Raw genomic sequence first — 142,040 nt, 5'->3', positions numbered from 1 at the left:
GACGCTGCATGCTGGAGTGTTCCCAAAGGGGCAGGGGTCTGGAGACCCCGGGGAAGCGGGCCTTTGGGTGAGCACCGCGGGAGCCTCTGCGGCCAGCCCCTCTCTCCTCCAGAGGGCGCCCCAGCTCTCCGAGAGGCTGGGGAGGGCTGTTTCTAATTTGCTTCCTGGAATTCAGGGAAAGCGTGGGGTGTTTCTCATTATAGAATTTGCACTCCCATTAAAGCCAATTTTTAGCATGTTTCATCTGTGAGCAAGCGCCGCCCCATTCCAACCACCAGCCCTTACATTTTTAACTCCAAACACTGGGAGAATTGCCCAGCTGGGTCAGATTCAGATATCCTCCCCCATCCAAGAACTAGACCTCCCCATGGAATATTCCAGGGGCCCCTAGTGTGAGGTCAGGACTGCTGCAGTTATCATTTTAAACAAGGCTGTAACTTTGTATCACATTTTGCTTTCAACATCCTCTATCTTGTTGGATTCTCAGAACAGTCCTGTAAGGCAGAGAGGTGTTTCTATCTCCACTGTGTAGTTTAGGAGATGAAAGCCCAGATAAGAGGCAAAAAGGTGTCGTCAGTCACATGACCAGTAAGTTACAAAGCCAGGACCCGGACCCTCATAGTCCAAGTCCAGTCCCCTCACTGGGTTTCCCTCCGTGGCTTTGTCGTCCGCACGTTTACTGAGATCCTTCTGATCCTGCTGCTCTTGCATTCTGAGTGACCATTTATTTCATTGGTGGCTGGAAAAACTATGAGTTCAGCACTCCATGCGTGTGGGGCACCGTGCTGGGTGGGCACCATGCTGGGCTCTGGTGATGTAACACAGAGCCTGACCAGCAGGGCCTCTGCTTTCTTGGGCCTTCCACTCCAGAGGAAAGACAGACAGCTAACAAGTCAAGAAACAAATAAATATGTGATCACAACTTGAGCCACGTGCTGCGAAAGGAAGACCAGGGTGGTCTGAGTAGATAAACAGGGTGGGCGGAGGGGTTTAGACCCTGTGCTGGGGCGGCCTCTCTGCAGAGAGGCCATTCAACCCAAGAAGACCCGAAGGGTGAGCCAGGCAGCTGGGGGAGGGGCTTGGGAGGAAGGAGATAAGCGTCAGGAGGCGTTTTAGGCAGAGTTCTGTCCACCTGCTGAGCACTTAGATCAGGGGTTGGGAACCTATGGCTCGTGAGCCAGATGTGGTTCGTTGTTTTTTGTTTTTTGTTTTTTCTGAAGTTGGAAACGGGGAGGCAGTCAGACTCTCGCATGCGCCCAACCAGGATCCACCCAGCATACCACCAGATGGCGATGCTCTGCCCAAATGGGGCGTTGCTCTGTTGCAACCAGAGCCATTCCAGTGCCTGAGGCAGAGGCCATAGAGCCATCCTCAGCGCCTGGGGCCAACTTTGCTCCAATGGAGCCTTGGCTGTGGGAGGGGAAGAGAGAGGCAGAGAGGAAGGAGAGGGGGAGGGGTGGAGAAGCAGATGGGCGCTTCTCCTGTGTGCCCTGGCCAGGAATCTAACCCTGCACTCCTGCACACCAGGCCGACGCTCTACAACTGAGCCAACCGGCCAGGGCCCAGATGTGGCTCTTTTGATGGCTGCATCTAGCTCGCAGACAAATCTTTTTTTTTTTGTATTTTTCTGAAGCTGGAAACGGGGAGAGACAGTCAGACAGACTCCCACATGCGCCCCACCGGGATCCACCCAGCACGCCCACCAGGGGCGATGCTCTGCCCACCAGGGGCGATGCTCTGCCCACCAGGGGTCGATGCTCCGCCCCTCTGGGGCGTCGCCCTGCCTCACCAGAGCCACTCCAGTGCCTGGGGCAGAGGCCAAGGAGCCATCCCCAGCGCCTGGGCCATCCCTGCTCCAATGGAGCCTCGGCTGCGGGAGGGGAAGAGAGAGACAGAGAGGAAGGAGGGGGGGTGGAGAAGCAAATGGGCGCCTCTCCTATGCGCCCTGGCCGGGAATCGAACCCGGGTCCCCGCACGCCAGGCTGACGCTCTACCGCTGAGCCAACCGGCCAGGGCCAACAAATCTTTAATAAAAAAATAATAATGTGGCCCTGGACGGTTGGCTCAGTGGTAGAGCGTCGGCCTAGCGTGCGGAAGACCCGGGTTCGATTCCTGGCCAGGGCACACAGGAGAGGCGCTCATTTGCTTCTCCACCCCTCCGCCGCACTTTCCTCTCTGTCTCTCTCTTCCCCTCCCGCAGCCAAGGCTCCATTGGAGCAAAAGATGGCCTGGGCGCTGGGGATGGCTCCTTGGCCTCTGCCCCAGGCGCTAGAGTGGCTCTGGTCGCATCATGGCGACGCCCAGGATGGGCAGAGCATCGCCCCCTGGTGGGCAGAGCATTGCCCCTGGTGGGCGTGCCGGGTGGATCCCGGTCGGGCGCATGCGGGAGTCTGTCTGACTGTCTCTCCCTATTTCCAGCTTCAGAAAAATGAAAAAAAAATAATAATAAAATAATAATAATAATAATGTTAAAAATATAAAACATTCTCATGTATTACAATCCATTCATTGCCTACCACTCATGTTCATGGTTGCGAGTGGCTGGAGCCAATCACAGCTGTCCTCCGGGACAACACCAAATTTTTATTGGATAATGCGTAAAGTACACGGGTCATTGTATGGCTCTCACGGAATTACACTTTAAAATATGTGGCGTTCATGGCTCTCTCAGCCAAAAAGTTTCCCGACCCCTGACTTACAGTGTCACATACTGAGCTAGAAGCTTTGATGACACTGTCTCATTATTCCTCCCCCAACTCCCAGATGGGCGTTTCTACTGGATAGTCAAGGATGCTGAGTGGCTGGGTTTCTCACGTCTCTCCATCACCGAGTTCAACGCCACCGCTGCACATCAGCGTGTCACAGCCTGATAACCAACAGGTCACGTTTATTTGCACCTAATTTATATCCCCTGATGTCCAAGGGACATCATTCAGAACTCAGGCCTAAGAGCCTTGCTCAAGGCCCAGACAAGTGTCCCCGGACTTTTCTAGTGGCAGACCGTGTTCGGGTAGAGTCCGCGAGAGACAGATGTCCCCACTTCGGGCCCTTCTCACATCAAAGTCTGGGTGGGGCCCTGACCGGTTGGCTCAGTGGTAGAGCGTCGGCCTGGCGTGCAGAAGTCCCGGGTTCGATTCCCGGCCAGGGCACACAGGAGAGGCGTCCATCTGCTTCTCCACCCCTCCCCCTCTCCTTCCTCTCTGTCTCTCTCTTCCCCTCCCGCAGCCAAGGCTCCATTGGAGCAAAGATGGCCCGGGCGCTGGGGATGGCTTCTTGGCCTCTGCCCCAGGCGCTAGAGTGGCTCTGGTCGTGACAGAGCGACGCCCCGGAGGGGCAGAGCATCGCCCCCTGGTGGGCAGAGCGTCGCCCCCTGGTGGGTGTGCCGGGTGGATCCCGGTCGGGCACATACGGGAGTCTATCTGTCTCTCCCCGTTTCCAGCTTCAGAAAAATACAAAAAAAAAAAAAGTCTGGGTGGAGGGCAACTGGGAAGGAGCTAGAAGGCACGGGGCGTGTCCTGAGGGTTGGGGGAGAGAGAGAAGGAGGGAGGCTCCTTCCCTGACAGTTCTGGTGAGGCGGTTTTCTCCTAACCTCCTCCTAGGACATGTGTATTTATGAATCATAAGCTACTTAACTGAGAGATGAAAAGGCCAGGAACTGGACAAATTAAAACCAAACTGAAGAACTTCATCCAAGTTTAGCAGGTCATGGTTCTGTGTGTGGGGCTTCACCATCTCACATTTCTTCCCTTCAGCAGGAAGACGGGCACGCAGCCTCCCCTAGTCAACTCACACCAGAAAGTACAATTTAGAAACAAAGATAATTTTTAAAAGGTGAGGGAGGACCAATACTTTTTCCCTCTGGTCAGTTGAACAGATATTTATGGTGCACCTGGTGCTATATATAAAATATTCTGCACGCCCCCTCCCCCCCTCCGGAGTAGGGGTAGGATCCTTGTGCTTTAGGAGGTCAAAAGGAAGGAGGGATTAGATCTGGTCTGGGTTAGGGAAAAGAACAGGAAGGGAGAAAACTTACTTTACCTCCAAGAGCATCGGTGCCCTTTTGGATTTAGGCCACTGCCTTGTTTTCCCTTTGTTGTAGATGTTCTTGAGGGCAGTCTGTGAGTCTCAAACACTCTTTAATCAAGCAAGGATTTCTTGAACACCTACTGTGAGCAAAGAAGTCGGAAGCCCCAGGGATATAGCAGGTAAGCTGCAGTGCTTGGTCCCATGGGGCTTCCGTTTTAATGGGAGGGGTAACAGGCCCAGGAAGCGGGTATGCGGGCAAATAAAGTGAGTACGGGGGAGCTTGCAGGACTGCAGAGACACAAGCCAGGAGCCGGGGTCCGAAGGGAGAGCCGTCGGGAAAGGCCTTGGAAGAAGTGACATTCGAGCTGAAACACAGGATATAAGAGCTAGCATGGCAAAGAGAAGGGCCCTGGGTTTCAGAAAGAGGCAGATGGAGCCTGGTCTGAAGGAGAGGGGGTGTCTGGAGGAGCAGTGAGAGGTGGGAAGAGCTGGGGGGTCGTTCAGGGCCTCGTGGGCCACATCGCCAGGGGTTCTCATATTTGCTCCTCGCAGCCAGCAACCACAGGACGTGATGTGGCTGAAATATGCTTTTATTTTTTAAATGTATTTTAGAAACAGGAAGGGAAAGGGAGAGAAAGAGAGAGCTAGACAGAAACATCCATCAGTTTCTGTATGTGCCCTGACCGGGGATCGAACCTGCACCTTTGGGACGAAGCTCTAACCAACAGAGCTATCCGGGTCTGATATATGCTTTTAAAGGATCCCTCGGGCTTCAGCACGGAGAGTGCATGTGGGGAGCCAGAGATCAGGGAGGGGCTGTTGTCAGGTCCAAGCCAGGAATGAGCTGAGGGCCCCTGGAGGTGCCCTGTGCACCCTGGTCTTCTGGTTCAGCCCAGGAAACTCTCCCGTTAACACTCCAAAGAGGTTCGTGCTGGGAAGACAGAGCCCAGGAGGCTGCCCTTCCCCGTCCCCGCCCCATCGTCTTGGCTAAGCCAAGTGCAGACCTCTCAAAGAGCAGGACGCTTTCTTCAAGCATCGATTTGCTCAAGTATCCTGAGGGAGAAAAACCTCGCTCTTACATATTCAAAGTTACATAGTGTGTGTGTGTGTGTGTGTGTGTGTGTGTGTGTGTGTGTGTGTGTAAGGGCAAAATACAAAAAATACAAAATATCAAAGAAATCTCTCTCTTGCTCTGTGTATCTTTGCCATGTACTTCAAGGTCTCTTCTGTAATTTGGGATATTTAGGAGGAAAAATCAAAGAAATGCTGACTTAATGGAAAGCATTTGGGCATTAGGGTCAGCCAAACCCAAGTTCAAATATAACTGCCACGAGCTAGCTGTGTAAACATGAGCAAATTAGTCTCTCTGAGCTTCAGTTTCCTCTTCTGTAAAACAGAAGAAAAATACCGGGAAAAGGGAGCAAGGTGCAGCGGGCTAAGGGGGGGTCCTCAGAGCCCCTCAGACATGCGTTCAAATGCTGTCCCCAATACCCCAATTGTGGGATTTGGGGTAAATCATTTGGCTTCACAGAGCCTCTGTTTCTTCCTCTGAAGAAATGGAAACGTTAAGTTTTCCACCTTTGTAGGATTTATTGTCAATTTGAAATTAAAGAATTCAGGTAGCCCTGGCCAGGTAGCTCAGTTGGTTAGAGCATCATGCGGGTTCGATCCCCAGTCAGGGCACATACAAGAACCAACCAGTGAATGCATAAATAAGTGGAACATCAAATCAATCTTTCTCTTTTTCTCTCTCTCTCTGTCCCTCTCTCCCCCTCCCTTCCTCACTCTCAAAAAAAAAAAAAAAAAAAAAAAAAAAAAAAAAAAAAAAAAAAAAAACTGAATAAAAAATAAATTAAAAAGAATTCAGGTAAAGAGTGTCACACAGTTCCTTGGATGTTGTAGGTGTCCAATAGAGTCAGCTTGCCTCTGTCTCAGTTTCCCTGCCTGTAACTGGAGATATTGGATGAGACCATTCCTTGGGGCCCTTCCCAAGTTTATGATTCTGAATTTATTTAAAGACCCTGGAAGAGTTAACCTGTGTGGGACCCTTGGGGCCGTGGCACCCCTGCCCGGCTTCTCACCACCTTGGTGTGGAACATGGGCTGGGGGCACCCAGGCTGGGAGCAGGACCATCTATTCTAGAGCCTTATTTTTCTTGGAGGTTCCCAGGGCCAAGAAGACTTTCCCCTCCCTCCCTCTAGGTTTGGAACCAGAATCTAGCCACCCCGCCTTTATTTCCAAAACAGTTCCTGGCTCTGACTGCGGGATCCTCTGGGCTCCAGCGCAGAGAAATCCCTTGCTCCCTGCTTGTTCCAGGGCCCTGCTCTGCCCTGACACTGGCCCCTGCCCTGGGCCAGCTGTCACTGAGCACTGTCCTTATTGTTCATTTAAAAACAATTTTTTTAAAACTGACTTTAGGGAGAGAGGAAGGAAGAGAGAGAAAGACAGAGCTGCTCACAGCTCTCTTGCCTCCCACAGGTGACCGCCATGATCCCCTGGGTGCTCTTGGCCTGCGCGCTCCCTTGTGCGGCGGACCCTCTGCTTGGCGCCTTCGCCCCCAGGGATTCCCAGAAGGGCTCCCCTCAACTTGTCTGCAGCCTACCCGGGCCCCAGGGCCCTCCCGGCCCCCCAGGAGTCCCCGGGCCATCAGGAACAGTGGGAAGGATGGGCTTTCCCGGCAAAGACGGCCAGGACGGCCAGGACGGGGACAGGGGGGACAGCGGAGAGGAAGGTAAGAGGCCCAGTGTGTGCCCCTCCTGTTCCCACCTGGGTGACAGCACCTGCCACAGAGGGGGACAGGGGGGACAGCGGAGAGGAAGGTAAGAGGCCCAGTGTGTGCCCCTCCTGTTCCCACCTGGGTGACAGCACCTGCCACAGAGGGGGACAGGGGGGACAGCGGAGAGGAAGGTAAGAGGCCGAGTGTGTGCCCCTCCTGTTCCCACCTGGGTGACAGCACCTGGCACAGAGGGGGACAGGGGGGACAGCGGAGAGGAAGGTAAGAGGCCCAGTGTGTGCCCCTCCTGTTCCCACCTGGGTGACAGCACCTGGCACAGAGGGGGACAGGGGGGACAGCGGAGAGGAAGGTAAGAGGCCCAGTGTGTGCCCCTCCTGTTCCCACCTGGGTGACAGCACCTGGCACAGAGGGGGACAGGGGGGACAGCGGAGAGGAAGGTAAGAGGCCCAGTGTGTGCCCCTCCTGTTCCCACCTGGGTGACAGCACCTGGCACAGAGGGGGTTCTGTGAAGTTATGAAAACTGATATTAATCCCATCTCGTTATCAACCAATTAATGTCTCTTTAAAAAAAAAACACACAGAGTAGTGTATTCTCCTAAAAGAAACAATGAGTATTAAATCTTGTGTTTCTTCCCCAGCTGCGCCATTGATTTGCTGAATGACTTTGGGCAAGTTTCCTGAAATACTCTTCAGACCTCTTTTTTTTTTTTCTTGTAGTGAGAGATGCAGAGACAGACAGGAAGGAAGGGAGAGAGATAAGAAGCATCAACTCGGGCCCTGGCCGGTTGGCTCAGCGGTAGAGCGTCAGCCTGGCATGCGGGGGGACCCGGGTTCGATTCCTGGCCAGGGCACATAGGAGAAGCGCCCATTTGCTTCTCCACCCCCCCCTTCCTCTCTGTCTCTCTCTACCCCTCCCGCAGCCAAGGCTCCATTAAAGCAAAGATGGCCCGGGCGCTGGGGATGGCTCCTTGGCCTCTGCCCCAGGCGCTAGAGTGGCTCTGGTCTCGGCAGAGCGACCCCGCGGAGGGGCAGAGCATCGCCCCCTAGTGGGCAGAGCGTCGCCCCTGGTGGGCGTGCCGGGTGGGTCCTGGTTGGGCGCATGTGGGAGTCTGTCTGACTGTCTCTCCCCGTTTCCAGCTTCAGAAAGATACAAAAAAAAAAAAAAAAAGAAGCATCAACTCGTAGTTGCAGCACTTTAGTTGTTGTTCATTGATTGCTTCTTATATGTGCCTTGACTGGGGAACTCCAGCTGAGCCAGTGACCCCTTGCCCAAGCCAGCGTCGTTGGCTTTAAGCCAATGACTTTGGGCTTAAGCCAGAGACCATGTCTATATCCCACACTCAAGCCAGCGACTCCAAGCTCAAGCTGGTAAGCCTGCGATCAAGTTGGCAACCTCGAGGTTTTAAACCCGAGACCTCAGCGTCCCAGGTCAACACTCTATCCACTGCACTACCACCTGGTCCAGCTTCAGACTTCTTTTGATTACAAGTGACAGAAACACAATTTATAACCCCAAATGGAATTTATTGACTTATGCAACTGGAAAGTCCAAGAGTTGAGCTTCAGGAATGGCTGGATCCAGGAGCTCAAATATTGTTGTCTAGGCTCTGCTTCTCTCTGTGTGTTGGTTTTATTCTCAAAAAGGCTGGAGTTGCCGAAATGGCTCCTGGTAAGCTCAAACCTTTTTTTTTCATGGCTTGATTTATAGAGCAAATCTCAGGATAACTGATACTACTTGATCACATGGGCATCCTGGACCAATCCCTTTAACCATGGAGGTGAGGTATCACCATTTGCCAAGACTGGGTCTTGTGCCCACCCCTGAGTGTGTGTGATTGGGTAGTGAAGGCAGTTGGTCACTGTGATTGACAGCTTCGTGGGACTCCCTGAGGTAGTGAAGTGTGGTTCTGAAAGGAAAGGATGCCAGGAAGCCAGCAAACACATTGGACACTGTCTGCAGTCCCACTCAGCCTGGACTTTCCCTGCATCTCTGAGCTATCACCCCAGTAACCCAATACTTTCCAGTGTAAATAGCACCCCAAAATGTACATTTTAAGCAGTAGGGAAATTGTGCCTTTTACTTGTATGACATTATAATATTGAGAGAGCATTATCCCATTTCCTGACCACCATGGTTAATTTGGTTCTGGGGAGGAAAGTTATCTCTGCTGTTGCCTTTTCTCTGTGGATCAAGAGCTGTGAAGATGTAGGCTGGGGGCTGCTCTTGGCCATATCTCCTACCTCGTATGGAATCTGTGCTGAGAATTAACGTGACACACCCAGGAAGGTGGCGCTGAGAGGTGGAAAGCCCTGACGTGCCACCCAGATAAAGGCGGCTCACCCTGGACAGTCATAGGACAGGTCAGCCACCAACCCCCTGCCCCCAACAGACGTGTGTAAATCTGTCTCCAGAAAGGTCTTGGAAAGGAAAGTCAGCTTTTCCTGAAATTTCTCGAAAAAGTCATCAAGAGGGAAGCTCATCACGTAACGAACGCACGGTAGAAGCTTCCTGATTCGTCCCCCAAACGCTTCAATCCAAAACGACTCTGTCTTGACTCCTCCTTGTCTCTCCGCCCCTTCTCCCATCTTTTGTTTATTTTCGATTTTTCAAGGAATGGCTTTGTGACCTTTCTTAGTTTTATTTTCCCCCTTTTATTTACTTTTAGTTATATATGAGTAACACACAAATACCTTCGTATTGTAATAAATTCAAACAATACAAATAAAGCAAGAATCCTCCTTAATTGCTACCCTTTCTTGTGTTCCCCTCATCCTCCAGAGGGGACCACTGATGACTGGTTAAAGGGTTAAAGAGGCATCTTTCCTGACCGTTTTCTGTGTATTTTCACAGTGTATAATAATACTGGGCATTGACAGGCACTTAGTGTAAGCTATCTGCCCCTGAAAAATTAGATATCCCGTGAGAAAATTCTATTAGGGAATCTATTTCCCACTTACTTAAACTAGGAAAAATTTAAAGGCATTACCTGCTAACCCCAAACTCTAAACAACAGTAAAATGCCTACATATATACATATAAGAAGCCAAGTATCTTGTTAGGGTATAAAATGCCTACGTTACATGGATCACCCATTTTATATGGTGCTTAACAGAGCGTTGTCTTGTGTACAATGATGCTCCAATGTTCCGTAGCACCAGCAACCGTCAGAAGCAGGCTTGGCATTGCAGGCTTTTCAAAACATCTACACCCAGTTCTGCCGGTCTACCAATTGTACCCATTGTACAGTTGTGTTTGGATGGAACTCAACTCTTTACCCATTGTATATTTTCCTTAAAATGTTGTATTGAGTTTAGGGGATATGACTATAAATGTTTTCTATATAACCATTGTCCAAAAATGTTGTATTGAGAAAATGCACGTTTTCTGAAATACGGGTATTCAAAACCAACAGTTGTTCTACAGCAAACGTTCTGCAGGGTGTGCCAAGTGCATTTAGCGAGTGCCTGCTCTGGGCCGGGCACTCTGCTGTGCTCCTGAGTGGGTATAGAAACAGCGTTGTGGTTTCCTCTGAACAAAAAGAGGTTCTACCACCTGCTCTTTCCTCTTCACTGGACCTTTTTAGAGAAGTTTGCATATAGGGCACATACATCTGCCTCATTTTTTAAAAAGGCCTGCATAGAATTGCACATTATGGATGGACCATAATTTTTTAGTCGTTTCCCCTTGGATGGGCAGTTAGTTGTTCCTAGCATTTGCTGGTGTAAGCGACGCTACAGTGAACCCCGTGTGCACATATGTGGGCAGGGATCTGGGCACTGGGCAGGGATTTCACTAAGATCAGTGTTTTGAGGTCAAGAGGCTTCTTCCAATTCTCTACTCAACCCGTTGCCGGCACAGCCCTTTGAAGGACTGTCCTGACAGATAAACCAAACTCTTCCTTAGAAGGCGGAGGGGAAAGGCTGTGAACTGTTATGTTGTTTTATCCCTGATCCACCATGATTCCGGAAGGTAAGTGTCACCATTTCCACTTTCCAGTTCAGACTGGGAGACATGCCCCAGGTGACACCATAAGGATTTGCACCCATTTCTAGATGACTCTCCAACGCCCTCTCATTCTTCCCGATACCCAAAGGCCTGTGCTGCAAAGATGGAAAGCCAGGACCCCCAGGCCTGTGCCTAGTTCTCTGAGGGCCCCTTCATGACACCAGCTGTTCTGTCTTCTAGGTCCCCCTGGCCGGACAGGTAACCGGGGAAAGCCAGGACCCAAGGGCAAAGCTGGTGCCATCGGGCGGGCTGGCCCCCGCGGCCCCAAGGGGGTGAGTGGTGCCCCGGGAAAGCACGGCACGCCAGGCAAGAAGGGGCCCAAGGGCAAGAAGGGGGAGCCGGGCCTCCCGGGACCCTGCAGCTGCGGCAGCGGCCACGCCAAGTCGGCCTTCTCAGTGGCGGTGACCAAGAGCTACCCACGGGAGCGGCTGCCCATCAAGTTTGACAAGATCCTGATGAACGAGGGTGGCCACTACAACGCGTCCAGCGGCAAGTTCATCTGCAGCGTGCCTGGGATCTACTACTTCACCTACGACATCACGCTGGCCAACAAGCACCTGGCCATCGGCCTGGTGCACAATGGCCAGTACCGCATCCGGACCTTCGATGCCAACACAGGCAACCATGATGTGGCCTCGGGCTCCACCATCCTGGCTCTCAAGCAGGGTGATGAGGTCTGGCTGCAGATCTTCTACTCAGAGCAGAACGGGCTCTTCTACGACCCTTACTGGACCGACAGCCTCTTCACAGGCTTCCTCATCTACGCCGACCAGGACGACCCCAATGAGGTGTAGACAGGCCCGCGCGGGGTCTCCAGAGACAGAATGCGCTCCTGGACTTGGGCTTCACAGAGCGAGACCCCTAAACTGTCTGCCGGGGCTGGGAGTCGGGAGCTTCTGGACTCGGGCAGACTCCTCTGCCCCCCTTTTCTCCATCATTAAATCCAAGCTTTTTTATTCATCCTTCCGTTTATTCATTCACTCTACTTTTTCCCCGTACCTACTGTGTGACAGGCACTGTGCTACACTCTGGAAGGTACCACAGCGAACAAGACAGACTGGCTCTGGCCTCATGGGGCTTCCATTCGAGCAGGAGACACAATTTACAAATAAACACTGAATGTAATAATGGTGTTGGGATGGAAATACATTTGCCATGGTCAAGAGTAATCAGAATAACAGGAGACAGGGAAGGAGGTGGAAATTGTTTTTTGGATTCCATATTTTTACATTTACTTACATAAAGTCTACACATCTTAAACGGACAGACAGCTCAATGAGTTTTTACATACGTGCACACTTTATACCTTCCGTTTAGATGAGGAACAGAATATTTCCGGCCCCCCCCCCCCCAACTACCCAAGGCTCCCCGACGACTCACGTCCCTTTCAAGTCAGTACCAGGAAGAGGTTCGTTTTTAAGCTGAACACTGAAGCAAGAGAGAGCCATGCAGCGGGCTGGGGGGAGGGGTCTCCTGGCAGAAAGAGCATCAGGTACAAAGGCCTTGACACTGGAGAGAGCTTGGCATAGCTGAGGAACTGACTGGAGGCCAGAGGGTGGAGGGAGGTGTGAAGCTGGAAGGTTATGCAGAACCTCAGGCTGTGGCCGAGTTCATTCCGCTGGTCGGGATGCAGAAGTGAGCATGGCATTAATACAGGGATAACCTTGAACCCGCTCGCTCCATGCATGAGTCAAGTCCGACTCACACTTAAGCACTCTATTATTACTTACAAATCACCTGCAGGCCCACTTCTCAATCAGTGATGACACCAGGATATCCCCGTGTTCCTGAGAACCGCAGCTCTGGGGGGCGGGGCTGGGCAGCATATAAATAAGTCTTGCCCCTGCCCCAGGGGTTCCCAGTGTGCAGGGACCCGAGGGACAGGAAGCCACAGCACGGAGTGGCTGATGGGGAGAGGACCCCACGGGTCAACTGCTGGAGAGAACTTAGTGAAAGAGGAGCCACAGCTTCCTGGCAGATTGCTGTCACCGACCTCTGACTGGAAGGAGGAACCAGCGGCGCCCCAGGAACGGGGAACACTGCCTGGCGTGGTCCTGGAAGGGGCGGCCTCCTCCATACATCAAATGGGGTTTATTAAAAATAGCTCAGTTTTCACTAAGCCACAAGTATGGGGTTAGGATGGGTCTGAGAAACCCAGGAAGGGTTCTGGGACCCAAAGGGATTAACGTGTAGGTTGGGGCCCTGCTTGGCACCCCTGTGGGAAGGGGCCAGCTTCTGGGTTTGAGCAGGAATCTTCTTGAACAGTTCTTTTTACTTCCCTTTCATTTTTCTTAATTTTTAAAATTTTTATTTATTTATTTATTTATTTATTTATTTATTTTTACTTTTTTACAGAGAGAGAGGGATAGACAGACAGGAACGGAGAGATAAGAAGCATCAATCATTAGTTTTTCATTGCATGTTGCGACACCTTAGTTGTTCATTGATTGCTTCCTCATATGTGCCTTGACCGCAGGCCTTCAGCAGACCTAGTAACCCCTTGCTCAAGCCAGCGACCTTGGGTCCAAACTGGTGAGCTTCTGCTCAAACCAGACGAGCCCGCGCTCAAGCTGGCGACCTCGGGGTCTCAAACCTGGGTCCTCCGCATCCCAGTCCGATGCTCTATCCACTGTGCCACCTCTGGGTCAGGCTCATTTTTCTAATTTTTTTTTTTTTTTTGTATTTTTCTGAAGCTGGAAACGGGGAGAGACAGACAGACTCCCGCATGCGCCTGACAGGGATCCACCCGGCACGCCCACCAGGGGGTGATGCTCTGCCCCTCCAGGGCGTCGCTCTGTTGCGACCAGAGCCACTCCAGTGCCTGGGGCAGAGGCCAAAGAGCCATCCCCAGCGCCCGGGCCATCTTTGCTCCAATGGAGCCTCGCTGCGGGAGGGGAAGAGAGAGACAGAGAGGAAGGAGAGGGGGAGGGGTGGAGAAGCAGATGGGCGCTTCTCCTGTGTGCCCTGGCCAGGAATTGAACCCGGGACTTCTGCATGCCAGGCCGACGCTCTACCACTGAGCCAACTGGCCAGGGCCTCATTTTTCTAATTTTTTAAGAAGCACCTTTAACCACTTCCTCTTCCTTCCCTCTGAAGTAAGCATTTGAAAGCAGTGAACTTAATCCTTTGTAGCCTGGGTAATAACTTCAGCCTGAACGAGAATAGCAGGACCCTGAAGCTCTGGGGTTGCCACTTCTGGGCCTGATCTAAACCCATGCCTTTTTGTCACTCTGCCAGAGGGTCCCCAGGGAGGATGGTGGGGCTGATGGCGAGAGAGCCCGCATTCATTGTGGGGGGTGGGGCAGGTGGAGGCAGGACCTTGCAGGAACCCGGGCTGGGCTTTTGTCTCCCTTGGCCCAGGGCTGCTGGAGGTGGGGAGACAGGACTGCTGGGTGTGTGGCAGGTGGGCAGAAGCAGGTGACACAGTCCAGGGGGCGTCTGGTAACCCACTGATGGCAAGGAAGAGGGCTGGTTGATCCACTAACACTTCTGAGAGAGGCTGCCTCCTCTGTGAATCACTGGAGTCCTCAGGCAGCTGATACAGGATGGAAGAAGGTCTCCAAGCAGGTGGCCTTTCCAGACACATTAGGGGACCAGCCCCGTACTGTGAGCCTCAGCAAACAGGGCCTACCTCTAGGCCTTCGCGTTTGCAGGCATTGAGGAAAACCCAGAACCCAGAGCATCTCTGAGCAATAACACTGCCCTTGACCGCAGGGTCTTTTGGCGTAAGGGACACACTTTGAAAGGCAGCCAATGTCAAAGAGAAACTAAGCTCGACACTAGTTAAAGTGGTATAGACAGATTTTATTTTACTTATTTATTTATTTATATTTTTTTACAGAGACAGAGAGAGAGTCAGAGTGAGGGATAGAGAGGGACAGACAGACAGGAACAGAGAGATGAGAAGCATCAATCATTAGTTTTTCGTTGCGCATTGCGACACCTTAGTTGTTCATTGATTGCTTTCTCATATGTGCCTTGACCATGGGCCTTCAGCAGACCGAGCAACCCCTTGCTTGAGCCAGCGACCTTGGGTCCAAGCTGGTGAGTTTTTGCTCAAACCAGATGAGCCCACGCTCAAGCTGGCGACCTTGGGGTCTCGAACCTGGGTCTTCCGCATCCCAGTCCGATGCTCTATCCACTGTGCCACCACCTGGTCAGGCAAGATTTTAATCAGTAATGTACTATTGCAATGGCATATAGGGAATATATAATATATAAATTGCAATAGTACAGGGTTGGGCTAAAGTAGGTTTACAGCTGTTCATACGAAAAATAATACAATAATTAATAAATACTAATACAAGAATGAACTCTGTGTTTCGTGTACTCACAAGTAAGTGTAAACCTACTTTTGCCCCACCCTGAATAAATAATATAATAGGGTAATATTTTAATACAAAATTAATGCAAAAAAATTTCTGTGATAATCAAAGATCAAAATTTTCAAGAAAAGTGAGATCTGACAGGGCTGAGATGAGGGTGAGCTGAGGGAAACTGAGTCGCGCAGCAGCAGCTTGGGACCCCTGGGCAGCCAGGCGCTGGAGGTGAACTCACTTCCTGCCTGGCCTCTTCACATATTCCACCAGGGGGGGCCCGTCCACCACACAAGCCTTCATTCCTGAGGCTTAGAGGCTGGAAGATCAACCCTGGTCTCTCCTCCAGACTGACTGTTTTTTGGATTCAGAGCCAAAGACAAAAAAAAAAGGAAAGCGAGAAGCATTCTGGCCCATTGTTTTATGCGACCTGCTGGGGAAAGAAAAAGAATTAAACACAAGAGCTGCCTGTCTTCCTAGTGTTCTCGGTTAAAGAGATTTTTGCACACATTCTAAATGGCACACGCAGCTAGTGTAGGGCATGAATATAACAGCAGTTGTCCGGGACAAAGGAAGTCTGGGTTCCAGTTCTAGTTCTGTCTTCAGATTCCTTGGGTGGACGTGGCCAGGTCCTTTCTAGTCCGGTGGCTTCAGTTTGTCCCCTCTGTAAAATGAAGAGTTGGATCAGATGATCTCCGATCCATCTGGGCACAAAAATTTTACGTTTCTGCCTCCCAAGCAGAGCCTGACGTTCAGAGACATAAATTATAACAGCTGGGTGAATCAAGCCAGCCTGCTCTGAAACATTGAACTTGGACCTTCGGCCCGCTGCCTCCACTGAAGACTTTCAGCAGGTGGCTGTTCCCAGGCTCCCCGCGCTAGAATGGAAACCACGACGAAACTGTTCTCGAACATTTGCCCTCGGCTGGCTTCTCCATATTTGCTTCTTTCCAGCTTCTCAACAGCTCTGCTTCCCAGGTGGAAACATCGGAGTCCTGGACAGGATGCCAAAGGTCTCCTTGCTGGTAAACACACGGTGAGGATTGGAATGGACGGCGGAGTCCAGAGGCTGCCTTGGGCGACACCAGCCAGGCCCTCCCCGCCCCGCTGTGTGGCCCCTGTCGGAGGGCAGCGGGTATATGAGAAGTGCTCTGATTCTGAACAGCTCCCGAGTGGCAGGGGGTCGGGTCCCAAACACTTCCCTCCCGCAGAGCACCATCGGGTCTAGTGGATTTGAGGGTTCACGTCAGCTCAGCAGACATCAGCTCTGCTATGGCGAGGCCTGGGAAGGCACCAGGGGTCCCCAACACAGGTGGGGAGTCAGGATCTCCCAGGGCAGGTGGAGCTGAGAGCCTGCGAATGGGGGTAGGGGGACACAGCTGTACCTGGCCTGGCCCTTGGGCTTCCTGGCACAGCTGTGAGTCTGGCCTGAATGGCAGCTCAACTTGGCCAGCTCTCAATTCCCATCCCCGGGCCAGAGGGGGAGAAAGGGAAGCAGGAAAGTCCAAGTCTGCTCTTTAATGAGGGGTTGGGGGGTGGGACGTGTGTGCGCCCCTTTGTCTTCACTTTGTCACTTCCACAGCTGTCCGCAGGCCCAGGTGGACCCTGTGGATGGAGCTCCGAGGGCGATGGGGAAGGTAAGCTCACAGGCCCAACCCCTCAGCCTGGGCACTGGAGGGGTGCGGAGGCTGGCTCGCTCCTAATGACCTCTGTGACATTCCCCTCTTCCTGCTTTCAGAGAAAGAAGCCAAAAAGGAAAGTCTCAAAAAGAGCCCACAGACGGCTATGGGCAAATTGCTCTTTTTTTTTTTTTTTAAAGTCATTTTTCGTCTACTTTATAATTTTGCCTCGGGTTGGCCCTGATTAAAAAACAAGAATGAAGAGAGTTCAGTTTAGTCACCGGTATTTATTTTCCCTGATGCCCTTTGTCAGCTTGCGACAGCCATTCATTCCCACCTTCAAGTGGGTTTCAAGCCGAGGCTGGTAATTATCCAAAATGGCTTCCTAGTGTGAAAAGTTCCTATTCCACTCGGGGCTCCTTTATCCCTTAAAAACGCATTAATGTATGAGCTTAATTACATGGAGATCGAGAGCCTCGGAGGTGAAAGGCTAAGTGGGGCATTAAATCCTGAACCACTTTCTCCACTGCCCCATCGCTTGGCAGAGGACAAAGCTGAGGACCGCGGGGGAGAGAGCCCGAGAAGCAGGGTGGGGAAGGCACCCCAGGTTGGGAGGGGGAGCGGATCAGAGGAGCCCCCTCCCCCCCCGGGAGAAGATTAAGGTGGCAGAGCTCAGACCTCAGAGGCTGGTAGGTCAAACTAAAGACTTCTGTCTTGACCCTGAGAATAACGGAAAGCCACGGCATGATTTTAAGTGGGCAGGTGACATCAGCAGATCACTCTTGCAGCCATCAGAACGTTTCAACTTTCCCTGAAGAATAATGGCTTCCTAATAGAATGCTTGACCTTGAGAAAGTAATGACAATAAACATTTATTGGCCTCTTACTAGGGATGTAGCCCCTGCGCCACGTGCTTTTCATGGCTTCATACGCGTGGGCGTGGGAACGGCATATCAGGGAGCTGTAGCTCACTTCTACAGGTGAGGGCACAGAGGCCGCAGAAAGGTTCAGAAAGCTGTGTGAGGTCAGCTGGCGAAGTTGCAGAGCAAGAGCTCAGATCCTAGTCTGTCTGACCCTGGAGGCTCCCCTCGTAATGGCCGCAGCACCAGAAGCTGCCACAGCCTTGGTCCTCCACCTTCCTTGCAAGGTGGGGGCTAAAAGAGTTGATACTTTTCCTCCCACCTTCTGTGTTCTTCTAGCTGGGCTAGTAATCAAACGAACAGAGACAGGAGAAAATCAGATGTTCACCAACATGTGCATGAGGAATGCACATAAGCATAAAAATTCCGAAGACAAGGCGGCGACATCGGGTGTAAAAGACATCTTGGACAAAGGAGCAAAGGAGGGGAGTGTGGTCTTAGATTTCAGAGGCAAGAATGGGGAAGAGCGGAACCTCCAGTCCAGGGCAGGAAAATTCTTGCCAGGCAGCAGAGAAACAATGGGACACAGCAGGTATCTAGCTGACAATCTTGGAGTCTTCCTGACTAATGCTGGGGTGAAGATTCTTAAAGCGATTAAGCCAAGGCTCCCTTCCTAAAGCAGGTTTCTCTGTCTGAATCTCTGGGGCAGGAAAGTGGGAAAGATCAAAGGTTCTTTGCTGAGTCTTGTTTCATAACAAACAGCTTACAATCAAGACCCTAAAAAAGGCAGCGGCAGGGTGGCGACACGTTGGTTCACTTCAGCACATTGGAATCACCAGGGTCGGGAGTTAAGTTTTGAACCCACCCCCTCCCCCCTCAAGAGATTCTGATGCAGTGAGCCCAGAGAGCAGCCTGGGCTTGGGGAGTTTTTGGATCCGCCCCAGGTGAGTCTGTGGTGCAGCCAGGTTGAGACCCACCGGCCTGCAGCCCAGAAAACCACTAGGAAGGACGGTTGTCGCAGAGAGCCATCTCTGGCTGGACTCAGCGACCTTGAGTTTTCTTCCTGCTTGGATAGCCTGTGATTTTTGTGATTCGCCAGTTCTGCTTCCAGAAGCCTTCCCCGCAAGGTGACTGGGTTTCTGGAACTGACAGGTGGAGGCTGAGGGACCTGGGTAACATCGCATTGGCTCTGATGGCTGGCAGGGAGAGCCAAGTCCTCAAGGCTGCGTTTCTGAGCCCTGCCTGCCACCCTTCCTGCTGGCTCAGACCCAACCCACGGAAGAGTTCAGAGGAGGAAGAGAAGGGTCAGCCAGCTCCCGGTGGGCACTGCCAGGGCTGGATGCTGCAGCCTGTGGGCGCTGTTACCGGGGACTGATCCCCCCTTCCGAGAACATTAGGAGCCTTGGAAGTTGGGGGAGGGGATTCCTCCAACCAGCCCGACCTGCTACTCAAGTCACAAGTGCTTCTATCTGACCCTCCCTGAGCCCAGTGGCTGCACAACCACGGAAAGAGATGGGACAGCAGAGAATGAAGAGCAATACTCTCATCTGTGGGCTGCTTTCTGCCTGGCCCAGACCCTTCTGGAACTATGATCTCATGTACAGACTCAGAATCTGATGCCTCGTGACCGTATGTGCCCTCCTCATAATATAAATAAGAAATTGGAAGGGTGGGTGGGTCAGAGATTTTATGGCTGGTACAAAGTCACGCAGCCTAGTCTATGACTCCAGCTGATTGTGAGGTACCTTTGTTCTCAGGATAACTCTGTAAGGGGGCTGAGAGGACAGTACCATCAGTCCATTTTACAGATGGGGAAACAGAGACGCAGAGATGAATCAATCTGCCCATAGTCACACTGGATCTCACTGGCAAGCAGAAATCAGAAACCCACACCGGGGGCCATTTCTACCAGGAACCACGGAGCCCCATTTCTGAGAGAGGCAGGGAGAAGGCAGGGGGGGATGGAAGAGATGCTGGTGGACCCGAGTTCTAAGTGGAAACCTTGCCCTTAGGACTGGGAGTTCTCAGCTCCTCAGGGCTGGAGTCTGCCAGACAAAGCCTGATCCCAACTCACCTTTTACCCTTGACCATTCTGTCTGTTTCCTCATTGATCAAACCCCTTACTTACATTCTAACAGAGAGCTGAGCCATAACCCACATTAAGTAGGTAAAATAGTAGGTGGGATGGTCCTAACTACTATGGAGAGAAAACAACTTAGAAGAGAGAATAGGGCACAGGTTAGGGGTGGGTCAGAACTTTAGCCAGGCGTTACTGCAAAGGTGATATTTGAGTGAAGACCTTCGAGAAGGTGAGGTAAGACTATCTCAGGTGTTGCGTGTATGGAGTGGGGGAGCATTTCAGGCTGAGGGAACAACAATGCAAAGGCATGGGACAGCAGCTTGCAGGGTGTAGGGCCAGGGGGCCACCGTGGCCAGAGTCAGAGAAGTAACGGTGAGCATCATGGACCATGTACAGCAGTATGGACCGCCGAACTGACATTGGCCTTTCCATGGAGATGGAGAGTCCACCCAGGGAGCACTCTGAACAGAGGCTTTACCTAAATGACCGTGCATGTAAACAAGAAAGAAATGCAGGCTCCAGGGCCTCTGCAGAGGTGCTGATTGGGTGGGCCAAATTTTTGAGCCGGTTCTAAATACATTTCACAGTGATTAACAAAGTAAAGGAAGTAGGGTAGGAAACAGCTCCAGAGAAATGCACCTCCTTGAACCTAGTTACAACAAATCAGAGATAAGAACCCCACAGAGCAGGGCTGGAATGCTTCTCCTCATTTTTTCCTGCCGTGCTCCACCAGGCTTTGGCTCTGATGAGGTGACGTGGAAATCTTAGCAGCACACCAGACTGGGAAATACAACCGCACCCCGCTTCAGCCCCCTAGTCCAGACATTCTCCTAAATGCTTTATGTACATCATTTCATTTCCACTAATTTAATCCTCACGCAACCTTATGAGCTGGGTCCTATCAGCTCCGTTACATTTTAAATCAACAAGAAAGAGAAATTCTTCCCACTTTAAATTTCCTTTTTTTTTTTTTTTTTAATTTTTTTTTTTTCTTTTCATTTTTCTTAAGCTGGAAACAGGGAGAGACAGTCAGACAGACTCACGCATGCGCCCGACCGGGATCCACCCGGCACGCCCACCATGGGGCGACACTCTGCCCACCAGGGGGCGATGCTCTGCCCATCCTGGGCGTCGCCATGTTGCGACCAGAGCCACTCTAGCGCCTGAGGCAGAGGCCACAGAGCCATCCCCAGCGCCCGGGCCATCTTTGCTCCAATGGAGCCTTGGCTGCGGAAGGGGAAGAGAGAGACAGAGAGGAAAGCGCGGCAGAGGGGTGGAGAAGCAAATGGGCGCTTCTCCTGTGTGCCCCGGCCGGGAATCGAACCCGGGTCCTCCGCACGCTAGGCCAACGTAAATTTTCTCCATTTGAAGACAAGCACTAACTCTTCAAACGGGTTCCTGTTAAGACAAGGTCTCAATACCGGAAATGTTCAAAAGTGAATGACAGGCCCTGGCCGGTTGGCTCAGTGGTAGAGCGTCGACCTGGCGTGCAGAGGTCCCGGGTTCGATTCCCGGGGGGGCACACAGGAGAAGCGCCCATCTGCTTCTCCACCCCTCCCCCTCTCCTTCCTCTCTGTCTCTCTCTTCCCCTCCCACAGCCGAGGCTCCATTGGAGCAAGGATGGCCTGGGCGCTGGGGATGGCTTCTTGGCCTCTGCCCCAGGCGCTAGAGTGGCTCTGGTTGCAACAGAGCGACGCCCCAGAGGGGCAGAGCATCGCCCCCTGGTGGGCAGAGCGTCGCCCCCTGGTGGGCGTGCCGGGTGGATCCCGGTCGGGCGCATGCGGGAGTCTGTCTGACTGTCTCTCCCCGTTTCTAGCTTCAGAAAAATACAAAAAAAAAAAAGTGAATGACGGAATTAAGGAAATTCGGAGTTATCACATTCATTTTACAGATAAGGAAATTGAGGCTCCTGTAGTTAGAAATATAAAATCTAAGACTTGAACCCACAACCATTTATTTCAGCCAGAGCTCCATTGTTTTAGTAACTGGCAACCCCATCCAGTCAGGTGCTTAGCTCGTAAATGTCAAAATCATTCCCTACACCACACTGTTCACAGGGGGGCAGAAAGTTCCTCTTAATCTGAAATTACCAGGACATTGGCAGATGGAGCCTCCCACCACAACCACCCCTCCCCAAGCTGTTGATTTTTTGCTCATGGCCCAGCTCCTAAATTTTGCTGATGTGTTCTAATCTTTTAAAATACACGTGACTTTGACATTCTTCTCATTAACATCTCTATTTTATGCACATAGAAATAAAATGTTTTTCTTAGCCAAATCTTTGAATAACATCGACACCTAAAGGAAAACGAGCCGTGGCCTTGGCTACCCAGAACACATTGATAAAGTCGAACCATTTGGATGTGTGTTTCCAATTAGTCAGCCACAGTTTGCCACTTGGCTGATATAACAGATGAAAAGTCACTTTCTGTGTCAGCATTAATGTATCACTGAAAGCAAGCCAGTGATAATTTGTCAGATGAGAGAAAACCACCATATCATTAGGCTGAAATATTTGGAGATAAGCAAATCTTTAGGTATTTAAATCAAAGGTTGTGGGGGGGGGTTTGGGTTTTTTTTTTTTTGTATTTTTCTGAAGCTGGAAACGGGAAGAGACAGTCAGACAGACTCCCGCATGCGCCTGACCGGGATCCACCTGGCACGCCCACCAGGGGGCGACGCTCTGCCCACCAGGGGGCGATGCTCTGCCCCTCCAGGGCGTCGCTCTATTGCGACCAGAGCCACTCTAGCGCCTGGGGCAGAGGCCAAGGAGCCATCCCCAGCGCCCAGGCCATCTTTGCTCCAATGGAGCCTCGCTGCGGGAGGGGAAGAGAGAGACAGAGAGGAAGGAGAGGGGGAGGGGTGGAGAGGCAGATGGGCGCCTCTCCTGTGTGCCCTGGCCGGGAATCGAACACGGGACTTCTGCACGCCAGGTCGACACTCTACCACTGAGCCAACCGGCCAGGGCCAAAGGTTGTGTTTAGATGTGTGAGTTTTGTAGGGTTTTTTTTTACATGCTGTTCATTATAAAAAAAATTTTTCTGACAGAGACAGAGAGAGGAACAAATAGGGACAGACAGACAGGAAGAGAGAGAGATGAGAAACATCAATTCTTCGTTGCAGCACCTTAGTTGTTCAGTTGTTCATTGATTGCTTTCTCATATGTGCCTTGACCGTGGGGCTACAACAGACCAAGTGACCTTTTGCTCAAGTCAGTGACCTTGGGCTCAAGCTGGTGTGCCTTGCTCAAACCAGATGAGCCCGTGCTCAAGCTGGCAACCTAGGGGTTTTGAACCTGGGTCCTCTGTGTCCCAGTCCGATACTCTATCCACTGCACCACCGCCTGGTCAGGCTCATTATAAATTATTTTTGTTTTGTTTTGTATTTTTCTGAAGTTGAAAACGGGGAGGCAGTCAGACAGACTCCTCATGTGCCCGACCAGGATCCACCCGGCATGCCCACCAGGGGCCAATGCTCTGCCCATCTGGGGCGTTGCTCTATTGCAACCAGAGCCATTCTAGCACCTGAGGCAGAGGCCATGGAGCCATCCTCAGCGCCCGGGCCAACTTTGCTCCAATGGAGCCTTGGCTGTGGGAGGGGAAGAGAGAGACAGAGAAGAAGGAGAAGGGGAGGGATGGAGAAGCAGATGGGTGCCTCTCCTGTGTGCCCTGGCCGGGAATCAAACCTGGGACTCCTGCACGCCAGGCCAATGCTCTACCACTGAGCCAACCGGCCAGGGCTCATTATAAATTCTTAAAGTTCAAAGGCAGTTATGACTTTTCACTCTGGTGGTGATAAACTCAGACATATATTTTTTATTTATCCCTCAGCTTCACATATACCTGTTATGTATTACCTTCCTCTCAGATTTTATTGCTGTCTCATCAAAGCCATCTTTCTCATCCAACTTAGGTCTCATGGCCCTAACTTCATGATCACTGCCTTATAAAAATGGCCTTACTGGCCGGTTGGTTCAGCGGTAGAGCGTCAGCCTGGCGTGCAGGAGTCCCGGGTTCGATTCCTGGTCAGGGCACACAGGAGAAGCTCCCATCTGCTTCTCCACCCCTCCCCCTTTCCTTCCTCTCTGTCTCTCTCTTCCCCTCCCGCAGCCAAGGCTCCATTGGAGCAAAGATGGCCCGGGCGCTGGGGATGGCTCTGTGGCCTCTGCTTCAGGCGCTAGAATGGCTCTGGTTGCAACAGAGCGACAGCCTGGATAGGCAGAGCATCACCCCTTGGTGGGCATGCTGGGTGGATCCCGGTCAGGTGCATGCGGGAGTCTGTCTGACTGCCTCCCCGTTTCCAGCTTCGGAAAAATGAAAAAAAAGAAAAAAGAAAAGAAAAAAAAATGAAAAAAATAAATAAATAAAAATGGCCTTAATGTCTTCCCTCTTCTCTTCCCATCATTCTTCCCCAGCAAAACTTTACTCTGGCCAAACCCAGCCCCCTCCTTTCTCCATCCACTCATTCCCAGCAGAAGGTTAGGAGAACGCACTGTGCCAGTCGGCCTCAGTCATGTCTAACACACCTCAAATGGCACAAAAGGTAGCCCAGTAACCCTGCCAGGTCCCGTCCCAAACTCCCAGCGTTCTCCATGAAAAGTTCCTGAGGTGGGACCCAACACGATTGGTTCAAGGAGCAGAGTGATTGAGAGGGGCAGAATAGCAGGAGATGACACCAGAGAGGTTGCAGGTGGCCAGATCATCCAGACCCTTGTAGGACAGCGTTAAGGACTTGGCTTTTTTATGTTTGGTGAGACAGAGCCCCATCGGAGGGATAACTCCATATTTCCTTAATTCTGTCATTCACTTTGAGCACAGCAGTGACAAAGTCTGACTTAGATTTAACAGCATCACTCCAGCTATTTTGAGAATGAACAGTAAAGGGCAAGGACAAAGTCATGGAGAAAGGAGATGGTTCCAATAATCGAAGCAAGAGATGCTGGTGGCTTGGACGCAGGTGGTCTCAGGGAAGGACGTTAGAAGTGATGTGATTTTGATGATCCTTGAAGGAAGAGCCAACAAACAAGGGTTGCTGATGATTTGGGTGTGGGGTGTGATAGAAAGTGAAGGATCAACCAGGACACCTAAGTTTTGGCCTGAGCAACCTCATGGCTGGAATTGCCCTTTACTGAGACGGGAAAGACTGTGGGAGGAGCAGGTTGGGTGGGCGGGAGTGGGAGGTGAGTAAACAAAGAGTTTGCTGTTGGACAGTTGAGTTGAAGGTGTCTGTTACAGGACTCTGTTAGTTTCCCAGGGCTGTTGTAACAAATTATCGCAAACTTGGTGGCTGAACACAATAGAAATGGATTTTCTCACAGTTCTGAATGCCAGAGCTGTACATGTCAGCAGGGCCATGCTCCCTCTGAAGGCTCCAGGGAAGAATCTGTTCTTTGCTTCTTTCAGCTTCCTATGGGTGATGGCATCCTTAACTGTGGGCTACACCAGTGGTCCCCAACCATTTTTTGAGCCATGGACCAGTTTAATGTCAGAAAATATTTTCACGGACCAGCCTTTAGGGTGGGACGGATAAATGTATCATGTGACCGAGACAAGCGTCAAGAGTGAATCTTAGACGGATGTAACAGAGGGAATCTGGTCATTTTTTAAAAATAAAACATCGTTCAGACTTAAATATAAATAAAACGAAAATAATGTAAGTTATTTATTCTTTCTCTGCGGACCGGTACCAAATGGCCCACGGACCGATACCGGTTCGTGGCCCGGGGGGTTGAGAACTACTGGGCTACACTGTCCATTTTCTGCCTCCTTGGTCATGTTACCTCTACAGAGGTAGGAAAGCATCAGGGAACTGGTGCTGAAAGCAGAGTGTCTTAGTCCATTTGGTTTCTGTAACAAAGTACCATGTATTGGGTGTCTTATAAACAATGGAAATGAAGAGCTCTTAATTCTGGAAGCTGGGAACTCCAACACCAAGGTGCCAGCAGATTCAGTGTCTGGTGACAGCCCAGTTCCTGGTTCCTACACAGCCATCTTCTTGTGTGTCCTCGCATAGTAGAAACGGCAAGAGGCTCTCTGGGACCTCTTTTACAATAGCCCTGATCCTGGATTCATGAGGATTTCACCCTCGTGACCTATGTAATCACGTCCCAAAGGCCCCCGTCACACTGGGGATTAAGTTTCAACATATAAGTTTTGGAGGGGGGCACAAAATTCAGTCTATAGTGCACCAAGGAGTTCAAGGATGTGGAGGACTTCGTTTTTAATTGGCCTGGGGTCCAGAGGGGAAAATGGCAGCCTTCAAGAGATGGGGTCAGAAGAGGGGAGGATGGGGGGCATGACAGTTCGAGTCTTGGGTTTGCGGGAGGCCTGGGAGACCTGGGCTGGAGGGTTCAGGTGCCTGACTACAGTCTCAGAGCCAATCACGATGGTGAGGCTGTGAGTGTTGGGGAGACGGAGGGATGGGGACTTGCCTGAAGCATCTTCTTCCCACATCTGCTCCTTCGGCAAGTCAATGGGCTCTAAGACATGTGGTAATCTAGTGGTTAGAGTCTAAACTCTGGAGTCGGATGATCTTTTTTTTTTTTTTTTTTTTCATTTTTCTGAAGCTGGAAACAGGGAGAAACAGTCAGACAGACTCCCGCATGCACCCGACCGGGATCCACCCGGCACGCCCACCAGGGGCAACGCTCTGCCCACCAGGGGGCGATGCTCTGCCCATCCTGGGCATCGCCATGTTGCAACCAGAGCCACTCTAGCACCTGGGGCAGAGGCCACAGAGCCATCCCCAGCGCCCGGGCCATCTTTGCTCCAATGGAGCCTTGGCTGCGGGAGGGGAAGAGAGAGACAGAGAGGAAAGCGCGGCGGAGGGGTCGAGAAGCAAATGGGCGCTTCTCCTGTGTGCCCTGGCCGAGAATCGAACTCGGGTCTTCCACACGCTAGGCCAATGCTCTACTGCTGAGCCAACCGGCCAGGGCAGGAGTCGGATGATCTTGATTCAAATCTCCCCTCTCGGTGACCTTAGACAAGCTACTCAATCTTTCTGTGTCTCCATTTCTGCATTTGTAAAATGGGACCAAGAACAGAATCCACCATCAAGGAAATCTGTGACCATCAAGTGAGTTAATTTATGGGGGATGCTAGAAAAATCCCCAATATATCATAGGTCCTACTTGTGTTTCCCAGTCTTCATAAAACACATCCCAACTCTTCTACTTCCATCCCCATTATTCCAACACGAGGCCAAGCCAGCATCACCACCCACCATCACGGCTGGGGATCTCATTTCCACTCCCCACTCTAACCCACTCTCATACTCCAGCCAGAGCAGTTATTTTGAAACTGCACATCAATCCATGTTACTCCTTTGCTTAAAACCTTCCTGTGAGCTCTCATCCGTGGCACTTAGAATAAAGTCCCAAATCATTATTCCTGGATTAGAGCGTCCCTTACCATCTGGCCTTCCTCTCCACCTCATTTCCTCACCCACTAAGCTCCCGGATGACTCACCTTTCTCTTCTTTAACATGCCGAGCACACTCCTGCTCTGGGCCTTTGCACCAGCTGCTGCTCCCTCTAGCCTGGATTAGTCTTTCCCCTAGTCTGTGCACAGCTAGAGTCTTCTTGTCCCTCAGGTCTGAGCTGAGGCCTTCTATGACCCCCATGCCATGTGGCCTCTGCTCACTCACTTTGTTCATGGCCTATTTTAATTCTCTGCATGGTACTCGCTACCTTTTTTGCATTTTCTTGGTTTTGTTTATGTCTGTTCTACTTTAGATTTTCCCAAAAGAAGAGGCTGAGACCAGGATTTGGGCTCCGATGGTTTATTTGGAAGATGTTGCCAGAGGTGGGAGTGAGGCTGCAGGGAGGGTGAGATTGGGAGGGTGTAGAGGCAGTATGAGGGTGGTGTTGTAGAGGAGGAACGAACTTTACCCTCAAGGTTCTTTTGGCTGGTCTAGTGATCACATAGACACAAGACAGATTAGCAAAAGAAAATCATTAGATTTAATGCATGCATGCATATAGGAATCCTGCTTACATGAGAGAGTCAGAGACCTCCTACACACAACAGGTTCAGAACAGAAAGGGAACTTGGGTACATAAGACACTTTGAGCCAGGGATGAGATAAGGTGCCTTGGCGGCTTCAAAAAATCATTGCAGAATGATAAGAAGAGCAGATGCTTACTAAACAGATGTTTGTCCTGCCATATAGGTGAGTCAAAAGAGGTTATGGCAGGTGATGTCTTATTATAGGTGAGGCTCCTTATTCAAGTTCTTCTAGGTAGCTAAAGGGAAATTTCTCTTGAGCCCAGGCTAAAACTGCCTTTAGCTCCAAACCATCAACATACCACAGAGGTACATCTTGAACTGACTTGTTCTGAACCCCGACATTATCAACCTTCCCTGGAGGGGAAGGGCTTTACCTCACCAGGACCTCTGGGATGCACACAGAATGCCTCCCAGAGTGGTCCTGCTGAGAGATGGGAGGCTGTCGCCTTTATCCACTGGCCGCCAGCCCCCGTTAGTGGAGGGCTGCCTCTGGGACGTTTGTTCCTGACTCCCAGGTCTTGTGCTTGTCTGAGGGCCAAGCTGGTCCCAGCGGCAAAGCTGCATGGGAGGGGGTTCCGGGAGCCAGAGGCCAGTCAGCGCTTCCCACCTCAGCCAGGGCTGACCTCAGAGTCAGGCTGCACACCCTGGCTGGTGGGGTCTGCTGCCCGGCCCATTTCCCCCGCTACGGGGCATGCTCTTGGTGATTGAAGACTGCCATTTCTGTTCACTCTATCTCCCAAGTGCCCAGCACAGAGCCTGCCAGAGAGCAGTATCAGTAAATTTTAGTTGAAGGAACTTTAAATTTTTCAACAATCTGGGGTAGGTGCTATTGTCATCTTCATGTTTATGAAAAAAATGAAGATTCAGTCTTTCCTACCCAGGTAACCCAGATGGCTGGTGATACAGCTAGGATACCAGCCCAGGCAATCTGACTCTAGACACAAGATTGAACTAAAGGAATTTATTTAATCCGCAGCTATAGTCCCTGAGGACGATTAGTAGACTTGATCATCAAATTTAGTCTTGGCAGTATAATGTTTTCAGGTACTTTTTAGAGTTGGCCTTACATACACAGCATAATGGCTTTCATGTTGTATTAGAGAGTCATTTAGAGGATTCATAAGAATGAAAAATGCAAATGGATCAAAGGCCTTGGAGGGTAAGATAAATACTGGCATCTGGCCAGGCTTGATCTAAGGTTCCTGCAGGAAAATGGAGAGCACGTGCTCCATTTACTTGTAACTTATAAAGTAATTAATTTGTTTATTGATTTTAGAGAAAGAGGGAGAGAGAGAAAGAGTGAAACATCAGTTTGTTGTTCCACTTATGTATGCACTAATTGGTTGATTTTTGTATGTGCCCTGACTGAGGATTGAACTCATAACCTTGGTGTGTTGGGACAATACTCTAACCAGTTGAGCTACCTAGCCAGGATTGCATGTGTTCCATTTGAAGAGCCTCTATGATGGTCCACAGTTGGTGCCTGACAGCAGAGGCCAGCAAACCTTTTTGTGTAAAAGGCCCAATAGTGAATAGGCCTTGTGAGTCATATAATCTCTGTGGCAGCCACTCACCTTTGCCATTCATTCCAGCATGAAAGTAGCCACGGTGAATATGTCTGTATACAAATGGGCGTGGCTGTGTTCCAATAAAACTTTATTTACAAAAACAAGTGTCAGGCCAGATTTGGCCCAAAGGCTGTAGTTTGCATTATGGGAAGTTGGGAGTCCAGATCTTCTGATTCTTAAAAAGAAGATGGAAATCGGGATTTTATATGAAATTTCCCAATTCTGAAAATATTGGCTAGGCTGCCAGTTTGCACTCACTAATGTAGTAACTTGCCCTATTGCCTTGGAGGTTTGTCTGCTGCTGTTTAGGAAATAAGACATCAGCCTGACCTGTGGTGACACAGTGGATAAAGTGTTGACCTGGAACCCTGAGGTCACTTGTTCAAAACCCCAGGCTTACCTGGTCAAGGCATATAAGGGAGTTGATGCTTCCTGCTCCTCCCCCCTTCTCTCTCTTTCTCTCTCTTTCCTCTTGCTAAAGTGAATAAATAAGAATCTAAAAAAATAATAAAAAAAGAAAGAAAGAAAAAATATGACATCAACAATTACTATACATGTGGCATGTGGAAAATACTGTAGTTCAAAAGAGAGAAAATGTCTTGTGAACTGGGTAGTAAGTAACAGCTGAGGTTTAAAAGTTAGGTAATATTTTTCCATGTAAAATTTACAGTGTGGGAGCATTCCCAGCAAAGGCAGTGGTATGAGCACAAATATTTGGGGAACCACAACTATTCCTTTAGGAAGGGAGCAGGAGGTGGTGGCTGGAAAGCAGGGAAGAGGTCAAGAACTTCCAAGGAGTGTGGGGTCCAGGGTACAGACTTTGAACAGCGCTCACACTGCCTCCGAGGAAGGTTGATGCTAGCAGTGCCCTCCAGAGATTGGAGCTAGAGGGGTCCCCAACAGGAGACCAGTTAAGCCACCACTATAGACTGAATGTTTGTGTTCCTGGACCAGAAATGTGTGTGTTGAAGTCCTAATCCCCAATGTGATGGTATTGCAAAGTGGAGCCTTTGGGAGGTAACTGGGTTTGAATGGAGTCATAGGGTAGAGACTCCATGGATAGAAATGGTGTTCTTAAAAGGCGATGGAGGGGCCAGAGCTTTCCCTCTCTGCAATGTGAGGACACAGCAAGACAGCTGCTGTCTGGAAGCCAGGAAGAGGGCCCTGTCCAGGAACCCAACCGCGCTGGCACCCTGAAGGCTGACTTCCTGCCTCCAGAACTGTGGGAAATAAATGTCTAGGCGTTACGGCAGCCTCAGCTAAAACAGAGACTATTGTAGTAAGTTGCAACAGTTTCTTACAGTGGCCTCTGAACTCAGAGCCACATTCCTAGCTCTAGAACTAGAATCATAGGATGCCAGAGCTGGGTAGGAGTTGGGAGGTCTCACCAGATCTGCCCCCCAGTGACAGATGAGGATACGGTGGTCTGGGAGGAAATGTCACCTCCCTATGGCCATACATTAAACTAGGGCAAGGGTGAGCCTGCAACCTGGTCCCCAGGTGCCTTGCAGGATGCACGCCAAATGCTTTGGAAGCACATACTCTCAGGAAGGAAGCAGGTGTGACTGCATGTGCCCTGTAGGTCACAAAAACCCAACATGGAATTTCAAGATAGCAGGAAGAAGATTTGCTACAAATTCAACAGACCAAGTTTTGTTAGCTTTAATATATAACTGCTCTTCCTTTAGCAGAATTCTAATATGCCAACAGAAAATAGAAGAAACACAAATAATCACATTTTTAAAATTCCAGTTTTACTGGAGAGCAAAGAAATGTGAAAACACTGTATTCAAGTTCATAAAATATTTGGGGGAAATTTAATAGACATACTTTGTGTACATATTATATTATACATATGATCTATTATATATAAATATATAACATTATATTATATATGTATATGTTATGTATTTTTTAATTTTTTTTTGTTTTTTACACAGTGAGTCAGAGAGAGAGATAGACAGGGACAGACAGACAGGAACGGAGAGAGATGAGAAGCATCAATCATTAGTTTTTCATTGCACGTTGCGACACCTTGGTTGTTCATTGATTGCTTTCTCATATGTGCCTTGACCGCGGGCCTTCAGCAGACCGAGTAACCCCTTGCTGGAGCCAGCGACCTTGGATTCAAGCTGGTGGGCTTTTGCTCAAACGAGATGAGCCCGCGCTCAAGCTGGCAACCTCGGGGTCTCAAACCTGGGTCCTCGGCATCCCAGTCCGACGCTCTATCCACCGCGCCACCGCCTGGTCAGGCTGTTATGTATTTTTTAAAAGATTTTATTTATTGATTTTACAGAGAGAGGAAGGAGGTGGGGACAAGAGGTAGTTGCTTCACTCTAGCTGTTCATTGGTTGCTTGATATAGGTGTCCTGGCCGGGCAAGCCCAGGGTTTTAAACCAGCGACCTTAAATGTTCCAGGTTGGCGCTCTATCCACTGCAAAATCATAGGCCAAGCCTGACCTGTGGTGGCTCACTGGGTAAAGCATTGACCTGGAATGCTGAGGTTGCTGGTTTGAAACCCCAGGCTTGCCTGGTCAAGGCACATATGGGAGTTGATGCTTCCTGCTCCTCCCCCCTTCTCTCTCTCTCTCTCTCCTCTCTCTCTAATAAAAAAATGAATAAATAAAAAAAAAATAAAATCAGTAAGTATTTTTTTAAAAAATCACAGGCCAAGCTATGTATTTTTTGTTTAATGATGACTTGGTCTTGGAAAGCAGGCACTTTCTTTTTTTTTTTTTTTTTAAATAAATTTTTATTAATGGTAATGGGATGACATTAATAAATCAGGGTACATATATTCAAAGAAAACATGTCTAGGTTATTTTGTCATTAAATTATGTTGCATACCCCTCGCCCAAAGTCAGATTGTCCTTCGCCACCCTCTATCTAGTTCTCTGTGCCCCTCCCCCTCCCCCTAACTCTCCCCCTGTCCTCCCTCCCCCCACCCCTGGTAACCACCACACTCTTGTCCATGTCTCTTAGTCTCATTTTTATGTTCCACCAATGTATGGAATCATGTAGTTCTTGTTTTTTTCTGATTTACTTATTTCACTCCTTATAATGTTATCAAGATCCCACCATTTTGCTGTAAATGATCTGATGTCATCGTTTCTTATGGCTGAGTAGTATTCCATAGTGTATATGTGCCACATCTTCTTTATCCAGTCTTCTATTGAAGGGCTTTTTGGTTGTTTCCATGTCTTGGCCACTGTGAACAGTGCTGCAATGAACATGGGGCTACATGTGTCTTCACGTATCAATGTTTCTGAGGTTTTGGGGTATATACCCAGTAGAGGGATTGCTGGGTCATAAGGTAGTTCTATTTGCAGTTTTTTGAGGAACCACCATACTTTCCTCCATAATGGTTGTACTACTTTACAGTCCCACCAACAGTGAATGAGGGTTCCTTTTTCTCCACAGCCTCTCCAACATTTGCTATTACCCGTCTTGTTGATCATAGCTAATCTAACAGGGGTGAGGTGGTATCTCATTGTAGTTTTGATTTGCATTTCCCTAATAACTAATGAAGCTGAGCATTTTTTCATATATCTGTTGGCCATTTGTATCTCTTCCTGGGAGAAGTGTCTATTCATGTCTTCTTCCCATTTTTTTATTGGATTGTTTGTTTGTTTGTTGTTGAGTTTTATGAGTTCTTTGTAAATTTTGGAAATTAGGCCCTTATCTGAGCTGTTGTTTGAAAATATCATTTCCCATTTAGTTGGCTGTCTGTTTATTTTTATATCAGTTTCTCTTGCTGAGCAAAAACTTTTTATTCTGATGTAGTCCCATTCATTTATCTTTGCCTTCACTTCTCTTGCCATTGGAGTCAAGTTCATAAAATGTTCTTTAAAACCCAGGTCCATGAGTTTAGTACCTATGTCTTCTTCTATGTACTTTATTGTTTCAGGTCTTATATTTAGGTCTTTGATCCATTTTGAATTAATTTTAGTACACGGGGACAGGCTGTAGTCGAGTTTCATTCTTTTGCATGTGGCTTTCCAGTTTTCCCAACACCATTTGTTGAAGAGGCTTTCTTTTCTCCATTGTGTGTTGTTGGCCCCTTTATCAAAGATTATTTGACCATATATATGTGGTTTTATTTCTGGGCTTTCTATTCTGTTCCATTGGTCTGAGTGTCTATTTTTCTGCCAATACCATGCTGTTTTGATTATTGTGGCCCTATAATATAGTTTAAAGTCAGGTATTGTAATGCCCCCAGCTTCATTCTTTTTCTTTAGGATTGTTTTGGCTATTCGGGGTTTTTTATAGTTCCATATAAATCTGATGATTTTTTGTTCCATTTCTTTAAAAAATCTCATAGGAATTTTGATGGGAATTGCATTAAATTTGTATAGGAAAGCAGGCACTTTCTAAACTGTGTTACCAAGAATATGTTTTGGTAGAACCTTCTGGAAGTCAATTTATAATTTGTCTCAGAAAACTTAAATCTGTTCATACCCTTTATCAGAGCAATTTCACTTCTAGGAGTGTGTCCTCAGGATATAATTGGAGAAGCATAAAGAAAGTATGTTTAGGATTTTCATCTCAGTGTTGCTTATCATGCACAGAGAAAAATCAGAAATAATGTAAGAGTTACCAATAGCTCTTGGTCGTATTTTAAAATATCCAGCAAAGCCCTGGCTGGATAGCTCGGTTGGTTAAAGCATCTTCCCAGTATTTATTGATTTGAGAGAGAGAGGAATGGAGAGAGAGAGAGAGGAACATCAATCTGTTCCTGTATGTGCCCTGAGCAGGTATCGAACCTGGAACCACTGCGCTTCAGGATGAAGCTCTAACCAACTGAGCTATCAAGCCAGAGCATATCATTAGAGTGTACTCTTTCTATTTATAAAAAGAAGTTCGCAGTAAAACAGTATGCCATGTTATGCAGGTAGCAGCCTCATGTATCTTGTGTTTATATATGATCATGACTTGATTGCATCCTTTTCTCTTGTGCTTGATTTAATCTCATGTTGTTTCGAACAATAAGATGCTGTACATATTTGTAGCCTGGGAGCAATAGGCTCTATTATGTAGCCAAGGTGTTTGTGTAAGTGCACTCCATGATGTTTGCACAACGAAAGCATCTAATGATGCATCTCTCAGAATGTGTCCCTCGTTAAGCAACTCATGACTGTAAGTGAGAACTTCAGCCTTCAGGTGCTTAGAACTAAAACCCCGGGGATCTTCCTGATTTCCCTTTTTCACATCCCACATCTGGTCTATCAGCAGAGCCTATCAGCTCTAAATTCCCAATATGCTCCCAATCTGACCCCTCCCCTCCTACACTGGCCTCCTTTGCCCCCCACTATCTGTGCTCAGCCAAGGATACCGCCATGCTAATAATACCCAGCTGCCTGGTGGTGGTAGCAGTGTGGGGTTGCTCAGAGCCTTAACATTTTAATCATACTTTAATAGTGTTACAAGGAGAGCGATACTTGCGTGATCAAAAAATTTTCAGCCTGACCCGGCGGTGGCACAATGATAGAGCATTGGACTGGGATGCGGAGGACTCAGGTTCGAAACCCCGAGGTTGCCAGCCTGAGCGTGGGCTCATCTGGTTTGAGCAAGGCTCACCAGCTTGAGCCCAAGGTCACTGGCTCAAGCAAGGGGTCACTTGGTCTGTAGCCCCACGGTCAAGGCACATATGAGAAAGCAGTCAATGAATAACTAAGGTGCCACAACGAAGAATTGATGCTTCTCATATCTTTCCCTTCCTGTCTGTCTGTCCCTATCTGTCCCTCTCTCTGTCTCTCTCTCTCTCTGTCTCTATCACAAAAAGAAATATTTTTTTCAAACGCACGATTTCCTGCCCAGCACCCTCCTCCATAGCCCAGCCTCAGTCTCCCCAGGTGAAGGGCTGCTACCTCAACCCGCAGCTGTTCAACCTTGGGTTTCTGCACACCTGGAAGCTTTGGAAGTCTTTCGCAGAAGGTGACCTCAAAGTGTCCCGTGATCTGAGAAAAGCAGTGCTCTGCTGCTGACAGCCAGGACCTCCTCAGCTTGAGGGGAAGGGTCCCCCGGGCAGCTCCTGGCAGGTTGGTCTGGTTGCATTTTACTGTCCAGTCTCAGTTTCCTTCCTGTTCATTGTCAGAGGAGGGGAGTAGGCTTGGGGCCTTTGAAGTGAACAGCTGCTTTTATTTCCTCCTCCTGGATTCTGGAGCTCCATTGTTCCTGGAAGAGTCCTCCAGCCTGCATAGCTCCTTATCGCACACCTACTCCAGAGCTCACACACTAGGGCTGAGGCTGGGCAGGGCCACAAGACAGGAAAACAAACAAACAAGAAAAGGGCCACACGGGTGTTTTAAAAATCGGGAGCTATCTCGAGTTCTTGTTTCTTCAGAAATTCTAACAATCCGGCAATAAATGGCCCAAATGCTGGAGACAGAACCATCAGAGGGGTGCAGAAGTGACTCCTCACTTTGGATGTACTATGAACTCTCTGGAGGACCACGGTCCTCACCACTGCCGACTTTGCTGGAGTGGCCAATGACCATCAAACATGAGCTCGCATGTGCTTATCTATTTAATTCACAAAATAACAGTGGAAACTCTGCACAAAACTTATACCACATCTGTACCGACCTTATTTCTAAATAAGGTCACATTCTGACATTCTGGGCTTTAGGCTTTCAATATATCTGGTTGGAAAGACACAGTTCAACACAAAACAGAAGGCAGCAGCATTCTAGGAAACATTTAATGTAGAGCATTAAACCAAACACACGCCCTTTCTGACCATGGCCTGTGCCACTATGTGGGTGATGAACTAGCCCCTGGTGGAGTGAGATTTACTGCTCACTTATTTCTTTTGCATCTTTTTTGATCTTATACCTTTCTTTTTTTAATTAAAAAAAACAAAAACAAATATGAGCCAACTTTATAAATGTCCTAGGTCTTGAGTTCTATTTATAAAATGCTGCTTTTTAATTCTTCCTGCTGGGTGGTCCTCAGACTTAATCAGTGGAGTTATGGCTCAAGGATTTCTGGTCAAGGGTTGTAAAGCATTGGGTCAATGCTCTCCTGACTATGTAGAACACACAGCTAGAAACAGCTTAAAGGGATTGGCTTGGTTTTTGGTTAAAGAGCAGAGTGGTAAACAAGGTTTATGTCTCAAAAGTTTATGGCCCAGATGTCTTCCCTCTGTCCCTATGAGCAGGGCCAGGCTTCGTGCTTTTTGGTCCTAATGGAGCAATGCAAACCATTAAGACACTAAGGAAGGACGACTCAAAGGGTATGACTCAACTTGCCCTGAAATGCTGAGTGCTTGCAGACTTTATCTCACTGACCTCCCTGTCGCCCAGGATATTTACTGCTATGTGATTATGGCCCCAAAAGGCTGGAATCCACCTAAATGTCCAGCATATCATGGTTACACATATGATAGAGCTGTACCGTGGACTACGGGCTATGGGATGAGGCACAGCTCTGTAGGCGCTGCCATGAAACAACCGAGAGGACAAAACAAGGTTCAGAAGGATACGCACAGTGTGCTATCATTTGTGTAGAGGAGAACAGGCACGAATGTCTCTATAGGTAATCGCATAGGTCACTTCCGGAGAGAAACATTGTAAGCTGGCTCATAGTACGCAACTGATAAAGGTTTGTTTGAATGAAGGAAGGAAAGAGTGAACAAATGAATACTTCTCAGCCTGGCTGGGGATGGAGTGGTGGGAAAAGAAACTCCAGCAGCACTGTCCTCCCCTGCTAAGGGCACTGCCAGCATTTCTACCTGTGGACGGTGACTCACTACCAAATACACCAATGCAATACCTGGCCTATGGTGGCGCAGTGGATAAAGCACTGACCTGGAAAGCTGAGGTTGCCAGTTCAAAACCCTGGGCTTGCTGTTCAAAACCCTGGGCTTGCCGGGTCAAGGCACATATGGGAGTTGATGCTTCCTGCTCCTCCCCTTTTCTCTCTCCCCTCTCTAAAATGAATAAATTTTTTAAAATCTTTAAAATTATTGGTGCAACACTGGTTGATAACATGATATAAATTTCCAACATGCAACTTTATAATACAGTATCTGTATACCCTCTTGTGTGCTCACCACCTGAAGTCTAGTCTCCTTCCACTACCTTGTATTTGACCCCCTTGACCCTCTTCATCCTCCTCTCAACCCCCTTAGGTGATGTATTTTTATTCTTCAGAGATATGGGGGAAATGAGAGACTCCGGAAAATGATCCACAAAGGATTGCAAGTCCGAATGATGTCTGGAATCCTTTTAAAATAGTCCCTGGGGACAAAAAGCCCAAAGTTTCTGCCTCCCTCTCTCACCTGCCAGAACTCCTGAGAACTGAGAACCAAAATTTAGGAAAAGAGGATTCCGAATTAGTGAATGATAAAGGCCTTTCTTCTTTCAGTGCATAGAAAGATTACTGAGAAATAAATAATACAACCATAAAAAATAAAAACCAAATAACACTGTGAATCATGTGATTCAGTGGAAGGCCACTCTAGCTAACTATATCATGTGATTATTTAAAAATAACATTCATTCTTTTTTTTTTCCTGATTATGAAATGAATACATGTTTCTTGTAGAAAAATTAGAAAATAAAGATATGCTAGAAAAAAGGTAAAATAAAATTTTCAATAATGCTACACTCTGATCACATGGCTAATTATTTTTACAGATATTCTTCAGTTTCTTCTGTATGTGTGAATGTAGTATAATTAGGATCATCCTGTAACCTTTTTCACTTAATATATTGTAAACATTTTCCCAAGTCATTATTCATTCTCTTAAAAAAACATTTTTTAAAGAGCTAAATCATTATTTAACCAATCTCTGTTCTAATAGTTCTCTATAATAAAAAAGCATTGTAATGAAACCCCTGTAAGTAAATCTTTGTACTCATCTTCTTGTTTTTTAAACTGCCAGACTTGGAATAGTTGGCAATTTAAAATTTGGGGGAGTTATATTGTCTCTCAGAAAAATTGTATTAATTTATATTCTCAACAACACTGTTTATTTGTCAACGTGCATGTTATGTTTTTAGAAATCCTTGACAGAGATGTACGCCACTCTTACTAAAAAAAAAAAAAAAACTTTAACATTTTTAATGTCTTTGCTGGTGAGTATGGACATTTAAAAAATATTCATGTGAATTTATTCTTTCATGGCGTACAGATTCATCTATTTCTGCATTTAGGATATTAGTATTTTATGTATCGTTTTATAAACTTATATAGTAAGATCAACCTTTGTCATATTCATTAAAAACATGTTCTCCAATTTGTCATTTGCCTTTTTGATGATATTTGATATGTCTGAGTCTTGCATATTTATTCAAATATATATAGTATCGGGGCCTTCCCCTCTGAAACAATTCACCTATATTTTCTTTCAGTTGCCTGGTGATTTTTGTTGTTGTCATTGTCTGTTTTGTCTTTTGGGTTTGATAAAGTTAATTCACATACAGTGGTCCTCCCCTTATTTAAGGGAAATTCATTCCAAGACTCCCAATGCATACCTGAAACCGTAGATAGTACTGAATCCTATATAGATGATGTCTTTCCCTATACACAGGTACCTATGATAAAGTTTAACTCATAAATTAGGTGCAGTAAAAGATGAACATTAACAACTAATAATAAAATAGAATAACTATGATAATCTACTATTATGAAAGTTATGTGAATGTGGCCTCCCTCTCAAAGTATCTTGTTGTAGGGTACATACCGGGTGGGTACGCTGGACTAGGGGGTGATTCGCGGCCTGGGCTAGACGGGAGTGGGATGGTGTGAGATTTCATCACATTACTTGAAACATTAAGCAATTTGTAATTTACAAATAGTTTATTCCTGGAATTTTCCATTTAATATTTTCAGATTGTGGGTAGCCAAACTCATGGAGAGTGAGTGACACCATGGATAAGGGAGGACTACTGTACTGGGATCCACTAATGCCACAAATCTAATCCTATGTCAGCCTGAACTTAGGGGAGACACCTGTCAAGGAAACCTAACATACACCAATCACAATCCTCCAACTCAGCTTCAGTGTTTCATGGACCTGTCCGCCATAAATTTCACGTGGGTCTGCAAAGGTGTTAAGCACCCTGATGTTGTATGACGATTATAGACCCAAGGATCTTAGTCGAATTAGCTTATGCTCAGGGTGATTTCTGCCTTAGCGGTCCCCGAAATAATTCCATTTTTACCAGTCCTATTTTACAAATGTAAAAAAGGTTGAAAGCCACTGAGCTAGCTTACCTTACCCTAGGAAATAGGACCTGCTAGCTAGTCTTATAAAGAAGTCTTATTCTCCTAGGCAGTCACGCCCTGTTTCTGGGTTGCCTCTAGACATTCCATAACACTGGCTCTTGCCCTAGATATGGTGGCTAGAGCGCTGCATTGCTTGTGAGGCACAGTACTCCCCCAATTCATGGATTGTTTTTCCTTGAATAAAGACATTAAAGTCATTACTAAATTTAGTTCTGTCACGTGACAGCTTCTTATATTTTGGTTTTGGTGATGATTTAAATAAATTCTTAGTTGTACATTCCCCCGCCAAATTAATAGCCCCAGCCTAACTTACTAAAGAATTTACCCTTTTCCCCACAAAAGGGAAATGCCACATTATAAATCATACAGTAAAATTTAAAGCATGTTGTATATGATTCTAAGTTCTCAATTATTCCACTGAGGCTTACTCATTGATTCTTGTATCAACACCACGGTTTCAGGGATAGCTTTGCGACATGTTTTAAGATTTGATAATATAGGTATACCCTTCCCCCCTCCTCATTTTTAAAAGATCTTAGCTTTTCTCACAGATATTCTTCTATTTGAGTGTTAGAAGTTATGTCATCCCTTCTCCATCTACCCACTTCCACTAGAATTTTATTAAAAGAGTCGATTTGGGTAAAGTTGGTATTTTCACCTTTTATTTCTTCCAAGCCTTTGCTTTAACCTTTATTATTTCTTCATTAAGACTGCACTTGCCTGACCAGGTGGTGGCACAGTGGATAGAGCACCCTGGGATGCTGAGGAGCCAGGGTGGGAACCTCCGAGGATGCAGGCGTGAGCACAGATCACCAGCTTGAGCACAGGGTCTCCAGCTTGAGCGTCTGATCAACATGACCCCACGGTCACTGGCTTGAGCTGGCTTAAGCTCAAGGTTGCTGGCTTGAGCAAGTGGTCATTAGGTGTTTTATTCTTTCTTTAAATTATTTTTAAAAAGATTTTATTTATTAACTTTTAGAGAGTGGCGGGGCATGAAGCATCAACTCATAGTAGTTGCTTCCTGTATGTGCCTTGGCGGAGTCCCGGGTTTTGAACCAGCGACCTCAGCATTACAGGTTGATGCCCCATCTGCTCTGCCACCACAGGTCAGGCTTTCTCTCTCTTAAAACAAAAACAAAAACAAAAAGCGAATCTTCACTTTATAAGTTTATTCTTAGGTATTTTTACAAGACTGCAGATTTTTTTCCTTTTTTACGTTAAAACTGCTCTGCAAACTCCAATTGAAGCTTACCTAAAGCTGACTTCAAAATTTTTTCCAAGAGGATATTTGCTTGCAGGAAACCAGTGAGAAAACTGGAGGCTCTCTTTAGTAGCAGTTATTGAGTGTTCGTTTTACACTTAGCATGGCGATTATCCCTATCACCCAGCTGGTAGGTGGATTTGAAACAGGTTTATGACTTTCCTAAAGTATTACAAAAAAAAAAAAACAACCCACCAGCCAGGAAGACACCAATGCTGTAACATTAGTTGTGCTGATTCAAAGGAGCGCCTTTTCGAAAACAATCGACTAAATTAAAAAGACAATGCTTCCTACCCACCGGAGCCTCCACAAACACTGCTTTTCTTTCAATGTACCGGTTAAATCTGTACTTTGCAGTTGCACAGTGAATATCAGTTGATTTATTGAGCCTCCTTCACAATTAGGGACTGGTGGAAATCTACTCCATCGCAGGACAGGTTCCCAAAACAGAACGGGGGGGGGGGGGGAGTGAAGAAGGAAAAAAGAAAGTAAGGAAGGAAGAACAGGTGAAACCGACGTAAGGTTTGCTAGAGCAGCGCACACGGGAGACGTAACTTTCTGGGCATCACGTCCGCGCAGCTCACGCGTGATGCGCGCAGGTGGCGCGGCGGTCCCTGTGCTGCCCGCGGGGTGCCCAGGAGGCCACCAGGAGTGTCTGCGAAGGTGAGGGTAAGCTTTCCACCCAGGCGAGGGAGAAGGGCGGGCAGGAAGCGGAGCCAGCACTGGCGAAAGAAAGACTCCAATTCCCAGCCCCCCGCCCCGCGGGGTGCGGGGGCTGGCAGCGCATGCGCGAGGCCCGGCCCCCAATTCCCCTAGCGAGAGAGGGAGGCCCCCGGCGGCCCGGAGACTGCGAGCTGCCGCGGGACCGGAGCGCACGCAGTGGGCGCGGCGGCGCAGGGACTGGCCGGGCTGCGGAGGTGGCCGTGGATATCCTGGAGTGCCGACGCGAGTGCTCGGCCGCTTGCGGGCACCCAAGGGCCCGCCTCCTCGCCCCTGGGAAGGGCTCGGTGCCCGCAGCCCCCACGCCCGCAGAGGGATGCGTGAGTTTCGCCCCGGCTGGAGGGCAGGATGTGGGAGCAGGACAAAGGCTGGGCGGCGGGGGAGGAGTTGGGAGGCGCGAGCTGGTGGCCGCTGCCGGAGCTCCAGCCTCGGGCAAGCTAGCGGAGTTGGCAACTTTCTCTGCAACTTTTGCAAAAGGGAAGATAAAAATTCTGCAAGTTGTTGCACAGCTCTAGGTCTCCCTCCCCCCAGGTCCCACGAAGAGAGTGGAGGGGATACCGCAACCTTCCTGGGACGGGAGGCGACCACCAGTTCCGCTGAGGTGGGCAGGAAGGGGCTCCCGGGTGGGGGCGAGCGAGGATGGGGATGCCGGGGGTCGGAGCGGGGGCTGCGTTGCGGCCGCTGAGGTAGCCCGTGCCCACGCAGGGTGCATCCTGAGATCCCGGTAGCCTCGGATCGCGGCGCTGCAGACGCAGTGATGGATGAGCCGTGGTGGGAAGGGCGCGTCGCCTCGGACGTCCACTGCACCCTGCGCGAGAAGGTCAGTCTCTCCCTGCTCTTGTCGCTCTCTGGACTGGGTATTTAAAGTTCCTTTCGCTCTTGACTCTGTTTGCTTAGGTCACCCGCGGAGGAAATACTGACTCCCGGTGCCTTTTTTTGCTCCTGCCCTGAGCTTTCTCCCCGAGAGTCCGGGGAGAATCGGGTTTGGAGAGCTTAAATTGGTTTTCCTAATTAAGCGCACAGAGCTCCGGGCCAGCTAAATCAAGACAGTCACTGTACTCTTTAAGGTGGTATTTCCCATAGTACTGTCACCCTAGATTATTTTAAAAGGTGAATGAATGGGTTTAAAACTATTGTAATGTGCAGCTTAAAAACACGTATCTAGCAAATTTTGCATAGTATAAATGATGCTGGTTTTTCATTTACTGTCTCAAATAGCAGTTCCTTTTAAAAGAAAGTTAAGTAAAAGTAGTAACTCACCAGAAAGGAATATTAGGTAAAGGATAGTATCAGGTATCATAGTTATCATCTCTCAGTATGTCTTTGATAGACTGAATAAACTTAAGAAATACTCATTTCCACCTGAAACCTTTATACTTAGGTTAACCAGTGTCATCCCGATAAATAAATAAAATAAAAAAAAGAAAAGAAAAAGAAAGAAATACTAAGCGCAATGCGAGGCTGTAAATCTAAGAGGATGAGAGGGGGAAACAGACCTTCCCCTGCCAGTCTGCCTCCATAGCAGAAGGTGAGGGCAGCTGACAAGTGATCCCTGCACTCCCCTCACCTCAGAGGCAGACCTCCTGGTGGGCACTGACAAGGTGGGAAAGTCCAGGTGGGCTGGAGGTAAGGCCTGTGCCTTGCTTCCTGTACCTTGCCTCCCGCTCCTGGGAAAGTGGGTTGGAGAACAGGTATGAAATGGAGGGTGCGGTTTCCTAGGGCTGCCCTGACAAGGTACCACCAACGAGAGGACTCAGAACAATAGCAATGTGTTGTCTCGCTGTTCTGGAGGCTAGAAGTCCAGTGACCAGGCAGGTGTTCCGTTCTCATCCTCAGCATATCCCTGTAGTGGCTGGCTGTTGTCACATAGCGTTCTGTCTGTATGTCTGCCCGTGTCTCTGTTTTCTCTGTTTATAAGGACGCAGTCATTGGAATAGGGTCTACTTTAATCCAGAATGAGCTTGTCTTGATTTAAGTAATTATTGTACACCTGAAAAGACCCTATTTCCAAATAAGATTCCATTCTGAGGTTCCAGGTAGATGAATTTGGGGGACACTGTGCAATCCAGTGCAGGGAGGAAGAGGTCCTCTCAGTGTGGTACCTGGATCTCCACAGACAGGTCCCACATCAAGTGCATTCTCGTGTCTGTGGAATTCTGATTAAACAGTCACCAGCTAGTCAGGGTTTCTCCCTCATTTGGAAGCAGCTCTTTCAGACAGATTCTTTTTCATTTCTTTTTTCGTTTTAAAAAGATTTATTTATTGATTTTAGGGAAAGAAAGATGGGGAGGTGGGGAGGAATGGGAAGCATCAACTCACAGTAGTTGCTTCTCTTATGTGCCCTGACCAGGCGAGCCCAGGATTTCGAACCAGTAATCTCGGCATTCTAGGTCAACACTATCCACTGTACCACCACAGGCCAAGCTATTTTTTCTTCTTTTTTTTTTCCGGTCCATCTCTGTCTTGTGTTCCTTGTCTAGGCTATAGCTTTTCCTTCGCTTCCCTTGGTCTTCTTCCAGGAGCAGAATGGTCAAGGTGCAGCATATTCTGACATCTGGTGGTGCAATAAAAAAAGCAGGGTCAGCCTAACCAGGCGGTGGCACAGTGGATAGAGCATCAACCTGGGATGCTGAGGACCCAGGTTCAAAACCCCGAGGTTGCCAGCTTGAGTGCAGGCTCACCAACTTGAATGCAGGGTTGCCGGCTTGAGCATGGGATCATAGACATGACCCATGGACATTGGCTTGAGCCCAGAGGTCGCTGGCTTGAGCAAGAGGTCACTGGCTCTGCTGGAGCCCGCTGATCAAGGCACATATGAGAAAGTAATCAATGAACAACTAAAGTGCCACAACTACAAGTTGATGCTTCTCATCTCTCTCCCATCCTGTTTATCTCTCACTAAAAAAGGGGGAGGGAGCAAGGGCATGGAGATGGTAGACTGGACATACTTGGTCCTTTTCTGGAGGAGCTGGCTAAATGGATGTGAGGGCTGCCATGGAAATTGGGCTTCCTTGCTTAACATGAGCTAACGTGGTTGTCAGTTCCGCTCATAGCTTGAGAGGGATGATTTTTAGCTTGGGAGGAATGACTGTGACCTCATTTGCCTCTTTCCAGCAGGAAGGATTTCTAAGAACAGTATGAACTCAACTGGTTCGGTTACCTGAGAATCCTGTCTTTTATATGTAAATGAACGTGTTTACATCTTTCCTCCAGCCACTCAAAGGTGCAGGGCAGGCAGGGCCCATGGATTGTGCCTCAGCCAGGCCATAGTGCCAACCTAGTGCACTGCCTCCAGGAAGGGTTTGTTCAGGTCGTACAGATTAGAAATAGAAAAGTCAGTCGGGTTGATGGAAAGGGTCACCTGTGGTTCGAAGCTGGTCTTACAGGGTAAATCCTGGGTTCCTTTGATAATAATGGCTTAACCTCCCAGTATATTGACTATTTTCTCCTGGTTCAAGAAGATGCTTCTCAAGAAAAATTGGCTTAATGGAGAGAAAAGTGAAGACTAGGGGGACCCAATTTCCACACTAGCTTCACCTTCCTTAAGGAAGGAGGGCTGGCCCTTTATTTTTCCCAGGGTAATTTTCTTTTAATTAAACATCTATTCTAATAACACATATCTGATATTGTGGAATGACTTCACAAGTGTTTGGCGCACAGCGGACACTCATTGTTGAATGTTGCCAGATTGCCTGCACAGCATGTTGCCTTATCTGCTATTGGACCGTCATTGTACAACTATGAGCAGGAAGTGAGCTGGGGTCACGGAGATAGCAGGGACCCTACTTTGTTGGGTGTGACATTCCAGCAGAACATTACACTATGGTGTGTAAAATGTGACACCGTGGGCCCTGGCCGGTTGGCTCAGTGGTAAAGCGTCGGCCTGGCGTGCGGAGGTCCCAGGTTCGATTCCCGGCCAGGGCACACAGGAGAGGCGCCCATCTGCTTCTCCACCCCTCCCCCTCTCCTTCCTCTCTGTCTCTCTCTTCCCCTCCCGCAGCCAAGGCTCCATTGGAGCAAAGATGGCCCGGGCGCTGGAGATGGCTTTGTGGCCTCTGCCTCAGGCGCTAGACTGGCTCTGATTGCAACAGAGCGACACCCCCCCCCCCCATGGGCAGAGCATCGCCCCCTGGTGGGCGTACCGGGTGGATCCCAGTCGGGCGCATGCGGGAGTCTGACTGCCTCCCCGTTTCCAGCTTCAGGAAAATGCAAAAAAAAAAGGGAAAAATGTGACACCATGGAAGCAAACCTTGGTGCCAGGTAGTATAGCGGAGTCAGTTTCTTACTGTCACACCAGTGGCCTTGAACTTCTTCTGCACTTAACATGAGGGGAGGAGCAGATCATCATCAGGCTGGTCATGACAGTGAGGCTGTTGGTGTTGATTTTTTGGCAAGAAGGTATTTGCCCTCGTGAATATTCAGATTAAAACTAAGACCCACCTTCCCCCTTCCTGAAAGATGCATCCACCAAAGTTTAATATTAATAGAATCTCGAGTCCAAGAACAGGTTGAGGGCCACCTTTCTTGTCCTTCAAGCCTCTCTCCCCTGCATCATGGTTCCTGGCCCCCGACTTCATGCTTACTTCTCTCATGGTCCTTGTTACCCTATGTAGTAACTTGTCCTACCCACTTGAGTGTGAGCTTCTTGCAGGCATGAGGTGTGTCTGGTGTCTTGGCATCCCTAGACCAGTGTCCGGTGTGGAGGGGGGCCACGGAGTGTCCACCGCCCCACCCGCTGCAGGCACATCACTGGGGGAGCACAGAAGGGAAGGATTAGGCTCGGATGGACTCTATCCTGGGGCACGCCCAGTGGATGTTCAGGAATGCTTCTCAGGGATCCAAGTCGGGTCTTTGGCACGTGCCAGGAGATGCCCCTAGCCTGGTTGGGCAGTCAGTGTGAATGGCTGTGATGCTGGCTGCAGTGCCAGGAGCAGGAGCAGGTGGTGACTGCCTCCCCGCTTCCTACAGACTTGCACCCTTGTCTCTCGGATAATTTGGGTGGAAGAGAGGGCTGGGGGAGAGGTTAGAAATGGAATTTCCCACAAGAGCTGATTTACTGGCATGGACCGATGTCCAACGTAGAGATCTTAGGATGAGAACTGCCGGTTGAGCCCAGATGATTCCCCTCAGACTTCTGCGAGAGGCTCCATTTTTCTCCCTGAATTTTATCTCCTAATAAGCAGCAGAATGGAACTTGGTCTGGTCTCCATTTGATTTACATCTGTCTGACAAGTAATTTTCCCTCTGATGAGTAGGAAGTGGTTATGTTAGTAAGTAAAGGGCCCTCACGCTGTGATTTACGGCTTCTTGAGTATGAGGAAGACTTTCTGAATATGGAGATATGGGGAGGCATGGAGAGAAAACACACCCCATCCTCCCAAATCATGTGATAAGCCCTCCTTGGCATTAACCTGGTAGGTTTATCTTCGGGGGCCACAGGCTCCTCCTCCTCCAGTGGTCTTTTGCCATCTCCCAGGACTGGAGTCACGGAAAACTTTGGGGTCTTCTCACCCTGCCCCAGACTTGAGATCTGCAGAGCCACATGCGTGTTTCCTACTCCTTGACGCATGCTTCTCGTACACTTGGAGAACTTTAACTGTGTGAGACCACGCTTCTTCAACCAGGGGACGGATAAAGGACATTTCTACGGATTTGTGGTTGAATTTATACAAAGATCTTCCCAAACACCACCACCAACAATGATGTTTAGTGACGATAACATGAGTGGCTCCTGTTTATGGAGCCTTCACTGTGATTCAGGCAAGGCGCCAAGCCCGGGACGTGCATTATCTCCTCTACTCCTGGTGTCTGCCCCAGTGCGGGAATTGGCTAGGAGGGTGTCAGTTTGAATGTAAATTTATTTAAAAGGACATCTATTTTAGAGAGGCATAGAAGTGCAAGGCAGGGAACAACCAAGGCTGTGCCATCAGTGTACTGTGGGCTCTGTATTTTAGTTTGTGTTACAATGGTTCTGCTAGAGTTGGGTTGTCCTGAAACCATCCCGAGAAACTGCCGGCCCTGGGCTCTTGCCTTGCTCTGGGCATTGGGAAAGGCTGATGGCAGGGCGCCTCCCCTGTGTGGGGTACATCTCACCTTGAAGGGACTTGGCCTTCGCTGTTGCCTGTCCCTGGGGTGGACGTGTGGGCTGTGCCGACTGGCCAGGGGAAGACCGTGAGGCCTCCCTCTCTTGCCTGAACCCTTGGCAGCTGGACATGGTGGAATCTCATCCCAGTTCCATCCCTTGCTCCTGAGTTAAAACCACGTCGCTTTCTAGTGACCTCTAAAGCTAGTACATCCTTTTATTTCTCCCAATGTTCATGGTTTTTCTTCTCACTCCTCCCCTTAAATTCTTTCAGTTTCCTCATTACAAAGCTGAATACCTGTATCCTTATAGAAAGTGGTGATCTGGGTCCATGCTCAATGGACCCTTCATTGATTTTTCTATTCCTTTCCTCGCCTTTTGCATTTCTGCACCCCCCCCCCCAGGGGACAGTTCTTCCCTGATCACGAGACACACCCAGCTCCGCCCATAAGAAAGTATTCCAGACACTGGCGGTGGCACAAGTCTGCCCAGCTTAGTTCCAGGAATGTGTCATTCAGGCTTTTCAAACCCAAATGCTGGCTTTGACAAGCCCTTACCTACTGGCAGGGCTGCCTTATGCTTGTGGTGCTCAAGTAACCTTAAGCAGCTAGCCTTTGGGTCCCTTCCGGGACTGAAGTGAGGCTCCTAGTATAAGGAGGAGTGTCTTGCTGTCCAGCCTGCAGAGGTGATCTGGGCTGCGCCCAGAGGTGCATACAAACAGAATGGAAGACAGGTGAGAGGCGGGAATGCAGGGGCGCTGGAAGAGATGTCATTCAGGGTGGTGTCCAGCTTGGAGGCTCCCCAACCCCAGTGCCTCCCCTGTATTCTGTAAGAAGCCAAGGGCAAAACTGAGTCAGAACTTGGCATCCTCTCTCGGGTCCTTCATGTCGCAGAAGACCAAAACGCTCAGTGTGCCCATAACACTCAGTTCCGACTTGGTCTGCGTGCATCTTATCTATAGAAGAAGCACATTCTCCTGGACCTGCCTTTCATCTGTAAACTGGGACAGTGATCCCTGCCACCTGCCTCCCAGCTGTCCCAGGAGAAAGTGGGTGTGGGAGCGCTCGTTGACCTCCAGGGCCTCTGGGTGGTGACATGGGGAAGGGGCTTGGCGGGCACCCTGGTTGGCTGGGGAAGCCTGTGTGCTCAGTGAGGGCAGCACTTTAAAGGCTTTGCGCTGGCCCTGTGCCCTTGCCCTTGACTTGTTCTTTGTCTTCCTAAACCACATAGCCCCTTGGGTAAAGGGGGCGCAGCCAACCATTCTCTAGTGTGTCTGAGTACCTGGCAGAGGAGGTGACGCTGTGATTCTGCTCTTTTTTTGCTCTTTTTGTTCCTCCTTTTAAGTTACTAAATACACACGTGTGTGTGAGCACATGCTAGTATGTTTTCTTGCTTGTTTGTTTAAGAAACTGCAAAAGTGAATACCAGCAAACAGAAGAATGTAAAATTCCCTCCTGGGTGCCACCACTCAGAAGTCATCTCTGTTGGCATGGGTTCTTTTGTCTGTACCATCACAATACATTCTTATTTTGGATTTTTTTTTTTTTTTTTTTTAGTAAAATTGTGAAGCATCTGGCTCAGAACGCCTTGCTTATTTCACAGTATATCATGTACACATCCTTGTATCGTTCTTCTCCACCCAACTCCTGATTATCAGACGTTAACAAAAACTTAGAAACTATGGATTGTGCTCATTTAGAACAGCGGTAGTCAACCTGGTCCCTACCGCCCACTAGTGGGTGTTCCAGCTTTCATGGTGGGCGGTAGCAGAGCAACCAAAGTATAAATAGATAGATTTAACTATAGTAAGTTGTTTTATAAAGATTTATTCTGCCAAACTTAGGGAAAATCCGACATAAAGTACTTGGTAAGTGATTATTATTATATGCTTTAACTTGCTGTAACTCTGCTTTATAAATTTTATAAAGTAAAGTTACTTCCCTACTTTATAAATCACCATTACTGTGGAACCGGTGGGCGGTTAGAAAATTTTACTACTAACAGAGATACAAAAGTGGGCGGTAGGTATAAAAAGGTTGACTACCCCTGATTTAAAATACATAATCCAAGGACATGGGCCATGGCCGGTTGGCTCAGTGGTAGAACATTGGCCTGGTGTGTGGATGTCCTGGGTTCCATTCCCAGTCAGGGCACACAGGAGAAGCAACTATCTGCTTTTCCACTCCTTCCCCTTCTCCCTCTTTCTCTCTCTCTTCCCCTCCTGCAGCCATGGCTCGATTAGTTCAAACGAGTTGGCCTCAGGCATTGGGCCCTGAGGATGACTCTGTTGCCTCCACCTCAGGCACTAAAAAATGGCTTGGTTGCTGAGCAGCTGAGCAACAGAGCAATGCCCCAGATGGACAGAGCATCACCCCCTAGTGGGCTTGCCAAGTGGACTTGGTATGGCTGCATGCAGGAGTCTGTCTCTCTGCCTCCCCTCCCCTCACTAAAATAAAAAGAAATAAAAATAATAATTTAAAAAACCCATGGTAAAAGAAAAAATCAGGCTCTTACGGATAGATTGTGAATAGGCTTCCTTGCACCCCTGTCCCATTCCTGTTTTCTCTCCTTGAAAAGTCCCCTGTCCCAATTTGTCATGAATCCTTCCAGACTTATTCTTAATATAAACAAACACAAGTGTGTGTGTCTTCTGACACAGTGGTAATATAACTTACACTTTCCTTTTACCATTAGCTTTTTTTAATGTTTGCATTTTGATAATTTAAACATTTTGTGTGAAACCACCAAACAGAAGCTCTGTGACCAGAAGGGATTTTTAATAATCTTTTCTGCTCATTGTAGCAATAGAGGTGTACAGTAGATATTCAATAAATGTATATTTAATAAATGATGGGAACATTTCTTTTTGCTCATTTTCTATTCAAATATATTCATTTTCTATTCTTTTGTTTTACAAAAGTGCCATCACAGTATTTTTCAGTTCCATAACTTAACTTTTTTCTTAACTGTATATGCTGAGTAACTTTCTACGTCCATTACCTATTCTTCTATAATATCGGGTGTAACATTTGATTGTATGGATACACTGTGATCTGATTAAACTCATCTCCTGTTGGATATTTAGGTGGGGCGGCTCAGTAATTATTTTAAATTGAAGTATAATTTATATACAGTACAGTGTATAGGTCTTAAGTGTGCATGCAGTTTAGGGTGTACAGTGAGATTTGACAAATGGGTACACTCATGTAACTACCACTGTAATTAAGATAGAGAACCTTGCGCCTAACCTGTGGTGGCGCAGTGGATAAAGCATCGACCTGGAGCACTGAGGTCACCAGTTCAAATCCCTGGGCTTGCCTAGTTAAGGCACATAAGGAAGTTGATGCTTCCTGCTCCTCCCCTCCTTCTTTCTCTCTCTTTCTAAAAATGAATAAATAAAATCTAAAAACAATTTAAAAAAAAGATAGAGAACCTTGCTACCATCATCCTGCAGAATTCCCCCCCAACCTGCTCCTGGCCCCAGGCAATTCCTGTTCTCTTTGTCCCTGGAGACTAAATGTATCTTTTCTAGAATTTCATACAAATGGAGTTACAACTAATTCTTCCCTGTCTGCCTTTTTTTTCTTTTTACTTAATGTCTTAATGTAATAATGTGTTTGAAATTCATCCATGTTGTTGTGTCTGTTAGGAGTTTATATCCTTTAACTGCTGAGTTGTATTCCATCGTGTGTATCTAACACAATGTGTTCATTCATTACCCTCGTTATAGTCTTTTGGGTCGTTCCTAGTGTACCACTTGATTTCACACGGCACTGTGGTGGTGATCCTCGTCTTTTATCTGTGAGTACGGCTCAGTTTCCTAAACCGAGATGGCTGGTCACAGGGTGTGACCTTCAGGACTTTGCATATCACTATTTAATGAAAAGTCTCCAAAGGGTGTACCAGTGGTATGGGAGAATGCCTACTCTTTGACAATGTTGCTGACCCTGGATATTATCCTTAAAAAAAAAAATCCTTGCCCTTTGGATAGATCAAAACGGTATCTCTTGGCTGTAAAATGAGCAGAACCCACAGTGGAACAAGCCCTGGAGGCTGGAGGGAAGGAGTGAGGCGCTCTGAACACTTCCCAGGACGTGGAGAGTGCCATCTGCAGCAGGGAGCACCCTGAGACCTGTGTCAGGCTGTGTGCAGGCTGTGGAGGTAACCTTCCTCCCTGGCCAGAAAACGCCCTCTCAGCCCCATCATTGCAGCATGTGCTGCCCTCACCCCCAAGTGGCAGTTACCTGGAAATTTGAATTGTCCTGAGGTCCCTTGCAGGTCACTGGAGCAGGTGGTACCTGAGCCTGGGCCTTCTCTGTGATGGGGTCATTCATGCAGTTACCACTAGCAACTCAGTCCAGACACAGTTATCCAGTGATTTGGGTGGGTGGGTTGGCGGAGACGGGAGAGGGGTGGGTCGCTGGCACAGAAGCAGCAGGAATCGGATAGGGTGAGTGACTGGAAGGAGAAGTTGGAAAGAACCCAAAGGCCGTCAGGAGGAAATTGATTTCACTGAAAAATGGCAGACACCTTTGGGTTTAATGACAATTGATTTTTCTGATCATTGTAAAAAATCCAAACAACTCAGAGCACTTCTGACTCTTTGGAGTGTGCCACTGTTTTATTCCTTGACTCTTTGTTTTAGGAGTTTTAAAAGACACACAAAAATAGAATAGTAGAATGAATCCCCACGTCCCCTCCACCCAGTTTTGGTACCGGCTTCATCTGTTCCCAGATAGCGTGTCGTTTCACCCATAACTGTCTATAAACAGGTAAAGGCTCTTTTAACGTAACAACTGTGCTGCTCTCACACCTAACAAATCTAACAGTGACTCACGAATAGCTCCTGTTGCCTTGTTCATGTTTAGTTTTCCTCAGTTGTCTCAAAAATGGCGTTTATAGTTGGTTTGTTCAAGTCATGGTCCAGATAAGGGTTATGCATTCCATTTTAAAAACTTACTCTTTAGGCCTGACCTGTGGTGCCGCAGTGGATAAAGCATCCACCTGGAATGCTGAGGTCGCTTGTTCGAAACCCTGGGCTTGCCTGGCCAAGGCACATATGGGAGTTGATGCTTCCTGCTCCTCTCTTCTCTCTCTCTCTCTCTCTCTCTCTTCTTTCTAAAATGAATAGAGTCTTTAAAAATTAAAAAAAAAAAGTCTAGTGTGACCAGGCAGTGGCGCAGTGGATAGAGCGTCGGACTGGGATGCAGAGGACCCGGGTTCGAGACCCCGAGGTCGCCAGCTTGAGCTCAGGCTCATCTGGTTTGAGCAAAGCTCACCAGGTTGGACCCAAGGTCACTGGCTCCAGCAAGGGGTTACTCGGTCTGCTGAAGGCCCGCGGTCAAGGCACATATGAGAAAGCAATCAATGAACAACTAAGGTGTTACAATGCACAATGAAAAACTAATGATTGATGCTTCTCATCTCTCTCCATTCCTGTCTGTCTGTCCCTCTCTATCCCTCTCTCTGACTCACTCTCTGTTAAAAAAAAAAAAAAAAAGTCTATTTAAAGAAAAAGAAAAACTTACTCTTTAGTCTTTTGTACTCTAATGTTCTCCCTGCCTCCCATCGCATTAAAAGATTTTTCTTCATACCATTGATATTTGAAGGAACCAGGTCATTTGTCCTGGTGAAGGTCCCCTATCCTTGACTTGGCCTATTATTTCTTCATGGTGTTGTTTAACTTGCATTCATTATTAACAGTTGGTTTATATACGTCCGTACTCTGGTGAGATTTTAGCCTACTTGTTCATCTTTCATCTAGCTGTCAGCTCGAACATCACTTCCTCGGCGGTGCCTTTCCTGGGTCCCAGGCAAGGTCAGGACTGGAGCACTTGTTATGTGTTCTCGGACCACCCTGGGTTATTCTTTTATTCTTTTAGCAGCCAGCACAGTTTCTAATTATACGTTTGTATACGCGATTATTTTGTTTGGATCCAGCTTCCTGTGCCTGTGAGGGGCAGGCAGGGGCTGCGTCTCCCCAGGTCTCAACAGCAGCTGCAGACAAACACCCCCCTCCATCAGTGTGTGCACCATCCCGGGCGCCTTATCTGAGGTCTGTGCCTTATGGCCACACACACTGCCTTCCCGGATTTCACTGTTGAAATCGTCTTGCGTGTGGGGTAGGTGGCGTGGCTGCCAATAGCTCCATCCTTCTAGTAGAGAAATGGCCTCCCAGGGCTCGAGGACTTGCCAGGGTCCCCCTATTAAGTGGGACAGCTGGAGCCTTATAACTTTGCAATGTGCCATCCAGAGTCTGACTTTCAACAATCAGAGGAGTTGCGACCAGCCTTGAAGTCAGCAAGTGATGGGGTAACATGAACTTCCCCTTCAGTGGGGTGACACTGAGCAGCCGCTGAGGAGGTGAGAAGGCCCGTGGAGGGGTGAGGGCGTGTTGACCTGTTGACTCTGAGTTGAACTCTCTTGTTGGTCTCCTTTTGTTTGAGGTTTCTGTTTTGAATTTTAAACTTACAGAAGAATTGCCAGCACAGTACACAGTTGTAGAATATTTTAACACATTTACCATTCTTTTTCTCTATCTTTATATATATAAATGTTTCCCCGGAACCAAGTTGCAGACATACCCCGTTATACATTAATACTTCAGGGTTCCTTTTACATGGTTACTTTTAAGATGGGCCATGAAGTGGGTTCTTGGGGGGATTTTTGTCAAACCACTACCGATACCTTCCCAGGTGTCAGGAGGCTTTCCTTTTGAAGGGCGGAGGGATTTGGCATTCAGGTCAGGAAGGAGGAAGCCTAGCAGGCATGGGCAGCCTTGCTGGCTGTGACTCTGGGGAGTAAGTCAGCGTTCTGGTCTGTTTCCTTGGACCGTCTGTGTGGCTTGGTTGGCAGGCAGCCTCTTTATGCAGCAGGCATTGACAGCCCCATGTATAACCCTCAGACCCATGGGAGGCTCTGCCAGGACCCTGGGGGCCTCAGTGTTAGAAATGACCGACCACATTAATGGGTGCTTGCTTGACATATATTTCCTTCCATTAATGAAATCCTCAGACAATCTACTGTAGTAGGCAGTGTTCTTTTGTTTGTTTGTTTGTTTTTATATTTTTCCAAAGTGAGAAGTTGGGGGGAGGCAGAGAGACAGACTTCCGCATGCACCCAACCGGGATCCACCCAGCATGCCCACCAGGGGGCGATGTTCAGCCCCTATGGGGCATTGCTCCTCTGCAATCAGCCATTCTAGCACCTGAGGTGGAGGCCATGGAGCCATTCTCAGCACCCGGGCCAACTTTGCTCAGTAGAGCCTTGGCTGCGAGAGGGGAAGAGAGAGAGAGAGAGAGGAAGGAGAGGGGGAGGGGTGGAGAAGCAGATGGGCACTTCTTCTGTGTCCCCTGGCCAGGAATCGAACCCGGGACTTCCACACACTGGGCTGATGCTCTACCACTGAGCCAACTGGCCAGGACTAGGCAGTGTTTTTATCACCATGTTACAGATGGGACATGCTCAAGTTTAGAGAAGTAAATAATATACTAGGCTCACAGGGTGCTCTGATCATAAATTACTAACGGCAGGTCGTGGTGGGTAGTCACACACCAGGCATATTACTTTTCAGGAAGAAGTTTATCTTTGCCTTAAGCAAGCCCTGTCCCTCGTTTCTGTGTGTCTAGGTTAACCCACCTCAAGAAAGCATATAATCTTGTTGACTGTCCTGTAATCCAGTCCCCGCCTCGCTTCCTCCCACCTCCATGTCATCTTCTTTATGCCCCTTCCTTAATTTCAAAGGCATAAAAGAGGTTGCAAAAACTGTTCCTCTCCTGGGCGTTTGAGATCTTGGTCCCCAGTATGTGTCATAAGTTTGGCTCAAATGAACACTTATAACACCTCAAATAAATAAGTAACTTACACCAAGTCGTACTGCTAATAGAGGGCAAGGTCAGGATTTTAACCCAGGCTCTTAACCACTCTACCAGCAATGACATCGAGTTGCCCAGGGACGTATGAAAAGCTTCAAAGAGGAGGTGTGAGCCCTGGCTTCTTTGGGTGGGCTCGGTAGCGTCGTCCTGAAGAGCAGACGTTGTGGGTTCGATTGCTGGTCAAGGGCACAGACAGGAACAGATCGATGTTTCTGTCTCATTTTCTTCCTTCCTCTCTCTCTCTGAAATCAATAAAGAATTAAAATTTTTAAAAAGTTTTTTAAAAAGAGAGAAGGTGAGCCAGGTTCAAAGGATAAGCAGAAGCTTGCTAGGCAGAGAGAGGTGTGGAGAACGTTCATCCACCGAGCCCAGGGCAGCTTCTGAGATCACACATCAGTGAGCTTCGGGCGCGGGGCTGGTGAGCGCGGGGCTGGTGAGCGGCCCAGAGAGGGAGATGGACCGGGAGCATTGGCTCTGGGGATACAGATCTCCCCAGGAGTCTGTACTCTTCCTGAGAGCACGAGGGGGGGGGGGGGACGACGACAGGAAGGAGGGAGACTCAGGAAATAGGGTCAACAGGAGTGAAAGATGTCAGGTTTCCTGCAAGTTGAAGCAAAGTAATTTTCTGTCGCTGAGCATGATGGGCCTTTGTCATAGTGAACATTGTTCTCAGAAAGCTCCCTCTGGCAATTGCTAGTTTCTTTGTAATCTTTAAAGACTCCACTGCCCACTAAATTAAGGGAGTTGCTGTTTCGTGGACACCTATAATATGCCAGACACTGTTAAATATTTGATGTACGTTATTTTGTTTGATTATTAAAGTTGCTTTAAAAAAGGAGTTACATGTCCTGACCAAAGCACTGGTGGTACTTGGACATCAGCGCACATTCATTCTTGCACTGAATACATATTTTTAGCAGCCGACCGCATGCCAAACACTGCTGTCCACTGGCAATATAGTGTCCTGTGCTGCACGATGATGTTTCAGCGAGTGATGGGCCGTTTATACCACGGTGGTCCCATAAAACCATAACAGACCTGAATTTCCTATAAGAAGTGCAAGGATATGTTGTTTAGGAGGAGTTTTTTCCCCTCTGATGGGAGCAGGATCTTGGGGCTTGGTGTTAGATTCCCTCCTATCCACAGCACCTCAGTGTTGAGCGCACCAACTCCGTCCCGATCAGCCAGCTGCTGGCCTGGGCCAGCACAGAGGAGCCCCTTCCCCAGCGCTAGTATTCACAGGGCGGTAGAGCCCTTCCAGAGCGAGAGGACGGTGTTCTGGGTACATGGCTGTAAATTCTTCGCTGAGGATCTGAGATCCCATACAAGGACACAGGTCCACAGGAGCCACGTTAGCAGGTATTAAGTGCCACTGCCTCTGGAGTAACAGCTTTCTGTGGTCGTGTGGAGGCAGCCGTCCCTGGGCTTTGCAAGTCTTGTCAGGTTGTAATGGTGTAAAGCATAGTTAAGTTTTCTTCCGTCAGTTTGATGCCAGTAGGGCCAGTGGAACCAAAAACAAATTTCCAAAGTCAACACAGCGAGTCCTCAATTCTGTACATTCTCCGCTTCTTTTTTATAAGTACCACAACGGTCCTCAATCCGACCTCTGCTCGAACGTGGCTGCCGCCAGAACCACATTGCCGTGACGGTCTCCGTGAATCTTGACCTCTCCGTCGTGATTTCTTATTCCCGCTGGTCCTCAGACCGCCTCTCTCTCCCTCCTGACGGTCACTGCTCTCATCAGCGCCCTGTCCAGCCAGTTTCCAGCCAGTTTCCAATCAGTCCAGCCCACATCGCTGTCCATGGAGCAGCACTGGCTGCTTCGGTGCCCTACTTCTGATCCTGTCGGATGGAGGCCGGGGGGAGGGGGAGGTTTGTGGGGCCGTGTTTATCCTGTCCTGCGCCTTCACGTTCCCTCACCGGTCACTCACTGACTGGCCCACAGAAAATTCCAGCTCTGCACGCTCCATTCACTTTAAGAGGGCCCTATTACCGCTGTGTTGTGGTTTTTGTTGTTGTTTTTTTAATATATTTTATGCCGTATTTTTTCTGTACCTTTTCTGTGTTTAGACATGTTTAGATACACAAATACGTGCCATTGTGTTTCAGTTGCCTACAGTATCCAATGCAGTAACACGCTGTACAAGCTTGTAGCCGTGGAGCAATAGGCTGTGCCTATAGTCTGGCTGTATAGCAAGCTGAGCCGTCTAGGTTTGTGTAAGTGCACTCCCTGGTGTTCACACCCTGACAGAATAGTCTAACAACGCATTTCTCAGAACATAACCCTTTTTTAAAAAATTGCTTTTAGAGAAAGAGAGGAAGAGGGGGAGAGAGAGAGAGAGAGAGAGAGAGAGCAGCTTTCATTTGTTGTTCTAGCGATTGTGTATTCACTGGTTGTTTTCTGTACACACCCTGACTAGGGATCGTACCTGCAACCTTGGCAGTTCGGGACTGTGCTCTAACCAACTGAGCTAAGTGGCCGGGCTTGTTTTTATTTTGTTTGTTTGTTTTGTTTTTTAAATTTAATTTATTAGGATGACACTGGTTAACATAATTATACAGGTTTCAGGTACTCACTTCTTCACCACATCTCTGTACCCCATATTGTGCATTCAGTCCCCCAAGTCAAGTCTTTGTCCATCAGCATTTATCTCCTCTGTACCCTCTTCCACCTCCCCCTTCCCCCCAGAACAAAACGCAGTTCTCTTCCTTCATGGAGCTCATAGTCAAGCATCAGGCTTATAAAGCTCCGATAGGTGCCCAGCTCTGTGCCCAGGAAGTCTGATTCAGTGAATAAGGAAATAGGGAGTATAGTAGACTCCTTGGGCTGCCTCAAAGTGGGTGGTTTATTTTATTTTTATTTTTATTTTTTCTTTGTATTTTTCTGAAGCTGGAAACGGGGAGAGACAGTCAGACAGACTCCCGCATGCTCCCGACCGGGATCCACCCGGCACGTCCACCAGGGGCGAGGCTCTGCCCACCAGGGGGCGATGCTCTGCCCCTCCAGGGCATCGCTCTGTTGCGACCAGAGCCACTCTAGCGCCTGGGGCAGAGGCCAAGGAGCCATCCCCAGCGCCCGGGCCTTCCCTGCTTCAATGGAGCCTCGGCTGCGGGAGGGGAAGAGAGAGACAGAGAGGAAGGAGAGGGGGAGGGGTGGAGAACCAGATGGGCGCCTCTCCTGTGTGCCCTGGCCAGGAATCGAACCCGGGACTTCCGCACACCAGGCAACGCTCTACCACTGAGCCAACTGGCCAGGGCCAAAGTGGGTGGTTTAAAACAACCAAAGTTTTCTCTGTCACGGTTCTGCTAGAAATTTAAAGTCAGTGTCCTGCTCCCTTCAGAGGCTCTGGGGAGAGTCCTTCCTTGCTCTTGCAGCATCTCTGGTGGTTGGCTGGCACTCCTTGGCTTGTAGCTGCATCACTCCATCCTCATAGGGCCTTCTCCTTGTGTCTGTCTTTGCTTCGTCTTTCCTCTGTATGTCTGTGTCTCTGTTTTCTCTTTTTATAGGAACACTAGCCATTGGATTAGGGGCCATGCTAATCCATTAGGACCCTACTTTAACTTGATTGTATCTGTACAGATTCTTTGTGCACATGTGACATTCTAAGGTTCTGGGTAGACATAAGGTATTTTGTTGTTTTGTAGGGTTTTTTTATGTGGGGGGTACAGTCTGGGGGGGAGGCTTCCATTTTTCAATAAATCCCCAGGAGATTCCAGTGCATGTGGTCAACTGACTAAGTTATAGAAACCCCGGACCATGGATCAGCAGGGACATGGAGTCCCAGCTGGAGCAACTAGTGGGTAGTGGTGATGGTTACCTTCCTGACCTGGTTGGGCTGCCCGTCAGCATCAAGGCGCCCAAGAGAATCCATCAGAAGGAATCTGGAAATTGGGGGTGGGAGTTGGAAGTGTGGAATAGAAAGCCTTTGGGACCACAGCTTAGGAGTGGTGACCCGAGAGGAAAGATTCAGAGAACGAGCATGGAAGGCGGCATGTAGGTGACCCCGCCCCTAGATAACGGAGGGCCACAGCTTAGGAGTGGTGACCCGAGAGGAAAGATTCAGAGAAGGAGCAGGGAAGGCGGCATGTAGGTGACCCCGCCCCTAGATAACGGAGGGCGTCCTGTTGGGAAACTGCAGAAGAACTCGGATGGGGAGGGTTATAGAAGGTCACGAGTGTTGTCCATGGAGGTGTTGGGGGGGATGCTCAGTGGCTCGGGTGGGAGGGGGACCACCGAGTGGAAGACAGACCTAATTTTGGCCACAGCTGGATGCCTGGCATGGCTCTGGCTCCTGGGGATGAGAAGGTGTGTCTGGAGCTGGCCCTCCTGCCGTTTGCTGAGTTCAGGGAGCTGGTGAGAGATGTGACGAGTGGCTGGGGTGGCCTTTCCCTCCACTGAAAAGAAGCTGCAGACCTGATGTCAGCTTGAGAAGATGTCACTGGCACTTCTGGCTCCGTGTCCCTCAGGCCACAGTTTTGACAATGTTGAAATAGTGTTCCTGCAGAGAGGTTGATTCTTTACCGAAAATGCCTCCTTGGGTTTATGAAGCAACGGGCGCAGAGGGGAAGGGGGGTGATCCTCCAGCCTCGCAGGGCCTCCCAGGACGGTGGTGTGTGCCCCTGTAGCCTCTGAAGAACCGACCTACTTCCTCCCCTTTCTTTTTCCCCTTCAATTTGCAAGGTCTCCACTTCCTGTTGGTCACCTCGGTTACCGAGTTACCCGGTTACCCCTGGTGTTTCTTCACCGACTTGGTACTCTTTGTTCTCAGGCCGACTCAACCCCTGGAGCTGTTTCCCAAGCAGCTGGCCCAGTGCCTGGAGGCCCAGCCTCCCCGGGGAGGCAGCAGTGGGCAGCAGTGAGGGTGAGCGTGGCCGTGGCGGGATGCCCAGAGGAGGACAGCAGAGTGGTTTTCTTCCAGGGGCCAGTGTGGGAGAGCAGCTCAGCTCTGCCCTGCACCTCGGGCCATTTATGAAGAGGTTGTCACACTCAAAGGAGTATCATACCCCGGCCCGGCCAGCTCCTCCGATGTCCACATCCAGGATTTGCCATCAGCCTGCAGTGTGACCTTGGCCTTTGCACCGCCGTGCCTCAGTTTTCTGGATACTACCGCTGCCTGGGCCCACCTCCAGAGGGTGGGTGTCGGGGGTGGAGACCGAAATTGAGTCACTTGCTGTCAGGAGGGTGATAATCCCTGAGGGAGGGAGAAGTGCACTGTGTGTGTGTGTGTGTGTGTGTGTGTGTGTGTGTGTGTGTACACGTGCAGAGAAAGAAATAAGACTGAAAGGGCATATACCGACATATGTGCCTACTAGAAGTTACCTCCTGCTGGTGGGATTGCTGGCAATTTCAGTGCTCTTGGCACTCATCTGTAATTTCTAAAATTTCAGTTTTCCCCCACACCCCAGTGCCCAGCCTCCAGCACCATTGCCCAGCTCTCTGGGATGTTGTTACTCTGTCCCACAAAAAGGGGGGCCGTGGTCATTGTCTGTGGATAAATAAATTTAACCAAGAATTTCCCAAAACCATGTTAAGTTTTTTTCTAAACAAATGTTTCAGGGCCTCTAATGAGCTAAAAAATGATTTTTTTTTTAGGAAGGAGAGATGTATGTGTTTTCCAAACTAACAGCTGATGGAACCCCTTCCTTTAGGGAGTGTACCTTGGGACTGGGTGTCATGGAGTACACATTGGGAAATGTGGCCTTTTAAATGACTAAAGATGGAGAGCACAGTTCATAGTTCCTGAGGCTCCTGGTCCTCTGTAAACACAGACCTGCTTCTTCCTTAGGCATTCTCTGTTGCTGTTGGGTAGACTGAGGCGCCTGTCACCCCAGGGCAAGGACAGAGCTTTCTCTTTCCCTTGGAATTCAGCCTCCCAGGCTTCTTGGACCTCCCCTTTGCTCTTCATGAGTATTCGGAGCTGCTCATTGTGATTAGTAGTTTATTCAACCCGAAATGAGGAACAAGTCCTTTTCTCCTACCTTTTCAAATATTTGCCAAATTTGGAGGTTTCGGTAATTATTGAGCATGTCTTTTGTGTCGGGTACCGGGGTCACAGAGCTGAACGAGACGAACCCAGCCCCTGCCTTTGTGGTGTTTATTGTCGAGGGGTGAAGAACAGTGAAATGGATGGACGGACAGACAGATGGACTCATGGATGAATAAGTCCTTGATGCTGGGAGAGTGACTGATAGGGGCATGACCTGGGAACAACACTCTTTTCAGAAATGACGTTCAAGCTGAGACCTGAAGGAAGACTGGGGTAATAGTGAGACAATTAGAAAATAACACAGTGCAGGACCCAAGGGTTCAAATGAAGGAGTCCCTTCCTCCCCTAAATGAGAAACCAGGGGTGACGAGCTGAACTGGTGCAGTGCACTTGACCTTCACGCTCTTCTGACGTTGGCCTCCAAAAGCCGGCAGAGCCTCGTGTGTGAAGAACACGTGATGAGTTTGTCCTCTCATCTGTCCTGCAGCCGTGACAGCCCGGGGGCCCCTCCCAGCAGTGCAGGCTGTGGGCTCAGGGTCTTAACTACGCTTGGGCCGGCCTGGCACAGGTGTGGAGTGTTTGCCGCCTCTGCCAAGGTCAGCATGGCAGTGAGGGGCACTGGAGAGGAGGCGCTCATCGGGTGGATCCTGAAGCTGGTCCAGGCAGCCCCGCCCCCTCTGTCTGCAGGGCAGTTTGGGGTTGTATGTGGGTTGTGACTCACTTGTCCTCGGCCCTGCTGTTCCTCTCAGATCATCCTCTTCCTGCTCCAGAACGCCCAGGAAGAGCTCTTGGGCAGCAAGCAGAGTGCTTTCTCAAGGACTCCAGCCTGTCCTGGCTCCTACCACCTTTCTCCCTACCGCCCCCTAGGATGGCTCCTCTGGCCTCAGAAATGCTAGGGCTTCCCTTTCGGGGGGGGGCAGTTTCCCCCACCCTGTGGGTGACCCCAGGGAAGGATGCAAGGCTAGGTACGGGACACCCGGGGCGGGGGAGAGAGCCTAGCAGGCCACAGGCAGACGGAGGCTCCCCCAGCTGGTCTTGACTTGGGTCACACCTGTGTTCATCATGCAGAACAACACTCCGTCCATCAGATAACTCAGGAGCCTTAACTGTGTGCTCAGTGCCAGGGGTACAGCCAGGACCAGAGAGACGTGGCCCCATCTCTCACATTCTGGGGGAATGAAGACAGTTCATAAACAAGCAGACGCTTTGCTCAGCAGTAACTGCTGACGGTGGGGCCATCTAGGGTGCCGATGCGTGGCCAGAACAGAGACCCAAAGGAAGAGAAACAACCCACGTCTAACGTGGGGGCCTGGTGAAGTCGGGGCACAACCTTGCTGTGAAATGCTAGGCAGCTGCCGAAAACACTGTTCCCGGTCCGTGTAAAGGGGACGTGGGACATGCTTGTAGAGTATGGTCCTGTCTTGTGAACGTTCGCCCAGAGAAACATCTGAGGAATCCACATAAAACTTAACAGTACTTCTCTCCGCATGAGGGACTATCAGTGATATTTGTTATTCTTTACTACCTTTGAAAACCTGCCAGTGAACACATAATTTTTTTAAAAGATCTATTATTTATTGATTTGAGAGAGAGAGAGAGAGTGAAAAGGGAGGGTGGGGAGGAGCAGGAAGCATCAGCTTGTAGTAGCTGCTTCTCGTAGGTGCCTTGACCGGGCAAGCCTGGGGTTTCGAACCGACGACCTCGGCATTCCAGGTCGATGCTTTTATCCACTGCGCCACCACAGGTCAGGATGAACACAAAAAGAAAAGACGTCCAGGTGGGACCTTGGTGGGGCCTTTGTGTCTTTTTTTTTTTTTTGGTATTTTTCCTAAGTTGGAAACGGGGAGGCAGTCAGACAGATTCCCGCATGCGCCCAACCGGGATCAACCCGGCACGCCCACCAGGGGGCAACGCTCTGCCCATCTTGGGGTGTCGCTCTGCCGCGACCAGAGCCACTCTAGTGCCTGAGGCAGAGGCCACAGAGCCATCCTCAGCGCCCAGGCAAACCTTGCTCCAATGGAGCCTTGGCCGCAGGAGGGGAAGAGAGAGACAGAGAGGAAGGAGAAGGGGAGGGGTGGAGAAGCAGATGGGCGCTTCTCCTGTGTGCCCTGGCCGGGAATTGAACCTGGGACTCCTGCACGCCAGGCCGACGCTCTACCACTGAGCCAACCGGCCAGGGCCGCCTTTGTGTCTTGTGAGGATGCCGTGAGGCATTGAGCACAGTGCTGGCATGGGGATGTTATTTTTCAACGGTGAATTTTGTCAATATGATAATGGGGGTGTTGAAGGGAGGCTTTGAGTTGAGCCTTAATAATACAGTTGAGGGTCGAGTCCTTCTCCATTTTTTTTTCTTTCAAACTGGAAACACAGTAACTGAAATAACAAAATGGTTATAAAATGAATGTTGTTGTTTTTTTTTTTAAATCCAGACAGTGTTGAAGAGCATGACAGTAAAACTCACACGAGGTTCCAGCCCTCTGAGATTACCGTGGTTAACATTCCAGTGTGCAGCTAATAGGTTTTTCTAGCCCATTGTTACTATTTTTAAAAATAAAATAAACTTACTGAGATAACAAAAGCAGGCTTTTATAAGATAGATTGCCCCCCCCCCCCCGAACTCCATCAAGGCCATCTGTCCCTGTGCCCGCCTGGTCACCTGCTCATGTCCAGGTGCACCCGAGTGCAGGTGCTCTCCTGTGGGGCTCAGGTGAGAAGGCCCAGCAGCCGGGCAGGCAGAGTCCAGGAGGCCGCTGCCCACCCCTTCATCTGTGCGCCCGCAGCCTTTCCGCTGTCCACACGGAAGCCGGCCGTGCTGAGAGCAAGGTCACCCCGCCTGGACGGTTCCCGTCCCCTCTCCACCAGCCGGCTGCTGGGGGCCGGCCTGATCCACGGCTCTTCCCAGGCCGCTCTTTTGTTTCTGGAGTCGGGCCGCTCACCAGAAGGGGCTGCTTCCTGTGCCCGACTGCCTGGCCTTCCCGCTGGCTCAGATCAGGAGCGCTGTGGGGGGAGTGCCCGTCCTTAGAGCAAAGGCTTGTGACATGTGCCTTTCCCCTGATCAGGTTAGGGAAGTCGTCAGCTGCACTCGCAAGCTGAGCAGGGCCAGCGTGAGCAGGGCCAACACGAGCAGGGCATGCCGGTGTGGGCAGGGCCGGAGTGAGCAGGGCCGGTGTGAGCAGGGCCGGTGTGAGCAGGGCCGGCGTGGGCAGGGCCGGTGTGGGCAGGGCCGGTGTGGGCAGGGCCGGAGTGAGCAGGGCCGACACGAGCAGGGCCAGCACGAGCAGGGCCGGCGTGGGCAGGGCCGGCGTGAGCAGGGCCAACACAAGCAGGGCATGCCGGTGTGGGCAGGGCCGGGGTGGGCAGGGCCGACAAGAGCAGGGCATGCCGGTGTGGGCAGGGCCGGCGTGGGCAGGGCATGCCGGTGTGGGCAGGGCCGGCGTGGGCAGGGCCGACACAAGCAGGGCCAACATGAGCAGGGCATGCCGGCACGAGCAGGGCATGCCGGCGTGGGCAGGGCCGGCGTGGGCAGGGCCGGCCGGTGTGAGCAGGGCATGCCGGCTGCCCGCGTTGATGTTCCTTCTGGGAGTGCTGGGAGGAGCTGCAGCCTGGAGCTCCTGATTCCATTCGGCTTGGGAGCGCTATGAAGGGGACAGGTGGTAACCCTGTCCTGCACAGGTCCCCAGGCCCAGCTGTAAAGCCTGGAGGGAGAGGTCCACGCTGCCTGCCACGTGAAGCAAGATCCTCTGCCAGCTCAACGGTGGCAAAAACCTCAGCTCCTCTGGGGTTTGACTGCCTGGCTTCAGGGAAAGCCCCCCAGGGCTTGCTGAGTGCTACCAGCTACTTGATATGTACAGCAGGGGAGCACACCGGGGTTCAGAACTCACGTGCCCGAGGTTGACAAATAGCGGAGTAGAGATTCCACCCCTGATTCCTGACTCCATGATCTCCTCCAGGCTGTGTCCCTGTGTGTTGGGGGGAGGAGCATATCTGCTACAGGAAAGGATGTCCCCGTACTCATTTTTTAAGTAGACTTAGTTGTGTTTTAATTTTAAGCAGTGTTAGGTTCACAGCCGTATTGAGGTTTCTCCTACGTATACCCCTGCTCCCCCCACACCTCAGCCTCCCCCGTCGTCACCATCCCCCACCAGAGTGGTGCCTCTGTTACAGCCGAGGAGCCGACACTGACACATCATTGTCCCTTAGAGTCCACAGTTTACATTAGGGTTCACTCTTGGTGTGGTCCGTCCTATGGGTCTATGGGTCTGGACAAAATGTATAATGATACATATCAACCGTTGCAGTGTCATTCAGAGAGGTTTCACTCCCTAAAAATCCTCTCTGCACTGTCGGTTCATGCTTCCGTCTCCCCCAACCCCCGGCAACTCCATAGTTTTGCCTTTTCTAGAATGTCCTATAATTGAGATCGTAGAGTAAGTGTATATAACCTTTTCAGATTGGCTTCTTTCACTTAGTAATATGCATTTATGTTTCCTTTATGTCTTTTCATGGCTATTCATTCTTTTTTCCTCATGCCAATATTTTTTGAACACCTGCCCCTGTGCCAGGCACGTCCTGGGCTCTGGGCAATAGGTAGGTATAGGCAGCGTGGACATAGCTCCTGGTTCCTGAAGCTAGAGTTGAGCAGGGAGAGAGGCATAAATGAGTAAACCTCTGACCATGGAGAACAGCATGCCCAGAGAGGACAAGGGGACCTGATTGGGAATGACGAGAAGTCGCGAAAGCCTCCCCTAGGAAGGACATCTAACCCAGTGTCTGAGGGCTGAGCAGAAACGGGGATGGAGACCATCACAGACAACTGTCCTGGCTCTCAGAGTCCTGCTCACCCTTGAGATGAGCCTTTTCCAGGAAGCCCTACCTGCTGACTCCTCTTGACATGCACTGTTGCCTGTTCCAGAGGTCCATGACTTTTTCTTCTGTGCACCGATGGCTTCCTGTGAGAATCTGCTCGAGCCAAGGGACCCTCTCCCCACGGAAGCATCCAGAGGGAACACCTGCGGCATGTAGCTTTGAGCTCTGTCTGTTCTCGCACGAAGTTGGCACGAAGGAAAATGCAGGAGTTAAGCTTGGCTGAGTTGAGCAGGGAGGAAGCGTATCTGACCTGTGTTTGGGGGCTTTGAACTGCCTTGAGGAGGGCCAAAGTCCGCTTGTCTTAATTTCCACTAGCTGCTGCCTACAGAACCCAAGGATCTGTGATTGTGGTTGCTTCTTGTCAAGAACCTTCAAGCCTGCCTGACCAGGTGGTGGCGCAGTGGATAGAGCGTCGGACTGGGATGTGGAGGACTCAGGTTCGAGACCCCGAGGTTGCCAGCTTGAGCGCAGGCTCATCTGGTTTGAGCAAGGCTCACCAGCTTGAGCCCAAGGTCGCTGGCTCCAGCAAGGGGTCACTCAAGTCTGCTGTAGCCCCCCGGTCGAGGCACATATGAGAAAGCAATGAACAACTAAGGAGACTAAGGAGCTGCAATAAAGAATTTATACTTCCCATCTCTCTCCCTTCCTGTCTGTCTGTCCTTATCTGACTCTTTGTCTGTCCTTATCTGACTTTTTGTCGCAAAAAAAAAAATCTTCAAGCCTTAGGGCTTAGAGGAACTAACACAACCTGCAAGTTTGTGGGGGCACTGGAGGGTGGGGAGGTAAACTGCTGTTGGGGGGAGCTGCAGCCCCACATTGGTCAGCACCCTATAGATGCCCTGCTCTAAATCCTTCAGTGGCTCCCGACTGCCCTCAGGTCAGGTCAGATATCTTAACAGCATACAAGCTGGGACCCTGCCCCAGCTGGGACCCTCCCTTCCTGCTTTGTCCAGGGATACAATACCTATCTGGTTGTTCCCAGCATAACTAGATTTCCAGATGGGACATCTGTACGGCTTTGCAGGTACTGTCTGTCCTTCCTGCTGAACATTCTTTCCTTCCTGCCCAGCTCATATCCTAAATGCCTTCCCTAAACTTGGCTTCATAGGTCTCGTTTCCTGGAAGTCCTTGCTGACCTGCTACTCCCTACAGCTCGCCACACCTTCCTCTGCGGGCCCAGGGCGCTCCACACACCAGTCCTTCTTCCCTTCTTTTTTCTCCCCTCCTTTCATTTCTTCATTGATTAGTTATTGGGCACCTGGCCGTGTTTTAGTCACAGTAGGGTGGTGGGAAGACAAGGCTGAGACCCTGCCCTCAAGGAATTTGTGGTTGCTCAATAAATTCATCATGAAGGTGAAGAATACAGAGAGAAGTCACCTCACAGAAAATGTTTGGAAACCATATAGTATCAGTAAGAAGTTAGGCTGGCGGTGAAAGTGCTTCTCCGTGATCTGAATGAATGAATAAATGAATGAATGAGTAAAAGGTTGGAGGGGTCAGAGAATACACTGAACGACTTCCAGTCTCAGACCCGTTGTTAGTTAAGTAAAGCCAGGGTGGGGGTGTGGGAGTGTGGGGGTTAGGGGTGTTGTTATAGGACTGTTTCAAGCTCAGGTTCTAAATATGTAGACGTAGGGAGAGGAACTTATTCAGGCTTTGAGCACTTTCCATAGCAAAGCTCTAGCCTGAGGCTCTCTGGGGGAACCAGCCAAAAGAGAAGAGACCTCAGCCTGAAATCTCCACTCCAGCTTCACTCTCCCAGGGCAGACCACCGCCAGCCCTCGGAGAAGATGGGGGCTCTCACCGTGGCCATAGCTTTCCTTCCCAGTGTCCATCAGTAATTGTCTTTATTTGCTCATTCTCTCTTCTACTGGGCCATAGACTCCTTGCAAGTGGGTGATGCGGCCTCCTTATTTTGCTATAACAGCTTTATTGAGATATAATTCACATACCATAAAATTCAACCGTTTAAGTCCCATATAGCTTTTTTTTTTTTCCTTTTATTGCTTCTGCTTTGGTGTCAGAGCGAAGAAATCATTGCCTAAAGTCATAAAGTGTTGCTTCTAATTTTTTCTAAGAGCTTTCTAGTTTTAATCTTTAGTTCTGTATCTGTCTTATTCCAGATTGTCTTCCAGTGCCTAGACTAATAGCCTAATGTATAGAAGGTACTTGATACTTACTTGATGAAATGAATGAATCACTATCTCTTGAATGAGAAAGTGAATGCATGCATAAATGAGTGAACAGGTAGCTCCTAGTGCCAGAGCTGTTGCTACTTACCCAAAGTTCTGGGTTAAGAGAATGACACCAATTTGTTCTAATCACATCCCCTGATGAACCTGACAGCTTCTCCTTTCCTGTTTTTATTCACTTTTGTGTCTCTTTGATTTCCCCGTTTAACAAAATATTGCTAAGACATTTTCTAAATAAATCGTGCCTGGCCTAATTGGGTTAAATTGCAAATAGGATAGCTATATAAGAAACATTTTTTCCTGTCATAAACATCTTGGTTGCTTTGGTATTTTATTGGCTTTTCTTGTGTTAGACAAACAAATTCCGATAACATGGCCGTGTTTAAGTTACAAAGTAAAAATCACCTCTTGGGGGGTGGGGTCAACTGAGCATTTGGGAGTTATTTGTACTTTTGTTTTGACAACCTTTTTATATTGAATTTTTTTTTAATTGTCTCTCACACTCCCAGCCACAGAGGGAGGTAAGCCGTTGGCCTTGAGAGGTTACTATGTACTAGGTGCTTTAAATTCATTTTCTGTGTCATCCTCAGCTGCTGAGGAGGAAGCCAAGGTGAAGGCAGGTGACCAGGGGGGACACAGCAGGTGACCAGGGGGGCAAACCTGAATTTGGATCTGGGTCTCCGCCATTCTGCTATGGCCTATGTGTCTCCAGTAGTCAGCCTTCCCCTGGGAATGGAGCCTACTATCTCTTTCACCTGCCTCTGCCGTCGTGAAGGTCCCTGACACTTACTGAGCTTGCGTTTGGTGAGGGTGGATAGGACAGGGTCCAGGACTTTCTGGAATAGAGGGGCTGCCATCCTGGGACTTGGAGGAGGGCGAGCAGAGTCTGGAGGGAATCAGCCTCCCCCCCCCAACCAGCCAGCAGGCGAGTCCCCGTCTCTCGCTTTCCTGAGGCATCCGAGGCTCTGAGGAGGCAGCCCTGACCCCCTTCTTCCCTGCCCATTCCAGGAACTGAAGCTGCCTGCCTTCCAAGCCCACTCCCCACTCCTCAAGAGCCGCCAGTTCTTCGTCGACCTCTTGACTCTGCTGAGCAGCCACTGCCAGCTCTGCCCCGCCGCCCGGCACCTGGCCGTCTACTTGCTGGACCACTTCCTGGACCGCTACAACATCGCCAGCTCCAAGCAGCTATACGCCGTGGCCATCTCCTGCCTCCTGCTCGCAAGTACGTGGAAACCTCCTCCCCTGCTGGGCTGCCTCCTCCTCCGTGAGCCGGGCCGCTCCCCGATCTTTGTGCATGTCCGTGGTCTGTGCACATCTGTGCTCATCCATAGCCTGAGTGGAAACTAATATGACTAGTAATAATCATCAACTTCTCCAGTGTCTGTCATGTACCAGGCTACAGCGTCTTGATCTTAATGAATTCACGCGACGCTCTAGAGTCAGATGTGTTTAGTGTCCCGTTTTACCAAAGCACGGAGAGGTTAAGAAACCTGCCTTGGCTCACCCACCTGGTATAGAGCAGACAAGATTTGAGCCCAGAAGTGCACTGTGTCAGAACCCGTGCTCTTGACCCCGTGTCACCTGCCTCCTGGTATGGAGACTCTGGATCTGCCGGGAGGGGAACGCCTGGCAACCCCTGTTCTTAGAAGTGTTTAGAGATGTGACTGCTTGACTGGGGCTCAAGCTGGACCTATGATGTAGGCGGCAGACCTGGGTAGAGGTTTGCATCTTCCAAAGAGGCTTCCAGGAAAACACCCTGTAGCTTTGGCCATCTGTCTGCCTGGGTAGGGCTTACTCTGTGAATATGCTGCCGCTCAGGTCACCTGCTTAAACCAGGATTCTGCCCCGCCACCGTGCCACGTACAAGCTCCCCCTGGTTTACCAGTGTTCTGGGGATGAAGGCCATGTGTCAAAGTCCCGCCTCTGTTACCTCAGGTCTTTCTCCTTCCTCTTCATTCGCTGGGTTCCAGCCACACCCCTGGTTTATCTGGTCCTGGTTAAATGTCACTCGGGCTGGCACTGCCGAGAAAGCCTTCCCTCCCTGCCCTTGGCAGGTCAGGTCTCCTGGCATCGTGCACTTTTAATGAACACCCACTTCCCCCACTAAACGGTGAGTTTCAGGAAGGGAATGCAGACTGGCACCTAGCAAGGCCTCAAAAAAAAAAAAAAAAAGATTGGGTAAATGAAATGAACGGAGCGAGGGTTTCCTTAGAGCCGACCATCCACGCCTTTCCAGGTGGCCCGTAACGCAGAGGAGCGGAGTGCCCCCGAGAAGGCTGCGGCCACCACGCCATCTCCTTGACATCTAGTATTTTCTCCTTAAAAATCCGACCAGGTTTTACGTTCTCACCCACAGCATGTTCTCGCCCTGTTTTATTCCACGGGCACGCTCCCACCGTCCGCGAGTCCTGCTGTGAGGCTGCAGGACCACGGGCCCGTTTCCTCCCGTGGCTTTGCCGGCTCCTGGCACACTGCCCCGAGCCCGCCACGGGCCTGAGCCCACAGTTCTAGAAGCTCTGGACTTTTCAAAATTCTGTCTTGTTTTCCACCCTGGCACCTTCCGCCTTCTGTTATTTGTCATCCCTGTTGGTTGCTGTGGGTTCACAGCCTCCCGATTTGTGATTTTTCTCTACCTTGATCCTGCTGGATTTCCCGGGTTACACGGAGGACTGACCGGCAGGCAGGCTGCGTCCATGCTGTTTGCCGCTTCCAAGTCCCAAATCAACAAGCAGGTCTCTCGGGAAGAGAGGTGGGGCTCGCAAGGCATCCCTGTCGGCGGCGGGCAGGAGGGGCGTCGCATTTCAGGCAGCCCCGGCGGAGCCTGTGTGGTGGCCTTTGGCCTGCCGCTGCCTGTGATCTGTGGGCTGCGTCGAGGCCCGCTGGGGGCCAGGGACTTGGATTTCCATGGGGCCACGCAGACTCTCCCCCAGCATCTGTCTGGGGAGCTGGGGCAGGAGGCGCACACTGGAGACTCCTTTGTGCTGCCGGGGCCGCAGCCGAGGGCGGGGGCCCTGCAGACAGAGAGGCAGACGCCCCCACCCACATGTCTGAGGGTGGCAGCCAGCCTCAGGCGGCAGGGCCGGCATTTTCAGGACACCTGCCATATGCTCAGAGGCCTAAGGAAAGAAAAGTTTCCATGACAGCCTGCAATCCTATTCACCCCTCCCTCCCCTCTGTCCAGGCCAACAGGCGGCCACAAGGGGGGGTCACCTTGCCTCAGGAAGTTTGAAGCTCTGCTCATTCTAGACCAAATAATTCCCAGAGAGACAGGAAGAGCCACAGCTCTTCTTGTCCCACCTGTCATTTCATGGAGCTGAGAGCTGTTTCCAGGTAAGGCTCTTTGCCCAGATGAAGCCTTGTCACCTATATACAGGCCCTTCTGCCCCCATAGAACCGGGGTCAGTACACGACCCATCTATAGGCCTATGGAAGGGGTAGCACGTTCCTTGGTGGACCAGTGGCAAAGCCACCCCACTGTTGCCCTATGACCGGGTTAATTGCTTGGCTTTCCTGTTTAACACAGGATAGACTAAAAACAGACCCGCTATACATCTGCTGTAAATCAAGTAGACCTGCTCTCCTTTAATCTCCCATCTCACATAGCATCCCTCCCCTAACTATCTTTTTGTTGTTATTTAATTAAAAGGAGACCTTGAAAATGTGGACACCCCCCACAACTTTCAGGTGCAAGCTGACTTTCAGGGGAGTTGACTGGGACAGTGCTCTGTCATCATCCGTAATTCTGGCGACGGCAGCCTCGTTGCTTACCTGGTCCTTTTCTACATACCCAGCCCTGTGCTGCCAGTCACCTTGCCCACACATCGTGTAGAATCCTCACAAGCAGTCTCTATGGTCGTTGCTGCCATCTGCTCATTCTGTAGGTTCAGAGAGGCTGAATAACTTGCCTGAGGTCACACAGCTCAGTTTTATTTTTATTATTTTTTCTTTTTTCTGACAAAGACAGAGGGGGGGGGATAAATAGGGACAGATAGGCAAGAAGGGAGATAGATGAGAAGCATCAATTCTTCACTGTGGCTCTTTAGTCTCCTTAGTGGTTCATTGATTGCTTTCTCATATGTACCTTGACCAGGGGACTACAACAGAGTGAGTGACCCCTTGCTCAAGCCAGCGACCATGGGGTCATATCTATGATCCCACGTTCAAGCTGATGAGCCCCCCCCCCCCGCTCAAGCCAGATGAACCCACACCCAAGCTGGGGGTCTCAGGGCTTCGAACCTGGGTCTGCCGCATCCCAGTCTTACACTCTATCCACTGCACCACCGTCAGGTCAGGCTATTTTTATTCTTTTTTTTTTTTTTTGTATTTTTCTGAAGCTGGAAACAGGGAGAGACAGTCAGACAGACTCCCGCATGCGCCCGACCGGGATCCACCCGGCACGCCCACCAGGGGGCGACGCTTTGCCCATCCGGTGCGTCGCTCTGTTGCGACCAGAGCCACTCTAGCGCCTGGGGCAGAGGCCAAGGAACCATCCTCAGCGCCCGGGCCATCTTTGCTCCAATGAAGCCTCGGCTGTGGGAGGGGAAGAGAGAGACAGAGAGGAAGGAGAGGGGGAGGGGTGGAGAAGCAGATGGGCGTTTCTCCTGTGTGCCCTGGCCAGGAATCGAACCCAGGACTTCTGCACGCCAGGCTGACACTCTACCACTGAGCCAACCGGCAGGGCCTATTTTTATTCTTTTTAATTGAGGTAAAATTCATGCCACAACATGGAATTCAGCATTTTAATGACTATGATTCCGTGGCATTTTGTACATTCACACTGCTGTCCTATGGTCACCTCTGTCTAGTTACAGAACGTGTTCATCACCCCAAAAGGAACCCTCATACTCATTAAGTGGTCACTTCCTGCCTGACCTGAGATGGCGCAGTGGATAAAGCCTCGACCTGGAATGCTGAGGTTGCTGGTTCGAAGCCCTGGCTTTGCCCAGTCAAGGCAGATAAGAGAAGCAATCAATAAACAACCATAGTGAAGCAGCTATGGGTTGATACTTCTCACTTCCCCTCTCCTCTCTCTGTAAAACCAATAAATAAAATCTTTTAAAAGCGGTCACTTCCCGTTCCTTCCCACCCCCAGCCCCTGGCAACCACTCAATCTGTTTTCTGTGCGTACAAGTTGGCCTGTTCTGGGCATTTCATATGAGAATCCGATAATAGGTGGCCTTTTGTGTCTGGCTTCTTCCACTCGATACTGTACTGTAGCGTGTGTCGACTTCACTCCTGGTTACGGCTGCGTACTACTTCATTTTATGGGTGGACCGCCTTTGTTTATTCCTTTGTCTGTTGGTGGACATTTGAGTTGTTTCCACCTTTGGGCTGTTATTAATTAGTGCTGCTGTGGACATTTAGGGGCCAATTTTATTTGAATACCTGTTTTCACTTCTTTTAGGTATAAACCTAATTGGGATTTCTGGTCAAATGATAATTCTGTGTTGAACCTTTTGAGTAAACTTGGAGTTTCGCTTCTGCCTAGTTATTGCTGTTCAGAAGGACTAGATAGTGTGTCCTTAGCCCCAGGGCAAGAAGCAGGAAGGGGAAGGAGAGAGGGTGGGAGAAAGCCAGTGGGCAGAAGGCAGAATTGGTGGCTTTTCTGCTAGGGTAGTGTCACCTTAAATGTAAGCCCGTATTACAATGATACAAGAAGTATGAGATACATTTTTATTTTTCATTTTAATTATTTGTATTTTTCCAAAGATAGAAGCAGGGAGGCAGTCAGACAGACTCCCACATGTGCCCGACCGGGATCCACCCAACATGCCCACCAGGGGGCAATGCTCTGCCCATTTGGGGCATTGCTGCGTTATGGCTGGAGCCATTCTAGGGCCTGAGGCAGAGGCCATAGAGCCATCCTCAGCGCCCAGGCCAACTTTGCTCGAATGGAGCCTTGGCTGCGGGAGGGGAAGAGAGAGACAGAGAGGAAGGAGAGGGGGAAGGGTGGAAAAGCAGATGGGTGCTTCTCCTGTGTGGCCCTGGCCGGGAATCAAACCTGGAACTTCTACACTACGGGCTGATGCTCTACCGTTGAGCCAACAGGCCGGGGCCAAGATACATTTTTATTGTAAAAAAAAAAAAATCCAAAAGATGGAATGCTACTTAGTGTAAAAATTTAGTTTCCTTTCAAACCCATAGTCCCATTCTTACAGTTTGGTATGTATTCTTTCAGACCTGGATATATCTATACTTATGTTTTCATAATTGGGAACGTCTATTTTCATGTATGGGGAGGGAGTGGATGAATCGTGGATTATACCCTTAGAAACTGGCCAGTAAACAAAATCGCAGGTTCTCTCCCTTCCTCCCTTTCTCATTCTTTCTTTTTCTTTCCGTTGGTTGCCCATCCCAGTCCCCAGAGATGACTTCTGGGAGCAGCAGGTTCTTGTGTCTTCTTCCAAACTTGATCTGGTATATTTTCTAGAAGTGTTCTAAGAATATACAGACACCCAGTCAATCCTCACGATTCGAAGATGCCGTACCTGCGAATTTGCCTGTTCACTGAGAACTATTTTTAACCCCCACGCCAGTACTCACGGAACTTCTGCGGTCGTTCGTGGACACGTGTGGAGCAGCAGAAAATGTTAGCCACTTGCCTGTGCGTTCCCAGCTGAGACGGAACACGGCAGCTCTCGTTACCGAGAACAAGTCCTTTTCTCAGTCTGTTGAGTACCATGCTGTCCCGTCTTCCTACCTGTGGGTGGTTTTGCTGTTGAAAATGGCCCCCGATCATAGTGCTGCATTGCTGTCTAGTGGTCCCAAGTACAAGAAGCCTGTAGTGTGTGTGTTTTTTGGAGAAGATAGGTATGTTAGAAATGCTTCATTCAGGCGTGAGGTGTAGTACTCTCAGCTCTGAGTTTTATGATAATGAATCAAGAATATATTACTCAGAAATACACAAAACAGAGTTTTGTACTGATCAGTTGTGATCCGAGGCCCACAGGAACCTAACCCTGTATCTCCTTCTAGAACAGGGGTCGGGAACCTTTTTGGCTGAGAGAGCCATGAACGCCACATATTTTAAAATGTAATTCCATAAGAGCCATACAATGACCCGTGTACATTAAGCATTATCCAATAAAAATTTAGTGTTGTCCCGGAGGACAGCTGTGATTGGCTCCAGCCACCCACAACCGTGAACATGAGCGGTAGGAAATGAATGGATTGTAATACATGAGAATGTTTTATATTTTAAACATTAATATTTTTTTTATTAAGAGATGTCTGCAAGCCAGATGCAGCCATCAAAAGAGCCACATCTGGCTTGTGAGCCTTAGGTTCCCGACCCCTGTTCTAGAATGTGGTTCAGTATTCCCTAGCTCCATATTGCATTGACTTAACCATGATTAATGTGAATAACCGGAGTCCACTGTAGATTACCCGACTGGGTTCATACTTAAGGTTCTTTCTTCATAGGACATTAGGGAACACCTTTTCCATCAGTCTGTGTGGATTCACCTTCTTATATTGACGGCAGAGTGTTCCCTAATATAAACACTGCTGTCTACTTCATGATGCTTCTGTCGTTGGACGGTTAGCTTGACATCAGTTTTTTCACTGTTGTGCACGATAGAGCAACTGTCCTTTCCTCTCTATCTTTGCACACTTACGTGTGTATGTCTGTGAGATAAATTCCCAGGGGAGAAATTGTTTGGATCAAAGGATGTGTGCTTTTCAGATTTTTTTTTTCAAAGTATAAATTAATTATTTTGTAGGAAATGCCCTATTACAGAACACTTTTCAGATTTTGGTAGCTAGCGCTCAACTGCTTTGCAATTAATAATAATTGCTTCGCTTTAGTTGTCGATAAAACTGATACTGAGACCTGACCTGTGGTGTGACGCAGTGGATAAAGCGTCGACCTGGAAATGCTGAGGTCGCCGGTTCAAAACCCTGGGCTTGCCTGGTCAAGACACATATGGGAGTTGATGCTTCCAGCTCCTCCCCCCCTTCTGTCTTTCCTCTGTCTCTCCCTCTCCTCTCTAAAATGAATAAATAAAAAATAAAAAACAAACAAACAAAAAACTGATACTGAGGAGATACCTTTTGATTGAACTTAATTTGCAGGAGCCTTTGGAACCACGACTTCTACCTAAACAGCAACTATCAGAAGGAAAGTGTTCGATGTCCCTTCTCCACACCCCCCCCCCACCAGTGTCCCTGGGTGGCTTTTCCTCTGTGCTCCCCGCGGGGAGTGCTTTTATGTCCTGCCATTCTGCCCTGCCCTGTCCAGGATGGATGTCCTGGCAAGCAGTGAGTTCCCAGACCAGTTGCTTTGAAGGCTCCTAAAAGCCAGAAGTCATTAGCCACATCTTGTCGGGCAGGTACCAGTAAGCATCGTTGCCTGCCAGGTGCTTGTGCGACTCTAGGAGAGAGAGGCACTTCTTTCTCCCAGTGAGCCACCTTCATGCCCTGCTTTGATCACTAGGCAACTATTGCTTCTGAGAAGCAGCTTTGGCAGCAGAGCAGTGGGGGCAGGATGGGGTCACCCGCTGGGAGATTTTGGAAACTTGAAAGCAGGTTTAGTCTCTCCTGGTAGAAGAGATGAAGGATGGCGCTGCCTTCCTTCCCCAGGGATGTTCAGCGCGCCAGCTGTCCAGGCTGCGGGTGCTTCAGGTGCCTTCGGGGCACTGATGGTCCGCAGCACCTGCAAAGAGGGTGGTTTTTCCAGGTGTCCTTTTCAGGGGTGTATTGCAGACAGGGCATGAGATTTACTTACAGGATTAAACCCAAATCTGCAAGGACATGTGGCTGCCCCCTTGCAGGAGATAATTTCACAGCTCCTTGCGTCTCATGCAAGAGTGCCCGCCGGGAGGAAGACCACATTTCCTCCTGGCCACGGTTTCACGTCTCAGAAGTCAGAAGAGGGCTGATGTTGGCTATGTGCACGGGATGTGACAGTTGTTGATGGTTTTTTCTGAAAGCTGCCCCAGCATCGATGGGACGCCTTCTCATTGGTGGCATCTCAGTAGTGGCCACCCAGCCCAGGGCGGTCTGGAAAAAGGTAGTGTGGTTTGTCACGTGAGGGCCACACTGCACAAATCCGGGCTCGGGGCTCCAGGTTTACAATGCAGTGAGTGAGGATGTGGTGATTTTCCAATTCCTGTTCCCGTCTCTGCAGACTGGCAGGCTTAGAGCTATTTGGGGGGGAGGGTTTTGTGTGAGTGAGTGCCTGTCAGACAGCTGGCTGGGCTGGAAACTCAGGAACTACAGTTTGTCTTAGCAAGTCTACTGCCTGGACCTGTTTATCCAGGGCCTGGGGTTCTGGGCTCTGAGGATTTTGGGGGGTTGAGGGGATGGGGATTTTGACCTGCATGAGTTCATTGAATATGCCTTGTTCAGGAGCCCTTGACCCCACACAGGTAAATCATTCAAAAACATTTAGTTGACCTCTGCTATATGCCAGATGCCATGTTCAGCCCTGGGGACGTGGTGAATGGAAGGAATGTATGCAGTCTCCGTTGCTGAAGATGATTCCTTTCACACACATATGTGCCTACTATGCGCTAAGCCTGGAGACAGTGGAGCACATCACAGACCAAGTCCTGGGTTAAAGAAACAGCCTTCAATCCAGGCATTGCCAGCAGGTCTCTGCATTCACGCCAAGAATAAGCTAATTGCCCTTCTAAGAAAAACCCAACTGTCCTTCCTGCTGGGAGAACAGCCTGGCTCACATGGTGAGCGGGAAAACGACCGGGACGTTGACGTCAGGCACCCTGTCTGCTTTTCGTGCTGTATGCTGTGGGGCTGCGGGAGCGGGGTGTTTGTGTTTGTTTTCTTTTTTATTTGCTTTAACCTTGAACCCTATGTGTAGTGAATCCTTGTGTCCATTCTCCTGCTACTGCTGATGAGGAAGAAGACTCTAGAGTTCTTATTCATTAGGTCCTTTGATCCCTGGGAGAACTACCCGGAGGGTATATTCCAGGTAATACCTCGTCCTTGCCTCGCCTGTGGGCTCCACATGGTGGAGACTTTACTCCCCAGATCACAGCAGCCTGCCCTCTGCCGGGCACCCACTGCCTGGTCGGCGCGCCTCGTGATAGTGTCAGCAAGGCAGCTTTCCCTGGTTTTAAAACCACCTTCAGACCTGAAGGAAATCTACCGGCCTCTGACACCCCTGGGTGGGGAGACGAGAGATTATTTTTATGGTCGTTGGGTTTGCCTGCATTTTCGGGATCGTCTTCAAGGAGCATGCCTCTCCCTGCCTCTTAAGCCTTGGTGTTAATTATACGCATTTCGCTGTCTAGACAGGAAGTCTCTTCTTTGTCACTGACAGGTTGGGTTTCTGGAACTCTTCTAGGAAAGTCTGATACCTTCTGACCCATGGGCACTAGTAAAACCGATTTGTGCCAGGATAGTCTTGGGCTAGGGCAGACCCAAGTTCTGGAACCTTCTTTGGCAGTTTCTGTGCCAGTTGTGGCGTCTAGGGTCCCATCAGTGGCATCTCTATCTTCTGAGAAGTTTAAACTGTTTCTCCTCAGTGGGAGAGTAATACTTATTTCGTGCAGAAAATGAGAATATAGAAAAAAATATCATGAATAAAATAGAAATTAGTTGCAAACTCAGTACATTTTTTTACATAAATACTCAACATTTGAGGGTGGAGGACAGAGTCTGGCCCCTGTGATCCTGGGATGGCTCATATTTAATGTCTTTACATGCTAGGTAGTAGTCTGAGTTCTTTGCATGAATTGACTCATTTAATCTTCAAAACAATTCTAGGTCGTAGTCAGTATTATTTTTCCCAGTTTGACAGAGAAGGAAACTGAGGCTCAGTAGGTAAGGTAATTAGGTAAATTAGGTAGTTGGCCCCAGGGTCTGGCTGTACCAGGAAGTCCTGGGCCACCCATGGAGAGGGGGCTGGGCGAGCCCAGCTGCGCCTTCTGAGCCACAGGTTATGGACCTGGATGACAACTCCAGCCTCCAGTCCAGGTCTCTCGTCTGGAAGCAGCTCCCCTTCTAACCTTGATGGCAGTGGCCAAGATTGCTTCTCCTCCTCCTCCTCCCTGCTCCCAGCACCAGTGGGAACAAAGGACCCAGGACTCATGATGCCCACGCCTTTGGCACTGCCCACGGCCCCTCCGGGCCTGGTGTGGAGCAGCCCTGCTGAGCTGAGCATGCACACTGTGCACAGAAGTGACTCTCGTTACAGGAGACAACTCCATTTCTCTACACAAAGCCCTTGCTCAACCTGGCTCCAGATGCCAGCCGTTTATGTGACAAGTGACCCCTGTCCTAGAGCCCCTACCTTTTTAGACAGTCAGTGAAATATGGGTCCCTTATAAAGCAGAGCCCAGAAGAGCCAGGCATGTGCCAGGGCCACCAAGTGAAGTCGTCGTGCTGGTTGCTCCATCCTGACTGAGTCAGGAAAGTCTGGCAGCCAGAAGGGAAGCCGGCGTGTGTGTGACCCAGCTGGCGGAGTGCCACCTCTGACCTGGGAGGCAGTATTTACAGTTTCCTCTTGAAGAATGAAACGCCCTACAACTTCATCTCTAGCCTCTTATTTCCAAAATTATACTCAGGAATCAATTCAGCCTGTCAGAAATGGACATTCATTCATTCATTCATTCAATATCCCTCGGGGACTGCCCCGCCCCAGAGAAGGGGGATGCTGGACCAACAGAACAGGTCATGTCTGCAGCAGGTGTTTAAGGGCAGAGTGGCAGGGACGCTCCTTGCTCCCCACCCTGTGGGCTCCCTCTTTCTCTGAAAACTGCCATAAACCCCCCCCCCCCCCCCCCCCCGCTAACATAGCTGGAGGGTTTGCTTGCTCTGTCTCTGGCTTTCTCTCTTTCCCACATCAGATCCTATCCAGAAACTGAGCTGTCGTTGTGCCTGTGGCCGGGATTGCTCAGTTGGTCCTGAATTGAGCCGAGGTTTACAAGGCAGAGCTGGTCCTAGTGTTTGCTGAGGACCGAGCACCCTTCTCAACACACTGAGCCCCCACGTCATCCTCACCACAGTTCTTTCTACTGTTATTCACAGTGCCCGGGCCCCAGAGGTTGAGACTTGCCCCAGACTACACAGCTGGTGAGTGGCTGAGCGTCCTGGAACCCAGGATGGTCCTCCTAAGAGCTCTCTGCCTCTCTGTGCTGCATCCAAAAGTAAAACAGCCTTCCCGAGAGTGCTGTCCTGGCTTCTCCTTCAGATCGCTCAAAATGTCTCTCCTGGTTCCTTGAAAGGACACTTGTCTGCTGGACGTATGATCAGTGCCCCCTTTAGGGACGAGTAGAAAGCACCTTTCTGGCGTCTGATAACTACAAAAAGACGAGGGTTTTTTTCTTTGTTTGTTTGTTTTTGTTTTTGTATTTTTCTGAAGCTGGAAACGGGGAGAGACAGTCAGACAGACTCCCGCATGCTCCTGACCGGGATCCACCCGGCACGCCCACTAGGGGCAACGCTCTGCCCACCAGGGGGCGATGCTCTGCCCCTCCAGGGTGTCGCTCTGCCGCGACCAGAGCCACTCTAGCACCTGGGGCAGAGGCCAAGGAGCCATCCCCAGCGCCTGGGCCATCTTTGCTCCAATGGAGCCTTGGCTGCGGGAGGGGAAGAGAGAGACAGAGAGGAAGGAGGGGGGGGTGTGGAGAAGCAAATGGGTGCTTCTCCTATGTGCCCTGGCCAGGAATCGAACCTGGGTCCCCCGCACACCAGGCCGACGCTCTACCCCTGAGCCAACCAGCCAGGGCCAAGACGAGGGTTTTTAAATTTTTGTTTTACTTAGATTTTATTTATTGATTTTAGAGCGAGGATATACAGAGAGAAATTTGGGGGGAAACTTAGAAAGCATCAACTCGTAGTAGTTGCTTCTTGCATGTGTCTTTCTTCAAAAAAGAAAAAGCTGGTTTGGGCAGAGTTGGGGTGGTCCTTTACTATGGAAAGTATACCAGTCGAGACTTACTCTTCAACGTCAATGCTGTCGTGGCAAGAAAAAACAAAGTCCTGTTGATCATACAGCCTTTTAGTGGACAGGATCTGGGACTGAACGACCACATAGCAGAGGGGAAGGGAAGATGAAGACGAGTATTTGTGGAGCACGGAGTGGTTTGATGGGGAGAAGCTGCAACGGTCCTGACCCTCTCATCCATGGGAATTCCTGCCCCCAGATAGATGTGCTCCCTGTGGAGACGCTGGGGTTTCAGGGCTCCCCGTGACATATCAGAGATTTCCTGCTTGTGGTTTAGAAAGCTCTGGACTTTTGGAGCTATTTATCTATTCACTGAAGAAAATAAATGCAACTTTTTAAGGATGCACTGTATGCCAGATGCTGTGCTAACATGTGAAGGGGAGCTGTGATGTTCTACAAGGCAGATGTGGTCCCACCGCCGTGGAGCAGACAGCCAGGCTTCTTTCTCATCTTACTTTGTCCCGAACCAGCTAGCGAGGTGATTGCAAAGCTTCTGATGAAATGTGGAAAACACCCCAGTCTCCTGGGGTTGTTACCAGAATGAACAGAGTGCCCTTGTGTAGGGCTTAACAAACAAGTCCACGGAGGCTTCCCCTCCCTGGGGGCTGCCCGGGGTGTCAGGTTCCGGCTAGGCAGTGGTGGCGCCTGGACTGCAGCCCCCCTGGTGTGGGGATTCTCTGCCTCTTCACTCTGGCACCTTACTTGTTCATTGATTGCTTTCTCATATGTGCCTTGACCGGGGAGGGCTACAGCAGACCGAGTAACTCCTTGCTCAAGCCAGTGACCTTAGGCTCAAGCTGGTGAGCCTTGCTCAAACCAGATGAGTTCGTGCTTAAGCTGGCGACCTCGGGGTTTTGAACCTGGGTCCTCCACATCCCAGTCCGACTTTCTATCCGCTGCGCCACTGCCTGCTCAGGCAGGATTCTCTGCCTCTTGCTAATCAGCTGTGCAAACTGGGGAAGTCCCACTTCTTGGAAAGGACCCATCTGGTAAAAGGCTTTGGACTCCACACTCCCCTTCACCTCCCTCCTTCTCTGTGAACCTTGGAACCACCAGCAGGAGGGCGGAGTTCAAGGTCACAGTCCAGGGAAAGGAGGCCAAAGTCACTGTGGCACTTGCTCTGGGTGTCCAGCAGAGCCTGGCCAGTAGCTTTGCCTAGGTTTAAAGGCATTGCACTTTGTTTTAAAGGACAGAATAGCCAGCTGTTGCTTTAAAAGCTGGTTCTCTTCAGAGTCATCTCTGAGCTTAGTTAGGTTTAGATCCTGATTGGGCAGCAGGTAGCCCTGACTGGGCACCTTGCTGGGCATGAAGGACTGTTGGGGGATCAACTGGAAGTTGCCTGTCTGGTAGAGAAAGCAGCACTGAGTCTGGGCATCAGAAATGCAACGACACTGGCTTTTTATTGAATCCTGTTCTGTGCTGCTTACCTTTTTGTTTAAGAATTTTTCTAAAGGCAATGCAAAGGTGGATGATTGTTAGACTGGGCAATGCCTTCATGGGGTCGATTTAACATTATTATTATTATTATTATTATTATTATTTGCTATATTTAAATTTTTCCGATATAAAGCCTCTTTGTGTGTGTTTGTCTCATTTAAGCAATTCAAAGTATTGCTTCTCTTAGCCCTAATTCAGAAAAGTCCGGAATCCTGTTTGGTCTGAATAGGGTTTGATTGCTAGGACAGTAGATGGAAGAAGAAAACCAGTCTTTAGAGCAGTCAATTCAGACAGACAGAAAGCAGAATGGTGGTTACCAGGGGGAGCGGGGAGGGGGAGGGGGAGTGCTTGTTTAATGGGTATACAGTTTCAGTTTTGCCAGATGAAAAGAGTTCTGGAGGTTGGTTGCACAACCACCTGCATGTACTTAATGCCACTGAACTATGCAGTTAAAAATGGTTAAAAGCCAGTCTATGCATGTCCCCCTCCTAGGCTTGCTGGATGGGCAGGGTCTTGCCTCTATGGCCCAGTATATGGTTGAGTATAAGTCACTGCAGTCAGCCTGCCAAGAATCACCCAGGCTCTCTCTGTCCCCGCCCCTGGGGACAGTGTGAACAGTTGGTCAGCTGGGCGAGCAGAGGGTCTGAAAAGGTGTCATTTGCAGGTTTCATCATTACTGCCAGCCATCAACGCTAAGGGTTCACGTGGGTATACCTGGCCTCCAAGACCCAGGGAAGCTTAGGATTTTTTTTTCTTATCTTAAAAGGATGTTGATAGAGCTCCCTGTGTTCGAATTTGGGGCAAAGTGAATATCCAAAAAGAAAAATATGGATGGAGCCCTGGCTGGGTAGCTCAGTTGGTTAGAGCATTATCCCGATACACCAAGGTTGTGGGTTCAATCCATGGTCAGGGCACATACAAGAATCAACCAATGAATGCAAAAGTAAGCGAAACAACACATCAATGATTTTCTCTCTCTCCCTTCTTCTCTTTCTAAACTCCATAAATATAAAATAATTTTTAAGACTTAAAAATATATAGATGGAATGATAAAATTGTTAAAAATATCTTTTTCAACCCCAGTGTAGGAATTTATCCAGGAGAGGATGGATCATCTGTGGATGTCAGACCATTGAAGGTTTTTGGGAAACTGGATATTCCTAGACTCTCAAAATGATACCTCACAGATTGCTTATTAATTTCACAGGAAAACAGTACCTTTAAAATGGAGAGATCTGGTGTCACCACCGTCACCCAGCGATCCACTGTAGCACCACTATTGCTGGAACAAACTAACATTCTATAATTCCTGATGTGATCCAGTGAGAAGCACAAAACATCACCTCTGTAGTTTTGCTGCCCCAGTTGTTTGATTATGAGGGAGCTACCAGACAGCCCAGAATTTTTTAACAAGACAACTGGCCTGGATTCATCCAAAGAATCAGTGTCACGAAAAAGAAAGAAAGAATGGGACTAAAGAGAGCTGATAGGCGCCATATGTGAGCCTTGTTGGATCCTGTCTCCTCAAAGAAAAAAAAAAGGTTATAAAAGGTGTTTTGGGGACCTTTGTGGAAAGTCAAATATGGATTGAATATTAGAAAATATTGTTGCATGAATGCTGATCTTCTTAGGGTTGTTATTAGCATTATGATTATGTAGGAAAAAGACCTCAGGGACATAGATGCTGAAGTGTCTAGGGGTCATGTCACATCTGCACCTTAACTAGAAATGATCGGGCAGACCAATATTTACATCCGCACTTGTGTGCGCTCACACACCAAACCTGGGTCAAGCAATTAGTGAATCTGGGTGAAGGGTCATCTCAACTCACTCATCTTTTCTGTGGATTTGAAAATTTTCCAAATACATTGAACAAGCTCAAGAGAGGCCACGTCTCGTCTGACTTGGAAAGACACGGACTTCTGTCCTGCACGCCTCCCAGGGGACCCGTCTGGAGACTTACAGGCATCTGTTGTCTGTGCCATTCGTCTTGTCGATAAGGAGCAGGCAGCTGAGTGGCGCTGCTTGGTGGTGGCAGTGCTGGGGACAAAGGACTAGCTCTACTCACGGTCATGGGAGGAGGGGAGGAAATGTCTGCCAGGCACGTGCAGCAGCAGGAAACTCATAAAATCTTTCCTGGCTGTGAAATGCTTTGTGCTGGGGACTCGTCACTTTAAGCCGGGGGTGGCTGGGCTGGCCAGCAGTGAAGAGATGGGGGGCGGGGCGGGGGCTGCCCTCAGAGCCCTCTCTCTGAGTCTGGGGATATGAACAGAACCCACCGGGGAGGACCAGTGACGTCCAGAACTCAGCACAGTGCCTGGCCCAGCACAGGGCTCCGTGCAGCAGTGCGTGCGGGGCACACAGCCCTTTCCATTCTGCGTGACCGTTTCTCCCAGGGCGTAGTCCTAGGTGGGAAATGAGAGGCCTGTGGATTTACTGCTGTTAGGTTCAGAGCCGACACATTGAGGACTCCCAACCCCCTCTGCCTGGCTCTGGCCTGGTCCCCAGGAAACAGCAGGTGAATTCAGACTCCTCAGTAGTGTAGTCATGGCCCCTTCCATTTCAGGGTAATCCTCTGGGGCCTGGTGGTTGGGGGAAAAAGAAGATCTCTGAAAGGTTTGAAAGGCACCGAGGACAGGGAGGAAACTAATCTGATTGAGCACATCTGCTGGTCGGAATGAATTGCTGGCTGCCAGCAACGCCGCAGAAGGGTCTCAGTGCCAACCCCGCCCCCTGCACCGCGCAGGGTTCTGCCGAGACTGTGACCTTCACCGTGCCGCCTTCTGCTCCCGGGAAGAAAACAGCTCCTCTCTATCGAGTGCCTGGCCCAGTTCAGGAAAACCTTGACAATTTTGCAAAAATATATACATATATATTTTTTGTTTCTTTCTTTTTAAATTGCACAAAGAATACATGATTGTGAGGAAAAGGTTCCAGGAATATAGATAATCAGGACAATTCAAATGGCCTAAAATTTCACTGTCCAGAGAGAACTGTTCCTTCAACTCAATAAATATTTATTGTGCACCTACTATGTGCCAAGGGCTGTGCTGGGACCTGGGGCACAGCCATAGTTCCTGTCCTCATGGGGCGTAGACTTGTTAATAACCTGTTAAAGATCAGGTGCTGGCCAGCAATATTAATACCTGATAGTAAACAAGCAATCTGAGTGTGAGAAGTGCCTTGGTGACAGCCAGTGGTCTCTGAACTGAGCTCTCTAGGACAGGTGACAAGGTGGGTGAGAGGACCAACACTCCCACTCCCACGTGGAGGAGGGCCGGAGTTCCACGAGGCTGCATCCTGTGCTTGCCGATGGGGGGTGTGGGGGGATGAGGCAAGGCCCAGGATTTCAGCTGCGGGAGAGGGCCTTCCCCCATGGGCAGCACTGGCCTTGCCGTCACCTGCCTGAGTTGTCCCTGCATGTGCGGCGAGGGAAAGGGTGCGTTTTGGCGGTGGTTCCTGACGGATCAAGCTCCCGTCGGGGATGGGGTTGGGGGCGGGGGGGGGGGGGAGGGTAAGCTGCTTAAGAACCCGTGGACTGCTGTCTTCCCCTCACTCTGCTGTCCATTCCCACTCGCTCAGCGCCTCCCTGTCAAGGACCAGAGCTTCTGTCCCGCTGAGTGGGTGCTGTCCACTTAGTGGGAGTGTTCAGGCTCCCGAGAAGATGGACAGATGGCTGCGCAGAGTCGGCGTTTCTCAGTGACATCTGTGGCGCCTTCCTGGGGACTGGGTTGTACCTGCGGTAGGGCAGCCTGCCGTGGTTACTACCTCCTTATCTCTCCTAAGGAGCGTGACAGTCGGGTGAGAACTGGGTCAGCAGCGCCGGCGGTTGTGCACAGGTGTGCGGACGCTTTGCTGCCTGTTTCCTTCACTGCCGCAGACATGTGCTCTGAGCACAGCTGCCTCTTCTGACACACGCCCAGCAGCTGCTCTGCACCCAGTGAGGGTGGGCTGGGAGGCCACAGGTGACCAGAGCGAGGCCAGGACTCGGGGCTCACCGTCCCTGGGGACGATGGTCAGGGAAGGCCTCCAAGGGGCAGTGTCTCTGATTGTGGATAAGGACGGGTGCTCCAGACAGAGGGGCTGTGTAGACGAGGCTGGTAGGCAAGCACGGTGCCTCCAGAGGACGGCAGTGACAGAAGTCCCTGCCAGCTGTGCGCGGTCTCTCGAGTGAGGGGGTGAGGCAGGGAGGTCCGCTGCAGAGCCTCCCACAGTGGAGGCTGCCACTTCCCACCCACAGCCCCAGCCCCTTGACCCTCAACAGCCACGGGCTGCCTCTCTGCCCTGAGGATGACCACCAGGGGTCGATATGCAGATGCTTTGGTTCTGGTGACCGAGGCTCATGCTTTCTCAGCATTCCTCCTAGGGATAGGCCTCAGGTGTCCACAGTGGTAACATGCTTGATAAAAGTACTTGTTTAGCTTGACCAGGCGCTGGAGCAGTGGATAGAGTGTCGGACTGGGACGCGGAGGACCCAGTTTCGAGTCCCCGAGGTCGCCAGCTTAAGCGCGGGCTCATCTGGTTTGAGCAAGGTTCACCAGCTTGAGCCCAAGGTCACTGGCTTGAGCAAGGGGTTACTCGGTCTGCTGAAGGCCCTGCGGTCAAGGCATGTATGAGAAAGCAATCAATGAACAACTAAGGTGTTGCAACAAAGAATTGATGCTTCTCATCCCTTTCCCCTCCTGTCTGTCCCTATCTGTTTCTCTCTGTCTCTGTCACACACACAAAAAAGACTCATTTGGGCTTTCTTCCCTTTCCTGTTTTCTCCCCCCTACCAGCCTTTCCTAGGCCCCCTCCCACTCTGTTTCTGAGAGCACCCAAATTACAAACCTGTGGATGGAGCTTACGCTCAGTACTGAGGACGATGGGGAGCTCCTGAAGGGCTTTCCCACATCTGGGGGGACAGGGTCAGGGGGCAGGCTGCTCTGTAATCTGACCCTCTGAGCAGTCCTGGGGTTGAAGCCGTCACGACCAGACAGGAGAGCCCCCCTGGTCCGCAGGCCCTCGCCGCCGTTGCTAACTGCGCTTGCGAACCTCCTGTGTTCCCCGCGCCGGCCTGACCATTCGGCAGGCGCTTTGTCATTGTATCTGATCGAAGCCTCATGAAGTCTGCGTTCCATCTGATTGATCAGAGAACTGAGGCACAGAGAGGGTGAGTTACCTGTGCCCGATCACACAGGTGGACGTGATGGGTCGGGGACGCAGGCTCGGGCGTGACAGATCCAGCCTGCATGCGCGTAGTCGCTCTGTCCTCCCTCCCAGCACCATCCGGGCACATGAAGGTGGACCTTCACTAAATTCCTGGGTGCGGGCGAGCAGCGGCTTCCAGTAACCTTTGCTCCTCCCACAGGTAAATTTGAGGATAGGGAGGACCACGTACCCAAGCTGGAGCAGATCAACAGTACGAGGATCCTGAGCAGCCAGAGCTTCACCCTCACCAAGAAGGAGCTGCTGAGCACGGAGCTGCTGCTGCTGGAGGCCTTCGGCTGGAACCTCTGCCTGCCCACGCCTGCCCACTTCCTGGACTACTACCTCCTGGCCTCCGGCGGCCAGAAGGACCAGCACTGCCACAGCTGGCCCGCCACCTGCCCCCGCAAGACCAAAGAGTGCCTCAAGGAGTACGCCCACTACTTCCTCGAGGTCACCCTGCAAGGTGGGGCCCAGTGTCAGGACCTGTCCCGCCTCCCCCACCCACCCAGGGGCTGGGATCGGGCGGCACCAAGAGGCAATGCATGTCCAGCCAGGGAGTCCTTACCGACTGGAGCCCATCCGCTCAGATCACTCCCACTTTGCAAGGGATAAACGGGAAAGGAACAAGGATTCACCCAATCTGTTACCAATCATGTGTAAAAGAAACAGCAGCTAATTACAGGCCACTGGTATTCTACAAACTTATGGGTCAACCTGAGAATTTTTCTTATGCTAACCTGCAACATTGCAGATGATCTAAATAGGACAAATTTGCAGGTAGATCAGGCTGAAAGAGCCGTATTCATACAGATGGGTGGGGGAGGTGGTTATGTTCACACCTGCCTTAGCAATTAAGTTACCCTGTTTGGGGACTTGTGCTTGAATCTCACTCTTCCTAGCGTCTTAAAATCTAGGTATTAGGTAAAATACTGGGTCAGAAATCCAGTTGATAAAACCACCCAGTAACCCACCACAAACCAAAATATCATGTGTAACAGTATCAACAGTTGTGATACCAAGTCTAGACTCAGTGCTGACCATGTACCTGGCTCCTTATTTTAGTGCTTTGCATATAACTCATTTGAACCTCCCAACAATGTCATGTAAAAATCATTTCTGCTGTTGTCATTTTTCATTTGACAAATCCGTTTTCTCAATTGATGCTCAAGAGGTGAAGAAAAACTCACCCAGGGTCGTTGCTAAAATTTGAACCTGAAGAGTCTGATTCTGTCACGGTGCCTGTAACCCTAATACCATCCTGATTTCACGCTTTTAACAAGCGTTGAAATCATCGAAAATCACGAACAATCTAAGACAGCATGACTGCACTGATAACCAAGCGTCATTCGGGAAAACTGTGGGAATTCCAACAGTTTGCCTTTGTTTATTTATTTATTTATTTATTCCGAAGCTGGAAACGGGGAGGCAGTCAGACAGACTCCCGCATGCACCCGACCGGGATCCACCCGGCACGCCCACCAGGGGGCAATGCTCTGCCCATCCGGGGCGTCGCTCTGTCGCGACCAGAGCCACTCTAGCGCCTGGGGCAGAGGCCAAGGAGCCATCCCCAGCGCCCCAGCCATCTTTTTGCTCCAATGGAGCCTCGGCTGCGGGAGGGGAAGAGAGAGACAGAGAGGAAGGAGGGGGGAGTGGAGAAGCAGATGGATGCTTCTCCTGTGTGCCCTGGCTGGGAATCGAACCCGGGACTCCTGTACGCCAGGCCTATGCTCTACCACTGAGCCAACCGGCCAGGGCCAGTTTGCCTTTGCACATAAGTCATACCAGCTTTGCCACGTTGCAAGGTATCTTGGCGGGACGTTAAGCTTTCTTATATCATTTCCTAGTTGTAGACATAAGCCAAGGAATCACATTGTACACCTTATTCATAATTTTTGTCGATTGTACTTCAGTAAAGCTGAGGTTGGGGGGATGATTCCTCAGTAAATGTAAGTAAAGTGCCAGTTCTAGTTATGAATATCAAACAGCTATAGTCATTCAGGCATACATTTGTTTATTCAACAGATTTTTATTGTGTGCCTCCTGTGGTCCAGGCTTTGTTGTTATCAATAAGTAGCCTTTGAAATGGCATATCATCCGCCCCTGACAACCAAAGAAAGGACAAATGTTTATGGGCCTGTTGGAGCCCATCAGCAAGCCCCTTGATGCCCCCAGAAGCCATGGGCACCATATTTTGAAAATCACTGCTCGAGACTGACATCAGAAATCTCAGACTGAGAGCCAAGGTGTTTAAGACTCAAGAACCTCATGCTGTTTTCACTTTTTCATGGTGCGTGTGTGTATGTGTGTGTGTGAGTGTGTGGTACAGCCGTGAACAGCCTCAAACCCCATCATTTCTCTCCCGACTTTAGGAAGCATAAGGCAGATGGCACCACTACCACCACCACCACCACTGAGGAGCCTCCAGGTGAGGCTTGATGATGCTGATTTCCTCTGGTTCTCTTTCAGATCCTATTTTCTACAAGTTCCAGCCCTCTGTGGTCGCTGCGGCCTGCGTCGGGGCCTCTAGAATTTGCCTTCAGCTTTCTCCCTACTGGACCAGAGACCTGCAGAGGATCTCCAACTACTCCCTGGAACATCTCAGCACCTGCATTGAAATCCTGCTGATGTAAGCTCCTCTCCGGTCCTCCAGTGTTTCTGAAATATTCAGGTTCCACCTGTCCTGAGTCCCAATTAAGGCGATTTCCTGAAGTCGGAGGTTTTTGGTGGGTCCCCCGGCTAGTGTCTCATGTATGTGGGCCATGGTAACTCCTGATAGAACTGGGGTTTGGGGGGTTAGCCCTTCCTATTTTGGGTAGCTTCAGGTTTGCAGTTTTCTGGTCGGTGAGTAAGGGAGAAGAGGGGTTGTGTGTACACCCTTCTGCATGTCCGTGCTCTCTGGTCTATGTCCTAGTAGTATATCGATCAGTCTTATGGATGATCACATTGAGGGACTCTCATTATAAGCTGCTTTCTTAGATGTGGCCACAAAGCTGACTAAGCCCGGAGCAGCTTAATGTAAGAGGCCACAGCCTCCTTGCAAAGATCCCTAGGAATCTCGGGGGGAAAACGTTCAGTCTGTCAGAAAAGATGCTTGAAGGCGCCGTAGACCCAACACCATGGAACAGAGGTGAAGGAGCTCAGTGGTGAGCTCGGGGAGGAGGACACACAGGACAGAACGATCCTACCTGGCTGCACCCAGTCCTTCTTCCACGGGACAGGTGGCAGCATCTCCAAGTTGTTACAGGATGTGCACAGGTCCCTACAGCGCCACCTCTTGGCCGAGATGCCCTTGTCTCATTTCTCTGAAACGTCAGTCCTGCTTCCTGGGCCTTGTTATAAAACCTGTGCCTTTTAGAAAGTTCCCAAAGCCAGAGAACACAGTCTGGCCTGAGTGCTGACAAGGGCCCCTGGCTTCTTAGCCCCCAGCCCTGCCTCTTCATGGTGGTCACCCTGGAATAGCCCCCTTCTCAGACCTGCTGCAGCCTCCATTGGCTCCTTTCTTATGTTCTCCTTCACGGAGGGAGAACCTTGGGCCCTGCGGGCAACTTGCTTGGGATCTGCTAACTCAGGGGTGACCCCACTGGGACAGAGCCCCTGGGAGTGCCTTGGAGGCAGGAGCTCTGCCCCTCAGGTGCTGGGCCAGGTGTGGGGGTGCAGTGGGGGGGCGGGTACCGACGGGGTCCTCCCTGTGGGAGCTCACACTCGGCGCGGTGAGGGGCCGGACAGTAGGTAGCCTGGGAGTCATTGCCCGGGGTGTTGACTATGGGGTGGGGCAGGGCAGAGGCTACGGGACAGCGAGGCTGGTCTTGAGAGGTCAGAAGAGGTTTTTATAGGGTGTTGGTCCTAGCTGAGGGCTGAGGTTGGTCCGACAATAACTGAGGCAAGGCGGGAGGCGGGGAGCACAGGCTGGGCGAGGTCCGGCGGAAGCAGCACACGGATCCCACAGAGCAGGGCAGGTCGAGGTGCCCTCAGGTTCACCTCTGAGTCTCACCCAGGTCCTTCCCTTTCAGAGCTTATGACAGTGTCCTCAAGGATGCAGTTGCAGTCAAGAGCCAGGCCTTGGTGATGGTACCCGGCACCCCCCCGACTGCCACCCAGATGCTGTTCCAGCCACCTGCCTACCCCGCCCTCGGCCAGCCCACGCCGGTGGCCCTGGCGCAGGTCCAGACCCCCGGGCAGGACCTGTGCTTGGCCTATCGGGACTCACTGCAGGCCCACTGTTCAGGAAGCCTGCTCTCGGGGGGCACTGGCTCGTCCCTCCATGCCCCGTACCCCTCCCTGCAGCCTCTGGACGTGTGCCCCGTGCCCCTCCCCGCATCCCTCAGCATGCAGATGGCCGTCGCCGCGGAGCCCAGGCACTGCCTCGCCACCACCTACAGAAGCAGCTACTTCAGCGGGAGCCCCGCGTTCCCCACAGGCTGTTTTGATAGATAGGGCCCGTCGGGCCACCCAGGGAGGCCTTGGAGACCCTGGCGGAGGAAGAGGACGAGGACGCTGACGAGGGAGTTCAGCAGAGCAAGGCGGCTGGGTGGCCATTTCCTGCCGGACCTCGTTGCCCTTGATTGGAGAGGGTCTGTGCTCTTCTTAAATAAAACGGACTCTGAGCAAAAACAATCAATGAGATACCTCACCCAAGAGCATTCCCCTGGAAAACGTCTTCCACGTGTGCCTGGGGCGCAGGGATGGCTCGGTGGCCATCTCCGGGAGCAGGAGCCCAGAGACGGGAGAAACACCTGGTACGAGGCCAGAGGACTGGGAGCTGGGTGCAGACACCAGTCCGCAAGCACGCCCGGTGTTTAGCACCCAAGACTCCTGTATACACCACCGAGGAGAGAGAGAGAGACACCTGGGGCACGGTGGGTGGCCGTCTGACCTTTAATGTCGATCCTAAAACTTTATTCGCCCTTTTAAACCTTTCACATGCTGCTGCTTCCCGAAGTGACCTAGCTTTCTGTCCAGTAAGAAGTCTTGTTTACATACTGTATCAGGGATTTTTGTGATACTTGAAAAATTCCTTAGGAGAAAGACAATGTTGATGGCCACACTGTCTGTCCCATGTGCACGGGCTGTGGGGCTGTAGGTTTTTCCCTGGCTTGTGACTGACCCGCAGGTGACAGCAGAACTCCCTTTTCAAAAGCGTATAAATGGGGAGAACCACTTTCCAGTCTCTCGGTTCCAGAAGATTCCATACTTTGGATGCTGTGTTCACCTGTAGAACTTGGGTAACTTCCCGGAAGTAAAAGGTTGTTGAAAGGTAGACGAAGGTTTCAAAACCCAACCATCCCCACCTCCTCTACCTGCTTCTGATGGGTGAGGTTCAACCCAGCCTCGGCTCGGAGTTTGGCTGATAGCAGAGGGTGATGATGTGGAATGTGTGCTTCACGCCGGCTAGATTTGGGGGTGGGGGGCGGTGGACATGACGCCACCAGTGACAGGCACGCGATCGGTTGGATCGAAAGCCAGAATTCGGGGATCTGCAGTGAGGAGGCTCTCAGGACCGCTCTGCTGGCCACGTGCAATATGTTTTTATTCCGACTCGCAGCTCGTGTTCAGCACGGTGTTTTTGTTTTGTTTGTTTGTTTATTTGTTTGTTTTGGTTGAGTGTGGGGGGGAGGGACATGTTCACCCAGGAGAACTGGGAGGTGCAAAGAACCACGAAAGCGCAAGTGCTTGTTTGTTTGTTTTTTAAGAAGAACCCTCATTGGTTTTGTTGACTCAACCTGCCCGTCCGAGAGACTGGCAGACGGCTGCCAGGACGGCAGCAGCGCGCTGCCGAGTCGGGTCCGAAGGCGACGGTCCGAGCGTGAGGAAGCCTCCGCGTGGAAGGCGCAGCAAGAAGAGACTGGACGTGGGTCTGGCGCTGCCACTCTGTCACACGCACATAGGACACCGCACGTTCCTTTGTTTTTCTCTCTCTCTCTCTCTCTTTTTTTTTTCCTTTGCCAACATCCTATTTATGTGCAGCCGGTTTGGATTCCAAGTTATCGTGTCTGTTGATTCTGCGGCTGGAGGCTTGTAAGGGGCCCCCAGAAAAAGGTGTCCACAATAAATACATCACCTACTCTGGGTCTCCCGCGTTCTCTTCCTAGTCTTCTTTCAGCCACCTGCACCCCACTCCCTTCCGCATGGGCCCTGAGGGTGTCTTGCTCCTGCGGAGAGGGTGTCGGGGATGGGTGGCAGCAGAACTGGCTCCTGTGGAGCTGGGCCTCCCTGGGGACACGGGCAGCTGGAGTGAGAGAGGCTCCATCTCGGCTCTGCCACTGAATCAGTCAGGGTTCTCCAGACAGACAGAGTCCGTTATAAATACAGCAGAAGAGATTTATTCTCAGGGACTGGCTCAACCTGACAGATGCCTGGGTTAGGGTCAGAGTCAAGGTTGTGCCTCCTCCTGTCCTCCAGTATCAGGGTCCGTCTCTCCAAAGCCATCTGTCCTCACGTCTCAGTTCTCTTCTCCTTCGTTCCTGTGGTTCTCGGCAGGGCTCATTTTCTGCTCCCCAGGGGACGCGTGGCAATGTCTGGAGATATTTTTGGTTGTCACAATGAGAGGAGGAGCTTGGCTGGCATTTAGCAAGTGGAAGCCAAGGATGCTGCTTGTTCACCATCTTACCATGCACAGGAGGAGCCTCCACAATACAGAATTGTCTGACCCAGCCCCCGGCTGGGTAACTCGGCTCCTCGGCTGGTTAGAGCATCGCCCCGAGGTTGCCGGTTTGATCTCTGGTCAGCATATGTACAGAAATAAATGTCTCCCTTCCCCCTCCCTCTCAAATCAATAAATAAATTAAAAAAAATAATTTAGGGGGAGGGAAAAAATGAATTACCTGGCCCAAAAGGACACTAATGCCAAGGGAGAGAAAGCTCAACTTCCATGTCAGCTCTCAGGTCTCTTGTGATACCTCGTCATCACTGTCATTGCCCCCTTTTATTCTCCTTGTAGCTGTTCAAAGCTTCTGAAATGGTCTTGCTAATTTGTGCACTTGGTTGGACGGTTGTGTCCTAAGCTGTTTACCCCCAATAGAATATATAGAATATCATTGGCGATGGTGGCACCAATCACGGCATCTGGCATTGAGCATTTACTGTGGACAAAGCACCATGCCGGGGACTCTCTGGCATTTGCTGTCATCACCCTAACAACCCTACACGGTTGGAACATTTGAGCTGTATTTGACACATCAGAAAGTGGGGCACAGAGAGGTTATTTGCCTAAGAACAGCAGTGGTGAAAGGAGGAGTCATAACTCAAACCCAGGCCGTCTGGGTCTGTCCTGCCAACCGGTGGGGCCTCAAGGGTTTTGACTGAGCGAAAGACTCTGCAGCCATCCCTCTCGCCTGGTGGGAAGACGTGACAGAGTAATGGATGTGGGTTCATAAAAGAAAAGAGTTGCCTGGCGTTCATGCTCCTGACTTACAGAGTGGCAGGCGTGCTCACCAGCAGACAGAAATACAGAAGCATAGCTTCCTGCACATCTGCCACGGGCTAACGTGATCTATGGCACCCTATGTCTGCCCCCAGTAGGCTCTGATCTGGGAGGGGTTCCCCGAGCCCTGTCTGTGAAGGTGGAGGTCTGGGACCGGCCTGGGGCTCCGCCTCTGGGCTGGCTCTGGCTAGCCCTGGCACCAAGTACCTGGGAAAGAATCTTACCAGTCCTCAATACCTCATTCTCTGTTCTGCGGGGAAAATCTTGTGGCTTGACTTTCAGCAGAAAAGCCATAGCATTTGACAGGACTCTCAAGTCCAACTGCCCACCAGGACCAGGCAAGTAACACAGTGAAGCCAGCTGGTGCTGAGGGCTGTTGAAACCAGTGTCCAGAGGATATGGCTTCTACTCAGCTCTGGTCAATTATACCTTTCAGAGATGTAAGCTCTGTGTTGGCAAACCTTCAGATTTCTGGGAAAACAAACAAAAAACTGGAAATCTACAGTTTCTAGAAAATCTAATTTTTAAATCTAATTTAAAAATTAAATTTAAAAAGCACGTTAACACAATAGAAGACCAATATAACACATTGGAGGTTAGAGTTGTTCTTGGGCTGGAAGCTTGCAACGTCTACTACTATGTAGAGAAGAATGGTGGGCCCGAGAAGTGGAAGGTCTGAGTTTGTCTGCCTTGAGAAATAACACCTCCTCTGAGCTTCACCTCCAACCCAGCTCTAGCTTTAAAGGAAGAGCTCAAGTGGTCAGGCCAGCTCTGACCAGTGCTTCAGGCCCCTGCCTTTGCCAGAGACACAACAGGCAGAATGGATGGGGAGTTGTGCGTTCTGCTGCTCCTTAGCTGTGTGGACCTGGGCAGGTCGTCTCCCTTTTCTAGGTCTCAGTCTTTCCATCTGCAAAATGGAAGGGTTGGGACTGGAACAGTCTCTAAGGTCATGCCTGGCTGAGGAGCACTCAGGGAAAGCTCCCTGGTCTTTGTACCTAGAGAGATCCGTTCAGCAGGGCTTGGGCTATCCTTTTTTTTTTTTTTCCTTTTAATTTTTCTGAAGCTGGAAATGGGAGGCAGTCAGACAGACTCCCACGTGCGCCCGACCGGAATCCACCCGGCATGCCCACCAGGGGGCGATGCTCTGCCCCTCTGGGGCGTCGCTCTGTTGCATCCAGAGCCCCTCTAGCGCCTCAGGCAGAGGCCACAGAGCCATCCTCAGCGCCCGGGCCAACTTTGCTGCAATGGAGCCTCAGCTGCGGGAGGGAAAGAGAGAGAGAGAGAGGAAGGAGAGGGGGAGGGGTGAAGAAGCAAATGGGCACCTCTCCTGTGTGCCCTGGCCGGGAATCGAACCCGGGACTCCTGCACGCCAAGCCGACGCTCTACCGCTGAGCCAACTGGCCAGGGCCTTGGGCTATCCTTTTAACAGGACTTTCAGGAGATGCACACCGCCAGCCGGGTTTGGACAGTTCTCTCTGCTCTAAAAGCTCTGACCTTGTGTGTACTCATTCTCACATAAAACCAACCAATAAGGACCGTTAGCTGTTAACTGAGCACTTACTATATTCTATGCTCTGTATTTGACACTTTCCTTGTGCTCTCTTATTCCCCCTACTCTTATTTGGCCCTCACAACACCACCAATAGCTAGCTAGAGTCATCACCATTTTTCAGATGAGGATACTGAGGTTCAAGTAGGCTCAAGGTCTCACCATGGCAAGAGGTGGGAGTGGGTTTCACACTTATATATGCCTGACTGAGGAGCCATGTGGCCTCCAAAGCCTTCTCACCCCTAGATGACACATACACACACACACCTGCACCAACCCCCAATCTCTCAGAATTTCACTGCTTAATCCCATTACCCAACCTTCCCCAACATAACCTCCCATTCTGGTGTCGGTGGGCAGCAGGTGGGTGGTGGAGTGCCACCTAGTGGTGGTTTGTAAAGATGCTTTGGGAAGCTCTCATTTAGATGAACTTGTCAGGAGGGGTGTGGTTGCCCTGGCAGAGTGAAAGAGCTGTCTCCCAAGGGTCATGAAGAGCCTGGGTAAAGGGCATCTGAAAACTGAGTGGGGAGTCACTCCAGCATCTTGAAATGCACAGCAAAATGGTGAAGCTCCTCTAACTTTGGGAACCATGAGCATGGATTTTTACCCCTTATCCTTGCAACTGCTGCGTGACCCAAGGGGAGATCTGATTTGTCCATTTTACACATGGACCAGATAGGACTCTGAGCTACTCACTGGCTTGCCCACTTGCCTCAAGTTAATAGAAGCGGCGCTCCTAAGCCTCTGATCACTGGCTTGAGAATGATGGTGGTGACAATGGAGGTGATGGTGGTCATGGTGGCATTGGCTACTATTTAGTGAGTTTGTAGAGTGACAACTCAACTAGGTATGTACAGGTACTATCCTCATTTACAGGAGAGGAAACTGAGGCTCAAAGAAATGGATGAACTTACCCAAAGGTAAGTTACCACAGCTTCTGGGTGGTAGAAGAAGGATTTGAACCCTAGCAATGTGTGACTCCAGAGTCGAAGCTCTGAACCATCGTCCCTTCTACTGGCTGAGGAAGCCCTCCTGCCAAGATATGAGCAAGATGGACACTGGACTTTAGCTCACCTTACTCCATTTACCCTCGTGAACCGGACTGAGGAACTAGCCTCCATCAGCCAGTGGCGCCCAACCTCACATTGCTGTCAGAGACTCACTCTGCTGTGTGACCTTACATGAATTTCTTTCCTCCGAGCCTCTGTTGCCATATCTCTGAAATATATAGTTTAATAAGTGAGCTATGAGGTCCTACTATTCTGTGAGTCTGTGAATCTGTAATAACACTGACTTAAGAATTTGTTCCCTGCCTTAGCAGATAACTAGGTTAGTTAGAGCATCGTCCCAAAGTGTAGAGCAGGGGTAGTCAACCTTTTTATACCTACCGCCCACTTTTGTATCTCTGTTAGTAGTAAAATTTTCTAAGCGCCCACCGGTTCCACAGTAATGGTGATTTATAAAGTAGCGAAGTAACTTTACTTTATAAAATTTATAAAGCAGAGTTACAGCAAGTTAAAGCATATAATAATAATTGCTTACCAAGTACTTTATGTCAGATTTTCGCTAAGTTTAGTAGAATAAATCTTTATAAAACAACTTACTATAGTTAAATCTATCTTTTTATTTATACTTTGGTTGTTCCACTACCGCCCACCATGAAAGCTGGAATGCCCACCAGTGGGCGGTAGAGACCAGGTTGACTACCACTGGTGTAGAGGTTGCCGGTTTGATCCCCGGTTGGAGCACCTACCTACAGGAATAGATCAATGTTCCTGTCTCTCCTACTCTTGCTAAAATTAATAAATAAAAATATCTTTAAAAAATGAATTTCTGCCTGACCAGGCAGTGGCACAGTGGATAGAGTGTCAGACTGGGATGCGGAGGACCCAGGTTTGAGACCCCGAGGTCGCCAGCTTGGTGTGGGCTCATCTGGTTTGAGCAAAGCTCACCAGCTTGGACCCAAGGTCACTGGCTTGAGCAAGGGGTTACTCGGTCTGGTGAAAGCCCACCACGGTCAAGGCACATACGAGAAAGCAATCAATGAACAACTTAAGGTGTCGCAATGAAAAACTGATGGTTAATGCTTCTCATGTCTCTCCATTCCTGTCTGTCCCTATCTATCCTTCTCTCTGACTCTCTCTGTCTCTGTAAAAAAAAAAAAAAAAAATTCTTCCATCAGTTTCCAAAGTAAAAATAACCTCTCCCCCTTCCCTTCCTTTCTCCCTCTCTCTCTCTCTCTCTCAATTTCTAGCCCAATTATGGTTAACTCACTGTTATTTAGAGTCTTATTACTCAAACTCATTATGAGTAATTATTCAGTCTGGAGGGGAAACAGCAACACTGTTAGCTTAATTTAATGCTCACCTAGTTCACTTAATTAGCAAAAAGTCTTGGCAAAATTATGGAATTCATGGAGTCCTGGCTTGGTTGGGGGGACGCAAGTGCTGTTCTTAGAAAAATAAACAAGTTGCAGAATGTGGGGGGAAGCAAGAAACAGACTGCCAGTGGACTGGGCCCTGCCCTCTGTCCAGGCCCAGGCTGGCCCCCAGGAGTGACAGGCTGTAGATTATAACAGCTGCAAGGACCTCAGGTCAAGTAGTGCTTATTAAGCACGTGCTATGTGTACAGACATTTCTTACCCCCCCCCCCCCATATTTGGGGTTTGTATATTCAAGGTAATAGAGATAATTCAACTCTTAATACAATAGCTCCTTATCCGCAGTTTCACTTTCCACAGTGTTGTTTACCCATGGTCAACCACAGTCCAAAACAGTCCATGGAAAGTTCCAGAAATAAACAGTTCACGTTCTAAATTGCGGGCCAGTCTGAGTAGCATGTGATGAAATCTCGCGAGTCCCGCTGGCTCCCACCTGGGACGAGAATCATCCCTTGGTCCAGCGTGTGTGCGCGGTCGACGCGCCCCGCCGGGGACGTAGCGGTCAGCAGCCATCTTGGCTCTCAGGTCGTCTGTTTCCGCGTTGCAGGGCTCGTGTTCAAGTAATCTTTATTTTCCTTCGTCATGGCCGGAAAGCTGAGGAGTAGTGAATATGCCACAGAGAAGCCGTAAGGTGCTTGTTACGTGTGGGCAGGAGGTCCCTCGTAGCCAAACGCTACGTCACCACCTACGTCATTCCCGTCTCCCTCACGTTGGTGTCATCTCACATCTTCCCAAGAAAAAGGGTGAGTACAGTCCACAATGAGGTATTTTGAGAAAGAGAGACCACATTCACTACATTATAATTGTTCAGTGTTATTATATATTATTAATCTCTCACTGTGCCTAATTTATAAATTAAACTTTATCATGGGGAAAAAACAGTATGTATCGGGTTCAGTACTATCTGCAGCTTCCGGCATCCCCGGGGGGGGGGGGGGGTGTTCTCGGAACATATTCCCCACGGATAAGGGGGGACTTCTATAAGCCTTCCCTTTTCAGTAGTTTTGAAGTAATTTTCATCGTCAAGAAGGAAGCTTCCCACTGGATGCTATCGTAACTTTGGATCTCTTGTCTCCCTTTCACATAGGGAAGTCTCAGGCTCAGGGTTTTGGGCAGGCAACAGAATCGAGCTTGAAATCAACAACGTTCAGTTTCAACTTTTTCAATAGTTTTATTTATGGCAAATGATATTGGCTTTTCATGTTTAGAAATGGTGATATAGGCCCTGGCTGGGTGGCTCAGTGGATAGAGCATCCCAGCGCAAGCTGACGGGTTGGATCCCTGGTCAGGGCACATATGAGAAGCAGCCAGTGAATGCATAGCCAAATGGAACAACTAAGTGGGCCTTCCTTTCTCACTCCCAAGCCCTGGGCAGACGCAGTCACCAGGCAGGGACATCCCCCAAATCCAAACGCCGCCTCAGAATCCTTCCTGACTCGGGGCTCCACGACCCACCAGGGGATCGGAGTGACCTTCCAACCACCTTTCCAGCCCACTGCAGCTTCTTCCAGGCCCCCCTGCCCAAGCTACTGATCCCAAACCTTGACACCGCAGTCCTTTCCTGTCATTCTCATTGCCCCCTGGCCACCTGATGGTCTGTCACTTTTCCTCTTTCCCTCATTGGTCCTCCTGGCCAGTAGGTGAACTGCGGTCCAAAGGAACAACTGCACAGGTAGTGGCAGAGCCAGGGACGTGCTGGAACACCTTCCCAGCTAAGCCCGGGGTGTCCATCCAGTGTCTGTGCAGCCTTGGGTCCGGGCAGTGGGGGACTTTCTGGGAAGTGTCATTCCCCCTCCCCCATTTCACACACACACCAGTTCTGATATGTTTGTCCTGGGGCCCATCTCAGAGTTTATGTGTCAGCCCTATGGGTGACATTTGTCTCTTTAAAGGATTACCTCCGCTCACACAGTGGTGGGTGGTAGAGTGGGCTGTGGGGTCCACAGAAGTGTGCCCACCATGCTTAGAGCACACCGCCTTTGGCCCCTTTGCAGGGGCTCAGGAGTATTCAGTCCTCATTCAAGGCTCCCTGTGCCATGACACAGATCCCACAGGGATCTCAGAACCAAGGTGGGACCCGTGTAGCCATCCTCAAGGGTTTCCCACCCTCACCCAGCCAGAAACTGCCACCACGACACGAGAAAAAAACAAAGAGGCTCTGGAGTGAGCAGAATATCTGTTCTTGGACCAGCTTTATTGGTGGCTTTGAAGCCGCTTTGGGGCCCTGCCTGCTTGCTCAGGCCAGTCTCTTGCTCACACGCTCATAGGTCACGCCCCCGATGGTGGAGATCTGAAAGAAGCAGCCAGAACGGGGATTCAGTGCAGGGACCCCAGGGTGATCATGGGGCACAGCAGACCAAAGACCGGCCTCCATTCCCAGCCCTGAGTAGAAATGAATCAGTTGTATCACTTCTCTAAGCCTCTGTTTCCCATCTGGTTACAGGAATCACTGTGCAGACTCAATGTAGTGGAAGTACTCGCTCGGCAGGTGAGTCTTTGCAAGATAACTTGCCACCTCTCTGTTCATTTCAGTCCACCAGACCACGCACTTCCTTTGCATTATCCCCTTGAATCCTCCCAACAATACTGTGAGGTTGTCCCCATTGTACAAATGAGAAAACTGAAGTTTAGAGAAGTCACGTAACTCACCAAGGTCAAGAGGTCACACTCAAACTCTGCACCATTAGGTACTTATGGGACACCTGTGCTCGGTGATGGACAGATGGGGTCCCTGCCTTCAGGAAGCAGAAGGCTTTATGGAAGAGGCAGGCAAGAGGATACTGTTCAGCCTGACCTGTGGTGGCGCAGTGGATAGAGCGTCGACCTGGAAATGCTGAGGTCGCCGGTTCGAAACCCTGGGCTTGCCTGGTCAAGGCACATATGGGAGTTGATGCTTCCAGCTCCTCCCCCCTTCCCTCTCTCTGTCTCTCTCTCTCCTCTCTCTCTCTCTCTCTCTCTCTACCCCTCTCTCTCCTCTCTAAAAAATGAATAAAAAAATAAAACAGGATACTGTTCATTGGAGGCCCCATGTCTTCATGTCCTGGGCTCGAGGCCACTGAGACCTGCTGTCATATGATGTGCATGTGTCATAAGTTGGTCTTATATCCAGCAGAGGAAAGCAGCAAGCTCTTCCTTCTAACGTCACCCGTGTTTGGGAGGTGGGGGGAGTAGAAATGGAAGCGAGATGAAGGGCCTCCCAGGACAACGCCTCCAACCTATGTTACAGAGCGCCAAGTGTGGGAGAGGTCAGTCACAGGTGTGTGTATTTTTTTTTTTCCGAAGCCAGAAATGGGGAGGCAGTCAGACAGACTCCTGCATGCGCCCGACCGACCGGGATCCACCCGGCACGCCCACCAGGGGGCGATGCTCCGCCCATCTGGGGCGTCGCTCTGCTGCAATCAGAGCCACTCTAGCGCCTGAGGCAGAGGCCACAGAGCCATCCTCAGCGCCCGAGCCAACTTTGCTCCAATGGAGCCTTGGCTGCGGGAGGGGAAGAGAGAGACAGAGAGGAAGGAGAGGGGGAGGGGTAGAGAAGCAGATGGGCGCCTCTCCTGTGTGCACTGGCCGGGAATCGAACCCAGGACTCCTGCACGCCAGGCCAACGCTCTACCACTGAGCCAACCGGCCAGGGCCAGGTGTGTGTATTTTTAAAAAACGTTTTAATTAATTGCCAACATTTAATAAACTGGAGATTTCACAAAGAAGTGCAAATTTCCAGCCTTCTCGAAAAAAGAAGAATCAGAAGATCCAGCAGGAAGAGCCTGAAGTCTTCAAGGAGCAGAGTGTTGGTGGTCCTTGCAGGGTTCACCTGGTCTTGTCCTTCATTGACACTCTGGGAGGGGTCCCACAGGGTTCCAGACTTGGGCCTCTGAGGTCGCTGAGCATGGGCACCAGAGTCACAAATCCCACCCCTGTCATAAAAGCTATATGCCCTCCTGCTAATCACTTAGCCTCCCTGAGCCTCAGTCTCCTCATCTGTAAAATGGAGATGAAAAATCCCTAACTCCCAGGGTTATTGTGAAGATCAAATGAGAGCACGGGGCCTGGCACACAGGATGTGCTTATAAAGCCAGCTGCCCAGAGGCCCGCCTCTCAGGGGCCATGCCTGGGGCAGAAAAAACACTCCAGTCCTCCTGGGACCCAGCAGGACACTCACCTCCACCAGCTTGTCACCCACGATCTCCGAGGTCTGGTGATAGTTGGGGAAATCCACCACCACCTTTCCGCCCTCCATCTGCACAGTGGCCTGAAAGAGAAGCATAACGCTGAGTCTCGGTTGGTGAGGCCCCCAAATGCAGGCCAGCCCCTGAGGGGTGATGGGCCTGCCTGCAGCCCCCGCAGTCCTCCCTAGGAATTAATGTGCCTTGTGGGTATGCGATTACATAAACCAAAGATACAGATTACCTGCACAAGCCACTCAGCCTTGCTGTGCCAGCCATGCATGACTAAAACGGGTTAGTAACTAGACCCGCTTCATGGAGTTGTTGTGAGGAGTAGGGATTTAATAGGGCATACATGGAGTGCTCAGAACAGTGCCAGGCACGTGGTGAGCCTCCGTGCTAACTGCGGGGTTACTTGTGATCATTGTTAGAGTTGTGATGATGTCGTCTAAGGCGTGCATTGTAGCATTGTTTGTAATTGTAAACCTCCATTCTGAATATTGCACCTAGGCTATCCCCTGGTAAAGAACCTAAATGTCGGCCTGACCTGTGGTGGCCCAGTGGATAAAGCGTCGACCTGGAAATGCTGAGGTCACCGGTTCGAAACCCTGGGCTTGCCTGGTCAAGGCACATATGGGAGTTGATGCTTCCAGCTCCTCCCCCCTTCTCTCTCTCTGTCTCTCTCTCCTCTCTGTCTCTCTCGCCCTCTCTCTCTCCTCTCTAAAAAATGAATAAATAAAAATAAAAATAAAAAAATAATAAAAATAAAAAGACTTTTAAAGAACCTAAATGTCTATCAATGAGGGTGTGTTAAATGAGTGACAGCAACTTCCATACTTAGGATACTGTGTGGCCATTAAAAAGAACAAGGCAAATTAGTATGTGCTGACCTGGAATGACATCATGAGAGATCGTTAAATTTTTAAAAGGCCTAAGTGGCAGATATGAATATTATGACTTATTCTCCACATTGGCACCTTGAGGAGCAAAGTACTCATGGTCATGGTTGGGGCTCTGGAAGGGACCCGAATGGGTAAATGCCCTGAGGGACCAGCCTGGGTAGGATGAGGACAAACACCACCTTTCACTTCTTTGCTCCCTAATATTGCAGTTTCGAATCCAGATGAGCCTGGTTCTGGGGCCTGGGCTGTTACTCTCTGGACTGTCCAGGGTGGAGCCAGGCTGCTTGGGTTTTGCAGGCCTGCCCCCGCTGTGTGATTGGGGCGAGCTACTTCATCCCATGGCTCAGACCAACTCCCCCACCCCGAAATCGGTAATAATTGTAGTGGCCGCATAGGACTAACTGCATTAACATGTGACTATTCAGCAACTATAGCTTATATTAAGCTCAGCAAATGTTAACGATGTTTATTATCATTATACTGTTTATTATTGACGATACCTTTAAAACCCAGTAGTGGTTAAATGGCCAGGGAATTCAAGCTCTTAATGCTAGACTAGAGAAAGACACCCCAGCTTGTGGAGCAGCCCCAGAAGACATATTTGAGACCCAGAAGTTAGCCAAAAGCCAGGGGAAGGAGGGAGGAGTGGCCAGCCCATCTTACCTTAAACTTCTTGCCCCCCATGGTCTCCATGTCGCACTCCTTGCCAATGGTGAACTTGTTGGTCATGGAGTGACCGCTGGGGTAGTGCTGGGACCAGGTGAAGTTCTGCCCATCCTGCTTGACCTCTGTGATGATCTTGAAGTTACGGCCCTTTTCAATTGCATCACTGGGGAGCCCTGGCCCAGGGGACAAGCAGAAGGGCCATGTGAGACCTGCTTTCAACCTGTGGCTTTGGGAAAAAGCCAGCCTCCGCTGGGGCAGGCTACCCTGACAGTTAACAGCTCAAATTCATTTCTACCATGAGCCATGGAGCTTAGGCAAGTACCTCTCCAAGCCTCAGTGTTTTAATCCATAAAATGGGGATAAAAAGGCCCATTTCACAGAGCTGTTTCAGGGATTCAAGTGTGTCTTGTAAAGCTCGTGACATATAGTTGATACTCAATAAATAATAGCTATTCTTGCCCTGGCCGGTTGGCTCAGTGGTAGAGCGTCAGCCTGGCGTGCAGAAGTCCCGGGTTTGATTCCTGGCCAGGGCACACAGGAGAAGCGCCCATCTGCTTCTCCACCCCTCCCCCTCTCCTTCCTCTCTGTCTCTCTCTTCCCCTCCCGCAGCCAAGGCTCCATTGGAGCAAAGATGGCCCGGGCGCTGGGGATGGCTCCTTGGCCTCTGCCCCAGGCGCTAGAGTGGCTCTAGTCGCAACAGAGCGACACCCCGGAGGGGCAGAGCATTGCCCCCTGATGGGCAGAGCATCGCCCCCGATGGGTGTGCCGGGTGGATCCCGGTCGGGTGCATGCGGGAGTCTGTCTGACTGTCTCTCCCCATTTCCAGCTTCAGAGAAATACAAAAAAAAAAAAAAAAGAATAGCTATTCTTCTACTAGTAACATAACATAAATATAACAGAAACTTGCCAAGCTCACAAAGTTCTGAAATGAGGAGGACCTGGGAACCCTCAAGACTGTCTTCTGTGGCTCTTCTTTCACAGGTTAGGAAGACCCCCAGCAGGAAAGGGGCCTCCCAGCATCTCAGTGGCGGGTCCACGCAGCATCAGGTCTGGAACTGAGACTGGCTTACTTCTAATGCCACACTAGACTGTTACAGGGGAGGCCAAGTCACTGTTCCTTCAGGGCTACTCCTAAGAACTGACTCAGAAGGGCTTTTGCCTCCCAGGGTCCCAGGTTCCACGGGCACTGCTCTTGGGGCCTCTCTGACACCAGGACAGAGGGCACTGGTCCCTGGGGCTGTCTTCTGATTCCCTGACAATTGCACTGCTGCAGACTTAGATAGAGCACCACGATTTCTGCAGGATTGTCAAGTTCACAGTCTCACTGGTTCCCCAAAACCAGTGTTGCAAATCAATCAGTAAGAGGTGTGAGGTCTTTGATCTCTCTGCCCACAGAGCCTAACATAGTAAGAAGCCTTTGTTTATTGAATGACTGAATCAATGAGTAGCTCATCATACCTAGTCTCTGCTAATTCCTTGTCACCTTTTACAAGGCCCAGGGGTGGATTTAATGGCGGACGCTCCAGGTGTGCACCCTGGGCCCTGACTTCCAAAGGGCCCCACAAAACCCCAACTTTACACTTTTTTCTAATGACAAGGGGCCTCAACTGACCTTAATCTGCCTCTGACAGGGCAGGATATGGTAATACCACCCATCATCTCCTCATAAGGTCCTGGGTTCTAATACCCCTGCCAGTGATTTACAGTGTAACCTTGGGCAAGAGCTGAGATGTCCCATCGGTAACAGTGGGTTGGCCCTTGCACATAGTAAGTGTTCAGTAACTGTTTGAATGAATAAACCAATCAAGCCTCTACTTCACCAACTTCTGGCTGTGTCGCCCTGGACTAGTAATTCACCTTCTCTGGGCCTCACATTTTCTATCAGTAAATTGGAGATACTAATATTCCCTAAATGATTTAAAATCAGAGAGTCTTTTTTTTTTTTTTTTTTTTTTCTGAAGCTGGAAACGGGGAGAGACAGTCAGACAGACTCCTGCATGCGCCCGACCGGGATTCACCCGGCACACCCACCAGGGGCGATGCTCTGCCCACCAGGGGGCGATGCTCTGCCCCTCCGGGGCATCGCTCTGCCACGACCAGAGCCACCCTAGCGCCTGGGGCAGAGGCCAAGGAGCCATCCCCAGCGCCCGGGCCATCTTTGCTCCAATGGAGCCTTGGCTGCGGGAGGGGAAGAGAGAGACAGAGAGGAAGGGGGGGGGGTGGAGAAGCAGATGGGCGCTTCTCCTATGTGCCCTGGCCGGGAATTGAACCCGGGTCCCCTGCACGCCAGGCCGACGCTCTACCGCTGAGCCAACCGGCCAAGGCCTAAAATCAGAGAGTCTTTATGGTTCTTCTTAGCCCTGAGACAGAATAGTGCTCAGCAAATGAGGGAGTGAATGAATGAATAAATGAAGTCCTGTCCCACTTTACCCCAGAAATCTGGATTGCTGGACTAGTGCTGGTTGTTGCAGACCAGTCCAGGGAAGGTGTACTTAGGACTCCACTCACCAAGGCGCTTCATGAACTCATCATAATTCTTCTCACTCTCGATCTCGTACTTGCCGTTGAAGGCCATGTTGCTGGAAGACTTGGAGTCCAGGGAGCAAGGGGATGAAGAAGAAGGTTCCTGGTGCTGAAGGGCTTGATGCCCCAACTTATAAACCCTCCCAGATGCTGAGGCTCAGCCCCTAAGTCACCCCACTTCTCCCTCCTGCCCCCTGAAGAGGAAGTGCTTGATGTTTTATGATGTGGGCCGGGCCTGGAGGAGCTGAGCCCTGAGGTTATTCACCCAGGGAGGTGCTGGCTGCAATCCCATTGCCATTTTCAGCACTGCCACAGGGATCTGCCCACACCCTGCCCTCCATTCACACTCATCATCCCTCACTTATTCTTTCACCCCCAGTCGTCCACCAGAATGCATGGAGCCCCTCCTGTGTGGGACAGCACTGAGGAGACACTGAATGAGACATACATCCTTCCCAAGAGAGCTTCCACTCTGGTCCAGAGACAAAACACACACCTGCAAAGCACTCTGATGCAAGCAGGACGTGCTGTGTCCCGAGGGAAATGCAGATGGGTCCAGGTGACTGGTGCATCTTATGTAGAAGGCATTTGTTACGATCTTGAAGGATGTTGGGACAAGCGGTATGATTGGAAGAGGCTAAGAACGTAAGGAAACAGCATACTAGGATAAGGGAACACTGTGACGAAGGTGGAAAGGGCCAGGATGAAAGGAAGCAATGAATTTGTCTGCAGCAAAGAGTACTTGAAGAAGAATAGATACAAAAAAGGGTACAGAGATTGCAAGCAGCATAAAGCAGTAGCCTATGGACCCAGGGAGCCCACCTGGAAGAGGAGGTGCCGGGCGCATGAAGACCCGTTGTGGGGCAGGCATGCGCAAGGAGCTTGATGTACGTGACTTTGTTCGAGCTTCGCAGCTGGGAGGGCTAGGAGGTTAGACTCCTGACTTCTGTGTTCCTGTTCTGTCTCCTGGCACCACTTTACACCCATGTCCTGGGTGATAACTCCTGCCCTGTCTGTCTTGCAGGACAGTCCTGTGGTCTTGTGGACCCAACAGATAGACAATACAAAGCCTGGAGCACTCTGCGAAGGCGCTCATCCTTCTTGTTACTAAGGAGTTTGCAAGTCTCTTTTCCCAGAGTCCGCTCTCCACGAATCCTCATCATTTCTATCCAAAGCAGAATTCCCCACAGTTGCTAACCCCTAGAGCTGGGACTCAGTGGTTTCTAAACCAGTGAGACCAACTTTGCCACATATTGCTGTTCTTTAATCTCCAATCTTGAAGGTACTTACCAGCCAGGGGTCTTATTTAAAAAAAAGAAAACCCCATACACACACACATCAAACCACCCCCCAACACACACATCATCATCATCATCATGATCATGGGTTTTCTTTTGCTAGATTATATAGTATATTAAAATTTCATAATTCAGAGCAATTGACAGTCCTGGCAGAGACAGCCCTTGATAACAGTTTCTATCTATCCTTCTAGACTTTTAACACACCTACATTTTCTTATATAAATGAGATTATATTGTTCAATAACCTATACCTCATGTCTATATCATTACATAAAGGTGTATCATATTCTTTTTTTAAATTTATTTTTAGAGAGGAAGGGAGAGAGAGAGAGAGACAGGAATTCAATCTATTCCTGTATGTCCTCTGACCAGGGATCGAACTGACAACCTCTGCACTTCGGGACAATGCTCTAACCAACTGAGCTATCCAGCAAGGGTTCATATTCTTCTTGACAGCTCCAGAGTATTTTATTGTATGCATGTTCCATAACTCATATAGTTATTGCTGGGTCTTTAGATTGTTTCCAGTCTCTTTCTTTTATAAATAACTCTGTGATTCTCATTCACATCTCATTTACACCTCTTGGTGTACACATTAGATTGATTTACTGAGATTATTTGCTAAGGATGAGTTCTTAGACATGAGGTTCCTGGAACAAAGTGTTTTTGTATCTAAAATGTTTATATCTATTACTCTACTGCCTTTCTGAAAGGTATTAACAGTTTATGTTCGTACCTAGAGCATATGAGAATTTCCCCTCATTGATAATAATGATGGAATAACAATGATAATAGTCACTAACTTTTATTGAGTGTTGAGTATGCATTGGGCACAATGCTGAGTGCTTTTCATGGATTACCTCATTTAAGTTTCAAAACAACTCTATGAAGTAGGCACAATTATTGTCCCATTTTGCCAAGGAGGAAACTGAGCTTCACAGAAGTTAAGAAACTTGCCCAAAGTCACAGAGCTCCTATGTATAGTTCATATTTACTACCAAAGCAACTTTCAACATCATTTAAAAACATTTCCAAAATTCTCTATAATCTTATTACACTAACATTGTTACTTTTTATTTATTTATTATTTGTGTGTGAGTGTTTGTATGTGTGACAGGGAGAGAGAGAGGGACAGATAGGGACAGACAGACCCAAAGGGAGAGAGATGAGAAGCAACAATTCTTTGTTGCAACACCTTAGTTGTTCATTGATTGGTTTCTCATATGTGTCCTGACCAGGGGGCTACAGTAGATCAAGTGACCTCTTCCTCAAGCCAGTGACCTTGGACTCAAGCTGGTGAGTCTTACTCAAACCAGATGAGCCCACACTCAAGCTGGCAACCTCGGGGTTTCGAACCTGGGTCCTCCGCATCCCAGTCTGACACTCTATCCACTGCGCCACCACTTGGTCAGGCCACTTTTTATTTTTTCTATCCTCGCCCTCCCTCTCTCACTCTTTTCCCTTCTCCTCTCTCATCCTTGCTTTCTTTTCACTGACATTAACTATAAAAGATATATAATAGCCATAATCTCCAAGTGAATGCAATATTCCATTCTGTTTTTCTTTGCTCAGCAGTACTTTGTGGACACAGTCCCATGTTTCTGTGAAGCTGGCATGTTGTCAGAAATGGTTACATAATGTTTGCTGTTGGACTTTTAGGGGGATCCTAGTTTACCCCATTAAATGCCAGGCCACAGTGAGCTTCTTTTTGTAGGATTTTTTTGTTTTGTTTTTAGTATTTTCTTGAGCAAAAGCCCCAGGTTGGGATTACAAAGTTATGGGATCTGGAACATTGTTAGAGCTCTTAGCATGTTTTGCCAAATTGAGACTAAATTGGTTTATACTCACCTTGCCTGGGTGCTAAATTTCTTGGGACGCAATGGGTGTATGTGTTTTTTATAAGATTTTATTTATTCATTTTAGAGAGAAAGAGAGAGAGAGAGGGAGAGAGAAGGGGGGGCATAACAGGAAGCATCAACTCCCATATGTGCCTTAACCAAGCAAGCCTGGGGTTTCGAACTGGCGACCTCAGCGTTCCAGGTCGATGCTGTATCCACTGTGCCACCACAGGTCAGGCCTTAGGCTGCAATGTTTAAAACAGCTTTAGGAAAAACATCTTTAGGGGAAAAAATCTTTAGTACTTTCCCCAAATGTTCTGCCCAGGAACATCATAAACTGTACCATTTTGAGAACCTATTTTTTTTTTTATTTATTTTTTATTTTTTTGTATTTTTCTGAAGTTGAAAACAGGGAGACAGACTCCCGCATGCGCCCTACCGAGATCCACCTGGCATGCCCACCAGGGGGCGATGCTGTGCCCATCTGGGGCGTCGCTCTGCTACAATCAGAGCCATTCTAGCGCCTGAGACAGAGGCCACAGAGCCATCCTCAGCGCCCGGGCAAACTTTGCTCCAATGCAGCCTTGGCTGTGGGAGGGGAAGAGAGAGACAGAGAGGAAGGAGAGGGGGAGGGTTGGAGAAGCAGGTGGGCGCTTCTCCTGTGTGCCCTGGCCGGGAATCCAACCCGGGACTCCTGCACGCCAGGCCGACGCTCTACCACTGAGCCAACCAGCCAGGGCCTATTTTCTTTTTACCAGCCTTAATGGAGGAAAGGATTTAAAATTTTTTAATTAGCCTGACCTACGGTGGTGCAGTGATAAAAGCGTCGACCTAGAATGCTGAGGTCGCCGGGTCGAAGCCCTGGGCTGGCCCAGTCGATGAACAACTGAAGTGAAGCAGCTGTGAGTTGATACTTCTTGCTCCCCACCCCTCTCTCTCCTCTCTCTGTAAAATCAATAAATAAAAGCTTTAAAATTTTTTTTCTAATTATAAAAGTAATAGAAGAAAAATAAATACATAAATAAAAGTAATCAATGTTCATAGTAGGAAATTTGGGAGAAATAAAACACAATAAACTAAAGGCTACCTGGAATCCCCCGACAGGCTCTTGCTTTTCGATTGTAAAATTAAGACATACTCACTGTATAAAAAGACAGAAGCTCAAAGAGAGTATAGTAAAGGTGAAAGCCACACATTCCACTATATCTCATTTTCCAGAACCAGCTGCTGGTAAGTTCAGTACACAGTGACAGCATCCTGACCACCCCCTCTGGGTCAGGGAAGGCTGATCTGAAAGGAATTGACAAATAAGCCAAAGCCTTAACTCACTCATTATTAAGTGAGGATAAAAGTACCTGTCATCCAGATTTTTAATGAGATTAAATGAGGATTGAATGAGAGTATATAAATAAAGTGCTTAGCACGGAACCTAGTATTTCATAGACCAGGGGTCCCCAAACTACGGCCCGCGGGCCACATGCGGCCCCCTGAGGCCATCTATCCGGCCCCCGCCGCACTTCCGGAAGGGGCACCTCTTTCATTGGTGGTCAGTGAGAGGAGCCTAGTTCCTATTGAAATACTGGTCAGTTTGTTGATTTAAATTTACTTGGTCTTTATTTTAAATATTGTATTTGTTCCCGTTTTGTTTTGTATTTTTACTTTAAAATAAGATATGTGCAGTGTGCATAGGGATTTATTCATAGTTTTTTTTTTATAGTCCGGCCCTCCAACGGTCTGAGGGACAGTGAACTGGCCCCCTGTGTAAAAAGTTTGGGGACCCCTGTCATAGACGCTCAGGGAATGATACTGTTGTTCTCACTCTTTGGCAGTTTGTCCAGCCTATCTACCTATGGTTTGGAATCACTACTTATTGTGACGTTAATGGAACTCTTCACAAAGTGTGTCTTTTATCTCCCCTTCAAAGAGGGGGCTGAAGGAGGAGGCTGCGTTCACACTTTGTTCTGGCCATGTAGCTGGCGGGCAGTAGGATATTGTTGATTTTGATTTGTTTGTTCAGATCCACCTGGAATAGACAGTGAGACTGTGTTCTTCAGAGTGTGGTTCATACACCGCTGGGGGTGCAGGAGGGGTGGCTTTGTGAAAAATGGAAATCTCTGGGCCCTGATCCAGAAACTGACTCGGTTGATCTGGATGGGGGCCCTGGAATCTGCCTTTGACAAGTTCCCCAGTGGTTGTATTGCACAGTTACCTTGAGACGTTAGCGAGGACCAGGGACGTTAGCAAGAGCTGGTTAGGTGGACCCGATGGTCTCTTCAGGCCCTCATTTAATGCCCTTTGCATTGACTTTCTCTTGCATGGCCAGAACTGTCTTCTCTTTAGTAGCTACTCATCCAAGGTCAGCGCCAGTGGCAGATGGGAGTGGGGTGTGTGTGTGGAAAGGACAACATTGGCACTGGAACACCTGAGTCAGTCCTCTGCCGTACACTGGAGTCTACACGTGTCTCTGAGCCCCAGCCCTCCTACTCACACCCAGTCTTGCTCCCTCTTCAACTGGGATTCACTATTAATTCAGGCACTCATTGGAAGCCTTTCTAGAGGGGTAAATGAACTCCCAGTGAGGTTTTATGAGGTAATTGAACCCACAGAGCAGCTATACCCAGATGGAGATAAAGAAGGGCCCCAGGGCTAGTCTTCCTGGGCCACCCACTTCCACCTGGACTCTGGCTCCTGCCTCACACCCGCCCCCATTATTCTGAGAGTAACTGGTGAAGGGGGTGACAAAGGCAGGTGCTTGGCTCCAGGACTGGAGGAGAAGCCCTGGGCCGCCTCCTAACATGGGCAGCTTCCAGAACTGCCATAAAGTATGTGATTGATCAGCATTATAGATTTCTCGATCAAACTTCCTTCCTCTATTTTCTTGATCAAACCTCCTTCCTCTATTTTCCTCAACCAAGAATCCAAAATACTAATTGAGATTGATCTTAGAACGTCAAAGATAAATGGAAACTCTGAGGGCAGTTTATTCCATGTTGATTCTCCTCACTTTGTCAGAAGTTAAGAAATTCAGTATTATCTTGGAAAATCCAGTTGCCACTTTGTTTATTCACAATTATAAATTAGAAAACATAGGCCTGACCAGGCAGTGGCACAGTGGATAGAGTATTGACCTGGGACACTGAGGTCCCAGGTTCAAAACTCCGAGGTCACTAGCTTGAGTGCAGGGTAAGCTTGAGTGTGGGATTATAGACATGATACCATGGTTGCTGGCTTGAGCCCAAGGTTGCTGGTTTGAGCAAGGGATCACTGGCTCAGCTGGCACCCCCCCTGGTCAAGGCACATATGAGAAGCAATCAATGAACAACTAAAGTGCCACAACTACAAGTTGATGTTTCTCATCTCTCTTCCTTTCTGTCTGTGTCTCTTTATCTCACTGAAGAAAAAAAAAAGAACCAGGAGAGAAAGTCCAGTTCTGGGGCTGAGTGGCGGGTCTTGACCAGGGGTCCCCAAACTACGGGCCACATGCAGCCCCCTGAGGCCATTTATCCGGCCCCTGCCGCACTTCTGGAAGGGGCACCTCTTTCATTGGTGATCAGTGAGAGGAGCATAGTTCCCATTGAAATACTGGTCAGTTTGTTGATATAAATGTACTTGTTTTTTATTTTAAATATTGTATTCCTGTTTTGTTTTGTTTTTTACTTTAAAATATGTGCAGTGTGCATAGGGATTTGTTCATAGTTTTTTTATAGTCCGGCCCTCCAACAGTCTGAGGGACAGTCACCTGGCCCCCTGTGTAAAAAGTGTGGGGACCCCTGGTCTTGACTGTCAGTCCCGGGAAGACCCAGGTGCAGCTGGGTGAGGAGTAACTCTTCAAGGGACATGGAAGGAACATGAAAGTGCTTACAGAGGAAGGGGACCTGCATGTTCTTACAGGCAGGCAAGAATTGTAAGTCTTCTTTTTTTTTTTTTTTTTTTAATAAATTTTTATTAATGGTAATGGGATGACATTAATAAATCAGGGTACATATATTCAAAGAAAACATGTCCAGGTTATCTTGTCATTAAACTATGTTGCATACCCCTCGCCCAAAGTCAGATTGTCCTTCGCCACCCTCCATCTAGTTCTCTGTGCCCCTCCCCCTCCCCCCAACCCTCCCCCTGTCCCCCCTCCCCCCACCCCTGGTAACCACCACACTCTTGTCCATGTCTCTTAGTCTCATTTTTATGTTCCACTAATGTATGGAATCATGTAGTTCTTGTTTTTTTCTGATTTACTTATTTCACTCCTTATAATGTTGTCAAGATCCCACCATTTTGCTGTAAATGATCTGATGTCATCGTTTCTTATGGCTGAGTAGTATTCCATAGTGTATATGTGCCACATCTTCTTTATCCAGTCTTCTATTGAAGGGCTTTTTGGTTGTTTCCATGTCTTGGCCACTGTGAACAGTGCTGCAATGAACATGGGGCTACATGTGTCTTCACGTATCAATGTTTCTGAGGTTTTGGGGTAAGAATTGTAAGTCTTCCATATGATTCCTTAGCCCCCCAGGACTGGACAAGAAGTCTGTCCACCCCATGTCTACCAGTCTAGTCCTGGCTGGGGCCATAACCAGGAGAAAGCATGGGAGGTTGCTCCAACAACATTCAAGCAACCGCACCTCCGACTTACAACCAGAGCAGCCTGTGACCCTAGGAACACAGGGTTTCAGGCCACAGTCAGATGCCAAAAGGTCTTCATCCACTTGCTTGTGCAATTATTCATCCCCCTTTCTCCTGCCGCTGGTTACCTGTGATTAATTCCTACGGCAGTCACAGGAATCAGTCCTAATGAATTTCTAATGAACTCATTTGGTGTTAATATGATATGTAATTCTACAAGACACTCATTATAATTTAGCCTTATTAAGTCTAGTTATTGGGCACCACTATTGCTGTAAGCCCATAAGCAGGAGCAAAGTAATTATCCAGAGCAGGCAGTTAAATGACAGAAAGCATCAGACATTCTGAGAAGGCTGGAAAGTGGCTGTTCCTTTTTTCTCCTTGGGGTGTGCAGGTCTTTGAGCTGAGGCAGGGGAGCCCACCCTGACTTTATGTCGTGTAACGCCAGAGCTGGGGAGGCTACAGCCCATGGGGTGGGATTTTAAAGGCCCCTCCAAAGATGGCCCTGCACCCCAATGGTCTACTCCGCTTGCCTTCTGCTTGGGTCTGGATTTCCACCACAGGGAGGTATCCGTTTGCATTGGAGACACTGCAGCAGGTTGGGAGGTGACCTGTACCATACCTCAGAGTTCACAAAGCTCACAGATAGGCTATCTTATCTGATCATCATAGCATCCCGATTATTGTCATTATATCTCTCTGACAGATAAGGAGATTGAAGTTCACAGCCGTGGAATCACTTGCCCAAGGTCGCTGGATGCCAGAACAGGAACAGAACCTTATCTCCCAACTTCCAGGTGAGTTCTCTTCCCACTCCCCTCTCATTTACTGCCAGAGCCCTTTTCATGCACATGTGACCCCTGCTTCCACCTAGGCCAGACCTTCCTCTTGACCTGTTTGGCCTTGGTTCAGAGGATGGGCCATAGGCTCCCTTGGAAAGAGCAGGTTGGATCACTTGAAAGACACCTGGAAGATTCTATCATGCACAAGCTGATCTCCTATTTTTCCTATACCTCCATGAAATATTCTATCACTATCTTACAACCAGCTTCATAGTTTTAGCTAAAATGTAGATTAAACTATTTTTCATTTTAGTTTGAAATCATTGTGTCCTGGTGATAAAAGTAATACGTGCCTTTTGCATAAAATTCAGAAAAAGCCAGAAAAGTCTAAAGTATATACAAAGATTATCTGTAATCTTATCTCTCAGATACTACTATTGTTTAACAGTTGGTTTATGTATCTTTCCAGACCTTATTAAATGCACATATAAATATACATACAAACATTTTATTCAAAATGGGAGCATACCATATGTGCTATTTTGGAAAATGCTTTCTATTAAACTTAGAACCATGAATTGCTGAGGTGAATTTATATTGTCAAATGACAAGTAAAAACTAATTGGCCTAACTAGGTGGTGGCACAGTGGTGTTGGTCAAATAAGTTTAGGTTTGCTTGCTTATAGTTTGCATTGGGTATGGGGACAGGCTGTAAGCAGGTAGGGTTGTTATACTCTAAGGCTTAGTTTTAAGACTAAGCCTTTCCCACCCTAAGTGACTTTGTATCAGAGACTTCCTTGTTTGTATATTGGATTAAAGGTTTTGATTTCTACACTATAAAATGGGGCAGACCAGGAGCGCGCTTGCGCGCTCTCCCCCCCCCCCCCCCCCCTCGGTTCCTGAGATTAGCGAACCCACACAGGACAGGCGGCTGTGATGGTGGCCGTGGCTAATGGCTTTACACACACACACACACACACACACACACACACACAAAACAAAACAACAAAACAAATAACTATTTGAACAAGAATATCCTTGATAACTCTTCTGGGTCATGGGAAGAGACAAAAGGGTTATTTAGCAAATAAAACCCAGAGAACCTCATACATAAGCCAGGGAGAAAGTTTGCTTATTGCTACCTGTTGGGCAGATAAAATGTATTATGCTCACTTTGTTAAATATTACGCTGCCCACGAGGAGGCCGTCGCCCAGGTGATATTAATGTGTGTTGGGGTGGGCTAAAGGCAGGCAGAATCCTTGTAGCCTGGGGCTTGGTTTTGGGATTAAGCCTTTCCTACCCTTTTTGATGTGGGGCGATACAATCCCATCATGACTCAGAGGAGTGACTTTGTACTGGAGACTTCCCTGTTTTGTATATTGGATTAAAGGTTGTGAAGCTACACTATAAAATGGGGACAGAGCGGGAGCTTGCTCTTGGTTCCTGGGATGATTAGCATGAGAGAGCAGAGGGAGCAGAGCAGAGAGCAGAAAGAGGCCATGTGGCCAGGAGAAGCAGCCAAGATGGCGGAGTGCTGAGTGAGATGCCAGTTTGTGCAGAGTTTGTATCTGGGATAAGGAAGGAGATGGGGAACAGAGGGGAATAAGTCTGGTGAGCTAGAAACCTTTGATTCTAGGAAACTCGGATAAGTCAGTGGCTTTGTGAGCACTGAATGTGAGTGGGTTTTGGAGCCCAGTGTGTGTTTTTACTTGCCCGCCTGGTGCAAGCTAGGATTAAAGACTATGGCCCACCAGTTTTTGGCTCCATTGTTTCTTTACCGACTGTCCGAATCCAATGTGAACCTGCATGGGCCGGGCTGCTGTGATAATGGCCCTAGCCCTGACTACTGGCTTTACACTACCTGTAAAGCCAGTAGCCACAACCATCATCACAGCCGCCTGGCCTGTTCAGGTTGCATTTGATTCTGTTAGACAGTAATGAAACAACGGAGCCAAGAACTGGTAAGCCATTACATTTAATCCTAGCTCACACCCGGCAGGCAAGAAATACACAAGTGGAAAAACACTTCCCTTTCCATTCAGGGCTCCCAAAGCCACTGACTCATCCGAGTTTCCTAGAATCAAAGGTTTGTACCTCACCATCCTTATTCACCTCTGAACCCCATCTCCTTCTCTCTGCACAAATTCTGCACTAACTAGCTTCTCCTTCAGCACTCTGCCATCTCGACTGCCTTTCCTATGCAATGCTAATTTCAGGAACCAAGAGAGAGCAAGCCCCTGGTCTGCCTTATTTTATAGTGTAGAAATCCAAACCTTTAAGCCAATATACAAATAAGGAAGTCTTTGATACAAAGCCACTTATCTGAGGCATCAGTGGGATTCCTCACAAGAGTGCACCACCCCACATCATGCAACAGTCAAGGGTATTGGGGGAAAAGCTAGTGTTGAGAAGATCTTAGTATTAAAAGGGTGGGAGCCTGACCTGTGGTGGCAAAGTGGATAAAGCGTTGACCTGGAATGCTGAGGTTACTGGTTCAAAACCCTGGGCTTGCCTGGTGTTGGGCAGATAAAATATATTATGCTCACTTTGTTAAAGATGGCGCTGCCCACACAGAAGCTATTGCCCAGGTGATATTAATGTGTGTTGGGGGCAGGCTGTGGGCAGGCAGGATCCTTGTAGCCTGGAGCTTGGTTTTAGGATTAAGCCTTTCCCACCCTTTTTTTTTTTTAATTTTATTTTATTTATTCATTTTTAGAGAGGAGAGAGAGAGAGACAGAGAGGGAGAGAGAGGAGAGAGAGAAGGGGGAGGAGCAGGAAGCATCAACTCCCATATGTGCCTTGACCAGGCAAGCCCAGGGTTTCGAACTGGCAACCTCAGCATTTCCAGGTCGACGCTTTATCCACTGCGCCACCACAGGTCAGGCCATTTTCCCACCCTTTTTGATGTGGGGTGGTACAATCCCATCATGCCTCAGATAAGTGACTTTATATCAGAGACTTCCTTATTTTGTATATTGGATTAAAGGTCTGAATTTCTACATTATAAAATGGGGGCAGAATGGGAGTTTGCTCTCTTGGTTCCTGAGATTAACATTAGAAGAGAGAGCAGAGAGGAGAGCAGAGAAAGGCCACGTGAAGGAGGCCAGGAGAAGCAGCCAAGTTGGCGGAGTGCTGAGGGAGAAGCCAGTTTGTGCAGAGTTTGTGCAGGGAGAAGGAAGGAGATGGGGAACAGAGGTGAATAAGTCTGGTGAGCTAGAAACCTTTGATTCTAGGAAACTCGGATAAGTCAGTAGCTTTGTGAGCACTGAATGTGAGTGGGTTTTGGAGCCCAGTGTGTGTTTTTTACTTGCCTGCCGGGTGCAAGCTAGGATTAAAGATGATGGCCCACCAGTTTTTGGCTCCGTTGTTTCTTTACCAACTGTTCGAATCCAATGCGAACCTGCATGGATCGGGCTGCTGTGATGGTGGCCCTGGCCACTGGCTTTACACCTGGTCAAGGCACATATGGGAGTTGATGCTTCCTGCTCCTCCCCCTGTTCTCTCTCTCTTTCTAATGAAAATGGATAAATAAAATCTTTTTAAAAAATAAATAAAAGGGTGGGAAAAGCTTAGTCTTAAAACTAAGCCTTACACTATAAGGACCCTGCCTGCTTATAGCCTGTTCCCCACACCCAATGCAAACTGTAAGCGAGCAAATGTATATACATCATATTTGCAAACTTATTTGACCCACACTACCTTATCCCCGGAAACAACTTGTTTATCAACTTGATTTAGAGGTTTGGCATGAGATGAGCATGACAGCCTTTGGAAATGAGCTACCACAGTAGGAGTGTGTGGTGACCCTGAGGGTGGTGTGTCTGAGTGTGTGCCTTTTTATTTGTATGTGTGTATGAGGGAGTGTGGGTATGTGTATATGGCAGTGTGTATGTAAGTGTGCCTGTTTATGTGCACATGCACACACGCATGTGGGCAAGTGTGTATAGAGGAATGTGCATGTGCACACAAGGAGGTGTGTACCGGTGTGTACAGGCATGACCATGCACCTGAGCCAGGGTCTTGTGTAATGTGTGCAAGCAGAGTTGGGAGGGTTGGTGGAATTGACCTGCCCTTGCTGTAGCCTTCTTGCTTAGATATGCTGAGAGCCCAAACCCAGGCCAAGGTAACATCCTAATCATTTCTGGGACCTTGTACTTGACTGAGAGACCTTGGGTCCCAAGCCAGACAGCAGACTCAGCCCTTATCATAACCCCATCCCACGAAAACCACACCGCAGGCAATGGAGGAGGATGTCCTCCACATTTCTTTTTTAATTCCCCGGTGGTCTGGCCCCAAACAGCCAATGGAAGCGCTTGGCTGTTACAGCCCTCCCTCCACCATCCCCGCCCCCGCCCCGCCCATGAGGCTGTAAACCCCAGGACGGGGCTTCAGAGGGAGCAGGAAGCTGCGGCTGCTGGGAGGGCGTGGCTTCCTCGCTCTCCGCAGTGGTGCCGGTAAGAAAATACATCGCCAGGGCAGGAAGCCGGGAGAAAAGACGGGTGTGCTGTCACCGTGCATCCCCCACGGAACTTCACCCGATCCCACAGGGAGCTCTTACCAACCGCCGAGGGAAAGGGTGTTGGCAGAGGGAGAGAGGTTCCCCACAGTCACACCTCCTATAGGGGGCAGAGGTGGCATTTGAACTCCGGGCCACCTGACTCCAGGGCCCACACTCTGTCCCAGCCACTAAACAGGAGCACAGATGCTGAGACACTTGAAGGAGATAAGTGAGCTGCAATATATGACCTTGTCAACAAAAAGCACAGATCAGGGTCAGTGGGAGGCCCAGGTGCAAGGCTGGAATTGTTTTTTCACTGCCCATCAGATGTCTTTCAACATGGATTCATGCCATTCAGGGGCTGCTCATTGCTTTGAGGATGAAGTTCAAAGCCAAGCTCCTGGTGCAGCTCCTAAAGTCCCAAATGGTGAGGCTGCCCAGCAGCCTTGTCTTTGCTTCAGCCACATGGGCCTTCTCTTTATTCTTGCAGAGATTAGACAGATAGACAGATAGGTGCCCCTCTCCACCTGGGGCCTTTTGCACCTGCTGTTCCCTCTGCCTGGCCTGCTCTCAGCCTGTATGCTGCTTCCTATCTTAAGGAAAGGTTCATTTGGTTTAGATATAATGATGGTGATTTGATGATATTTTTTCTTTTTAGGGAGAGGAGAGAGAAAGAGAGGGGCGGGGAGGAGCGGGAAACATCCACTCATAGTAGGTGCTTCTTGTTTGTGTCTTGACCAGGCAAACCCGGCATTTCCAACCCACGACCTCAGTGTTCCAGGTCGATGCTTTATCCACTGTGCCACCACAGGTCAGGCTGTTTTTCTTTCTTAAAGAGTACTTATCTTCTAGTGATTCTTACTGAAGTATTTGCAGCTGAAATAAGATACCTGGGATTTGTTTCACAGTACCGGGCCGGGAGGAAATGGGGGCGGGGCCGGGGCAGACTCACAGTGGGATGGGCGCGTTGATCTTTGTGGGAGCAGGGTGATGGGTGCGTGGTGAGCATTATGATGTTCTCTCTCATTTCGTATGTGTTTGAATTCTTCCATAGGAAATTTTTAGAGGTTGTTCAAGAAGTAAATATAAAAAAATAATTTCCTCAGAAAAGTCTTTCCGCCCTGGCTGGGTAGCTCAGTTAGAGTACTGTCCTGATACGCCAAGGTTCCGGGTTCTATCCCGATCGGGGCGTGTCTAAGAATCAACCATTGAGTACATAAATAAGTGGAACAACACATCGGTATTTCTTCTCTTTCTCTCTCTCTCTCTCGAATCAATTTAAAAATTAAAGAATAAAAGTAAATAAAGTTTTTCCAGTCCTGGAGGCTAGGTCAGTTTCCTGTTTCCATGCTGCCATGTCGCTTCTTCAGGGCACTTATACGAACCTAACGGTAATGACTTTGTTGGGTTGTTCACAATACCTGTCCCCACCTCCCCCTCACACCCCTCCACCATAGAAGAAAGCAGAGAGTCTTTGCCTAAATCCCTGCTTCTGCCGCAGAGCACATGGGGGAACAAGTATAGGAAGAATGAATGAATGAATAAATGGACGAATGAGCTTGGAGAAGGCTCACTGTGGCTGGCACAGGGACGGCAGCTCCCAGAGGAGAGGGAGGGGGTTCAGTCTCCTGAAGTAGAATGGCTGCATCAGAGTATGTGCTAGACGCTCCTGCCTGAGGGTTCATGCTCCCGTGTATTTGAGACCGCCACCCCTCCCCCAGCCCTGGGCTGTGTTTGAGGAAAGATCCCATGTGGCCAGGCAGGAGGAAGAGTGGAGCCATCCCCAGGGAAACCCAGGTCAGGAAAACACAGGCAAGACACTGGGGAAAGTACTGTTACCTCAACTGGTAACACAGACCTCTCCCCAAAATAAACACTCCACCAGAGGTGGCACCCTGTCCCCTGCAGCCTCTGCCCACTGCTGCAGGAAGAGCTGCGTCCTTAGAGTTAGGAGATGGGGATCTGGGCCCAGGTCTGTCTGCCACCTCAGTTTGACCAGTGGCCTTGGGCAGACCACTTTCATAATGATGAGTGGCTAAGTCCAGGCACAGTGCTGAGCGCATGGCATGAATCCGTCTCCCATAACTTCAAGGGGCTGGTACTTCCGTAGCCTGAGCTTAGAAGGGGTCGGGAACCTGCCCAAAGTCGGCCAGCTCTCTCTCTCTTTTTTTTTAAAGCAGTATTGCTATTTTATTTTTTTGTGGCAGAGATAGAGTCAGAGAGAGGGACAGACAGACAGGAAGGGAGAAAGATGAGAAACATCAATTCTTTGTTGCGGTTTCTTAGTTGTTCATTGATTGATTTCTCATATGTGCCTTGACCAGGGGGCTACAGCAGACCGAGTGACCTCTTGCTCGAGCCAGCAACCTTGGGCTCAAGCTGGGGAGCCTTGCTCAAACCAGATGAGCTCGTGCTCAAGCTGGCGACCTCGGGGTCTCGAACCTGGGTCCTCCACATCCCAGTCTGACGCTCTATCCACTGCACTACCGCCTGGTCAGGCAAAGTCAGCCAGCTCTTATTGGCAGTGTCAGGTTGGAACCCAGGCTTAGCACTGTTCATGCCACAGTTTACCCCTCAGTGAGGTAAAGCAGGGAGACTCTGCCTAAGCCTTTTCCACCTCAGGGGTCACGTGGCCTACGGACATGTAGTGAGGGGCTCAGGGCTCAGTCACTGAGTGAGGACCCAGGGAGAGGGCCTGGCCGCAGTAGGGCGGGTGGGGAGTTAGAGCCCCCTCCATGGAGACCATGTCACGCTCCACTCCTTTCAGAGAGGCCTGAGTCCTCAGAAGTTCTCCCTCTTCTTCCAGGCCGTCCAGGGGTTTTCAGCCTGGGCTGTGAGCTCCCAGGCGAGCAGAGACCCTGTGGTGCCTGACATTGGGGCTTACTTGAGGGTGGAGCCAAAAACAGGTTTGCTGATGCACTTGAGAGAGAGGAGCTTAGGTGAATAGCAGGGAAAAGCTGGGTTGGTTGGAAAAAGAGACAGAGACAGACACAGCAGGTAGGACAGATAGCCATGCCCAGCCCAGCCTGCCTCCCGTTTCCAGTCAGGATGAGTGGCCTGGAGCGCCCTCTGGTGGCACATTCTACAGTCCGACCTGGGCCCAGGGGATTGAGGGGCTGTCCCCTTCCTCCCACTGTCGTCTCTGGGACCTGCCACTGTTCCCAGGAGTGTCCTTCCTCAGAGAGAAGCCAGCTTAACAGTAATAACAATGAAACACTCACACAGAGCCACGAAGACACTGTTGAAAGGAGGAAAAGGGTTCTTGAAACCAAGAGTCACAAGAAAGGTTAAGAAATCCCAAGTATCCTTCCTACTATGACCTGTGGCATCCTTGCGTTTGCCCCAGCTGACCTCTATGCACCTTCTCAGGGCTGTCCATCCAGGTCAGCTCCTGACTCCCCACCCCGTGACCGCTGCCTGGGAGCCGCAGCACAGAGCCTGCAGTAAGACCCAGGGAGCCGCAGCACAGAGCCTGCAGTAAGACCCAGAGAGCCGCAGCACAGAGCCTGCAGTAAGACCCAGGGAGCCGCAGCACAGAGCCTGCAGTAAGACCCAGGGAGCCGCAGCACAGAGCCTGCAGTAAGACCCAGGGAGCCGCAGCACAGAGCCTGCAGTAAGACCCAGAGAGCCGCAGCACAGAGCCTGCAGTAAGACCCAGGGAGCCGCGGCACAGAGCTGCAGTAAGACCCAGGGAGCCGCGGCACAGAGCTGCAGTAAGACCCAGGGAGCCGCGGCACAGAGCCTGCAGTAAGACCCAGGGAGCCGCGGCACAGAGCCTGCAGTAAGACCCAGAGAGCCGCGGCACAGAGCTGCAGTAAGACCCAGAGAGCCGCAGCACAGAGCCTGCAGTAAGACCCAGAGAGCCGCGGCACAGAGCCTGCAGTAAGACCCAGGGAGCCGCGGCACAGAGCTGCAGTAAGACCCAGAGAGCCGCGGCACAGAGCCTGCAGTAAGACCCAGAGAGCCGCAGCACAGAGCCTGCAGTAAGACCCAGAGAGAACGTAGAAAGGGGCCCTCGAGACCACCCACCCACTCACCCGTTTGTCCGTTTCAGTAATCATTGAGCACCTACTATGTGCCAGACACACGGGCCCTGGGGATGTGGAAATTAATGATAGACAAGGTCCCTGACTTCTAGGAATTGGAACCCCAGGCCAGGAGGGACAGACGACAAAGAAACAAGGTGATTCACATGGTCAGAAGTGCAGGAAGACTACACGACAGACGATATGTCAGTGTTCGAGGAAGTAATTTTCAGGCCAGGTGGGCAGAGAAGTCCTGTCTGATTAAGGAAGATCTATGTAGGCACCTTACTGCTGAAGACACAGGACTGGGGATAGCGGGCAGAGGGGCTTCCGGTATATTAAAGTTGGGGGCTTCCTCCAATGGTTTCACTGCATGAAGATGACATGATTCAATTTGTGTTTTTGTTGTTGTTGTTTTTTACAGAGACAGAGTTAGAGAGAGGGATAGACAGGGACAGACAGACAGGAACGGAGAGATGAGAAGCATCAATCATTAGTTTTCCGTTGGGCATTGCAACACCTTAGTTGTTCATTGATTGCTTTCTCATATGTGCCTTGACCGCCGGCCTTCAGCAGACCAAGTAACCTCTTGCTTGAGCCAGCGACCTTGGGTCCAAGCTGGTGAGCTTGTGCTCAAACCAGATGAGCCTGTGCTCAAGCTGGTGACCTCGGGGTCTCAAACCTGGGTCCTCGGCATCCCAGTCCGATGCTCTATCCACTGCGCCACCGCCTGGTCAGGCTCAATTTGCATTTTTCACATGTTGTGCCTCTGCTTTATTCACAGAGGATAAAGGAATAGGAAGAGTGAGTGTGGAAGCAGGGAGGCCAACCACGAGGCAAGTCCAGGTGTCCAGATAGATACAAAGAGATGGTGGCTAACCAGGGTAGGGAGAAGGAGTCAGCTTCTGGTGCATCTTAGAGGCACGGGGGTGGGGGCAGGACCTGTGGTGATCATCTGGGAGAGGGAGGGAGAACTGAGACCAGGCTGGGTGCCTTCTCTTCCCCTCCACACCCCTCCAGCTCAGTGGTAGGGCCCACTCACTGATGGCTTAGAAGAGGGGCAGAGGCCCCCAGGGATAAATTTAGACTGTGTTCAGAGACTAGGGACCTGAGGGTCACCTCCCCCATGCCCCAGGTGCTCCCATATGCAATCTCTCTCTCCTACCTTTTCCCTCCCTTTCTCTCTCTCCCTAGAAGCATGACTATGGAGTTTTCTGAGGTGGGGAGGAAGCCCTTGCTGCCTTCACAGTCCCTCCTCCTGCTCCTGCAGCAAGAGGAGTTGCCGGAGCCAAGATCCCCCCATACCTATGTGGTTCTCAACCGCATGAGATTTTGTCTCCTTGTGGCATTTAGAAATATCTGGAGACATCTTTGACTATCACAACTGGTGAGGGAATGTGACTAGCATTTAGTGGGTAGAGGCCAGGGATGCTCTTAACAGCCCGGGAGGCACAGGACAGCCTCACAACAAAGAAGAATGTGGCCCCAGTCAACTGTGCTGTGGTTGAGACCCTGCCCAGCTCCGCCCTCAGAGCTGGAAGGGATTGTCGTCTTCCTGTGGCCCCACTGTCAGGGCTGCCATTCATCAGGCAGTAGTAGTTCTGTGGTTGCACTGCGCCTGCATCATCTCCTTGGTCTCAGCCTCGCTGGGAGGGAGGGAGTGGCATTGGCCCAAGGTCACACAGGCCGTGATAGGTGGAGCTGGGACTGCCTGCGTTTTCACCACTTCCTCTCTAGTGAAGGGATTTCACAGGGTGTGACCTTGTTGTGAGCGATGGGACATTTTGTTTCAAATGAAGACTTACTGGGAAGTGTGCGGTGTAAGGGATGAAGTAGGGCCTCTTAAGGCTGAAGCAGAGTGGGACAGAATTCAGGACCCTCTCCCCTTCCCCCACCTCATCCTGTCTACCCTCTGGAGCCTCTCTGCCCTGGCAGGGCCACCAAAGAGAGCTGTCAACTGCTGGGGTCGCCATTCCTGTGAGCCACCTCAGGATGGTAGTAGGGCTAAGGCAGAGTACCTTTCGGGCAGGAGTGATGAAAAAGTTTCATCTGGAGCAGCAGCATGTGTTGACTAGCAGAAGAGGTGCCGTGATTAATAATGAGGTCTGGAGCAGGAAGGGGCGTAGGGGTGGCTGTGAATCCTCCCCTGTCCTGAGAGATGGGCAATAGGGACTTGAATTTGACTGGGAGATGTTTTTCTCCTCCTCACTCTTTGCAACTCAGTTATGACTCAAATATGGGCCTTGAACCCTGCATTGAACACAGGACTTGAGGCTCCTGTACACAGTGGTCCCCCAGGAGGGTCCCCTGAGAATTAGGGAACCAGCTGTGCCTCTTTCCCAGCGCCCCATCATGGTTCCCTTTTGGGTCTTCCTTTCTTTACCTTAACCTCATGTTTTCTGGATTCATATGTTTGGGCAGAAAAAGGCTATAGTTGATATTTATACCATTTTTACGACATTCTTGGGGAAGGTTTGGAGCTAGAACTGGCAGAATGAGCCAGATTGGAGATGTCCCTTCTCCGGGTCCACCCTAGAGCCAGATCCTTTCCCCTGACAGCCTGGGCCACCCCTCCCCCACCCTTCCACAAGCCACGTGGCATCCAGGACTTGCAGAGACCCTGCAATGTGGGACAGCCAGCATTGTCTTTTCTCTCTGCGGGGGGTTCTCAGCTGCCCCGGAACCTGGGAATCTTCCAGTCTGGGCTGAATCATCCTGGCTCATGGCCCCTCTGCCTTCACCCCATCATTGCCTCTGCCTCAGCCCAGCTATAGAGGGCACTGACGCCAGGGCATGTATCACAAAGAGGTGGGCAGCCCAGGGAGAGGTAGAAAGGAGGAGAAAGACACTTCAGTGTATGTCCTTGGTAACTCCCGAAATGTGTGCCGTCATAGACCTTGTTAAGAAAACAAAAAGAGAATCAGTTTGGGGCTGGGCACTGGAGCCTCTGGAGGAGGAGGAGGTAGCCATGCCAGCCGCAGACAGAGAATGGGTAGTGACTAGACAGAGGGTCCTTGTCCTGGCCTCAGAAAGACGAGATTCTGCCTTCCCAGGAAAGCCTCTGCCATGTGTCTGTTCATTCAGAAAACACAGCTTTCTGGAGCTCCACTTTGTGCCGAGCAGCGGTCAAGGTCTCTGCGTCCCTGGAACCAATAGCCCTACAGAGTGGGCGTGGGGGCAGGGGTGGGGGCACAATCAGAGAAACCGGCCAGCCATGCAAAGCGACACATGCTAGGACTGGAATCGACTGCAGATACCATTGAGGTGGTAGGCCTCGGGGAGGGAGTGGTGGAGAAACTGGAGTGTGAGGAATGAATCACAGCCAGGGAGGCTGGGGGTGCTGTGGAGGGCGGTCTTCCAGGTGGGGTCCCTGGTGAGAGGCCCAGCTCTTGGGCACAGGGCACTGTGATTTCTGACAGGATTCAGTAGCCATGTGGCCTTTTCTGCAGCTCCTTTTGAGCCCAGCAGCTTTCAGCAGAACCGGGGCACATCTGCCTGGCCTCGACTGTGTGTGCACATCCCTGCCTGTGGGGGGGGCCGGTGAGTCGCTCCGCCCAAAACTCGCATGTCTTTCGTGGCTGCCCTGCTGGCTGGTGCAGGGCCAGGGACATGGTAGGACTTCCTGTCCGCTAGATGGTTTTGTTGCAAGTTCACGATCTCCCACAGAGAGGACAGAGATCCAGGTCCAGTGAGTCATGAGCTCAGCAGGTATTGGCTGAGCACCTACTGTGTGTCAGACACAGCCGAGCCCTGGGGATGTAGAAGAGAGCAAGCCACATGGTTCCTGCTGGAACGGAGTTGACATGCCACCGGGGAGACACAGGGTGGGCAGAGTCTCAGCCAGGATGGAAGCTGGGACGAGAGTGAAATGGGGACTGTGACGAGAGGAGTGCGGGGGCTGCAGTGGCCAGGGCAGCCTGCTGGGAATGTGTAACCGGGGCCATCTCCCATGTGAAGACCTGCAGGCAGTGCAGGAGGCCATGGCACCCTGGAGCAATGGAGGCGCAGAGAGAGAGCCACCGCGGGAAATGCAGGGAATGACAGCACGAGTGGAGGCATGGGGGAGGGGGCTGGATGGCAAGGAACGCTGGGCACTAGGGAAGGCTTCGCGTTTATTCCAAGTCAACTGGGAAACCTCTTAAGGTTCTAAGCAGGGGTGTGGCAGGATCTGCTCTGTGCTTTTAAAAAACATCGTAGTGCCTGACCAGGCGGTGGCGCAGTGGGTAGAGCGTCAGACTGGGATGCTGAGGACCCAGGTTCGAGATCTCGAAGTCTCCAGTTTGAGCGCGGCCTCATCTGGTTTGAGCAAAGCTCACCAGCTTGGACCCAAGGTCGCTGGCTTGAGCAAGGGGTTACTCAGTCTGCTGCAGGCCCGCGGTCAAGGTCAAGGCACATATGAGAAAGCAATCAATGAACAACTAAGGTGTTGCAATGCCCAACGAAAAACTAATGATTGATGCTTCTCATGTCTCTCCATTCCTGACTGTCTGTCCCTGTCTATCCCTCTCTCTGACTCTCTCTCTGTCTTTGTAAAAAAAGATAAAAATTAAAAAAAGAACTTTAAAAAAAAAACCATCGTAGCCCCAAAACAAAGAGAGCTGTGGCTCTCCTCCCTCCTTCAAATGGAGAGACTTAGGATATATTCCCAAGGTTTAATCAAAGTAACATGACAGGATATTGCCCAGGGGTTAAAGGAAAGGAGAAGTTCTAGAGGGTTCCTAGGTGTGGGGCCTATGCAGCCCATTACTATTTCCTCGTCTGCAAATACTGACGAAGTCGGCATGGTTGTGGGGTGAGTCAGACAACAGATGAAGCTACCATGTGAATGATATTATTCTTTGTGTTGTAGCTGGTATGCCTCCCCAGCAGAAGACTGTGTGTGTGTCCAGAGTGGGAGTAAGGATGAAAACTGGCACCACCCCTCTCCCACTCGATCCTCTTCAGCTGACATCTGTGTCACTATGCTTCTCCCTTGCCCACCAACCCACCCTAAATACTGAAGAAGGAAGAAAAGATCCTTGGGTTTTTTAATCAACTCTTTTTCCAAATACCTTCCATCAGCCACAGCCTAAGAACCATCCATTCGAGTAATTCAACTAACTTTTATTAAGTATTACCATATGCTTGGTGCTACATTAAGTGCTTTATACATTAATTATATATTTTATATCCATTTGATCTTTAAAGGAGTGCTAGGCAGTGCCCTGGCTGGTTGGCTCAGCAGTAGAGCATTGGCCCGGAGTATGGAAATCCCGGGTTCAATTCCCAGTCAGGGCACACAGGAAAAGCAACTATTTGCTTCTCTACCCTTCCCCCTCTCCTTCCTCTTTATCTCTCTCTTCCTCTCTGGCAGCCAAGGCTTCATTGGAGCAAAGTTGGCCCCAGGCGCTGAGGATGGCTCCATGGCCTCCACCTCAGGCGCTAGAATGGCTACAGCCAAAAAGGAGCAGCACCCCAGATGGGCAGAGTATCGCCCCCTAGTGAGCATTTCCGGTGGATCCCGATTGGGTGCATGCAAGAGTCTCTCTGACTGCCTTCTCACTTCTCATTTTGGAAAAATACAAAAAAAAAGAAAAAGAAAAAAGAGTGCTAGGTGGTGAATGTTTATCCATTTTCCAGATGGGGGAACTGAGGCACAGGGTAAAATGGTCTGCAGTTTGTTCTCTGCAGAACCGTAAGACCAGTAAGGCCTGAAATCCAAGCCAGTAAGTTCAGCCACACTCTATAAACAAAACCCCCTGGATGCTCCTTAGGCATTTAAAACTCAGCAGCTCAAGGAGACTTGCCTCTCTCCCAGACTTCTCTTCCCCGGCTCTCTATTCTCTCAGCCCGCACCTCACCATTTGCCTGTCAGTCCTGCCCCTCACTCCCAGATCTAATCAATCACCAAAGCCCTCCTTATCTTTGGAAACACCACGGAGCCAGCCTCAGGCATTTACCCTACCCCACTTCATCCTTCCTACAGAATCCAAGCTCTCTAAATGCAAATCTTATTTTCCTGCTGTGGCTCCCCACAGTCTCATATCAGGGATGGAGGCCACACTGCAACCACTCCTTGAATCTGTAGTTCTGTCTCTGCTTCTTTCCATCTGTTGCTGGTGTTTGGGTTCAGACCTGTTCATCACAAGACGTGCTTCTGTGGTAGGCGGACTGTGTTGAGCTAAGGGCAGTTTTAGCTTCAGGCTCAAGAGAAACTTCTGCCCCTCCCTTTAACTACCTAGAAGAACCTAAATGGGGGGGCCTTGCCCATAAAAAGACATTGTCAGGGATAACATTTTTGATCTACCTATATGGCAGGGCAGCCTTGCATTTACTAAATATATGCTCTTTCCCCCCCCCCCCCAAGCTGGAAACTGGGAGGCAGTCAGACAGACTCCCGCATGCGCCTGACCAGGATCCACCTGGCACGCCCACCAGGGGGCGATGCTCTGCCCATCTTGGGGCATTGCTCTGCTGCAATCAGAGCCATTCTAGCGCCTGAGGCAGAGGCCACAGAGCCATCCTCAGCGCCCGGGCAAACTTTGCTCCACTGGAGCCTTGGCTGCGGGAGGGGAAGAGAGAGACAGAGAGGAAGGAGAGGGGGAGGGGTGGAGAAGCAGATGGACGCTTCTCCTGTGTGCCCTGGCCGGGAATCGAACCTGGGACTCCTGCATGCCAAGCCGATGCTCTACCACTGAGCCAACCAGCCAGGGCAATATATGCTCTTCTTATCTTTCTGCAATGGTCCTTGAAAGCCCCAAGGCACCTTACCTCATCCCTAGTTCAGGGTGTTTTTCTGTCTCTGAACCTCTCTTGCACATGGGGTCTCTGACTCGTGTGTCTGTGGTTCTCATGCATATGTATGCATTAAATACGGTTACTTTCTCTTGCTAATCAATCTGTCTCCCATTTATCTGGTTAGTAGAATAGCCAGGAGGATCTTGAGGGTAGAGAAACATTTGTTCCTGCCTGGTGCTGGAATTGGTCCTCTCTCATACTTCTGGACTCTGCAGCAGCTGGTCCTCTTTGCTTGGACAATGCTTCATTGCCCTTGAAATCTCCACTTGGCCTTCTTTGTCCCCTAGAACTAGGTCATACCATGATACCCAAGGCTCATCCCTATTCTATTGGAATTGCCTGTCTTTCTTTCCTGTCTCCCAGCTAGAACACAATCGACAGTGGTGCCGGGATCTTATAGTCTTGTAAGCAAGGGCCTGGAAGACACAGCCGGCACTCAATATTATATTTGTAGAGTGAGTGAATGAGTAGATGGACAAGAAGGAGGATCAGTTTGGATGCCAAACATAGAAGTAGGCACGTTACAGAGTTGCCATAGCATGGGGGGTCCTCACACTCACAGTGGAGTGGCTGAGAGCCTTGGCTTTGGAATGAGCTAAACAAGGGTTTGGATCTTATTTCTAACAATATTTGTATGTGTGGCATTAGGTGGGTTACTTGGCCTTCCTGGGCCTTGGGTTTTCCACCTGTAAAACAGGATGATACGTCTTGTTAGAATTAATCAGAGTCCGAAAAGACCAGAGTAACAGGCTTTATTGAAAGAAAACCTGCTGGGCTGGCTCACAAGGGGAGTCCCGTGCCAGGCACAGCCTGGGACTGGGTTTTAAGGGGTTTGGGGGAGGGGGAGTGAGAAGGGTCATGGGCATCCTTTAATTGGCTGCTGGACAAAGGATTGTCTTTTATGGAAGTTTGCCAGGACTTCTAGGCTTGTGACGTCAGACGTTCCTTTGTGGTTGGTCATCTGCTGCAAGCCCTGAAATAGACTTACTGGCAGGGTTAAAGAAACAAAACCTAAGATTCCCGACTATTTGATATATATATAAAAAAGAAAGAGAGTGGTTCCTAGAGAGGCCTCAAGGGAAAAGGGACGGAGGTCATCATCTTCTGTAACTTCTTCCTGCTTAGTAGGGGTGGTGAGGGGCTACTGCCTCTCTAAGGATCACTCTCAGTGGGGTTCAGTCGGTAATGGGGAGTATGGGTGTAGAAGCATTTGGTTAAAAGTGACTCGGGTAACTTCGCGGATGCGACTTTGTAAAAATTTTAGGAAGAAGGAAGTTAACAGTCTTCAAGTGGCTAAAATAAAAAGCATGACCTGTCCCTGGCCAGTTGGCTCAGTGGTAGAGCATTGGCTCAGCATGTGGATGTCCTGGGTTGGATTCCCTGTCAGGATACACAGCAGAAGAGCCCATCTGCTTCTCCACCCCTCCCCCTCTCCTCTCTCTCTCTTCCTCTTCCTCTCCTGCAACAATGGCTCGATTGGAGCCAGTTGGCCCCAGGAGCTGAGGATGGCTCCACGGCCTCTACCTCAGGCACTAAGAAGAGCTTGATTGCTGAGCAACAGAGTAATGCCCCAGATGGGCAGAGCATAGCCCCTTACTGGGCTTGCTGGGTGGATCCCATTTGGGGTGCGTGCTGGAGTTTGTCTCTCTGCCTCCCCTCCTCTCACTAAAAATAAAAAATTTAACAAATTAAAAAGTATAACCTATGTGAAGGGCTCTGTGGGAAGTATTTATCAAATAGTGATTCTGTTCATTTTTTTCTGTTCAGCAGGATGGCAGTATGACCAATATGAAGATTTGGTGCTCAGACTGCCTAAGTCCAAATCTTGGCTTTTCTATGTATTATCTGTGTGATTTTGGGCAAATGACAACCACTCTGAACCTCAGTTTTACTATATAAATTGGGGTGATAGTACCTACCTCCCAGGGTTGCCTTGAGAATAAAATATTATAAGATAATGTTATGTAAAGCAGTTAGCAGTACCCCAAATAATGTTTGGCTGTATTTTTAGCTCTACTTCCTGTAACACACTTGAGTGTTATGATAGGGCAGGAGCCGGGGTTCTCTGTGAGTGACTTAGAGACAAGTTCCTTTTCTCTGCTCTTCAGTTGTCACATCTGTACCAAGGTCTAGTTCAAGGGGTTCCACTGAGCTCTGAGTCGCCCCGATTCTGAGTCCCTCCCGGTCTTTGTCATTGCTGACTCACCTGACACCTTCTCTAAGGAAACCCACTTTCCAAGGAAAGACTCCTTCTCTGTCTCTCCAACTCTGCTCATCAAAGCTGACTTGCTTTGTGACTCATCCCTCCCAGGGTCCTTGCATTTCCTGCTTCCAGTGAGTCCTAATGGGTTGATCAGAGACACTAATGGAACTGACAGGAACTCGGTGTTGGCGCTCTAATGGGTCGCCCACCTGCCCCCCCCCCCCCGAACTCAATGCCTTCACCCGGTAAAAGGCACTCCGGGATTTCCTTTCAGCTCCAGTCTGCTGGTTGCTGACATCTTTAAAGGCAGTAGGCTGGAGAAGGAAGGAGTTGGATTGACAGAAGTAGGGACAGAATGGGAGAGGCTCTGAATCAGCAGTCAGGACATCTGGGTTTTCATCCCAGCTCTACCAGTGAGGTGCTGGGTGAGCTTGCACAACTCCATTCCCCTCTCTGGGCCTCAGTTTCCTTGTTGTAACACAAGGCTTGTTGCGCTGCAAAGGCCCTGCTGGAGCTAACATTCTGCAATGATCAAACCCTGTCCCTTTTGCAGCTGCAAGGTAAATGTTCTTTCAACATCCCAAAACTCTTGAGCACCTATAATGTGCCAGGCTATGCCAGGCACTGTGGGCCAGAGGAGGTTATGTGTGTGAGTGAGGCATGATCACTACTCCAGCAGCCCCCAGGCCCTATGCCATGCCCCTATGGTTTCTCTAGTCACAACACAGAGGAGAGCAGGAGGCCTCCATATTCACTGAGGGCCTCGTGTGTGCCAGGCTGAGGGCACAGAGAAAGCACCGAGAGCTACCAATCATTCAGTCTTGACAGTTTTCTGACTATACCATGCCTCTCGCCTCTGGGCCTTTGCCCAAGCCATTCCCTAAGCCAGGAATAGTCTTCCCTCCTCTGCTCTTTCCTGGTCTAACTCAATTTCTTTTTCAGGCCTGACTTCATTCATTTGTCTATACCTTTGTTCAACCCACACTTGTAGAGCTTATCATGTGCCAAGCTGTGCCAAGAGCTTGGGAACGGGGAGTGGATAAGACACACTCTGTCCCTGTCCCTTGGGAGCTTACAGATTCTTATGGAAGAGACAGTCAATTTAAAAATCTCACCAATAGCCTGACCTGTGGTGGCGCAGTGGGATAAAGCATTGACCTGGAACGCTGAGGTCACCTGTTCGATACCCTGGGCTTGCCTGGTCAAGGCACATATGGGAGTTGATGCTTCCTGTTCCTCCCCTTTCTCTCTCTCTCTCTCTCCTCTCTGAAAATTGAATAAATAAAATCTAAAAAAATAAATAAAAATCTCACCAATAATAGTTAATACACAACTAATAATAATAATTTAAGTTGAGATGAATGTAGGTAGGAGGGACAGGAACAAGGGCTAGACAGGAGGTGGGGTGGGGCATCTGGAAGAGGCAACAGCATGTGCATAGCTCAGAGGCAGGAAGGGAAAGAAACTGTTAGAAGAGCGGACAGACCCGTGTGGCTGCAGCACTTTGGGAGTGGCGGGAGGGCTGGATGAAGGGGCTGGAGCAAATCAGCAGAGAGGTCCCTCCTCAGAGAGCCAGGGCCCCTCCCTCCATGTTTGCCCTTTCCTTCCTGTCATAGCACCTGTCACACTGGACGGTCACTGCCTGTTCATTTCTCTCATTCCCCAACTAGACCGCAAGTTCCTAAGGACAGAGACCACCTCTATATAAGTATTGTGCCCTCTTCATTCCTTTTTTTGTTTTTTGGTGACAGAAACAGAGAGAAGGGACAGACAGGAAGGGAGAGAGATGAGAAGCATCAATTCTTCGTTGTGGTACCTTAGTTGTTCATTGATTGCTTTCCCATATGTGCCTTGACCGGGGGGGGGGGGGGACGACAGCAGACCGAGTGACCCCTTGGTCAAGCCAGTGACCTTGGGCTCAGGCTGGTGAGCCTTGCTCAAACCAGATGAGCCCGCGCTCAAGCTGGTGACCTCGGGGTTTCAAACCTGGGTCCTCTGCATCCCAGTCCGATGCTCTATCCACTGTGCCACTGCCTGGTCAGGTCCTCTTATTACTGACTCACTGCATGATGCCAAATACATATCAACCAAAAGAGTTCCAAGTGCTGTCCCTGCAGTCAGCCCCACCTCAGTAAACAGCCCCGCAGTTCACCAGGAGGCTCCCTGCAATCATCGTGGAAACCTTGATTTCTATTCCCCTCCCCCAAATATCCAGGAAAAACCTGTTCCCTCTGCCTCTGAAACCATCCCACATCTGCCACAGTCCCCCCCTGGCCCGGGCCACCCCCCTGGCCCGGGCCACCCTGGGAGCCCCTCAGCTGCTCCTGCTTCTGCTCCCCCATCTTACCACTCCCCTGCTTGAGATGCTGACGACAAATTATTTATTTTTCTTTTTTTAAAACTGTACAGACTGAAAGAAGCAAAACAAGGACAAAAGCCCGGTCGCTTTCCACTGTGCCTAAAACAAAATCTTTATCTGGACCTGCAGGTGCTTGCTGATTTGGCCTTGTCCAGGTCTGCCAGCTCATCTCCTACACTCCCCCTCTGCTTTTCTGGACACACGGGTGTCCCTCTCCCTTTTCTTTCTCTGTTTCTTACCTATTCCAAGGCACATTCCTGCCTTAGGATCTTTCCGTGTGATGTTACCTATGCCTGGAGTGCTGTTTCCCCAGCTTTTCACCTGCCTGGGTCCTCGCCCAAACCCCACCCTGTGTCCTGGCCTGGACTGCAGGAGCCTTCCTGCCCGCCCGCCCCACCATCAGTAATTGCCATTGCTCACCACCCTGTGCTCTGTCGGCTCCGCCTGGTGTTTCCATGTTTGTCCATTTGCTTATTTATTGCCAGCTCTCTTTCTCTCGAAGGGGAACTGCGTGGGAGCAGGGACCTCACCTGCCTCGCTCATGGCTATAGCCTGAAACCGGGCACATCCTAGGCCCTCAGTTATTTGTCCCCAAATGAAAAAATGTATATATTGATCTCTTTTATATGCCAGGTACCCAGGGATTTCCTGTCAGCTCCCAGCAGATGGTTGCTGACATCTTCAAAGGCAGAAGGCTGGAGAGTGAAGGACGTGGGTTGACAGAAGTGGGGACAGAATGGGAGGGGCCCTGCACCAGCAGCCAGGACATCTGGGCTCTCATCCCAGCTCTGCCACCGACTTGCTGTGTGAGCTTGCACAACTCCAATCCCCTCTCTGGGCCTCAGTTTCCTCAATTGTAACGTATGATCTGAGTACTTATGGGCATTACCTGACTGAATCTCACAGTGGCCACTCTGGGAGACGGGCGCTGCAGCTTAGAGAGGTGGCAGGCCCTGCACAGGGCCACCCAGCTAGAAAACCGTGCAAGCCTGGGTTCAGACCAGCCTGCTTCCCCAAGACCACACGAGCAGTTGTAGCAAAGTGTTGATCCTCACAGCAAACCTGCATTTTGCACGAATGAATGAGTGGATGAATGAATGAGGAGATTATAAACACCTGGACCGAGTGGCATGGCTGAATGACAGTCATTCCCAGCTTTAAAAAGTTCGCTGTCTGTTGCAAAGTGGGAGAAGAAGGGAGCATTCTCGTTGACTGAGGGGCCGTTGTGTGCCAGGCACTGTCCCAGTGGCCCATGTGGTTATCTGCTCTGCGCAGAGCGCCACCACTTCAGCCCAGGTGGGCTGCAGGGAGACCCTAGGGAGCATCCTAGAAGCTGTGGGCTTTCTTCTGGGGGCTCTGTTGTCATGTGAGAGCGTGTCTCTGGCTGGCTGCCCACCCTCTTGCCAGCCAGAGCTTCTCAGCTCATCAATCACACCGCTGTACTCTGCCAGGCTGAGTCTCAGAGGAAGACAAGTCAGCTAGAGATGGAACGGACCCAGGCTCAGGAGGGAATCAGACACTGGGGGTGGAGGGAAGGCCTAGAAAGACAGCCACGGACTGGATCGATGCCCCGCGCTAAGGAGGGTTGATTGGAGGAGGAGGCAGGGGCAGGGTTTCCATTGGAAAAGCAGTGGGGTGAGTAGGAGAGACGAAGAAAATGGCTGGTGTGGGCGGGAGTGTTTTCTTATTGCCACAGAAATTCTGTCTCCCCTGGTGCCCTGGCCACTCCCGCTGCCCCAGGGAGCAGCCTGACAGCTCTGGGAAGGCCGGCAGCTGTGGCGGCTGATTCATCACAGGCCCAGCTGCCCTCCCGCAGTGCCGGGCTCTCTGAGGGCCGGCTTCCCGGCACCCCCTGCCTCCTCCCCGCTGTGTGCAGGGCGGGGTAGCAGGAGAGGCTGGGGCGTCTCCGTCTTCACACTCCCTCTCCTTTCTCAGAGGGAGCCTCTTGGGATCGGAATGCGAGCTGTCTCCCCAGAGGGGCTCTACTGGAAGTCGAGATGTCTGAGCCAAAGCCTCCTTAGAGATCGTCTAGTCCAGCGGGGCAAATCGGCTGCTTTCGTTTGCCTTTTCAGTCTGACAAAAAAAAAAAAAAAAAAAAAAAAAAAAAAAAAAAAGCGTAGATTGTACATAAAAGTCTGATTTCTGGCTTCTCTTTAAAAGATATTTTTTTAATTTATTTTTTTGTGACAGAGAGAGACAGATAGGGACAGACAGACAGGAAGGGAGAGAAGAGAAGCATCAATTCTTCTTTGCAGCACCTTAGTTGTTCATTGATTGATTTCTCTTACGTTCATATGTGCCTTGACTGGGGGGGGGGCGCTACAGTAGAGCAAGTGACCCCTCGTTCAAGCCAGCGACCTTGGGTCCAAGCTGGTGAGCCTTGCTCAAAACAGACATCCACTGCGCCACTGCCTGGTCAGGCGACCTGCTTCTCTGTGTAAAGTGTAAAGACCTGGCGGTTCTGGGCTGGCTCTCCCAGCGCTGAGTTGAGGCTGCTCCGGACAGAGCCCACCACACCCACTTCAGCCCTCCGTGTTACTGCATAGGCCCCTGTGCGCTTTCACTTATCCACCCTTACTGGTTCCAAACCCCCTCAGTGGGGAAACTGAGGCCCCCAGTGGGCAAGGAGTGAGAGTGCGTTCCAGGAGGGACAACGTGGGACTGAGCGGTCTCCTGGTTTTATACCCCAGGGCTGCTGCTGAAGTGCTTTCTGATCTTGGGCAAGTGCTCAAAGAAGCCCTCAGAGCCTCAGTTTTCTCATCTGTCAAATGGGCATAATGGCCATGTACCTTGTGAGGAGTAGAGTAGATATTTCACATTTAATATTTAGCACCATTAAGGAAGAGATTCTAATTTTGAATTGGTAGTATATGTGATAAAATATATTTTCCATTTATATTCACACAGACACACACTACCCCCCAATTTTTTTTTTAAACAAATCTTTTTTTTTTTTTTATTTATTCATTTTAGAGAGGAGAGACAGAGAGACAGAGAGAGAGAGAGAGAGAGAGAGAGAGAGAGAGAGAGAGAGAGAGAGAGAGGAGAGAGAGAGACAGGGGAGGAGCTGGAAGCATCAACTCCCATATGTGCCCTGACCAGGCAAGCCCAGGGTTTCAAACCGGCGACCTCAGCATTTCCAGGTCGACGCTTTATCCACTGCGCCACCACAGGCCAGGCTCTACCCCAAAATTTAATGGCTTTAACACATTGTCTTTTTATCTTTTACATTTAAAACTTTTTTTTTTTTTTACTTTTAGAGACAGAGACAGGAAGGGAGAGAGATGGGAAGCATCAACTCATAGTTGTGGCACTTTAGTTGTTCATTGATTGTTTCTCATACGTGCTCTGACTAAGGAGCTCCAGCCAAGCCAGTGACCCTTGCTTGCTCAAGCTAGCGACCTTGGGCTTCTGCCAGCAACTTTGAACTTTAAGCCAATGACCATAAGATCATGTCGATGTCCCATGCTCAAGCCGGTGACCTCAGGGTTCTGAACCTGGGACCTCAGCATCCCAGGTCAGTGCTCTGTCCACTTTGCCACTACTGGTCAGGTTGTCTCATGCAGTTTTGTGTGTTGAGTTTGTTCATACAAGTGGTTCTCACTTAGGGCACTGGGTGTTGCTGGGGTCAGATAGCACCTGAAGATACAGTCGTCTGGATACTCGAGTGGGGCTGAAATTCCAGGCTGGCTCACTCACAGGGCTGGCCTACATAACATTAGCTGTCAGCTGGAGTTCAGGTGGAACCAAGGGTCACAATACCTGCGCGGGCCACTTGGTGTGGCTTGGCTTCTCCCAGCATGGTGGTCGGGGTCTGAGGGCGAGTGTTCCAGAGCAAGCAACCAAGAAATAAGACAGAGCAGCGTGACCGTTTTATGATGTAGCCTTAAAGGTCACAGTGGCACTTGCACCATTCTTTATTGGTCTAAGGAGATACAAACCTGCTCGATCTAACAGGAGAAGACATACTCCCTACACCTGTTTAAAAACCATCACAATAGGCTCTGGCCAGATGGCTCAGTTGATTAGAGCATCATCCCAAAATGCCAAGGTTGTGGGTTCTATCCCCAATCAGGGCATGTACAAGAATCAACCAATGAAGGCATAAATAAGGAGAACACATTGATGTTTCTCTCTCTTTCTCTCTCTGTGTCTCCTCCCTCTTTTCCTAGAAATCAATCAATCAAAATAAGAATAGAAAAAAATTAAACAACCACAACATATATGTAAACTGAAAAACAAGTCTCCCTTCCACTTCGTTCGCCTGGGGCTGAAATACTCTCCTGGCAGCAACCACCACTAACCAGTTTCCTGTGTATCTTCCCAGAGGGAGTCCACACATGCACAAGGTGAAAGTTTCACATCTGCTGGTATCTGCCCTCTACTCAGGTTAGCCCCACACTACTCCAACAGAGGAACACAATGGATTCTGATAGCCTCTTCCGCAAACTCTGCTACTGAACTCTTGTGCTTTGTTCTGTGAAATGAAATGCAAGAATCAAAGGTCCTGATGAATGTCGCATCCCGTGCTTTCTGAACCCTCGCTCTCTCTCGGCACTCAGAAACTGCATAGATTTGGATAGCAAGAGATACTTGTGTAAATATACATAAAACACCCCCTGCCGCCACCACCAAAATGTGACCATGCTGAACACACTGTTCTGTCCCTTGCATTTTTCACTTAATTTATCTTGAAGATCAGCCTGTTTCAGCACATACAGATGGGTCTCATTCCTTGCAAGAACACAGAGCATTGCATTTTTCAAACACACTATCATTTGCTTAGTCAAATCACCTCTTATTGCCCACTTGTTTTCTTGTTTGTTTGTTTTTACCCAGTCTTATGCTAATTGCAGTGCATACTGCAGGAAACATTCTTGTCCGGGAATCTTGATGTGCTTGTGTAAGGTTGTCTGTGTGATAAATTCCTAGAGGCAGAATTCTGGATCAAAGAGAAGGGTTCCCAAGACCATCTGTACTACATCCTGGCAGGCCAGGCTCGGACTCCACATCTTCTCGTGTGTCTGGCCTGGATCTAGCTGGGCTCATGCTGTCACCTGTGGGATCCAGAGCAGCAGTGGCAGCTTCTTCCCAGTCACCCACTGAGCTCAGAGAGGAGTCTGCAGGGGAGAGGAGGTGGAGGGGACTCCGCAGGGACAGATATGGGGGCCTTTGCAAAGGATGATGTGGGAAGCTGGGGGGGCACCTCACCTCACTTATTTGCCTCCTAATTTTTGGCATCAGCAGCATCTGTTTCTCTCAGATCCCAAAGCAGTTGCTGAGGAGCTTCTGGCTGTTCCCAGCCATTTTTATTTTAGAGAGAGAGAGAGGAATGTAGAGATGAGAAGCATCAGCTCATAGTTGCGGCACCTTTGTTGTTCATCAATTGCTTCCCATACATGCCTTGGCTGGGGGGCTCCAGCCTACTCAGTGACCTTGGGCTTCAAGCCAGTGACCTTTGGGCTTAAGCCAGCGATCATGGGGTCATGTCGATGATCCTACGCTCAAGCCCGTGACCCTGTGTTCAAACTGGCAACCTTGGGGTTTCAAACCTGGGATCTCAGTGTTCTGGATCAATGCTCTATCCACTGCGCTGCCACCAGCAATGGCTGCATTATTTTTTTTATTTTTTGTGACAGAGACAGAAAGAGGGACAGATAGAGACAGACAGAAAGGTAGAGAGAGGAGAAGCATCAATTCTTCATTGCAGCACCTTAGTTATTCATTGATTGCTTTCTCATGTGAGCCTTGACTAGAGGCTATCACAGACCAAGTGGCCCCTTGCTCAAGCCAGCGACCTTGGGCCCAAGCTGGTGAGCCTCGCTCAAATCAGATGGCGACCTCATGGTTTTGAACCTGGGTCCTCTGTGTCCCAGTGTGACACTCTACCCACTGTGCCACCGCCAGGTCAGGCAATGGCTACATTCTTAAGCAGGCTCCCCTATGTCATGGTCAGATGGTCTCCAGCCCCTACAGATTTGCACCAAGCCAATTGCTGGAAATTTCTCT

At 49.7% G+C, this 142,040-nt stretch overlaps 3 protein-coding genes across 9 annotated transcripts in view; 2 read left to right on the top strand and 1 right to left on the bottom strand.

The window, feature by feature from the left end:
- Window positions 1-11,902, top strand: part of C1QTNF2 (C1q and TNF related 2) — a 17,886-nt gene extending 5,984 nt beyond the window's left edge. For 4 of the 7 annotated variants that reach the window (XM_066341559.1, XM_066341563.1, XM_066341564.1 and 1 more), the window contains exons 2-3: window positions 6,505-6,757; window positions 10,947-11,902. In XM_066341559.1, the coding sequence (XP_066197656.1) occupies window positions 6,514-6,757; window positions 10,947-11,560 (858 nt within the window). In that variant the 5' untranslated portion in view covers window positions 6,505-6,513 and the 3' untranslated portion in view covers window positions 11,561-11,902. Of the gene's footprint in view, window positions 1-2,865; window positions 2,881-3,808; window positions 3,832-4,099; window positions 4,206-6,504; window positions 6,758-10,946 lie in introns of those variants that run through there. The other 3 variants (XM_066341562.1, XM_066341561.1, XM_066341560.1) reach the window with 3 other exon arrangements.
- A 29,592-nt stretch (window positions 11,903-41,494) lies between these two features.
- CCNJL (cyclin J like) lies at window positions 41,495-93,961 on the top strand. The gene is given in 7 exon segments (XM_066341844.1): window positions 41,495-41,590; window positions 41,592-41,749; window positions 42,135-42,249; window positions 69,439-69,652; window positions 88,128-88,430; window positions 90,434-90,593; window positions 91,978-93,961. Coding segments are annotated over 7 exon segments (1,470 nt in total). The 3' UTR covers window positions 92,402-93,961.
- A 7,579-nt stretch (window positions 93,962-101,540) lies between these two features.
- Window positions 101,541-107,808, bottom strand: FABP6 (fatty acid binding protein 6). The gene is made up of 4 exons (XM_066342388.1): window positions 107,613-107,808; window positions 105,102-105,277; window positions 103,533-103,622; window positions 101,541-101,666 (listed from the first exon to the last, which is right to left on the bottom strand). The coding sequence occupies exons 1-4, from the start codon at window positions 107,677-107,679 to the stop codon at window positions 101,613-101,615; spliced, it is 387 nt and encodes a 128-aa protein (XP_066198485.1). The 5' UTR covers window positions 107,680-107,808; the 3' UTR covers window positions 101,541-101,612.
- Between the last annotated feature and the right edge of the window lie 34,232 nt (window positions 107,809-142,040).

This window comes from Saccopteryx leptura, chromosome 6 (genome assembly GCF_036850995.1).
Source record: "Saccopteryx leptura isolate mSacLep1 chromosome 6, mSacLep1_pri_phased_curated, whole genome shotgun sequence".
Taxonomy (NCBI): domain Eukaryota; kingdom Metazoa; phylum Chordata; class Mammalia; order Chiroptera; family Emballonuridae; genus Saccopteryx; species Saccopteryx leptura.
The sequence above is the reverse complement of the archived record's forward strand: the minus strand, read 5'-3'. Positions and strand labels throughout refer to the sequence as shown.

What these genes read in the sequence shown, in the direction of transcription:
- FABP6 (XM_066342388.1), bottom strand. Translation starts at nt 107,679, where the DNA reads ATGGCCTTCAACGGCAAGTACGAGATCGAGAGTGAGAAGAATTATGAT. An exon ending in TGAGTTCATGAAGCGCCTTG is followed by an intron (nt 105,278 to 107,612) that starts GTGAGTGGAGTC and finishes CCCCTGGGCCAG; the next exon opens with GGCTCCCCAGTGATGCAATT. An exon ending in TGGGTGACAAGCTGGTGGAG is followed by an intron (nt 101,667 to 103,532) that starts GTGAGTGTCCTG and finishes TGCTTCTTTCAG; the next exon opens with ATCTCCACCATCGGGGGCGT.